At 39.7% G+C, this 144179-nt stretch overlaps 3 protein-coding genes and 1 pseudogene across 7 annotated transcripts; 2 read left to right on the plus strand and 2 right to left on the minus strand.

Moving 5' to 3' along the window:
* Positions 1-6044: 6044 nt before the first annotated feature.
* On the plus strand, positions 6045-25161 carry PP2D1 (protein phosphatase 2C like domain containing 1). The gene is made up of 3 exons (XM_082654945.1): positions 6045-6112; positions 7879-8922; positions 24281-25161. The coding sequence occupies exons 2-3, from the start codon at positions 7923-7925 to the stop codon at positions 25087-25089; spliced, it is 1809 nt and encodes a 602-aa protein (XP_082511071.1). The 5' UTR covers positions 6045-6112; positions 7879-7922; the 3' UTR covers positions 25090-25161.
* A 67-nt stretch (positions 25162-25228) lies between these two features.
* RAB5A (RAB5A, member RAS oncogene family) lies at positions 25229-56043 on the minus strand. Of its 4 annotated transcripts, XM_082654947.1 has the most exons (7): positions 55983-56000; positions 54808-55103; positions 51506-51761; positions 32336-32487; positions 31906-32028; positions 30303-30396; positions 25229-26687 (listed from the first exon to the last, which is right to left on the minus strand). In XM_082654947.1, exons 3-7 carry the CDS (start codon positions 51666-51668, stop codon positions 26572-26574), a joined length of 648 nt encoding a protein of 215 aa, XP_082511073.1. In that variant the 5' UTR covers positions 51669-51761; positions 54808-55103; positions 55983-56000; the 3' UTR covers positions 25229-26571. The 4 variants fall into 4 exon arrangements, with proteins under 4 accessions (XP_082511073.1, XP_082511072.1, XP_082511074.1 ...); XM_082654946.1 differs by lacking the exon at positions 55983-56000 and having other exon boundaries at positions 54808-55186; XM_082654948.1 differs by lacking the exon at positions 54808-55103 and having other exon boundaries at positions 26547-26687; positions 55983-56043.
* A 5046-nt stretch (positions 56044-61089) lies between these two features.
* On the plus strand, positions 61090-110548 carry EFHB (EF-hand domain family member B; the record flags this gene model as incomplete). Its single annotated transcript, XM_082655598.1, is given in 14 exon segments — positions 61090-61158; positions 61162-62010; positions 76069-76131; positions 76813-76956; positions 77657-77837; positions 80106-80216; positions 83705-83834; positions 89967-90050; positions 90638-90705; positions 94626-94792; positions 101670-101877; positions 104835-105047; positions 106906-107087; positions 110109-110548. Coding segments are annotated over 14 exon segments (2643 nt in total). The 3' UTR covers positions 110283-110548.
* A 25686-nt stretch (positions 110549-136234) lies between these two features.
* On the minus strand, positions 136235-137039 carry LOC309822674 (centromere protein U-like; annotated as a pseudogene). The gene has a single exon. The product of its transcript is annotated as a centromere protein U-like (transcript).
* Positions 137040-144179: the final 7140 nt, after the last annotated feature.

A 144179-nucleotide genomic window follows, 5' to 3' on the forward strand; every position in this document is an offset into this window, starting at 1 on the left:
TTGGGTTGTTTCCAGTTTTTCCTGACTATCAGCTATGCTAATATAACTGCTCTGATGCACGTCTCCTTGGTGCATACCCACAATTGTTTCTATAGAGCAAATTACTCGAAATGGACTTGTAAGCATAAAGCATTGGGCAAGACAGAGGGTGGCAAACTTTTTCTGGGAAGGACCAGGTAGTAACTGTTTTAAGCTCTGAAGGCCCTGTAGTCTCTGTTGCAACTATTCAATTCTGAAATCGTATTACGAAAGTGCCAAAGACAATCCATGTGAGAATGAGCATGGCTGTGTTTTAGTATTTCATTTGTGAACACTGATACGTGAATTTTGAATAATTTTCACACGCTACAAAATATTGTATTTCTGGTTTGTTTCAACCAATTAAAAATGTAAAAACCATTCTTAGCTTGCAGACTACATAGAAACAGGTAGAGGCCAGATGGGCCCACAGGCCATAGTTTGCAGGTCCTTGGGATTTTCAACTTACCGGATAGGGCAACATTGTTTTCTGAAGTGATGGTCCTGATTTTCCCTCCCATCAGTAGTGTAATGTTTAGGAGTTCTCATGGCTCCACATCCTTGCCCATATTTGTGACATCTATGCAATATTGAGTTTTCCAATCCAAAACACAGATGAGTCTTTGCCTTTATTCATATTTTCTTTTATGTTCTTGGTAGTGTTTTACAGTTTTTTTCATATGAATTTTTCTCTCATACTTTTTTGGAGTTTCTTTTTTTTTTAACGTTCTTTTTTAAACGCTGCATTGGGTCTTCATTTCTGCGTGTGAGCTTTCTCTAGTTGTGGCGAGCGGGGGCTCCTCTTCACTGCGGTGAGCGTGCTTCTCATTGCGGTGGCTTCTCTTGTTGCGGAGCATGGGCTCTAGGTGCGCAGGCTTCAGTAGCTGTGGCTCACAGGCTCAGTACTTGTGGCTCATGGGCTTAGTTACTCTGCGGCATGTGGGATCTTCCCGGACCAGGGATCGAAACCGTGTCTCCTGTATTGGCAGGCTGATTCTTAACCACTACACAACCAGGGAAGTCCCGGGTTTATTTCTAATTAAATAATTTTCTTGTTGTAATATCTAGTGGGTTCTTTTTTCTCTTGTATTTCAAATTATTTTTTGTAAATTAATTATGTAATCCTCCACCTTAGAAGGTTTCTTTATTTTTTCTTTATATTTGGGCAAACGTAGTACAAGTTGTCATTTTAGTGGATACATGATATTCTCAAGAATATTAAAGGCTTGGGACATCCCTGGTGGTCCAGTGGTTAAGAATCCACCTTCCAATGCAGGGGATGCGGGTTCAATCCCTGGTCTGGAAAGATCCCACATGCCGCGGGGCAACTAAGCCCACACAACTGGAGTTGAGGCCTGCGTGCGACAACAAAGAGACTGCATGCCGCAACTAAGACCTGACACAGCCAAAAATAAATTTTAAAAAAAGGACAAAGTCTTAAGACCCTGAAATAGCTTTGCATCGTTTCCTGCCCACTCTTTTAACTTGCTTTTGAAACATGTATATGTACATATTACGTGTGTGTGTGTGTGTGTGTGTGTGTGTGTGTGTAAAGGTGACATGGAGCTAGGGTGGTGAGGATGGATAGAGACATAAGCAGGGCCGAAAGTGAGCAGAAAGAAACAAGTAGGTGAAAGTGGATCATAGGGAGAGAATTTAATGGAAATGTTTATGCAAAGGTGGTTGTGGAACGTGGGGAGACTAAATAATGTTACTAAGTTAATATTAATGATAATAACAATTACGTAATGAGCATCTACGCTGTACACTGTGCTCAGTGTTTGACAGACATCGCTCATTTCACATCAACCAGCAAGGTTCCTAGTATTATCTCTATTTCACCGCTGACAAACCTGGGGTCCCAAAGGGCTAGATAACCTAAGAGCACCAACAAACAAGCAGCAAGCTGGGATTCGAGTCCAGCCGGCGTGCTCCCAAGCCTTTGCTACTTCCATTCTGCCGTGTTGACTTTCCGTGGGTCGGATATCCCGCAAGCAGCAGCTTCCACATGAAGAGGCCTGGACCTCCGTGTTCGTGTTCGTTGTGATGTAATTAGAGCAAACAAAACAGAACAGAAACAACCACTTCATTACAGGTAAATGGTTCAATAATCTACGTTACATGTTTACACTTACTATAGAATATAATACGGTGGTTAAAAAGAATGGGGTAGGGGGACTTCCTTGGCGGTCCAGCGGTTAGGGCTCAGCACTCTCACTGCCGAGGACCAAGCTTTGATCCCTGGTCGGGGAACTAAGATCCCACAAGCCATGCAGCATGGAAAAAAAAAAAAAAAATGGAGTAGGTTGATAGGTACTGACTATCAACCTAAAAAATCATCACCCCGTACTAGACCCCATACTAGTAAGTGACGGGAAACGTTTACAGAATAATATTGTGATTATGCTGCCATGTTATTTTTTAAGATACAGAAAACAAGACTGAATGGAGTCTACAAGTGTATTCCTGTATAAAAATTCATCAAGCTGTGCATTTAGAATTTCTGCAACTGACTGTAAGCAAATTAGATCTGAATTGCAAATTAGACCGTGTCTGTGTTTTCATGCACATACATATGAAAATACATAGAAACCGGTCTGGAACAAGTTACACCCAATTTTTGGCAGTGGTAACTTTGGGGAAAGGAAGATCTCTTCTTTTCCTCTACGTACTTCTGTATTGTTTGAATATTTTAAAAAGGTGTCATTGGGTGTCTAATAAATACATAGAAGTACGTGTTTTTGTCAGTAAAAGAAATAACATAAAATAATTAATCAATTCATAGACAAAATTAACAGACAGCAAATACACTTTGGAAGAAAAGAAGCTACTGAGGATCCATGTAGAGATAGACCCAACTGCTCCCTTGCAAAGTATTTCAGGAATATGTTTTCTCTATTTTTGCCTCTCTGGAAAGAAGTTGACCCTAAGTCACTTTTGTAAGGAGGTTTTCCTACAACCCTAATCACCAGCGGGCCTGAGGGCTGCATGTGGAGATATGAACACTCAGCCACCCTGAGAGAGATACCTGACCCCGCCCGGGAGCTGGAACTGACAGGAGACTCAGGACTTGCTTGAAGGAACTGCCTCAGTAACCTTCCCACACTGACGTGGCATGGGTGTGATGCAGCTGCTGGGAGTGATCAGGCAGTACACCTGCATGAGTGGTGTGAAGGAATTATGGAATAAGGAATTCATTCTGTGGGACTTCCCTGGAGGTCCAGTGGTTAAGACTGTGCCCTTCCAATACAGGAGGTGTGGGTTTGATCCCTGGTTGGGGAACTAAGATGCCACATGCCGTTCACCACGGCAAAAAAAAAAAAAGAATTCATTGTTGAAATCTGACCTCACACAATTTGTAGAAGGAGCCGGGCAACTGAACATCTGGGAAAGGAAGCTGGAAGGACCAGAGGAGTCCGTAGCTAGTCTGAGAAGCCAAGGCTATCCAGCCACTGAAGTAGGACCACAGAAGGCATGCTGATGGAGGAATCTGGAGGGAGTATTTGCTTTGGGGGTCCACTTGCTGGTGGATCTGGGGCTGCTGTGGGCAACGTAGAGGGAGTGAGGACAAGCTGGACCTGTTAGGCACCTCTGCATCTGGGGTCAGCTCATTGAACCATAGCAGCGTTCAGATGTACTGCCCCCAAATTCCTTTCTTGCAAGTCTAACCTGGAACCACACAGGGAAAAGGATTCTGGAAAACATAGTTTCTAGCCTAACCAAGTTAATGGTGGGAGATGATTCTGGAGGAAAGGTGGTGAGTTCCATTTTGGACATGTTAATTTGGGGTTGACTGGAATACGTGCTCGTGGTGATGTCCAGTAAGTAGTCGGGCTTGTCCAATCTTCTTCAATATGCAAACAAGCTGTTCTAAGACTCTAGTTCTAATACAGCCTGGGGTGAGAAAGTGGAAGGCCGCTGTGGATTAAGAACCTAGGAACTAAAGATATCGACCAGGAATAAAGTTAGCCTCAAGAAATACAGTGCAAAAGCCAAAAAGCCTGTACCTTTCAAGCAGTGACTTGGGGCGGCAGGATGGGAGTGGGGATGGCGAGACTCTCCAGGGCAGGTAGGAAGGGGTGCTGGAGAGATGGCTTGAGATACCTTACCCCTGAGTGGGAAGACAACTGTACATTAATTGAGAGTCACTCTTTTCTTTTCTTTTCTTTTTCTTTTTGTGGTACACGGGCTCTCACTGTTGTGGCCTCTCCCGTCGCGGAGCACAGGCTCCGGATGCGCAGGCTCAGTGGCCATGGCTCACGGGCCCCACCGCTCCGCAGCATGTGGGATCTTCCCGGACCGGGGCATGAACCCGTGTCCCCTGCATCGGCAGGCGGACTCTCAACCACTGAGCCACCAGGGAAGCCCACTCTTTTCATTTTTTAAGTCTTATTATGCAGGCATAAGGCAGTCTATTCAATGAATGATCCTTATTTCAGAAATTTCAAAGACAAGTTTGTTACTTAACACAATTTGTGACCTTATTGCTTCACAGTTCTTCAGAATCATAGAGTGAGTTCTGACTGAGGTTCCAGGTGATGTAGTAAACATTCCAAGCAGAGAGGTCCACCAGCAAGTCAGGGGACCCTCCCACCGGCATCACCACCATCACCACTATCACCCACCCCTCCACTCCTACCACTGCCAACACTAGCCAGGTTGGAGGAACAGAGGCTGGAAAAGGTGGTAAAGAGAGGGCAAAGGATGGTGGCAATCCCAAAGGAACATGGAAGTTAATAGCGCTTTCAGGTAACGTTTCTTCATTTGTATTGGATAACAAATGTAGTCAATGAACAATTATATCTGCAGTTTTCTTTTTCCTCCACTTTCTCAGTCATCAAATGAAACTTTGGCTTCCTGTTAGACTATGTACGTGGAGGAGCGGTATATTCCTCCGACTACCTTATACAAAAAGGGCTTCTGTCTCTCTCTCTCTCCTTTTATTCTGCTATATTTTTCATGATAGTACTTATCTCTGATATTATGTGTTTCCATGTTTCCTTTATTTTTTTAATTTTTATTATTATTATTATTTTTTGCGGTACGCGGGCCTCTCACTGTTGTGGCCTCTCCTGTTGCGGAGCACAGGCTCCGGATGCGCAGGCTCAGCGGCCATGGCTCATGGGCCCAGCCACTCCGTGGCACGTGGGACCCTCCCGGACCGGGGCATGAACCCGTGTCCCCTGCATCGGCAGGTGGACTCTCAACCACTGTGCCACCAGGGAAGTCCCATGTTTCCTTTATTTACTGTCTGTCTTTCATATCAGAATATAAGTTTCATTACAGAAAATGCCTTTGTTCGCATCTCTATCCCAAGCAAATAAACCAGTACCTGGCAAATTGCAGACATCCAAGTGTTTGTTGAATGAATGAATGAACGAACGAATATATGAAGATGCATTACATTCTAAGAATGGCTCCACGTGAGAGAGAGTTGTATTATGGCTCTATATAGGAAAATAAAATTCTGATATAACTTTATTTTTATCTGATGACTCTAGGTCTAACTATAGAATTGGTATGCCTTATATATTGTCCCAACAGTTCTACAAGCCTCAGAAAAACTGTATCCTTTATATGAATATTACCAAATAATAGCAATTTTAAAATATTTGATATACGTTTTGGTCAGAGAGCTGAAAAGCTTTGCCGGTACCCATTTTTTCCACTACTTCTCTGTGTGCCTGTCCACCTCCTCGGCTGGGTCGTCTTCATCCTTCTGCCTGCTAGCTGGTCATCCCTTTGGTTTGACCTTGGAGCCCTTGCTGCTTTCTCAACTGAGTGTTTTTCTAGGTCAGCTTCTCAAGTGTCATGGTGCCATTCCTAGCCAGATGAAGGTTGGGCTCCTGGTTGAGTCCTGTCATGGGGCTCTGTCCTGGCTTCATCTGACCTGTCTGGTTCTTTGTATGAGCACATGGGTGGGACTACAGACTCCTCCCCTCATAGCTTCAAGGGCAAGACACCAGCCTTATTCGTAAGCTGCACTGTAGCTGCACAGTAGCTGGCCTGTTGTAGGTATTGAAGAAGTGAATGGTTGCTGACTAAATACTGAAATATCGATGAGTGAGATTGATAGAACTGGGGGATTTGATGGGTACGTGGGGCCTCATTATATGTTTCCATTTTTGTGTGATTTTAAAATTTTCCATTAAAAAAAGAAACAAGTTTCTTTTAGATTCTTATGGTGGTTTTCTGCTGCTAAATCCAAATATTTGTACATTTTATAGACAACATTAATAAAATATATTGTTTTAATTAAGATAACTGAGTAAAGAAAAAGTTAAAAATAGAAAAACAAAACAAAAAAAGAAACCAAAATTGGTTGGTGAGGCAAAACCAGGAAAGATTGCTACTAGGCTAATAGTTCAATGAGCATTTATGGAGTGGAAATTTGTAAATGAAATTTTACTGTAGGGATGAGTAGCTGTATCCAATAGAGTTGTGCACATCAGGGAATTAAATACACATAAGGAAAGGAGCAGACTAAATATACCCATATCAAATACAATTCATATATTAGTTGAGTTGAAGTTAGCTAATTTTTTAAAATTAAATTGAAGTATAGTTGATTTACAATGTTGTGTTAAGTTTCTGCTGTACAGCAAAGTAATTCAGTTATACATATGTATACTTTTTTAATATTCTTTTCCATTGTGGTTTATCACAGGATATTGAATATAGTTCCCTGTGCTATACAGTAGGGCCTTGTTGTTTCTCTGTTTTATATGTAGTAGTTTGTATCTGTTAATCCCAAACTCCTCATTTATCCCTCCGCCACCTCCTTTTCCCTTTGGTAACCATAAGTTTGTTTTCATTTTTTAAATTTATTTTATTGAAGTATAGTTGATTTACAATGTTATGTTAATTTCTACTGTACAGCAAAGTGATTCAGTTATACATATATATATTCTTTTTCATATTCTTTTCCATTATATTTATCACAGGATACTGAATATAGTTCCCTGCGCTGTACAGTAGGACCTTGTTGTTTATCCATCCTATATATATAATACTAGTTTGCATCTGGAAGTTAGCTGGTTTTAAGATATCACATTTCATAAACATTTAAAGTCACTAACTTTGATTTTTCAGGTTTTAAAATATTTTGTAACCAAAGCATTTTTTTTCAGGTCTCTCATACCTCCACAGGCCCTTTCAAAGATCTCCTGCCCTAGGAATTGCCCATAAAAATGGATACAAATGGCTTCATATGCTGAGTACTGTTGTAGATGCTTCAGATAGGAAGGAGTGTAAGAAAGGGTGTCTGCTTTCTGGAAATTTATCATCCAGCTCCTCTTCTTTCCTCAGGCCATACCTCTTTCCCTTTGCAGTCCTAAAAATTTCTGTCCTTACTATCCATTCTTTTCATCATTCTGCTTGGTTTGGGCATCTCCCATTCATTTTCTTGAGAACTCTTTAATTAGGACAAACGCGTTTTTTTTTAATTATTCTATTTCTTTATATAATATTATATAAATAAAATTATTTTATTATTAGGACAAAATCGAATACAAAAATAATTATGCTTTATATTTGAAATCACATTCCTAGATCTCAAGCATATACCTTCACTTGCCTAGATAAAATATTGTGCTGATTTATCTGAGTGTTTGTTCTTAGAGGTCTAGCTGACTTTCTGGAGATTTTGCTGAATTTCATTTGGGCCTACACAGGCCAATCACCAATTCCTTAAGTACTTACTATGTGTTTTGGGGGGGAATCACAGAAAGAGGAATAAGAATATTCTAGGCCAATATAAAATCTCAAGGATCCAAAACAAATTGCAAAGATAGGGGACTGCTTGAAGAGATATTCAGTGCATCAATCCAGGCATGTAAATATCTTTTATCCTGTTTGCAGAGTGTTTTGGAAATCAAGGCAATTGTACACAAGAAAACTGACATATGATTCAGATGAGGGAGTCCCACTTACCTGGAGAAGAGAGCATTTTAAAAGGAAAAAGAAGAGACCATCACGAAGTGCAGGTCTACAATGAGATGATCACGTTTCCCTGTTCCATATGCAAGCATGAAATTGACCTACCTGGAATATTCCTCCATAAAAAGCAGCATGTAGCTCTGGCTACATTGGGCTTTCAGTGGATGGGTGGGGAGAAACCAGGGCTCTCAGCGATTGCTGATCAGAGGCAGTCCGTCATTGCTAAACTATTGTCATCGTTTGCATTTACTGAAAAAATCTTACAGGGCATTAATAATGCTTTTGAGCTCCTTTGCAAGAAACAAATACCAGCACACTATAAGATTATTGATAACATTCCCAAGAGTTCAATATATCCTCAAAAAATCTGTCACCTATTAATTAAAGGAGCAGCCATTTGCGAAGACAGGAATTCTACGTGGAGAACTGACATGAATGATAAATTCACTGTCGTGAATAATTTTGGCAACAAACCCAATGTGTGTTTTTTTGGTTTGTTTGATGGACATCACGGTGCCTCGGCAGCAGACTTGACATCAGTGGAACTCCCAGTTTTACTTCTCCACCAACTTTCCAGACTTGATCCTTCCTACCAAATGACCCCTGAAGAGCAAACAGTAATCAATTCTTTTCACACAGTGTTTAGAGAAGACTACAGAGCTATAGAAGACACCTTCTCCTCCATAAAGAAAAAGACGAAAGCATTGAAAAGTGAGTATGAGAACATACACAAAGCCTTTGCAAAAGCATTTTGGAGAATGGACAGGCTTTTACGTCTTGGAAGGAAAGAAGTGTCCAGGGCTCGATGGAGCGGCTGTTCTGCAGTTACTTGCATATTGGAAGGCAACATTGAAAGTCCCAAAGCTAAGAAGTCTTCGAGAAGATTCAATGACCTTGATGCTTCTTTGGTCCCTTTCCAGGAGACGCCGAAAATAATTTCTGGAGTGCTACATATCGCAAACACTGGTATGTATATTGAATGGTACCAGGTTACACCTTAACATGTTTTATTCCTGGCAGCAAAACCTCTCTTGCTTCCAGAATTACCTAGTGACCTATTATTTAATGACTTACTAGTGCCTAGATATTTCACTGACCAATTTAAGAAACGACCAATAACCACAGTTTAAATGTAGATTTGCAGGTACAAAATGAATTGTAATTATGTCTCAAGGAGGCACGTACATGAAATAATGTGACCAAAACATGACGTTTTCTAAATGGGGTAGCAACACAGCTATTGATAAAGGCAAAGCAAATCTATTACATTTGCTCAGATCGGAATGAAACCAAAACATTCCCCACACTTCCCTTTTTCGGGAGAATGGAAAGTTCTTTGAGTGTTGTTAGTATAGCTGCTAAACTGGTCAGTTTTTCTGGTAACTAACATATTTGCAACAGGTCACTCTTGTGCTCACTGGCCAAGTTGCATCGATTTCATCTTAGGAAAAACAATCGTCCGTGATTCAGTTTTATAGGCGTGTATTTCCTTCTCCAAAAATTTTGGCTGGATTCTTTTAATTTTATTTCAAGAAGCAATTCTTTTGACTTGCTGTGCTAAAGTTCTAGCTAAGGAGCTTGCCAAACTCGAAAGCCCAGAGGTAAAACAGTTTTAGCCAAGTTAACCCGAGTTCCATGCTCATTTCCATGAGATGCTTAACTAGGGTTCCACCACCCCTTTCCTCGGTAGAATTATTATTAATGACAGTGTCCACTTGCTGAATATTGCGCACAGAGTAATTTCTCATGTAGTCTTCCAAGAACTCTGATATCTAAAGATATCTAAGTATTGTTTTTAAAAAAATATATTCGACATGTAACATTGTGTAAGTTTAAGAAGCAAAACATGTTAATTTGATACATTTTTATATTGTAACATGATTGCCATTGTAGCGATAATTACCACTTCTATCACATTACATAATCATCATTTCTTTATAGTGGTTGAAAAAATTAAGTTCTAGTCTCTTAGCAAGTTTGATGATTAAAATATATACGTTCTCTCTGTTCCCAATATTGTGCATTAGACCTCTAAGACGTATTTACTGCTCATTGCAAGTTTGGACCCTTAAATCGCATCTGTTCTCCTTCCCAACCCCTGCCGCCATTTCTAAGTGGTGTTGACCCAGTTGTCCAGATAAGAAAATAGAAGCTCGGAGAGGTGAAATTATTTGTTCAAGGTGTCAGAGGTGATAGAAATTGGAGCTGGAAATCAAACTGCCTCTGAAGGAGATTGCTTCCAGAGTCTGAGGAGTCTGGGCCTCAGGGAGTGGGACTTTGGCCCACACCGGGGCCAGATATATTCACCAAGACCATTACAATGTCAAGGTCCCTGGAAGCTGGCCTGTTTCTGATCTAACTCTGGTTGTGAGCCCAAAATGAGAACACCAGATTAAGCAATACCACGGAGCCAAGTGCAATGCCAATTTCCTTGGAGCATTTGCCATTTCTCAGGCCCTACCCTGAGGTTCCAAAGTGCTTCAGAGCAGGCCTACTTCATGGATGGAGAGTTTTCAGATTTCAAACTAATCTGGGAACTGACCCATATCCTTGGACTTTGGACCTCTATTAGAAAATATCATTTGATATCATGGTTCCTGGGAAATGAAAGGAAAATATACAAGATACTCAATAAGTAGATACTATCATCAAATGTTCAGTTTACTATGATTCATTACTTCCAAGCCCACTGTTGTTTGGCAGGTTCTAATTTCCAGGTCAAACATTTTTTTGGATCTAATTTACAGGCTTACATACATAACTGTGTTAAAATGTTTTCATTTGGGCATCCTTCATTCTAATAGAAACAAATAAGTAGGGGGAAAAAATCCAACTTGTGAAAGGGAGGTCATGATTTATGATACAAAAGTGCTCCTAAAAGAAAGTAATTTAAATGAGTTACAAAAAATAAATGTTCACACAAATTTATCAAGGGCATGTTTTGTATTTTATAAAACAAGACCTATAAAGATAGCAAGGGGATTCATTTTTCTTGTTTGAAATTTGTCAAATACCAGTATCATCACAACTCTGGAATTAAAACCAAGAAAAAAACTCCACCTCACTTTATAAGGAAACATGAGTGTGGTGATACAGTCATTGAATAAGTGTTGAATTTGTGCATGTGGAAAAAGATCCTTCCAAACAGACATTCCTGACTTTTTTTCTTAGCACTTCTCATTTATATTGCATTTTATCACTTCTCCTGGTGCTCTCTTATTTTTCTTCAGTTAATCCTCACAGGTTTAAAACTCAAACATATTGATACAGCATACATAATTACACTTTTTTCACAACATCAAATAAACCACAAATTTTTACATTTCTAATTAACCACACTAGTTCCTTATAAACATATGGGATTCTTATTTGATCCCCTAAATCCTTTTCCCCAGTGATTTTATATTTAATAGCTTTATTGAGATACAACTCACAAAGAACACAGTTCATCCAAGTAAAGTCTACGGCTCAGTGATTTTTACTATATTCACTGATACAGCCTTTTCTCCCCATCTTTTTATCTTTGAATCAAGTGTCTTGTTAGAGAACATATAGGTGGATCTTGTTTGTATTCATTTACTGTGGTTGTTGTTACAAATTTACCATAGATTTCGTGGCTCACACAACAGAAATTTATTCTCTTACAGTTCAAGAAGTTCTAAACCAGCATAACTGGCCCAATGTCTTCATGGCAGTGCTCCCTCCAGAGGATGTGGGAAAGAATTTGTTCCTTGCTCCTTCCACCTTCTGCTTGGCTGTCAGTATTCCTTGGGTTGTGGCCACATCACTCTGATCTCAAATGTGCTTCCATGTGCACATTTCCTTCTTCTGTGTCTGTAGCCAAATCTCCCTCTTGTGGTTGAATTTAGAACCCACCCAGACAATCCAGTGTGAAGCATCTCAGGATCATTAATCACATCTTCAAAGTCTTTGCCATATAAGGTAACATTTACAGGCTCCAGAGATTAGGTTCTGATATCTTTGGGGATTTTATTCAGCCAGCCACCATGTTTGTTTGTTCGTTTTTCCATTCTGCCAAACTTTGCCTTTTGATTCAAGTATTTAATTCATTTACATTTAAGGTAATTAATTATAGGGTAGGATATATGTCTGACATGTTTCTGTTTGTTTTCTCTCTCTCTCTCTCTCTCTCTCTCTATATATATATATATATATACATCTTTTGTTTTTCTATTCCTCCGATACTGCTTTCTTTTTTTTCCCTCAACTAAGATTAGTCATCCTTTTTTTAAAATTTAATTTTATTTATTTTTTTATACAGCAGGTTCTTATTAGTCATCCATTTTATACACATCAGTGTATACATGTCAATCCCAAGCTCCCAATTCATCACACCAACTCCCCCACCCCCCACCACTTTCCCCCCTTGGTGTCCATATGTTTGTTCTCTACATCTGTGTCTCAATTTGTGTCCTGCAAACCAGTTCATCTGTACCATTTTTCTAGGTTCCACATAACGCGTTAATATACGATATTTGTTTTTCTCTTTCTGACTTACTTCACTCTGTATGACAGTCTCTAGATCCATCCACGTCTCAACAAATGACTCAATTTCGTTCCTTTTTACAGCTGAGTAATATTCCATTGTATATATGTATCACATCTTCTTTATCCATTCATCTGTCGATGGGCATTTAGGTTAGTTCCATGACCTGGCTATTGTAAATAGTGCTGCAATGAACACTAGGGTGCATGTGTCTTTTTCAATTATCGTTTCTCTTTTTGAATTAGGGTTTCTCTTTTTGAATTATGGTTTTCTCTGGGTATATGCCCAGTAGTGAGATTGATGGATCATATGGTAATTCTATTTTTAGTTTTTTAAGGAACCTCCATACTGTTCTTCATAGTGGCTATATCAATTTACATTCCCACCAACAGTGCAAGAGGGTTCCCTTTTCTCCACACCCTCTCCAGCATTTGTTGTTTGTAGATCTTCTGATGATGCCCATTCTAACTCGTGTGAGGTGATACCTCATTGTAGTTCTGATTTGCATTTCTCTAATAATTAGTGATGTTGAGCAGCTTTTCATGTGCTTCTTGGTCAGCTGTATGTCTTCTTTGGAGAAATGTCTATTTAGGTCTTCTGCCCATTTTTGGATTGGGTTGTTTGTTTCTTTAATATTGAGCTGCATGAGCTGTTTATATATTTTGGAGATTAATCCTTTGTCCAATGATTTATTGGCAAATATTTTCTCCCATTCTGAGGGTTGTCTTTTCGTCTTCTTTATGGTTTCCTTTCCTGTGCAAAGGCTTTGAGGTTTCATTAGGTCCTATTTGTTTATTTTTGTTTTTATTTCCATTACTCTAGGAGGTGGATCAAAAACGATCTTACTGTGATTTATGACAAAGAGTGTTCTTCCTATGTTTTCCTCTTAGAGTTTTATAGTGTCTGGTCTTACATTTAGGTCTCTAATCCATTTTGAGTTTATTTTTGTGTATGGTGCTAGGGAGTGTTCTAATTTCATTCTCTTACATGTAGCTGTCCAGTTTTCCCAGCACCACTTATTGAAAAGACTGTCTTTTCTCCATTGTATATCCTTGCCTCCTTTGTCATAGATTAATTGACCATAGGTGCGTGGGTTTACCTCTGGGCTTTCTATCTTGTTCCATTGATCTATGTTTCTGTTTTTGTGCCAGTACCATATTGTCTTGATTACTGTAGCTTTGTAGTATAGTCTGAAGTCAGTGAGTCTAATTCCTCCAGCTCCGTTTTTTTCCCTCAAGACTGCTTTGGCTATTCGGGGTCTTTTGTGTCTCCATACAGATTTTAAGATTTTTTGTTCTAGTTCCGTAAAAATTGCCATTGGCAGTTTGATAGGGATCACACTGAATCTGTAGATTGCTTTGGATAGTATAATCATTTTCACAATATTGATTCTTCCAATTCAAGAACATGGTATATCTCTCCATCTGTTGGTATCATCTTTAATTGCTTTCATCAGTGTCTTGTAGTTTTCTGCATACAGGTCTTTTGTCTCCCTAGGTAGGTTTATTCCTCTTGTCTCCCTAGGTAGGTTTATTCTTTTTGTTGCAATGGTAAATGGGAGTGTTTCCTTAATTTCTCTTTCAGATTTTTCATCATTAGAGTATAGGAATGCAAAATATTTCTGTGCATTAATTTTGTATCCTGCAACTTTACCAAATTCATTGATGAGCTCTAGTCGTTTTCTGGTGGCATTTTTAGGATTCTCTATGTATAGTATCATGTAATCTGCAAACAGTGACAGTTTTACTTCTTCTTTTCAAATTTGTATTCCTCTTATTTCTTTTTTTTCTCTGATTGCCATGGCTTGGACTTCCAAAACTATGTTGAATAATAATGGTGAGAGTGGACATCCTTGTCTTGTTCCTGATCTTAGAGGAAATGCTTTCAGTTTTTCACCATTGAGAATGATGTTTGCTGTGGGTTTGTCATATATGGCCTTTATTATGTTGAGGTAGGTTCCCTCTATGCCCACTTTCTTGAGAGTTTTTATCATAAATTGGTGTTGAATTTTGTCAAAAGCTTTTTCTGCATCAATTGCGATGATCATATGGTTTTTCTTCTTCAATTTGTTAATACGGTGTATCACATTGATTGATTTGCGTATATTGAAGAATCCTTGCATCCCTGGGATAAATCTCACTTGATCATGGTGTATGATCCTTTTAATGTGTTGTTGGATTCTGTTTGCTAATAGTTTGTTGAGGATTTTTGCATCTGTATTCATCAGTGATATTGGTCTGTAATTTTCTTTTTTTGTAGTATCTTTGTCTGGTCTTGGTATCAGGGTGATGGTGGCCTCTTAGAATGAGTTTGGGACTGTTCCTTCCTCTTCAAGTTTTTGGAAGAGTTTGAGAAGGATGGCTGTTAGCTCTTCTCTAAATGTTTGATAGAATTCACCTGTGAAGCCATCTGGTCCTGGACTTTTGTTTGTTGGAAGGTTTTTAATCACAGTTTCAATTTCATTATTTGTGATTGGTCTGTTCATGTTTTCTATTCCTTCCTTTCAGTCTTGGGAAGTTATACCTTTCTAAGAATTTGTCCATTTCTTCCAGGTTGTCCATTTTATTGGCATAGAGTTGCTTGTAGTAGTCTCTTAGGATGCTTTGTATTTCTGCGGTGTCTGTTGTAAATTCTCCTTTTTCGTTTCTAATTTTACTGATTTGAGTCCTCTCCCAATTTTTCTTGATGAGTATTAGAGTATTTTGTATTAGTTTCTAGTACATCATTTTAATTCCTGTATTTCTTTTACTATATATATATATATATATATATATATTTTTTTTTTTTTTTTTTTTTTTTTTCGGTATGCGGGCCTCTCACTGTTGTGGCCTCTCTGGTTGCAGAGCACAGGCTCCGGACGCACAGGCTCAGCGGCCATGGCTCACGGGCCCAGCCTCTGTGGCATGTGGGATCTTCCCGGACCAGGGCACGAACCCATGTCCCCTGCATTGGCAGGCAGACTCTCAACCACTGTGCCACCCGGGAAGCCCCCTGTTACTATATATTTTTAAAAAATATATTTTTAGTGGCTATTCTGAGGATTATAATAAAATCTTAACTTAAAAACAATTCGGCTTGCATTAATGCCAACTTAACTTCAAAAGATATATATGGCATCTTTGCTCCAATATAGCTCCATTTCCTGCAGCCTTCTTTATACTTTATGGAATTACATCTTTACACATTACAAGCCTATAAAGTTTTTTTTTTTAAAGTTTTATATTATTGTTTTATGCAGCTTTCTTCTAAATAAGACAGGAAAATAAAAGTGTTAAAAGTAAAATACATTTTTTACTGTTTTATATTTACCTATATACAGTTGACTCCTGAACAACATGAGTTTGAACTGTGTGGGTCCACTTATATGCAGAATATTTTCAATAGTAAACATACTATTACACAATCCATGGTTGATTGAATCTGTGAATGTGGAACTGCAGATATGGAGGGCTGTCTATTGGACTTGAATATCCACAGATCTGTTGTGTGTCCTGAACAGTGCTCCCCAGATACTGAAAGATAATTGTAGTTACCTTTCTTTTTTTGTGTGGGTTTGAGTTACAATCTAGCGTTTTCATTTTTGCCTGAAAGACTCCCTTTAGTATTTCTTGTATGGAAAGTCTACTAATGATGAATTCTCTCACTCTTTTTTAACTGGGAATGTGTTAATTTCTTCATTTTTAAAAGGATAGTTTTGCTTTTTTTTTTTGCAGTACGCAGGCCTCTCACTGTTGTGGCATCTTCCGTTGCGGAGCACAGGCTTCAGACGTGCAGGCTCAGCAGCCATGGCTCACAGGCCCAGCCGCTCCAAGGCATGTGGGATCTTCCCGGACCGGGGCACGAACCCGTGTCTCCTTCATCGGCAGGTGGACTCTCAACCACTGCGCCACCAGGGAAGCCCTAGTTTTGCATTTTGAATATGTCATCACATTGCCATCTAGCCTCCATGGTTTCTGATGAGACATAATTTTTGATCTTATTGAGTATCCCTTGGCTGTATGTAATGAGCCACTTTTCTCATTCTACTTTCATTATTCTTTCTTTCTCTTTTGACAGTTTGACTATGATGTGTTTAAGTACTGACCTCTAATTTAAACTCTTTGGAGTCTGTTGAGCTTCTTGTATGTTTTTATTCCAATTTGGGAAGTTTTTGGCTATTAGTTCTTCAAATATTCTTTTTTCCCCACTTCTGTCTTCTCCTTCCATTATGCATATGTTGGTATACTTGGTGGTGTCCCACAAGTCTCTGCGATGCTGTTCACTTTACTTCATTCTTTTTATTTTTCCTATTCTTCAGATTGGATATTCTCAATTTATCAATCAAGTTTGCTGATTCTTCTGCCAGATCAAACCTGATGCTGAGCTCATTCTAGTGAATTTTTCGTTTAAGACATTGTACTTTTCAACTCCAGAATTTCATGCTTCTTTGTTATAATTTCCATCTCTTTATTGATAGTCTCTAGGTTGGTGGATCATTGTTCTCATGCTTTCCTTTCATTTTTAGCCCCATTTTCCTTTAAACGTATTGATAATTTTTTTTTTTTTTTTTTTTGCGGTACATGGGCATCTCAGTATTGTGGCCTCTCCTGCCGCGGAGCACAGGCTCTGGATGCGCAGGCCCAGCAGCCACAGCTCACGGGCGCAGCTTCTGCACAGCACGCGGGATCCTCCCGGACCGGGGCACGAACCTGCATCCTCTGCATCTGCAGGCAGACTCCCAACCACTGCGCCACCAGGAAAGCCCTACTGATAAATTTTAAAACATTTTCGTCCAGTTAGTTCTAATGCCTAGACTTCCTCATGGACAGCTTCTATTGACTTAGTTTCTTTCCTGTATATGGGCTATGCTTTCATTACTATGTTTCATTACTCTCTCATTACTCTTTTTTTGTTGAAAACTGGACATTTAAAATAATATAGATGCCCTCCCTCTCCAGGGTTTGTTGTTGCTACTGTTTTTGTGACTTATATGAACTAATTCTGTAGACTCTATATTCTGTCATGTGCAGACAAAAAGCCTCTGCTTGGTTGGTTATCTTAGTGTTCAGCTAATGACTAGATGGAGATTTCTTTAAATACCTACTACTAATATGCATGTCTTCCAGTCTTTGCTGAGGCTCTTTTTTTTTTTTTTTTTTCTGTATGCGGGCCTCTCACTGTTGTGGCCTCTCCCGCTGCGGAGCACAGGCTCCGGACGCGCAGGCTCAGTGGCCATGGCTCACAGGCCCAGCCGCTCTGCAGCATGTGGGATCTTCCCGGACCGGGGCACGAACCCATGTCCCCTGCGTCGGCAGGTGGACCCTCAACCACTGCGCCACCAGGGAAGCCCGGCTCTGTCTTTTTTGAGGCTTGTCTTGTAAAAAATGGCAGGCAGTTTAAACCTCTGCCTATGCTTTTACTTCCTACTTGGGTTAATCATCAAAATTAGTCATAGGTGAGAAATTAAGGCTTGTTCAGGTCCTGGGCATGTATACAGCCTGCACATGTGCATGCTCTTCTGTTTCCCCAGGAGTATGTTTGAGCTTTTCAAAACCCTCTGTAGGGTCTCAGTCCTCAGCTCTTTCTTATACTTTTTGGGGGGTCAGCCTCTTGTCATCCCCAGATGCTTTCAGTGCCTCAGGCAAGTGTGATTTTAAACAATTGCTGCTGGTTTTTGGCAAACACACTGAGGATGAGTTATTTGCATAGAGTAAGCTCTGAGTCAAGTCAAATGATGACAAGATTTGAGAATGGAGCTTTCTTCAGGGACTTGCAAGACAGTTCACATAATGACAATTCTCTGGGGACAGATAATTTTAGGGAGGTCTAAAGCCATCCTTTCTCCTGCAGAGGCTGCTAGACTGTTGATTGCAGAGCTAGCATCACTATAAAATGTTTGGTTTTCAAGGCTACTGCAGAGCTGAAGAGAAGTGGTTGGAAGTAGGCCAAGTTACAAGGCCATGACCACTTGGTTTTACCTACTTTGTTTCTCTTCAATGTTTCTCAGATTTTTGCAAGCCTTTGGTTAATTTCCAGCATTTCAGAAAAGTTGACTTTAACAATTCTTGTCAGTGTTCTCATTCCTTTTCCTGAGGAGTAGATTTTCAGAGATCCTTACTCTGCAATATCTAATCTTTTCTTCTGCAATATTGAACCTGCTGTTAATCACATCCAGTGTAGTGTTCATTTTAAATTTTGTATTTTTCATCTTCACAAGTTTGATTTTTAAAATTATCTTCCATGTCTGTATTTAACTTTATAACATTGAGAGTTGTTGCCTACTAATTCCAACATCTGCCTCAGTTCTGGGCTGGTTTCAATTGATTTTTCATTTTATTATGGGCAGTATTTCCCTACTTATTTGCATGCTTGCTGTTTTAGTTTCTTAGGGCTGCCATAACAAATTAGCTGAAACTTGGCAGCTTAAAACAACGAAAATCCATTCTCACAGTTCTGGAGGCTAGTTGACCAAAATCAAGGTGTTTGCAAGGCCATATTTCTTTCCTCCACTGTTCAGCATCAGTTTGAAATAGTCCATTATTCTGGCAGTCTGCGTGGTGGGTGAGAGGCATATATTTATTTTCAGTTCAGTGTTGCAGTGAGGGCGTGGTTCTTTGGGCTCCTAGCTTTGTTGGGGAAAACCACTAGTTTTCCCCACCTTGAACAAGCCCTAGGTTTTGTTTCCTGTTCCATAACCCCGTGAAAAGTCTAAGCTCATTTATTCAGCTCAATAAATGCTCTCAGATAAAAACTGGCTTTTGCTCTTGGCATACTCTGGGATTCAGCCATTATTCTTTTGACAGGAGAATTCTTTACTTTCTTACTAGCTCAACAATGTACATGACTTAAAAGTATATACATTATCCAGGATATTTTCCTATTCTCAGTGGGAGTCAATCCAAGACCCACACTGGCACATTACTGCTCCTTTGTAATATTTGAGTGTTTTAGCGTATCTGCTATTCCAGTATCTTTATGTCTAGATTATACATATTTGTTAATACCTTCTTTTAATGAGGCCCCAGAAACTACCTTTTTTCCTAGTGTCCTTGTTCTCTGTCCTGTGAGCTCACTCTAGATCCAGAGGCCAAGCATGACTTTACCCACTACTTCCCTATTACTCACAATCCTTTATTTGTTCCTCAAGCCCCCTTTCTTCTCTCTTCTTAAGGTTAACAATAACTCCTTTATCTAATCCTCACAACCTGTGAGGTAAGAATAATCTCATTTTAATAGAAGCTTGAGGCTCACCAAAGCCTTATTATATATGGTTATATCATTAGTGAGCCAGAACCCATGTCCTTTAAAGTCTCATTACTTCAAATGAACACCAGCAGCTTCCTGCTTCTAAGGTGTCCCTTCATTCTTATGTGTCTTCACCTTCCTCATTCACAACTGATGCTGTGTTTGCAGATCTTTTAATTTGTTGTGATTTTCCTATCTAGATGTGATTGTCCTTAGTGGTTAAATAAGTTGCTTTTAAAATTACTTCCAGCCCCATCTTTTTCCCCTAAAACCTAATTCAACTCCAGAATCACCTTAAGCAGGGAAAAAAAAAAAATATATATATATATATATATATATACACACACACACACACACATATACATATTCTTAAACAACACTGACCTTTTATAGACTTTTCCTTCCCCATCTCCCTTTTTTGGGGTATGTTGGTTTGTATATATGTGGACTCACATATATACAAACTGGATTCTGAAAATATAATCAACAAATATTTGACAGATAGTTGAGACTAATGTGTGAAGTACTGTTAGGCTCCAGTTGGAAAATGGTGAACTTGAGTTTCATGCTCACACATCTTACAAAACAATCAAAGGAATCTTTTGAACATACAGTGAAAACTAGCTCCACATCAATAAGGCTCTCATGCTCATCACCAGTAGGAAGAGTCAACACATGGCACCCATGCATACAATTTCAGCCTCTTTTGCCAAAATTAGAATCCTGAAAAAAACTGGATATAAGTTGTTTTCCTAACCTCATCTACAGGTGTTTCTACTATGCTTCCATTTTAGGGATACTTCACTAGGGTTTAAATTTCCTTAGTTTGTTTATGCTGCTTTTCAACTGCTCCCTTTTCTTTCTCCAATAACTATTTCCTCATTTCTCAAGTTCCAAGTTCCTGCTCCCTACTCCCTTAAGCCTATAACTCTTTTTAAGGATTTTCTTAGTTTTTTTTTAAATGGGTCTGAAATGAAACATTCATAGCTTCATCTCAATCTCTTTTGGATAGACTCTCTTCAGCTGCTTTTCCCCTTCATGGAACAAAAAGGAAAATAACCTTTGTCAAGTGTCTACTTATTAAATTACCTTCTTAAACTCGACAAAAAATATTGCAGGTGGTAAATTGTTACTCACAGAAATAAAGTGACTTAATGAAAGTCACACAGACAAAACTGGGATTGAAGTACCAAGTAGCAAGCTCTCAAGACTTTCCTCTTCCCCATGCTGCTGCTTCTAAGGCAAGCCATCTTTTTATCCAGGGCACTCGTGCACCTTAGGGATGTTTCCTTTTCTCACCACCATCTAACATTTCTCTTACTCTTTCCTCCAGTCCTTTCCTAAAACTTCCGTTTAAATGACCTTCATGGCCCCATCTGGAAAAAAAAAAAAAAAAAAAGATCTTGCCCATTCAGATCTAGAATTTCGTTTGGGATTGATTCTAGAGGTCATTCTGAAGTTGACGGGGACACTCCTCCTTTTCACAAACTAGAGACAACCCAGCAATTGCAGAAGGCAGTTATGTCATTGCCTTCTGCATAAGGAACACTTTGCCTGACTATACGTGTCATCTATTTTATTTATTATTTATTTTATTGCTGAGTTGGGTCTTTGTTGCTGCGCACAGGCTTTCTCTAGTTGCGGCGAGTGGGGGCTACTCGTGGCAGTGTGCAGGCTTCTTATTGCGGTGGCTTCTCTTGTTGTGGAGCACTGGCTCCAGGCACGCGGGCTTCAGTAGTTGTGGCTCATGGGCTCTAGAGCAGGCTCAGTAGTTGTGGCGCACAGGCTTAGTTGCTCCTCAGCATGTGGGATCTTCCTGGCGCAGGGCTCGAACCCATGTCCCCTACATTGGCAGGCGGATTCTTAACCACTGCGCCACCAGGGAAGCCCCCATACGTGTCATCGTAAAAAGGCTTAAATATCATCTCAAAGCAGTTCATTTTAGTTCCCATTAATGTCCTTAAACATGCTGCCCTTCCAGTAACACTGTTCCTTTTTTTTTTTTTAATTGGAGTACAGCTGATTTACAATGTTGTTAGTTTTAGGTTCCACTTTTGTTTGATAACGTTTTTCTGAACAGCACCATCTCTCCAACTACTGAAAGCTGGTAACTTTATGTCTAGGAATTTGAATACTTATTTATGCTCAGATTCATTATGTTTTTGTGTAAAGGTCTTCTTCATCACAGTTCACTACTTAGTTATTCTCCTTTCCTCCAAACAGATATTACAGGAACCCTTCTTTAAAGCCAATCTCTCAAACTGTCATGTCTTGCTCCTCTCTCTTCCTTCAATTCTCCAAGACACATGGATATACAGTGTTATTTTTAAATCTCCCTCCAATTTCCCATCTTCCTTGAAGCTCTTTGTTCATTATTCTATTCTAGCTTTCAGCTTAATGTAGACAACCACTATCAACAACCCCGATTGCAGCTGGCAGCACATGCAACCCGAGGTCTAAGAAATAGAACTATTAACTCTGCATATCCACTTTTTCGCCATGTCTATTCCATTGATACTCTTCCAGGGCCTCTTATTATCCTCTATTTCCTGAGCTATGCACGAAAAGTTGAGAAACACTGGGTACTTACCCTTCATTTTCTTCTTCCTTCATGCAAATTCACACAGGTTAAGGATGTGAGTTAGTCAGAAGGCACCATTTATCAGGATGAATCAACTGTCCAAGTAATTAAATAACTCAAATCAGATAGCAAGTCAATGGCAGGGCAAAACCTGCAGCCATTACTTACTGTCCTCATTTTCTAGAAAATTTTATTGTGCTGAGCTTAAGGGATGTTCACAATAATAAAATCAACGAAAATGGCATTTCCTACCCTGTAGCACAGCAATTAAAAAAAAAAAGGCAAACAGTAGTACCTAAGATGTTTACCAAGCTCTCTGCAGAGGCAACTAAAATCAAAATACCAACGTATTACCCTTCCACTGTAACTACATAATCATATTAAATGCTTTTCAAATCACACAAACAATGCTTTTTCTTTTTGCTGAGTGAGCTTTGGCTTGCTACATGCAAATAAAACATTTAGAAGTCAGTGGATTGACTATTCTGAGCCTGTGTTTCCAGAGCTATGGTCGCACTATTTATATGTGTAAGTACACAAAGAAATTTTCTAATTTAAAAGAGGAACTGAACCATATGTTCTCCTAAGAGAACAATTCAGTCTACCCAGTTGGCATGTTCAATACCAACCCATGCTGCTTTGCTGGTACAATAATAATTTAAAACTCAGCAGAAGTCAAGAATTATTTTACTGACTTCTCTTCTGCAGAGTGTAAACAGAATGACCAGCAAAAAAGTTAACAGAAAATATTAATAACCAAACCACAAATAAAAGAGGTCATTCAGTTTTGAGGACTATCATTTATACAGCTATCAGGTTTCCAAAATATTTTCCACACAGTCATCTTTTGGTCCCATCCAATAACTCAGATATTAACAATTGCCATTATGTAAATGAGCCAACAGGCTCACTCTATGCCTGACACTAATGCTTCACCAGCTCAGGCTCTGTCCAACATATTAGGTGTGTGAACCTTACCTTCTGAAACCTAAATCCCTTTACCTAAAACGTTAGGGGATTAGAAATGAAGGCCTGCAACAACAAAATTCTGACTCCAGGTACGGTGCCATATTTGAAATCAGAATATTCTAACGTAAATTTTGCCTATGATTCCAGCAATATTAACTCTCATAGGTATTATAAATATATAATTATGTTCCTAAAAACTTGGGAAAGTCAATTTTTCCTAACAAACTAAAGGATTCTGAGTCCTTTTTTGTATACCAAAGAAAATTTTGGTAATACAACCATCCTTCAATCTGTTCAGAGCATTATGTTAAGATTTTCTTAAGATTTTAATAAAGCACACATCATAGGTTCATCTGAATCATGAACAAACTACAATCAGATTTTTAATACCTCAGTTTTCAATCAAAGGGTTTAATGTTGGTTAGCTATTATCCATTTAATACATTAATAACACGTTTTTCTTCACGGGGCTGACAATTTCTTTTTAACACACATAACAAACCTAATAAGATGGACATTAACAGTGGCTTTCTAATTTTTTAATCACCCATACCTGCTAATGGTTTTAACTTTGACCAGTTAAAAATTTTTAACTTTGACCAGTTAAAAATTTACCTAACTGCACTCTTAGAAAAAAATCAAAGTTTGTATTTTTAATTGAAAAGGCATTTATTAAAACATTTTAAAAATGTCTGCTCTATGGAATGTATGTTGGTTATAAAAAAAGTTCAATTCTTGATTCTACAAATATGTAACACTCAGAAGCTGCTTCATAAAAAAATTACTTATTTTTCATTATCTGTAGTTTGTTATTTTAATACTAAATTCAGTATTTTAAACACTAAATTGCTTAAAAATGAGGAATAAATTAGCCCCCCCATTTGAAATCTGAATTACTGTAAATCTTCTAATAATGATATCAATACTACATATATTTAAAAAATATTTTTAAGTGGCCTGGTTTCTATTTATGAAGTTAACAGCATGCTTTGATATAAATGGTTATAAATCTCGAGGATCAATTTTTAAAAATAATCTTTTAGGTAATGTGCAAGCAGTCTTATGCAGAAATGGGAAAGGCTTCTGCCTAACCAAAGAACACACTACACGAAACACAGATGAAAGAAGAAGAGTACTTCAGAATGGAGCAATAATTAGTTCACATGAACCATACGGGCTCCTACAAGGGCAAATAAAAACCACACGAGGACTTGGATTTCATGGAAATCTCAAACTGAAAAAATTCATTATTCCAGCACCTCAAACTATTTCTGTGCCTATAGATGACTTATGTCAATTCCTTATCTTAGCTACTAATGGACTCTGGGAAGTTCTGGATACAAAGGAAGTCACTGCACTGACAATGACAGCTTTTCAAGCATATAAAGAAGCACAGTGTTCTATCACAGGAAACAAATTGTCACCATCCAAAGGGTCTCTGCTTTTCCCAATCGATGAACAAAACACATCTAAACCAGAAACTAACATCCACATAGTGTTTCAGAGCAAATCTGAAGAAAATGTGTCAACTATAAATTCAAGAGAAAATTTGTCAGATTCAAAATATTCTATTCATAACCTTAAAAATATAGGAACATTTCCACCAAAAATGACTAAGCATGATCCTTGCAGTGAGAAAGAAACTGATGGACCAACCAGTGTAGATGGTGTGCCAAAAGACTCAAGTGAAAAAGAGAAAGGATCATGCACTAAGAGTTTCTATGGAGGTGCTGCTGAGTATATCAGCCGTGAACTTGTAAGTGCTGCTTTGGCGGCTGGCTCCAGAGACAACATTACAGTCATGGTCACACTTTTCAATGGAAGCGAGTATCTCCAGAGAGCAAAAACATGAAGACAATTCTTCAGTGAACCAGATGCTAGGATAACATCAACACCACACAAATCATTTTTAAGAATGTAGTAAAGGAAATATAAAAGCAGACTGTGGGTTATACAGTACCATTTATATATGTTCACTGTTTCATGCCAAAAAAGAGAAAAACCAGTACCTGCTTTTTGTACCACTTTATTCCAACCTGAGCACCTCAATATAAAACTAAACACTGGTGAACTGTTTTCCTTACTAATTTTGAATTACTGTAAATGTACAAGTTCTGCTAGCAGTTCAACATTTAAATAGATTAAATCATCTCTGACACATGGTAGATTTCATATAATGAAAATACCTAAAACAATTAGTGCAATATACTGAGCTGATCAAAATAAAATGAACTTTGGAAAACAAGGCTGCAAGATTGTTACTAACATATCCAATACTTATGTTACAAATTACTGGTACATTGTTTATTATGGTTCTAGCCAGGTAGGAACAATTCAAGCCCCTTCCTTTCAAAGGGGGAGAGAAGGAAAAAATTAGCTGTTTTAGTAACTGTACATTTTGTATACTTTTAAGCAACTCTTAAATATTACAGAAAAGTAATAAACATATATGGAGACTACAACGCAGTACCCTATTTACAGTACAGCTGAAGATCGAATTTGAAATAATCAAGTTTGAATGTACATAATTGTTAGTGCATTGACTATTTCTATGTCCAAAGGGCACAAAAGCCCCTCCCTACTCCCAAAAAACAAAAGCTATGTAATGGCCAGCAGTGATTAAACAGAAATCACAGACACCTGGTTTGTTTCATTTTTGTTGAAGAACTTACATGTTTGAAGGGAACACTATTCTTTAAGATGCATTTTATCAGTTTTCATATTCCTAAAATAAGAGTTACATATGATTTTTTTTTTTTACTCCATTTAAAAAATAACAGGACTAGCTATAATTTAGATGCCACTGATGTTCATTTTTTCCTCCTGAAGATGTGGGAATGTTTCCTTGTGGCTAATTTGTTAAAATGTGGAATGTGTACTTTAAATAAGGATACTAAGTGAAATTACAGGTGGCTTGAATATCGTAGTTAAGCATAAATATCTTTAGAACCTCCTTCCAAAGAAAGAATTTTTTTTGGAAAGCCCAAATGAGTGAGTTCCAAATCTTTTTCACAGAACTGGCTGGTTAACTGTGGGTTCAGAGTCATCTGTTTATATCCCTGGTGAAGAGAAATGAGTCCCGCTAACATTCCAAGGAAATAAGTGTACACACAGCTCTCATCTTCCCCTTTCACTGCTGAAACATTAGTCAGAGGGTCACATGCATGTTATTAAAAATTAAGTTCAAAACACTTAAAATAATTCTGTATTAGAAACTTGACTATCGTAAGTCTCTTCTTTTTGGAAGTCATACTGGGCTGGTTAAATGCTCCAATTCCACTGTTATTAACAATTAGGAAGCAGAAGAACATTCCAGTTAGTTTAAACTGGAGGTTTAGTTACTACAGCACTGACTCCTGGTTGGCTGCGTGGGTTCAGTAAGGTCTACTCCTCTTCCTCTGGCAGAATTTGCTCCTGGATTCTGTGGTTCATTCTTCGGCAACTTTTTAGCTGAGAGATAAATTATCAGAATAAACACAATTAGAATAGCTGTATTTAATTCTTTATATAGATTCACTTAACAATACCAGAAAAGTTGTACTTTAAAGAAAATCTAAGTAAGTTCCTAAAGATAATGGCCAGCCATTATGTTTATAATAAAGAAGCTCAGCTCCAACCCATCAATGTTCTCTGGACTGCCACAAACTTTCTGGAACAAGTCAGGATATAAACGAATACCATCACCCCAGGAGAACTTGTCCTCTACTGTGCAAATTATTACCCCACATCACAACAGACTGTACCTCCTATTTTCTTCACTTATACACTTTACCCTTCAAACATCTATCATTTTCCTCTCTTGTGGCTGATTAAGAATCCTAATCTGATTCATTAGCAGCTCTTTTGAGATAGTGCCTTCAGGATCAAGTCCCTCTCATTAACAGGGACTTGATCCTGAAGGCACTATCTCAAAAAAACATTTTCCAATCTTGAGCCAGATAAGCATGGCTTGCCACACATTTGGACAAAGCCCCACAACTGGTAGTTATGGCTTTAGCTTTGCTAAGTTCTATGGAGCTTAACAGCTGTTCTCTGGAGTATGGCTCCCACTGATGAGAAAATGTACCAGCTAGATGTAGTCTGCTTGGATCCCAAAGATCCTTGATGTGTTGGGATTCATTAAACATTAAATATCTCTAAGAGCACCGACTGTAAGGGTGGCTAGACACACTGGTTTCTATCAGCCTTGGGGATACATCATTGAGGTAAGACTCTAGCTTTACCTTAGCTGTGAGGTTATACAAAAGCTGAACAAGATCTACCTCAAAATCTAAATGCCTAGTTGTGCTCTGGATCTTTTACAGTTTCTTTGTTGTAATATTCCACGATAGCATTAATCATCTTTAGAATCCTAGATGCTGGGCTGGGCAATGGATCTGGGAGCCAGGAGCACTGAGGTTTGGGAAGAAAAGTGTTCCCTTGGGCCACTTCTCTAGGAATGGCTCTAGGAATGGTACTGTAAATGGTAATAAAATGGTAAATTTCCAGTCAAATGTATTTACAAACAAAGCCCCGCCAGGACAAAGAGTAGGCTAACATTACAAACTTTATTATAATTAATACCAAATTAGGTTTTGGACTAAGTGATCATTTCTCCCTTTGGCATACTTCTGGCAAGGGCTTTTTGTAATTAGATCTGAGTGAAATTAGGAGGCTGAAAGAATTAAACTGGAATGAGGAACCTTTAACTTGTATTGGTTAATTTTTATTGTGTGAAGATGAACTACAACATATCTTCAGGGGGTCTCAAAAGAAGTAGTCTCCTGTCTCCTATCTTAGTGAGTGCTACCCAAAGCGAAGCTGGTACTATCTGCTTTGTATATAGATAACTGCAGCTTACCAACCTGACCCTGAATTGATTAGGACTGTGAGAAGCTAAAATTCCTGAATCAAGTTAAGGAAGATGTGCAATGAAAAAAGCCACTGAAGGACTTCCCTGGTGGCGCAGTGGTTGGGAATCCGCCTGCCAATGCAGGGGGCACGGGTTAGAGCCCTGGTCCGGGAGGATCCCACATGCCGCGGAGCAGTTGAGCCCGTGAGACACAGCTGCTGAGCCTGTGCTCTAGAGCCCGCGAGCCACAAGTAGAGAAAGCCCGCACACAGCAACGAAGACCCAACACAGCCAAAAATAAATAAAATAAATTAAAAAAAAAAAATGTGGTTGTGATTTAAAAAAAAAAAAAAAGAAAAAAGCCACTGAAGACCTTATCAAATTAAAAGCAGATGATAAATTTATTGTAGACTCCTACTAAACAAGTGTACTCTACTTGGGAACCCATCAAAAGTATAAATATGGGGCTTTCCTGGTGGCGCAGTGGTTGAGAGTCCGCCTGCCAATGCAGGGGACACGGGTTCGTGCCCCGGTCCTGGAGGATCCCACATGCCACGGAGCGGCTGGGTCCGTGAGCTATGGCCGCTGAGCCTGCGTGTCCGGAGCCTGTGCTCCGCAACGGGAGAGGCCACAACAGTGAGAGGCCCGCATACCGCAAAAAAAAAAAAAAAAAAAGTACAAATATGAGTTCACTGTGTGATTTATTTAAGTTACTAATGGAGAGGTTACAACTCAATTTACACTTGGAGTTTCTTTCAAGGAAAGAAACATTCTAATTTTAGAAAAGTAAATAAGAGCTCTAATACGTAGGCTACTTTCTGACTGAAAGAAATAACCTTATTAGCAAGTCTAAATAAAAGGTACAAATTAAACAAAGCCCATCTGGTGGAGTCTTAATAGCATCAGAAAGGTTTAAAAGTTCAGCTTGATTTGAAGGCCCTATTATCTCCTTGTTTCCCAACTTTTCAGATGTGGTTGTGGGTGTGATCTGTCCCATTTATTAAAAAAAAACAAAACAACTATATATCTGTCTCATAATCCTTCACAACTATGCTAGTATTTCCCTAATAAAATGCAAGCCTGAGTTTCTCAGGAAAATATTTTACACAGGCAAGTTTTTCCCTAAATGAAGCTGCCACTAAACTCTCTCACCTAGTGAAAAATAATATGACAGTACCTGCAGCTCTTATTGGGTTTTCTTTAGCCTCTGAATCAGCTGTTCACTGGTTAATTTGTATGACTTCAGTATAAAAGAATACTTATTTGGGACCAAGGATGTGGACACCCCAGTTAATAATCACTGCTGTATAATAAAAGATGTTGTGGGATGAGATGAGCGCTTGGCATACGGACATTGTGGACGCAGCAGACTGTGAGAGCCACCACAGTAGACCCCTCCCATGGGATCTGCACCTGAAAACTACTAGGAGGCAGCTAGGGTCAATAAAAATATTTTAATTGTTGTTATAGAAGAAAGAAGGCTTCAACTTCATCACCTATAATCAACGACTGTGCAACAGCAATCATTATTAGTTAAAAGTACTTAGAGGAAAGGTAAGAGTACAGTGTAGGATCAAATGACCATCGAGGCAATAGAAAGCCTGGATATTGTTTTGCTTTCCCTTGTTCTCTCTGTGCCTCAGTGCTTTGAAACTTTCTCCATTACAATATTTGCATTAAAACAATTTGTAAATCTGTATGTACAATGTACTTGTCTGTGTTATAGTTGTCAGTAATCAATGATTTAAAAAGAACCTGAAAAATAAACAAAAATAGTGTTCAGAGCAATGGAGAGATGAAAATAGTTATTGATCAGTAAGAAACAAATCTCATCATGTCTATATGCTGCACTGAAAAACATTACTGAGTTTATCTTCCTTTTATATAAAAACTATAATCTAATAGAAAAACATGTATTTATCCAAATTTTTCAGTGAAATCTTTAGAAAATCTATCTGCTTGAACTATCAGCTCCAAGTTCAGGCTTTCAACTCACCTAGAAGAAACTTAACTAAACTGAAAGCACTGCAACCTAATGGGTAATAATTTTTCAAATTTAACAATATGCCTAACAAAGTAATGCTTCTGGAAGAAATCTAGGATAGTAGTATAATCATTAAAAACAAAACAAAACAAAATTCCAAGAATTAAAAAAAAGACAGTCAAACCAAATATGCCCCCAGTGTAACTTGTTCTACCTTTATTTTTACTGTTTGCAAAAAAGTTAATCTTACCTATTGCCATGAATATTTCATTTACATTCATTGATGTTTTAGCTGATGTCTCCATAAATAATAAACTGTTGTCATCTGCATAGGACTGTGCTTCCTGTTTATAGAACAAAAATTGAGATATATCCTTTGCACATACTATTACTATACCTGCCTTATTTTTGTTATAGAAAAAAAGAGGCTTCCTTATTTCTACTCCAACTTGATCACCTACAACCAACAACTGTATAATAAGCAATTATTTATAGTTAAAAGTAAAACAAAGGTAACCACTGCGTAGTTTATAATTTCCCTTTTGCCTTAACTTCTTGCACAATCCCATCCTACTTTATCTGGTCTCACATTAAATCTACTTTCAGATGATGAGTTTCGGAGAGAGGGACAACAATCCTAAATATAAAACTCTCTTTGATCTTTATGGCAATTTTACCTATGCTCGTTATTTACAAGGAAGGTAAAGGGAAACCAAATGTTTAACACCGGCTTCAGCCACTAAATGGTACCCTTGTATTTAATTCTGAATGACTTCTACAAGCAATATTTTAATTTTGAATGTCATGAATCATTCCTTTGAAAATTCTACAAGCAGCATTTTAATTCTGAATATGTCATGAATCATTCCTCTGAAAATTCTATTACTACTTTACGTTGTCATGCTTTACAGTTTACGTGTATTATTGCCTTTGATCCTCACAGCTGTTGTGAAGAACAACCAATTATCATTCCAATTTGATAAAGAAAAAAAATGAGTTTCCTTTGAAATGTTATGTGACAGGGCCACTTGTGACTATAATGTAAGTGCGCTATCTGCCTCTCTATGCTGAGGAGGTAACTATCTTAGGAAGAGTAATAGATACTATACCTCACATGGTTGTCACCAGAATTAAATGAAACCACATGTGCAGATTCTCAGTTTACTACCTAATAGTGCAAGAAATATTAGTGCCCTTTCTCCCAGTACGTGTACTCCATCATCAAAAAAGAACATTAACCCATCACTGATATTATACATATAATGGCCACAACCAAACTTCTCTGGTAGAGAAGCTGAAGAGCAAGAGGAGGGGAAGTTTTAAAATGTCTAACTAGAGACATTGCTTTATTTTAAATGACAGTACTTTATTTTGCAGCTGGGAACACTCTTAATTAGCTATATTAGATAACATACACACTGGATTTAAGCTTTTATTTTGGAAGGCCCTTTTAAGAACCACCACATATATGTATGTGTGTATGTGGGTATGTATATGTGTGGTGATATATATAGGTAGTTAAAAAAAGTTAGGAAGGATACTAAAGTTATACGTGGGGTTTGGAGGGATTAGGGTAGGAGGCAATCACCTTTTGCTTTATATATTTCCACACTGTTTGTGAACAATTACTTCTTTTGTAATTGTTTAGGTCGACAAAATCTTTGAATCAACTTATATATTACAATTAAATAAAGATATTAAAAAATTCAGGTTTATCATGAGATTTTATTACATAGTACACATCTGGCTAAAAACTTTTTATCATTTGCATCGTTTTAAAATTGTAACTGTAATTCAAGTGTGGGTACAGAAGAAAAATATGCGCCTCCAAGTGAAAGTTAAATTCAACATACCTGGAAATCGACAGCTCTTTTATTTGCGAGGTCAGCCTTGTTTCCTGACAAAGCTATAACAATGTTAGGGCTGGCCTGCCTCTGAAGCTCTTTAACCCAGTTTTTGGCTCTGGCAAAGGACTCCTGGGAAACAAAGAAACAGCTATTCGGCACAGGCTCAAAGAATGGCTAGGGAGTGTGTCTGTGGGGCGAGGCTTTAAAGACTGTCCAGTGTGACTCCTGGAAAGCAATTCTTAGCACTACTGTAGTAGCTGAGACAATTGCATCTTATTTTTTAAAATCAGCTTCTCTATTTCATAAAAGCTTTGGCAGAAATGTCATGCTTGGCTAACAAAAAAAGATTAAGAAAAAATCTTTTCTATAATTGAAATTCTGAATACCAAAAATGGATACTCAAACAAGTTTCTTTGTAGAATGCATTTCTACTTACCTCGTTTGTGATATCATATACAACTATGGCTGCTTGTGCTCCTCTGTAGTACATTGGTGCTAGGCTATGGTATCGTTCTTGACCAGCTGTATCCCATATTTCAAACTTTACTGTTGTGTCATCAAGACACACCGTTTGAGTTAGAAAAGCAGCTGAAAGAAGAAAATGTCTGCAATAAGTTTATCATTTTCCTACTAATATTTTAATACTACAGAAAACACCTAGAAACCTGATATACTGCATACCCACAGTTAATAGTGGCTTTAAATACCTGTAAGATCTATGCTTCAAAGCTAGATAAATATATGCTTACATATAAAAACCTTCATAGTAAAATCACAGCTTGAAAGTGTTTCCTACATTCTTAAAAAGTGTGTTGTAATATTAAATAAGTTTTTTAAAGTTCTTAAATTGTTTTACAAATTGTGTATCTAAAAACTTTAAATTGTAACATGACTTAAGAAATATATATATTTTCTTTCTTTCTTTCCTTCTTTCTTTCTTTTTTTTTTTTTTGTGGTACACGGGCCTCTCACTGTTGTGGCCTCTCCCGTTGCGGAGCACAGGCTCCGGCCATGGCTCACGGGCCCAGACGCTCCGCGGCACGTGGGATCCTCCCGGACCGGGGCACAGAACCCGCGTCCCCTGCACCGACAGGTGGATTCTCAACCACTGCGCCACCAGGGAAGCCCATTGATATTCCTGAAAAACTGGGGGGAAGGTGGATCAGCATACCTATAACTACCATCTATACTGACAACAGCATACCTCTTGCTCCATTCTCCTGGGTTTAATTGGCATAATCTGGGAATTTAGTCCCAGTCCATTACCACTAAATCAATATATTTTTTATATTATTCCATCAAAACATCGACACTAATTTTTATAATCGTTATTACCTCAACCTAGACTTAATTTGTTTAATAGAGATTCAATATTAACTCCTAGCTTTCATTCCTTGCCTTATGGATTTTGTGATTTGTACTTTTTCCACCTGTTCTTTTCTGAGATTTTAATCTTAATAATAAAGTAGCATTTTATAATGATATTCCTCCTTTTAAAATTAAGAGATTGCTGTCACATCCTGCAAAGAATTACTGTATCATTTATTTTCTCAATTGCTTCCTGAGAACAATATGAAGTAAAATGTCTATTATAAGTATGATTCTCTTGGCTCTAAGAATAAACATCAGGAAAAACACCACATGGATGCTTCTGAAAATAAGTTGACTTATAAGAGGTACATGATAATCAAGTGAATTGAACTTTAAAATATAACTCTTAGAGTAAGTTTTTAGATGTTGTTAGCTGCACCAAAGACCTACACACAGCCATTTTCCCCAGCATGCTGGCCAACAGTAAGAACACCTTACAGTTCCTTTCTTTCATTAACTTTGGTAGTTAAACCCTGCTGCTCTATCACTCAATTTTAGTTGGTAAGCTCTTTCCTTTTTCTTTCAGCTCAAGATGTATTCAACTCCTCTGAAACTGGCATAGAATTAAGTTATAAAGTTTTCAAAAACTCTGTCCTCCCATGCAAGAGAATTATGATCCAATCCTGTAAATTGTAGCAGTTTACGAGTGATGTTAATCTTAAGAGATTTAGTAGTTAATACCAATGTGCTGAATAAACCAAGTCTAATTTGATTTACATCTCTTCTATATTAGACATAACATTTATTTTCTGTGCTATTTTTATTAGGTCAACTGACTGCTGTACTGGCTTTGGTATCAACAAACTATAATCTTCTCAATTTTGCAACCATCATGATTGGAAATTTCTTTATTTTGAGTTAATTCTATTAGGGTTCTGTGAATTCTCACAATTGGCTAGTCATATTTAAAATATACTCCAATTCAAACTTCTTTTACCATCCAAAATTAGCAAAAATATCCATTTTTAAAAATCCTGTATTTATGATAAAGGATACCAAGAAAGTACTATGTCACTTTTTCCCAGTCACAAAAAGTTCTCATGCAGAATCAGTATTTTTATTTATTTACTTTTTTTTTTTTTTGCGGTACGCGGGCCTCTCACTGCTGCGGCCTCTCCCGTTGCAGAGCACAGGCTCTGGACGTGCAGGCTCAGCGGCCACGGTTCACGGGCCCAGCCGCTCCGTGGCATGTGGGATCTCCTGGACCGGGGCACGAACCCGTGTCCCCTGCATCGGCAGGCAGACTCTCAACCACTGCGCCACCAGGCAGTTAAGAATCCGCCTGCCAGTGCTGGCGACATGGGTTCTAGCCCTGGTCCGGGAAGATCCCACATGCTGCAGAACAACTAAGCCCATGCGCCACAACTACTGAGCCTGCGCTCTGGAGCCCGCGAGCCACAACAACTGAAGCCCACGTGCCACAACTACTGAAGCCCGCCCGCCTAGAGCCCGTGCTCCACAGCAAGAGAAGCCACCGCAACGAGAAGCCTGCGCACCGCAACGAAGAGTAGCCCCCACTCACCGCAACTAGAGAAAGCCTGCATGCAGCAACGAAGACCCAACACAGCCAAAAGTAATAAATAAAATAAATTTTTAAAAAATTTATCAAGCGTCCATTCCATCCTTAAGCCTGAAACCTGCACTTTGCACAAAGCTCTTAGGGCAATCTCTCTAAACCTAGAAACCAGAAGAGAATGTCCACCATCACGATTATGTAATATCACTTCAGATATTCTTATAATAATTAATGTAATAAATTATTGGAAAGAGACATTATTTGGAAGAGGCAAGAAGCCTGAAATGAAAATCCAAAGGCATCAGCTAAAATAAAGCACATAGTAAATTCCTTAAATTGGCTGGAACAGATCAAAGAAACAGCCTTACAAACACAGGCAGTGACCAGATTTCAGTGTTATGCTGGGAGGAGACTGGATCCCTATCAAATTAACAAAGAATAAGAACAATCAATTCACTCAACTCCTCTCAGAAGCCATCCTTCATCACACCCTTTTAAGCAGGTCTTACCTTTGTGCTCCCAGAGTTCCCTATGCAAGAACACGTTTCACACTTTATAATCACTGGTTTACATTACCTTCTCCTAGACTAGGAAGTTCCTTGAGAAACTAGCTATTCTTGTCCATATTCAATATCTAAAATAAATCTCAGTTCATATAAATGTCCAAAAAGTTTGCTGAAGTCCATGAAAGATATGTACAACTATTTGGGGGCTATTTTGACTAGATACAGTTCCCAAATGGGAAAAAATAGGTATTTCAAAAGGCCTCTCTCTACTCAAGTTATTATGTAACAAACACAACCTCAAAGTACCAACAAGATCTTTTTACCTGGGTAACACCATACTGTTAATGTGATATGATAAAAAGAGCATAATTACGGGGGGAGGAGAAAAAAGACCAATATTAGAGGCCAGTGGAATGAGTTTTAGGGTACAGTCAAAAACACATTAGAACTACTTAGAAGTGCTGTAGTGCCACAAGGGCAGAAATATAGGAATAGGATAACCCAGTATTATAAACATTATATAACACAAAGACCATCAAGATTTTCCAAAGTTCTCAAGGTTTCAAATACTACCAAAGTATTTAACTTCCCCCATAAAAGTCAGTGAAGTACAGCTGACATCTTCAAATCCTCAGTGCTTCTAAAAGTACATTACTAGTCCTTTACAAAATTGTAAAAATAAACTCTAGCACTCAAAATATAAACTACTACATAAATACTGTAGCAACATTAACCAACCACCAACTTACCTGAATCTGCAAAACCACTTTAATTTATCCAAAACGTCTATTTTCTGGCTAAGAACCATCACTTTCTTAGACCTCTTCATTTTCTCTTCACTTCCATCACCAGCACTAGCAGTTGGTTTTCTTTTCGGGCCCACATTTCACAAAGAAACAGCTTTTATCACTTCGAGAGTTACTGTGTACGCGACGACAAGTAAAGAAAAACAAAGCTGCGTTGAGATGCAGGTGCTGGCCTGTCTAATAGGCTTCCTCTTTGGGCTTCCACGATCAGTTCCTATTTGCAAGCTTGGCAGTAAGCAAGTAACACTTCAGTCTCAGCAAAACTACAAATTACTGAATGACAGACCTTGGGGTCAGCTGAGAGTTGGTGAAACTGTAAATGTTAAACCTGCAAATACCAAAGGCCTATAATGTGTAAGACCTCGATAAATAGTAAGCAAGGAGGAGACACTGCAATACACTGGGCAAGGGAAAGAACATCCAAAATCAATAGCATTAACCAAAGGTTAACAACTCATAAAAAAAAGTTTAAACTAACACCTAAAATGATTCTACATGAACTAAACAGAAGGGCAAAAAAGGAAAAACCAAGGAACCAATATCACCCCAACCCTCAACTTATTATTTTATCAAATTTGATAGAAAAGAATTATAGAACTGACCAAAAATCCTATAAGACTATCAGGTTTGATTATATAAAAATTAAAGACTTCAGGTTTGTAAAACATGTATCATACACTCAAAACACAAGGACAAACTCATTTAGAAAAATTTCTATAGTGGATATTATGAGATTAATTTTTAATATGTAGAAAGCTCATATAAATCTTAACTCCAAAAGCATCAAAGATAAATGTGCAAGAAAATCCACAAAAGGCATGTAACACAGAAAAAAATCAACACCACTAGTAATCAATGAAATCATCCTCACAGCAAAAATAGTTAAGTATTATCCCTTAACTTAGCAAAATTAAAAAATGAAAATAAAAGAGTGTAGCAAAAACTGATGCTCTGCTGGAGATACTGTATTAACTGTTTTGAAATAATTTTGCCAACATGTGGCAAAGCCATGAAAACTCTATTTGTTAACCTAGTATCTCATGGAATCTCTAAAAGATGATATGGGAGCAGGAGCGTAGGGAGAAGACACCTTTAAGTTCAAAGTATTTTTGTATTTAATAATAAGAAATAACCTAATGTATAAGTGAAAAGGCACTGATGGTTTGGTTAAGTATTAAGATGCAACTAAATTTAAAATACTAATAAAATGACCTCTTAATTGCCAAAAAGTAAAAAAAAGAAAAACAAAAAACCCCACATACATACACACACACACACAAATATATATATATACATACATACATATATATATAAAAATATTTTTTTTTCCATGACTACGTCCTCCCTTACATAAAACTTTCATGGAAGTGGTGGATTTGATGCCCTATTAAAACTGAAAGGATATAGTTGTTAGAGAGGGGAAGAGCCTTGTTCAACATCTCAGATGCTGATCAGGGGCTTGTGAACATAAAATCCAAGTTAGAGGTTGTTTGGAGGTGAGGTGTAGGGGAAGCAAAGGTTTTTAGAGCCAAGTAATTCAATGGTTGGGTTCGATGGATCTGGATCAAACTTCAGGGAGAAAGATGGCAGAAACTGACCAACTGGCATCAAGAACAAGGTATCAAAGTTATCTGTGAAGGAAGAAATTGGTTTGTTGGGAAAATGACTATCAGTGGCAGTAGTATTATAATACAATATAATGAATTTTATCAGATAATATAATGAATTTTATCAGACAGATGAGCACTGACTTCAGATGATAAAATCGTACACAGACAAAGATATGGATGGTCTATGGCAGTGGTCCCCAACCATTTTGGCTCTGGGGACCAGTTTCATGGGAGACAATTTTTCCACAGATTGGGGGAGAGGGGTTCAGGAGGTAATGCGAGCCATGGGGAAAGATAGGGAGCAGCAGATGAAGCGTCACTTGCTTGCCTGCCGCTCACCTCCTGCTGTGTGGCTCGGTTCCTAACAGGTCACGGACCGTTACCAGTTTGCGGCCCGGGGGGTTGGGGACCCCTGGTCTATGGGACTTCCCTGGTGGTGCAGTGGCAAGAATCCACCTTACGATGCAGGGTAGGTGGGTTCGATCCTTGGTAAGAGAACTAAGATCCCACATGCCGCAGGGCAACTAAGCCCGCAGGCCACAACTACTGAGCTTACACGCCTCAACAAGAGAGCACGTGTGCTGCAAACTACAGGACTCACGCGCTCTGGAACCTGTGTGCCGCAGCTAGAGAGAAGCTCACGCGCCACAATGAAGAGCCTGCAAGCCGCAACGAAAGATCCTGCATGCCGCAACTAAGACCCAAAGCAGCCAAGAATAAATAAAATAAATAAATAATAAATGATAAATCTTTAAAAAAAGAATATATGGATGGTCTAAAAGCCAACAACGGCCAAAATAAAAGCTGCGGCCATTTTTTATTTTCAACTGTATATGTGTATAGAAGAGAGTACCCAGTAGACCATGGCAGCAAAGAAGATGAAGATCACGTATTCTTGGAAGAGTTACAGTTCAACTAACGCAAGGAGGAAGGTAAGAAAGGGGATAAAAATAGATTGGGGCAGAAAGGAAAGCGTACACAGTGATTAAGCCCAAACAGAAAACACTCCAAAAGCCTGGCAACAAAGTATAAATATATACTTTGATCTCTATATGATCTCTATATACAAAACATAGAGATCATATATAAAAGATGGCCATACATGGGCTTCCCTGGTGGCGCAATGGTTGAGAGTCCGCCTGCTGATGCAGGGGACGCGGGTTCGTGCCCCGGTCCGGGAAGATCCCACATGCCACGGAGCGGCTGGGCCCGTGAGCTATGGCCGCTGGGCCTGCGCGTCCGGAGCCTGTGCTCCACAACGGGAGAGGCTGCAACAGTGAGAGGCCTGCGTACCACAAAAAAAAAAAAAAAAAAGAAAGAAAAAAGATGGCCAAGAAGCACATGAAAAGCTGCTTACCATCACTAATTATTAGAGAAATACAAAACTACAATGAGGTATCACCTCATACCAGTTAGAATGGGCACCAGAAAATCTACAAACAACAAATGCTGGAGAGGGTGTGGAGAAAAGGGAACCTTCTTGTACTGTTGGTGGGAATGTAAATTGATACAGTCACTATGGAGAACAGTATGGAGGTTCCTTAAAAAACTAAAAATAGAATTACCATATGACCCAGCAATCCCATTACTGGGCATATACCCTGAGAAAACCGTAATTCAAAAAGAGTCATGTACCACAATGTTCACTGCAGCTCTATTTACAATAGCCAGGACATGGAAGCAACCTAAATGTCCATCAACAGATGAATGGATAAAAAAGATGTAGCACATATATACAATGGAATATTACTCAGCCATAAAAAGGGACGAAATTGGGTCATTTGTAGAGACGTGGATAGATCTAGACTGTCATACAGAGTGAAGTAAGTCAGAAAGAGAAAAACAAATATCATATATTAACGCATAACGCATATATGTGGAACCTAGAAAAATGGTAGAGATGAACCGGCTTGCAGGGCAGAAACAGAGACACAGATGTAGAGAACAAACGTATGGACAACTAGGGGGGAAAGTGGTGCAGGGGGTCATGGTGGTGAAATGAATTGGGAGATTGGGACTGACATAGTATGTATAGTATGTATTAAATGGATAACTAATAAGAACCTGCTCTATAAAAAATTTAATAAAATTCAAAAATTCAAAAATAAATAAAGATGGCATAAATTAATCAAACAAAAAATAAAAAGATGGCCATATTCCCAAAGTAAATCCAACTTATGAGATGATCTATATAAATACTCATCATATTGAACTCATTCTTAAAGACCAATAAGCATCTGATAAGGACTGATATCCAGAATATACACAAAACTCCTACAACTTAGCAACACAAAAATCCAAACTACCCAATTAAAAAAATGGACAAAGGACTTTAATAAACATTTCTCCAAAGATAAATGGCTGGGAATTCCCTGGTGGTCCAGTGGTTAAGGCTTGGCACTTTATCTGCTGAGGCCCAGGTTCGATCCCTGGTCAGGGAACTAAGATCCCACAAGCCATGCAGCATGGCCAAAAAACCAAAAAACATACGCACACACACACACAACCACACGGCCAAGAAGCACATGAAACGATGCTCAACATCACTAACAGGAAAATGCAAATCAATACCACAATGAGATACCACTTCACACCCATCAGAATATCTATTATCAAAAGGGAAAACAAGAGTTCCCAGGATATGGAGAAATTGAAACCCTTGTGCACTGATGGCGGGAACATAAAATGGTACAGCCACTGTGGAAAACGGTATAGAAATTCTTCAAAAATACTAAACACAGAATTTCCATATGATCCAACAATTCCACTTCCAGATATATGTCCAAAAGATGTGAAAGATATTTGTACACCAATGTTCACAGCAGCGTTATTCACAATAGCCAAAAGGTGGAAGAGACCCAGGAGTCCATCAAAGGATAAAATAAGCAAAATGTTGTATATACATAAAATGGAATATTATTCTGACTTAAAAAGGAAGAAAAATTTGACACGTTTACAAGATGGATGAACCTTGATGACACGCTACGTGAAAAAAGCCAGTCATAAAAGGACACTATCAAAAAAAAAAAAAAAAAAAGGACACTATCATATAATTTCTCTTATATGAGTGAGGTTCCTAGAGTAGTCAAATTCAGACAGAAAGTAGGATGGTATTTGCCACAGGTGGGGGGTGGAGTGGGGAAATAGGGAGTTATTGTTTAATGGATAGGGTTTCAGTTGGGCAAGATAAAAAAGTTCTGAAGATGGACATGATGTTTGCACAACAATGTGAATACACCTAATGCCATAAAACTGCACACTTAAAATGGTTAAAACTGTAAAATTTTTATTACGTGTATTTTACCACAACAAAAATCATTCAAGCAACATCTAAAGATAATTGTTGCCAAATGAACGCAATCTTGGAAAATATTAATGATACATAGGGAAGTCTGCATGAAGTCATGCAAAATGAGGATCAGTTTTTCTCCAACATTATCTAGGAGGAAGATATACTTTTTAAAAGACTAATTCATGCAATTTTTTTCAGAAATAATATGGGAGTAACAGAGGTCAATGTGTTTTTCTTTTACTATTATAGCTTGACAGTTACTCTTAAAGGACACCCAACTCTTCTAAGGGAATCACTAGCCAGGACATAAGCTAGTCACATGTCACTAGTTGAACATTATCATACTAATATTTCTGATAGTACATTAATGTACACTGTTTTAACATTAGTCGTAGGAGTTTGAACTTGGTTAGTATTAAGTTAGTATCCCAAACCCAATCACCCTAGAATGAACTGATAAAACCAATATTTGAACCTTCAAGGCTGAGAGTCTGTGGTTACCACACCAAGGGCACAATCCTTAAAGTCTTTACTCACCTGATGGGTTTTATATAACAACCATGTTCCAAATACTAAACTGGGAAGCAGAATGAAGGCACACATCACAAAGAGGAAAGGTGAAGAAATGGGAGAAAGGGGAGAGGCTGTTAAAAGCTATTAGCTAGTATCAGACAAATGCTCCCCAACAAACATCAAGAGAAAAAGTTAATGAAATTAACTCAGTTTTAAGGGATATATGTCCATGAAAGACATTTAACAGACACTTTGTTAAATAGTTTAAACAGTATTTTAAAAAATTCCTATAATGTGCAAGCAAAGATGACTTCTGGTTCTGCATATAAGGAACTTAGAAGTCGCCACTCCATCCTGACAAATGAAAACCTAAGTAAACTGAAAAATCAACAGTTGTTCTTAGATCTGAAAAAGAAGTGAGGTCACAGGGCAATCTGTTGTCCCCCAAATTGGAGAGACAAGCCAGGTGGATACAGAAAACCACAACATGTAAGGGCAGAAACCTGAGGAAACCAGTGCTGGTGTAGGAAACTGTAATTGACAAATTGCTGGAGGTTAGGTATGGACAAATCTGAGTTAAAAACTCCAGGGGAACCCACCAGACATAGGGGAGGAGGGGGGCACCAGACTTTTGTGAGTTTTACATCCAGGAACTTGATCAGGTTCTCACAGTACATATCAGAGAAAAATCCCTGCCTGCTTCTGGCAAGGTAGGAGGAAAAGGAACCATTTTGAAATAAACCAGACTAGCATGTTCTTAACAAAGCCTGTCCCCATGAGAAACTAGTTAACTAGTTAACCTGTTGGAGTATTATCAGACTCTTAACTGACTTGGGGGAAGAAATATCCAACTCAAGCCAGTTCTATCCTTCCATGTGGGAGAAGGGAAATCTCTAATTCCAGTCCATTCTAGCCATCCTGTCTCAATCCAAGGGGGGTAGAAAAAAACTGATAACCACTTGTGAAGTTCACTGTTCAGACAAACAGGCTCACTAAAAGACAGACCTAATCACAGGACTGTAGAATGGTCCCCCCCCCACCTCTTTACTGCACTACTAAAGGCCTATTTATGGCACTTGCTTTTACCCAGTATATCATATCCAGCTAGCAAGAAAAATCACAAGGCATACTAAAAGGCAAAACACAGTTTGAAGAGACAGAGCAAGCATCAGAACCAGGAACAGCAGAGATGCTGGAATTACCAGACTGGGAATTTAAAACAACTAGGATTAATGGGCTAAGGACCCTAATGGTAAAGACAGAATACAAGAATAGATGGACAATGTCAGCAGAGAAATGGAAATCTTAAGAACACCCCAAAATTGCCAGAGGTCAAAAATACCATAAGAGAAATAAAGAATGCCTTTGATGGGCTTATTAGATGACTGCACATGACTGAGGAAAGAACCTCAGACCTTGAGGTCTATCAATAGTAACCTCCAAAACTGAAATAAAAAGAGAATAAAGACTGAAAAACACTGAAGAGAATATCCAAGGACTGTGAGACAACTACAAAAGGTGTACTATATTCATAACGGGAATACCAGAGAAGAAAGGAATAGAATATGTGAAGCAATAAAGACTGAGAATTTCCCCAAAATAATGTCAGACACCGAATTACAGATCCAAAAAGCTCAGAGAACACCAAGAAAGAGAAATGCTGAAAATTCTACTCCCAGGCATATGATTTTCAAACTAAAGAAAATCAAAGATAATGTGCAAGGATTGTGCCCTGGCTATTTTGCAAAGGAGGCCTCTTTCCCCCTTCTCCTTAGTGATATCCCTTCTCCATTTGGTTTAAGAACCTAGCACTTAATACTTCCCAAGTCTCAAGGAAATCTACCAGACTTTAAAAAAATTACTGGCCTTGAAAGTGACTCTTTTAATGCTTAGCAATAAGCCTATCCACTAAGTGAGCTTAAAATAAAAGTTCTGGGGCTTCCCTGGTGGCGCAGTGGTTGAGTCCGCCTGCCAATGCAGGGGACGGGAGTTCATGCCCCTGTCTGGGAGGATCCCACATGCCGTGGAGCGGCTGGGCCCGTGAGCCGTGGCCGCTGAGCCTGAGCGTCCAGAGCCTGTGCTCCGCGGCGGGAGGCCACAGCAGTGAGAAGCCCGCATACTGGGGGAAAAAAAAAAAAAAAAACAAAAATGCAGAGATCAATGTACATAAGCATGGCAAAGATCTGTAAGTATGACGCTACCTTGAGTTAGTAAAATAGGATAACAGGCATTCTATGTGTTGCTGGTTGGAGGGCGGTGTGGAAAAATGTATCAGAATTACAAAAGTATATAACCTAAGACACAGCAATCAACTTCGAGGAATTTATGTTACAGAAATACTTGGAATATGTGAGAAATGACTCTGAATTAAATTATTCAATGCAGCACTGTTAACGTCCCAAAATATAAAACAATGTGCAAATCTGAAACTAGAACTGATAAAGCATATTGATTATGATCCATTCAAAGGAATGTTGATACAGCCAAGAAAAAAATGAGGATGCTCTTCATAAAATGATATGAGAAATCAGACTATTTTCCAAGATGGCCAGAAGATTTCACATACATTCTTGTGACAACATGACACTGACACTTTCCTCAAATCTGTACAAGCCTGTGATATGAACATAATTGACACTATCTATGTGAACTTCTGGGAGGTAGGTCATAAAAAGCTACCCAGCCTCTGCCTGGTATTTTGGTGATATTCATGTTTGAACCCAGCCATCATGCTGTGAGGAAACCCAAACCAGGTGGCAAGGCCACATGCAGGTGTTCTGGCTGACAGCCCCAGCTGAGGTCCCAACCAATAGCCAGAATGAGCTGCCAGATGTGTTGAGATGATTCTAGCCCCAGCACTGACTGCCACCCATGACATCAGAAAATCACCTAAGCCCACTCAACCCCCAGAAACAAAAGAGATAATAATTGTTTTAAATGACTAAGCTTTGGGTTCATTTGTTTCTGAGCAGTAGATAACTGGGACAGTATTAAAGTGAAAAATAAAAAGTATACTACAGTAGGTCTGGTATGTTTCAAATTGCATAAAAAGGAGAAAATACACAGATATAAATATAATAGTAACTTTGCAAGGACAAAGTAACACTACCTCTGGGAAAAAGAACTAAGTGGGTAGAAGACAGGAGGGAGACTTTTCGATGTCAACCATTTGAGATTTGACTTATAAGAACAAATAAATGAAATAATAAAAATGTGATACATGTGGAGGGCATAAAAATGAACACAGTGGTGCTCACTTTGGAACATGAGTGATTTGAATTTTTATTTAAAAATACTTTCACATTATTTTCCTTATATCAATAAATCGATATATAAGGGGCTCTGTACCTGCCAAGTACCACACATTTTATAACAGAATGCTTATGTCATGCATATCCTGACCCTAAACTTTATCAATTCCAGAATACAGGTGGCAATGAAGAAAGATCTGTCTTTAATCCCAGCTGTCACTTAGTTGCAAAACCTCAGGCAAATCACTTTTGTTGCCTCAGTTTCCTCATCTATAAGATTAGTATTTCCTCATATAGCTATGGTAAGGTCCAGATGACACTGTGAGAATGCTGTATAAGCTCTATGACTGCATCATATGACATGGAGCTAACTTAAAAATTACCTTACAAGCTATCCTAAAATTACCCTGTACTTCCTTGAAGTCACATTTTTCTAAAATTTACAAATTACTTATGAATACAATAGATGAGAAAGTTAGGATTGTCTAAGTTCAAGTTCAAGCCCTCTAATATTAAAGGACCCTATGTGTCCAAGATACATTCACATTACACCTCAAATAGAATTGGTATCAACTAAGTGGAACCCCTCTTGGCTCTCGTTCTATGTGAGGATAAATAACTTTTTTTTTTTATTGGCCGTGCTACATGGCACGTGGGATCTTAATTCCCCAACTAGGGATCGAACCCGCACCCCCTGGCTGTGGCAGCAGGAGTCCTAACCACTGAACCACTGAAATCCCTAAGTAACTATTTTTTTAACTGAGAAACGCTGAAGGTGCCTGATCATTAGAGTGACTACAGTCCCATATCATCAAGGTATCTCTTCTTTTTGAATCCAAAGAGTGACTGCTATCTTCAGCTTTGCAAACAGGCTAAAACCACAAATGACTGGTTCCTCATCCTGCTGTTACCCTTCCTCATCTATATTACCTGGAAAAGAGGGTGAATGTTGTTCACCAGCACTTCCCTCAAATACTGTTTTGCAACACTTGTAAAATTCTAAGGATTATTTCTTATTTTCAAAATCCAATATGTGACTTCACTCTCATCTTGAGGAATTTAGTAATTTGGTAGTTGCAGTTCATGTTTACATCAAAATAGCCAATGATCAAAAATCAAACGCCTCTGGAATTACTCCTGCTGCCTTTCTCACTCTAATACATCCCTATTTGCCACCAAGAGGCCTGGCAACAAAAGGCTCTCAATGATAACTCCAAATGATGAATTAATTCAGCATGCATCGTAAGGAAGACTGCATATAAGTAACCTCAGATTACTATGGTGTAAGACCCAAAAGGTGGAAAGGTTAACTTTGGTTTCTAATATTTAGCACAGTGCTAGGAGGTTGGTAAATTTGTTGAGTAAATGAATTTCTGAAAAGCTTGATAATCTTATTTCCCAGCAAATTAGTGAATCAACAGAAGTAGTTCACCATACTTAGAGCTAACTGGCAAAATCATTCTACCAAACAGCTTTGAACACTTCAGCAACACCAGAGGGCATCGATGAATTAAGTAAGACAGGGCAAAAACAGACGTTCATGATCCCAAATTGTGAAATAAATATTAAGAGGAAGAAAAGGTTTAACTATACTGATTGCATTGTTTAATGTGGAGGAGAGTACACACTTTAAAAAAAGTCTGCCCTAAAAGAATCCTTATTTAGCTTACTCTTCGCATTTTATAAATGTGTAAACAGTGCTGTTTGTAAAAGGAAGCCAGGATTGAAGCTAAGCTTATTGGCTCCTAATTCACAGCAATGCTTCAGTAGCCACATATGATAACATTTTAAACTGGAACACTGGGGAATAACTGATGTTAAGACTATTAAAATTTTTTAGGTCAGAACTGGTACAAACATATAAAATACCAAATCTTTACCAATTTCTCCTAGTAATACAACCTATCTCAAATACTGAATATGTACTTTCTAGAAGGAAATATTATTATGCAGAAAGGTAATATTCTTTCAATTAGAACCAAAAGATAAACTCCCACAAATTTTAACTCTCACTGTAACAGAAAGAATAATGAATATTTCAAAACGCATTTTTCTCATGAATTGCAAACTATATGCTGGTGGTTTGTCCCTAGGTCTTCTATCCTTTCTCAAAAGTACTTTTAATTGAAAACAATATGCAGATGCAAAAAGATAAAGGAAGTAAACAAATGCACAGATTACAATTACACAAACAAGTCTTTCTTACAGCTAACAAGTGAAGGGCAATAGTAGAAAGCTTACTACTACAGGAAAAACATAAGTTATTCAGATTTAAATTTTCTAGCTGCTTTTATTTTTCAGTTTAGGAAGCAAATTTAGTATGTACATACATGTCGTATTCTATCTAACTGTGTAATTTCTCTCTCTGAGAAAACTTCCAAAATATCTTAGTTGATGTGGGGAGCAGGCATTTAATGTAACATACATAAATAACCGCTTTTTTGAAAATCAACAAATGGTGGGAGGGTTAAGCAAGAATCTACCATACAGAACTTAAAGAAACTTAGTTGTATATGTTCATGCTATTTACTTGAAGGAATCTGCAAAAACTCCATTTTTGGAAAGGCTCAAATTTAGGAAGTACCTGCTCATAAAGTTTTTTACATCTCATTTGTTCCTATAAATTTTAATAAGAAACTTTATCTTCCAAGAGGAGAAAATCTGGACATAAAATTCTTTAACACTGTCAAATCCTAAATTGAATGCTCTGCACTAGGTGGAAAAGTCACGGTTCTAAAATAATGTCATGTCATGACAATACAACAAAAATATCAACAGTGATAAAAATGACTCAGCAAAAAGTAATGGTGGTGATGGTAATAGCTAATATTTAATAAGCATTTTACTCAATGCTAGGCATTGTGCCAAGAAATGTATATGCACTTTCATTTAATCCTTACCAAAAACCTCAAGTAAGGTACTATTATTTCCATTTCATATAAGACACAAATAAAGCTGGGTATGACTTGCCTCAGATGATACGTGGTATGTGCTGGAGCTAGAATTTTAAATCAAACAATGTGGATATAGAGCCGCTCGCCACCCCTTTCTTAACCACACGCTCGACTCTTAAGAAGGTCCTGGTTGTAAATTGATAAGGTAAGGTAAAAGACTGTTAATAATAACTTTGAAACCAACCTTGTTTTTCTTAATTTTAATAATTTTTCCCCCAGATGTTTTTGAATCTGAATAGAAGAACAAGTCCTGGTAGCCCCTTAGAGAAAACTGGACGGATGTTAAATATAGAATAAACTTTGTTCTTCCAGTAAAAACAACCCTGAAATAATTATTTCAGACACTCTACTTAGGGTTAATAACTGCTGAAAATAGCTTAAAAAAGAAGGCACTTATTTCTTTAATTTCGTGTATAACCAGTCCTTGATTATTTGTGGCAATAAAAGGGAACAGCATCAGTACAGATAACTGAAAACTATGGATATTCTAACTCCCGTAAGTAAAGACAAGGCAGGGTATCCTTGATGGAACAGAGAAGGAGCCACGCTCTCTTAAAGAGGCCTAGCAGGTTAACAGGAAGGGGTTCCCATACAAAGAAATAACAGGTTAATATGTAATGTAACCAAGTACATAATACTTGAAATTCTTAAACTGGAGGAGTTAGATGAACAGCAAGTTTTAAAAAAATCCTACAGTTTAAAAAAAAGAAAAGCAATTATTCCATTTGTGGGAGAACTTTAATAGGTAGTGTAAATGTAATACTGGCTCCTCAGAACACAGAAAGCAGGGGTTCTCAAACTTTGGCATGTACTAGAATCACGTGGAAGACTTGTTAAAACTTAAGATAAATCTTTAGGTGTTCAAGGTGTTAAATGAAAGATGGCCAGTCCAAACATCCAACAAGTATTTACTGAAGAGCTATGTGCCTCCAGATGAAATAGCAAGAAGGATGACAACCCTCTGAGCCTAATGCTCCCTGCTAACCTTATGGGCTAGTCTTAGACAAACAATGGGAACGTAAATGTCATGCAGACTTTAAACCCCTACAAATAAGCTAGAACTCCCCAAAGCGCTAAACCCACCACCTAACTATCTATCTCATTATGAGTGCTATAGAGCCAAGGGGCAGGGGTGTGGGGTATTGTGAGACAACATGGATTCTTAAATCAAGCTATCGTGTTTAGGAAGAACCACAAAAACTAAAGAAACCTTGATGTTCTTGATGAATATAAGGTTCTAGAATACACAAATTCAAGAGTGCAGTATATGATTTCCACCTTACAACACAACCAGAGATGAAAATTTTAAGTGAGCTCTTCAGACCGCAACTAATGTTATTAAACATCAACAGTTAAGTAAAAAATAAAGAACAGATGAAATGTAAAACATCTGGCCAGGTTCATTTTTAGACAGCTCCTACCACACATCAGCCAAAACAAAAAGACATATTACCTACAAGTTACAGACCTTAAATAGCTCAAACCTTGAGATCCTTAAATGCTTAGATTCTAATCTAGTCCTTAAGAGTGAAGAGCTGCTAGCAAAGAGCATAAAAAAAAGTGCTCAACTGTAGGCAAGTTAAACCAATACGTCTTACACCTTAAACTTACACAATATTATGTCAGTTATCTCTCAAAAACAAACAAAAAATCCAGGGCTCACAGCTGTAATCATAATGGCACTGTCATACCTCCTAAGGATATTAATATGTGGTCAACATAGTGGAAAGGTATCCAGCCAGTAACCATTAACATAGAAATTGGGATGTAAAGTCCTAAAGTTGGTTTAAAAAGCCAGCTCAATCTGTACTCGTAGAAAATATTAAGGAAGTTTTATGTGTTAGAATGAAAACCTTTTGACAATTTCATTAATGAAATGTAGACAATTGGTATTGGTAATTGGTATTAAATGGAAATGGAGATTTTATATATATATATATGTGTGTATATATATATATATATACACTCCCATACACACATATCAGAGAATATGTATATTTATGTTGATGAACTGATAAGGGGTTAAATTTCTCTTTTAAATGTCCTTCCTTAGATGTCATTAGGAAAAAATACATTTCGAAGATAATCGGGAGTAACCAAAACAAAAACAAAGTTCTAGTCTTAGGCTACATTTCCCAGGAGTTAAGTTCTTTACTACAGTACTTCAGTGTTTTTGTTATTTTAATATGCACTGTGAAGGGGGGCAGGGTTAGCACAAAGCAAGTCCCAAACATATCGGCCCAGGTATTTTGCCTACGATGCATATGTACTTTGGAAAATGCTGCAACTGACAATCACTTGCCAAAAAGCAGTTATAATAACTAACTTTTTGCACCAGTTTAAGGTGGGTGGACATAACCTCAAACTCTTTAAAACTCTTCCTACCATGTGGGCTAGTTAACTTTGGCCCAATTTGCTTTCTGGAGGAGGCTAAAGCTTGAGAGGTAATACTTCATTATTAAATCATACGTATACATATTTTTATATTTCATTATTAAACGGTATACACACACACAAATGTATTCACAAAGAAACCACAAAGAACGTGTGATACACTTCATTAAAGCTTTTTAAAATACCAAGATTTCTGAATCAAAATAAAAGCTGCATGGTATGGACTATACTTTTGATGCTCATCCATTATAAAAACCATAAAATACTAAAATGGGATCACATTGTAACATGACATACAAATGGAGGGGGCTGACAATCACTGTTATACTGCTGAGTCTATTAAAGTGGAAATACCACTTATCTACTACATTTCTTGTATGTAGGGAAAAGCCAGGAGATACTAGAGTTCTGTAATTTATCTTATTGGGAGGATCTGAAACTACAAATAAAATTCTCAAGTGTACTTACTTGAGAACATATACTCAATGCATAGCATAAAGTTATGCTCCTGAAAGACGGACTCCAAGAAGTTGCTACATGCCAATGGGTATCTGCCTTACATATTTCAAAAGTAAGACTTTAAAACGTATAAAATACCTGGAAAAAATATGGTACTGCTTAGTTACACACCCCTTGCAAAATACCGTGGATCTTAAAGCTGTCCACACAGTACCTAATTCAAAAGCTTCATTTGGCAGATGAAACTGACGCCCAAAAAAGGCTGTTTTGCCCCGCTGCTATATACAGTTGTGGATTTCTCTGATGAGGTTCAATTATCTAATTTCTTGTCTTCTATTCACAGCAATGCTCTGTTAGTTGTCTCCTCTTTGTCCTGTATCTTACCGTCCCCTTGCCTCAGTCTTACCAAAAACACTGTAAGCAGTGCTTACTCTACCTCTTTCCCCTCTCCTTCCATCTTTCTCTCCAGGTCCCATTTCCCTTTCATGTCCCTCTTCATTAATCACTCACTTTTTCTCTTCCCTCAGTTATTTAGAATTAGAATTTTAATGTTAACTCTTTTACTATTTACTTTTACTATTTTCACTATTCATTCTAAAGCCAATATAATTCAGCACAAACATGTATTAACTTGAAAAGGCTTCTAATCATTATCAAGAAAGATATCAATCAAATCTTATACTTGGGGACATTGATTCCACTCATGTTTACATCTGTGTTTTAGCTTCCATATAACCATCTTGGGGATAACCAGTAAATCAAAATATTAAACAACATTACCTTAACAAAAACCAAGTTATAAAGCTTGAGCCTGCTGCTCAGCTCTTCACTCTGAGACCTACTTAGTACCTATCATCATACAATCAGAACAGCAAAATCTTATTTGTCAACGTATGATTCAATTAAATGAAGAAGGGATAAAAAAAAATCTTACCCCCAATGGTACTCTCTTGAAATTCATGAAATTGGCCCTTCACAAAACGAAGCACCAGGCTCGATTTGCCAACAGCAGACTCTCCCAGAAGTACTAATTTGAACTGGCATATTTTATTTCCAGTATTTGGCCCATTGGGTCTTGTTGCTCCTCGATTAGCCATGTCCAAATTTGAAAGAAGTCCCTAATTTCAGTCTCTTAAATGAACTTCCAGGATGCAAGGTGTCAATTTTTTTCTTTCTGGAGGTAGAAAAACCTGTAAAAAAAAACAAATATGAAGTAATTAAGTATACAAATCAGCAAAACAAAGCAAATCTACTATTAATCACTTTGGTAAATTCTGCCTGTAACACATTATTGCATGACAATTATAACCTCTAATAGACACTGAGTGTCATTTAGTTTAATTCACTACCTTTGTCAGTACTGTAAAGGCATGAGATTTGAGCCTAAAATCATGCTGTCATCAAGGCTTTTAAAACATTTTAAAGCTAACCTTTATCAAAGACTCAATTTTGTGCCAGGTGATTTTAAGTACTTAACACAGCCACTCAACAATCCTATAAAGTTGACTATTACAATCCTTAAAAATGAGGAAAACAGGCACAGAGAGGTTAAGTAACTTGAGGTCACACAGTTACTGTGACAGAGCTTCAACAGAGCTGAGTTTCAAACACTGGCAACCTGAAAGGTGACTCAAGTACTTAGGTTAAAACAGTTTTGAGTAAAATTAAGTTAATAAGTGGAAAGCTCTTAGAATAGACCTTAGAACACAGTAACAGCTCAATAAATGTTGGCCATTATTATTTGAAGGCTTCTGTTAAACAGTACATGTTTTTTGTTTATTTAACGGTAGTTTTGGAGCAACAAATATATTAAGTAGGTGGTGTGTCTGGTGCCTAAAAGACTTAAAACTGTTTTCTGATGTGCTCAAGTATATCAGACGTGGAACTGTTAACTGTGGTTCTCTATGTGGTGAGTGAATTAGTGTCTTAGTTATACTTTTCTGTAGTTCTGGAGCTAACAAATGTGTCGTTACTTTCTATTTAACACATTTAGAACAAGCTAGCCTGAAGGGCAACTTCTATGTCTTCTACTATTATCTAAGAACGCTAATTTTCAATCTCAAAGAATTAGGGAACTTTCAAAGAACTCTTTTCCAATCTATTCACAAATCAATCATCATAGTTTTCTTCCATCTTTAATCAAAAGCTGATCATGTGCTAATAACATTAAATCTGATGATTCCCCTTCTCAAATCACTGTTCTATTTCATTTAGATACCTAATGAGATATTTGCCTTACCCATGAAATTAGTTTATACAAGAATCCCTCTTGACCACGAACTCATTAATAAACATATCCATGAGACCTTACATTCATGGCAATAAAATCACCTCTGCCTTACCTAAACAGCACCTTTGAAGAGTCCTTACCTTTTAGTAATACGTATTGAAATACTGACAAATGAAATAATAGGTCTGAGTTGCTTCCAAACAATGGGGGCGTAAATAAAACAAGATTGGCCATAAAATAACTGAAGCTAGGGTGATGGGTTCATTATACTATTCTTCCTACTTCTGTACATTTAAAAAATTTTCTGTAATAAAAAAATGCTCCAACCCCACATCTATCCTCCTACCACGCCAAAAACATATCAGATTTGGGGATCTAATCCTGGCTAGCTATACCAATTTCTGCTGGAGCAAGTGCTTTCATTTCAAAGCCTCTATTTCCAGTATACCTAACTTTCATAACTGCTGTGGGAAGTAAACAAGAAACTATATATGTAAAAAGTTTCTAATACAGTGGTCAACACACAGCAGGGATTTAAAATTGGCAATTAAAGTGCCCCTTTGATGAAATAATGACCAAGTATCAAAAGAAAGTCAGGTAGACTGAAAATGCACCAACACACCTTCAGATAGTACATATGATAGCAACTAAAACACTTTACAGCTGTCTGATTACCTACAAAACAGCAAACTGAATTACTCATCAAGGACAACATGCTCCGAATTTCCAGTCCTCCCAAAATTGCACGGAAAACATCAGATGCCCATTAAAAAAGATTATGATTTAGCTTTGTCTTTTAAGGTTTAAAGCCTTGCATTATAGTTCCCTCCAAGGATCTCAAACAAAACATATCTAAATCTAATTATAAATATACAGTTAGCATAACATTAAGGTTAAAAGTTACATTTTGTAATAGTTGCATTCACTACTTAAACTTTTGTTTCACAAAAGCACAAGATTTTGCACAAAGTGCATTTTAAATCTTTTGAAAACACCTGGCATTCTAGAGTTAAAGTCCTCCTGGGTGCTCCTTGATGAAAACTAACAGCAGCTTACGTTTCTGGGTACTTATTTTGTGCCAAGCACCATCCTATGAATTAGGCTCACAGCAACCCTACGAGCTCTTTTTATTATCCCCATTTTACACTAAGAATAAAGTTTCTGAGCTGTCCTGAATTACCGCAGTGGTGTCCATGTGGGGTTTTTCCCTACTAGTTATGTGAAAGGCAATTGACTGGACACTTAGGCACCACTTCAGCAAAAAACAAAAACCAAATATGTGAATTATGACGTTCAGAGCTTGAAAAAGTCTGAGTCTCAGGAGGATAACCAGCTTCCAGGGAGGCGAACAACAGAGCACGTTTAAAGGGCTCTATCCAGTGAGTGTGTTCAGCGACCTAGTTGTGCCGAGTTGTTTAAGGCTGCGGTTCACCACCTTCCAACGATGAGACAAGAGTCCCTAGACAGCCCGGCTTCCCGAGCCGCCTCCTCCCTCCATTACCCGGCTCAGGGAGTCGGGGGGTAGGCGGAGCTCCCCAAATTCACACCTGCTGGAAGCCCCAGTTCCTCCTCCGAGAGCACCTGAGCAACTGACACCAGCTCCGATCGCCCGAGCAGGCAGGCTCCGCCAGGCCCCTGGGCCGTCTCTCCCATCCTCCTCCCCGGAATCCGGCCTGCTTCTGGCCGGAGACCACCCCCCCCCAACCCCGGGCTGCCAGGACGGAGCAGGCGGAACCGCGGCCTCCGGCCCTCTCTCGCGGCGCCATCTTGAGAAGGGAACAGGGTGACACCCGTCGCTCCCTCGGCCGGTCCCCAAATCCTGGCCTCCGAAGCCCCTCGAAGGATGAGTCACCAGGGCCGGTGGGTCGAGACGCCGGGTTCGGCCCATCTCCAGTCTCGGGCCCCGACGCGCGAGAGGGAAGGGCGGAGGACTCCGCGCCGGCAGGGCCCGCGGACCACCCGGGGTCCCGACCCGCTCCGCGCAGGCGGAGGGCCGGCTCGGTTACCTGAGTCCGCAGCTCGCGGGGCCGCGGCGCCGAAGCTTCCGGCTGCAGGTCCCAGGCGGAGCCCGAGAGGAGGCTGAGGCTGAGGCGGCGGTGGTGGCGCGTCTCCTCGTCTCGCCGCTCCCCTCAGACTGGACGGTGCGGGGCTCGTGCCGCGGTGCCGCCCCCGTCGGTCTCCGTCTCCGCCTCTCGCCGCTCCGCCTTCCTCTTTGCTTTCTCCTCCTCCGCCGCCGCCGGCGCTCGAGTTCCCACTAAATCTTCCTCCTCCTCCCTCCTCCCCTCAGGCCGGCCGCCGGCTCCTTCGCTAACCAAAACACAAACACTCCAGTCCCAGCGCGGTAGCCACTTCCGCCACCCGGCGCCGGCCTCGCCGCCACGTCGCCGCACGTCGCGGACTACGCCCCTTCGTCACTTCCGGTCGTTCTCCGTCCGCCCGTTCCATCCGCTCCCCCGCCCCCTCTCAGAGCCTTAAGAGTCCGGGCTGGGCCGCGGGGCGGGGCGGCCGCGTCACGTGACCCCAGCGAGCCGCGGGGTCGGCTACGGCCGCGGGCCGCCTCCCCTTGCCCGCTTCCCCGGGGCGCGCGCGGCCCCGCCCCCGTCGGCGCCATTGTTATCTGGGCGGTGGTCGGTGGCTCCCCGTGGCCGAGGGCGGGGACGAGGCGGGGACACTCCTTGGCCGGCCTGCTCTAGGGGGAGCCCAGAAGAGCTTGGGTTTGTTACTCCCAGGCGGTGTGGGGCGGCGAAGTTTTCTCTGTGAATATTAGCTGTCAGTTCCCCTTCCCCTACCTCTGCAACAGCCCAACAATGCCCCCTCGGCTTAGGGGCTTTTTTGTGGGGGCTTTTCTAGCACAAGAGAGCCTTCCAACACGTCCCTAGGGATGGGTGGATGGGTAAGGGGCATTGACTCCAGGGAGGAGGATGCGATCCTCCCCCGACCCCCGAAAGTTGTCTTTAGGCGGGGACATTTTCAATAACTTGCTTTTCTTGAGAGCCTACCTGTTTTGGGTGCGAAGGGGCAAGTTATAAAATAATAGGTAGCTTTTATAAAGAATTTCCCGTCGCGGGTTACTGCACTAAACGCTTTACAGGAATTATCCCATTTTCTTCCTACGCTATGGGGCTCTCACTCTGAAACTAGCTCTATCGTCCGCCTCCCTCTACATTGGAATATTACCTACCCAAAGTGGTCCTCGCCGCTGTCTAGCACAGCAGCTGGCAGCCAGGAGTCTTCAGTCGTGGCTGTGGAATTCACGAATGTGCCGTGCCTGTTTTACAGGTAAAGAATTTGAGGCACAGAGATTGTGTAACTTGTCCAAAATCACCGCGGAGTAGGTGATGAAATTGTGTTCTAACCTGCGGGCTGGCTCCAGAATCTGAGTTCTTAAGCACAGTTCCAGTAAAAGAACCCAATACATTCATTAGCCTCCACTGCAGACCTACTTAAGGCACGCTGTTTTGGCTCCATCTCACACAACAGTCCCTGGCTGGGCATCTGAAACAAAACAAAAAATTCCTTTCGGAATTTGGGAGAATGTTAAATCGATTTTTCCTCAGGATGAGGGTTGCTTTTTCAGTTTGCTGTTTACTATTTATAGCCCTGCCGTGTGGCCATCAGTTTTGACCGTCTAGATGTGTACTTGGCCTAAGGTATCCTGTCGGTGCTCAGTCAACATTTTGCAATGAAGGTGATTTGAACCCTTGAACAGCCAGCCTTTCAGATCAACCTCCCAGTTACCCCAAGAACATTATGTGTCATGTGCAAACGGTGTCTGTGGCACTTTATCCCAAGGGGTGGTTCCAATATGGTATGTTAGTCATGGTGATACCTCTTGGACAATCCCAGGAATAATCAGGAAATAGGATATGTCACATCAGTTTTGGCATGTCAACAGTATGCCCCAAACCAAACCTATTCCATCCCAAATGTGCTTCTGCTTGGTGACTGGTATTAACAGCCTCCCAGTCACCTAGACTTGAAAGAGCAGAATCATCTTCAGCTCTTCGTTGTCCCATTCTGTCACCCAAAATTCTCTAATCCCAAATCTAAGCTCTAATCCCAAAGCCTGGGCCATGGTAGTATTTGTACAAGCTGAAATTAATGCACGCTCCTGCCTTTTCAACCCATTCTTTACACTTTGGCCAGTCACTCTCCTACTCAAAAATATGCAATTGCTAAATAGAGTACAAAGTTCTTCAACTCTGGTCCCAACCCATGTTTCTTTCATTCTGTTTCTAAAGCCTCCCTCTCCCCAAACTCTTGCCTTGTGACCTAATCATACCAGTCTACTCTGTGTTCCCAGAGTGTCGCCTGTGTGTTTCCATCTTGGCATCTTTGATCACTTTGTTCTCTGCACCTTGGAATACCACTACCTCTCATCACTGCAGGTCTCACCTTGGCCAGGATGCCAACTCCTCTGGATGGCATCTGAGGCTACTTCTACTGGATTTAGTGATCTTTTTCCTGTAGTTTCATGATACTTTACTGTCTGTAATAGTTCTAATATGTATCTGCCTTATTTTACAGTTAGAGAGTACCTGCCTAGACTTTCCTCCTCAGGCTTTCATTCCCATTAGGATTTTAAAGTTCTTAAGGACCAGGACCATAATTTATTCATGATTTAACTTCCTTTCAGAGGAACTTTGATTGATATCATAGGGACTCCCCAAAATTTGTGAGCTTAATTGCATTTTTTTTTTTTGCCACACCATGCAGCTTGTGCAATCTTAGTTCCCTGACCAGGGATAAAACCCCGCCTTCCACAGTGAAAGCACTGAGTCACTAACTACTGAACCACCAGGGAATTCCCAAGCTTAATTACATTTAGAATGGTGAACATTTGACTTAAGTCCTCACAAATAACACCTGGATGCTGAAATTTATACATTGTTAGGAACTCCCCATCATTGTTCTAGGGTATTGCTTCCTCATTCATTTCTTTCTACCAATTTTTACAATATTTATTTATTTATTTATTTTGGCTGTGCCGCGTCTTAGGTGAGGCACACAGGATCTTTGTTGAGGCATGCAGATTTCTTAGTTGTGGCATGCATGCAGGATCTAGTTCCCCGACCAGAGGTCGAAACCGGGCTCTCTGCATTGGGAGCACAGAGCAGAGTCTTACCCACTGGACCAGCAGGGGAGTCCGACTTTCTACCAATTTTGTCTTTTAATTCACTTCCTTCGTGAGGGAATTCCTGGCTTTCCAGAGGTTAGCAGTGCTTTCATTGCTGGGGCCTGGGTTCAATGGTCAGGGAACTAAGATCCTGCAAGCTGTGAGGCAAGGCCAAAAAACCCCAATTCTCTGTATTCATGAATATATTCCACAGTATTTTATAGTTTAGTCATAATGTTTGCCTGGGGAGTTCTGCTCCAGTGGCTGGTACCTCTAAGATCCAGTAGTAATTTTGGAGAGATGGAAATGCCACAGTAAAGCTTTGCTCTTGTACTGCCACTCACAATAGGCCTGTGTTTTTTTTCCCCCTAACTCTGGATAACTGAGGAGGACTGATAATTGGATACATTCTAGTAGCAAATGGGAGATCCTACTGAAACCGTGTAACTTGGAGTGGGACTTGAACCCACAGGCCGGGACCCAAACCCAGCCAAAACCCAGATTGGGACTTGAACCCATGGTCTTTTAATGGAGATCACACCTAGTCTCAGGACTTAATGAAGCTCATGTTCTTGATGTCTCATCGCAGAAAGAATTCAGTGAGAGACAAAGTGATAGGTAAGAAGTGGATTTATTTAGAGAGAAACACACTCCATAGACAGAGTGTGGGCCATCTCAGAAGGTGAGAAGAGCACCAGGGTAGGGGGGTTGTCAGTTTTTATAGGGGTGGGTAATTTCATAGGCTAAAGAGTGGGAGGAGTATTCCAGCTATTTTGGGGAAGAGATGGGGATTTCTAGGAATGGGGCCACCGCCCACTTTTTTTTTTTTTTTTTTTTTTGCGGTGTGCGGGCCTCTCACTGTTGTGGCCTCTCCCGTTGCAGAGCACAGGCTCCGGACGCGCAGGCTCAGTGGCCATGGCTCACGGGCCTAGCCGCTCCGCGGCATGTGGGATCTTCCCAGACCGGGGCACGAACCCGTGTCCCCTGCATCGGCAGGCGGACTCTCAACCACTGCGCCACCAGGGAAGCCCACCGCCCACTTTTTGACCTTTATGGTTGGTCTTGGAACTGTCACGGCGCCTGTGGGTGTGTCATCAACTTGCTGATGTGTTACAATGATCATATACTGAGGCTCTAGGTCTAGTGGAAGTCGACTTGTCCACCATCTTGGACCTATTTTGTTCTAATCTGTTTATGTCGTGTCCTCGGGCTATGTTATTCTTTTAAAGGTTGTGCCCTGCCCCCTTCTCTCCTGTTTTAACTACTAGGTGGTAAAATTTCTTAAGGAAGCTACGAAATGGATGGAGCCTAAATAAAGTCATGCAGAACTGAACACTGCCCTTAGTGCTGCCTTTGCCCTCAAATCTCTAAACACCGACTCAGGAATTCCCAGCACCTTGCATCTCTCAATCATCCACAACACTCCATGTCTTCTACCTTCTCCTCCAGGAAATCTTTCCATTGTGTAGTTGAAGAATGACTCTTTGCATAGATGGTAATGAATGGTAACATTCACTTTTAAATGGGACTGTCTGGAGACAAACCGAAAGGTAATTCTGGCATAAGGAATTGTAGGCATGGTGGCAAGGCAGTGAGAAAAAGGCTATGGAAACTTGAGCTATTCAGGTTTAAAAGCTAGTGTCTTTGTAGGGCATCATGAAAGCCTCAGCTCAAGGTCACATACCTAAGGGATTTCTAAGCCCATCAATTCTAAAGTAGCTTCCCTCCATATCAAAGTGTTCTGTTTTCTTCACGGTACTCATCACTCATCATGTGAAATGATCTTATTTATTGCTTTACTTGATGGTTATCTATCCCTACTAGAATATAAATTCTATGAGGTAGGGATTGGCTTAGTCCATTGTATTCCCAGAACTGACACAAAATGAGGACTCAGTACTGTAGATAGTTGTAAACAAAAGAATCGAATGAACACTTATACAGACATACCTTGATTTACACACAATCAAGTCATTTAAATTGCTTAGGGGGAGAAGAATATGTATACTAGCTATCTAGAAAATTACAGTACACTGTTTTTACAAATGTAAAATAGTATCCCTTAACCACTTTTTAAAAAAATTTGGGGGCTTCCCTGGTAGCGCAGTGGTTGAGAGTCCGCCTGCCGATGCAGGAAACACGGGTTCGTGTCCCGGTCCGGGAGGATCCCACATGCCGCGGAGCGGCTGGGCCCGTGAGCCATGGCTGCAGAGCCTGCGCGTCCGGAGCCTGTGCTCCGCAACGGGAGAGGCCACAACAGTGAGAGGCCCGCGTACAGAAAAAAAAAAAAAAAAAAAAAAATTTGGACTTTGCAAGTTTTTCATGAGGCTTTCTTAAAAAAGTGGAATCTCATAAATTTCATTCAAATTCTAAGCGAGGTGTTCTGTATCCCCTGTATGTGTAGAACATGACAAATATTCACCAAATATACATTCATTAAACCTTGAGTTTAAAAAAAATCCCATACTTAATTTTGAGTTCGCCACATTATTTTAAAAAGTCAATATGCATTACTGTGTAACGCATTTCAAATTTTAATATATTTACTTGAAATGCTATTTAAAGCCTATTTATTGGAGTGTGTTTTCAAAGACTTTAAGATGTTCCTTACCACAGCTGCCAAATATAGTAACTTTACAGAATTTTTAAAGGATGTCTTAAGTGCTGAAAGAACTACATGCAGTGTGCATGTACTTTCACAAGGAAGGATCTAAAATTGGTGGTCACCACCAGAAAGAGGGTTATTTATTCTCTGATCGCCAGTAAAATTAATAGGCCCGTGGCCAGGAGTAGGCCCCTGGCTGAACCCATCCTAACGGGACCGCGTTGCTTGGGAAACCAAAGAGAAGTTTGGGGTCATTTGATCTGGAGCCCAAGACCACATCCTTCAAGTTTTCCTGCCCTCCAAATCAACTAAAGAAGGGGGGGAAAAAGAGAGAAGGAATAAGGGAGAATAGGGGGAATGAGGGAGAGAGAAAGAGGAGAGAGTGGGGGAGAGGAGAAAGAGGGAGAGAGATGGGTGGGGGTCCTGCCCTGGAAAGAGCTGCGCTCCAAGCCCCGCCCCCGTTTCCCAGGTAACTGGGTAAACAGACCTCCATCTTCTTTTCCCCAGTGAATTCTGCTAGGTGTGAAGTGGCGGGCAGGAAGCAGTGGGCAGGAAGTCCGAGTGGAGATGTGCTCTTTCGGAAGAGCGGGGTCCCCCAAAGGGTTGGGGCGCTCCAAGGGATTGGGATCTTCCCTCTAGCCAGGTGCAGCTTACCCCTTAGAGATGAGTGCCCTTGGAGGAATGACGGTATCTGAGAGGAAATCTCCCCTGAGCATGGACGTGGCACTCACCCAGGAAGGAAAAGATGACTTAGGAGAGAGAAGGGTCTTCATGGGAACAACATCTCCCACGGAGTTGGGGCTCAGAGTGGGATTAGGAAAAGAAGATTCTCCATGCAGTAATAAATATGAGGAGAGGATGGCTTCACGGGAAACAAAATGTCCATCGAGCAATGGGCTTGATATAAGATTAAAAAGACAGAATATTTCTAGGACTTTCATGGACGGGAGTAATTTAGGAGTCAGCAGGGTCTCAGCCTCACAGGAAACAAAATGTCCTCTGAGAATGTTGCCAGGAAGAGCAGGTTTAGAAAATGAGCGTTTTCTGGCAGGGTGTCGTCCTGGAAGGGTAACACAGTCTCCACTGGGCCTGGTGTGTGAAAGTCCACAGGCTCTAGGCAGCAGGAGATGTCCTGTGGCTGGTGACCCTGAAGAGTTAGGGGCTTCAGTGGGGAAGCAACCTACTTTGGGTATGGAACCTAGACGGGGACTGGAAAAAGAGTCCACCTGTGTGGTGATGAAGCCCAGCGTGGAGATGCAGCCTCCTGTGCAGGTGGACATGGGGTTCCCCCAACCAGAGGATCCAGATGAAACTAAGCCTACAGAACCCCAAATGGGCTTGGTGATAGAACCTTCTGAGTGCCAGTTGGCTCAACAACCTGAAGAGCAAAGGGAGACTGAGAACATTGAACCAGGAGTAGAACCTCCAGATCGCATCAGACCCATATACTCTGGGAAATTTTTTGATCGGTTGCCTTGCTGGCCAAGTGTAAGTTTTTTCCTAGTACTTTCCGTAGGAACTATGTATAGCCATGTCTCTATCAAGATGATAAACGAGTGAGACTTGTTTGGATTTGCAGAGTCAAATTGCAGAGATTTTGTTGAGATTCTGATATTCCTTGTCCCAAGAGACTCTTTCCAGCTGTTATTCTGTCCGATCTCCTCTGACTCTCTGCCTTCTTTTCTAATGTCAGCTTTGTTTTCTGTGCACACGAATGGGTCCTCTTGATTTCTCCCTCCTTTCTCCTTTGACCTACATTTCATTCCTCAATCTGCATTTTCTCAACCCTCCAACTGTAATACATGTTATATCCTAATATTCATGTACTTTTTCCAAAAACAGTTTGCTTTTTCTATTCATTATTCTGTGAGTTCTTTATTCTTTCAGCAAAGACTTGTGGTGGTCCTTATGCTGGGTCCAGGGCACTATCAAATGAGAAGCACATGATTCTAATCCCATGGGTTTAGGCTCTCACTCCAATGTTGGAGGCAATAACTAAACAAATATTATATAGATGTCTAAATGCATAGAAAACATTCTTCCTTAATAGAAGTACACTCTAAATATGAAGCGCAATGGAGAGTTTGGACAATTGTTTTGGAGGAGATAGGAAAGGCTTTACAGAGCAAGTAATATTTCAGCTAATTTAGAAAGGTGTCAGTATTTGTCAGATGGAAACGGTTGGAGCATCTTGGGCAAAGAATGGCATGGAGTGTGACCAAAGCTTCTTGTGTTGGGAGGTATAAGCAATTCTGTTTAGCCAGCATGGTGGTAAGAGATGAAGAAGAAATCTAAACGTCCCGAATGCAGGGGTAAAACGTATGGGTACAGAAGCAATGGTGGATCTTCATGAGGGAAGAAATGAATAAAATTTGCCTTTTGGAAAGATAATTCTGATATCAATAATAATGGTGGACTGGAAGGGGAAGATATTGGATGACAGGAAAAAGTTAGAAGGTTATTTCAGGGTAATGATGGCCTGAAATTAACGTAGAGTTGGAAAGAATTGGAGAGGAGAGAGCAATTCTGAGAACCTTTTAGGAGATGGTATTGTTAAGAATTGCCGTCCAGTTGTGGATCTATGTGGTGAAAGAGAGGGAAGTTAATGGATGACTTAGGAGTTTCTAGTTTGATAATGAGACATCTTCTGGTTTGGTGACACATGAATATCTGGTGTTGGCCATCCTGAGTTTCAGTTATTTACAGGGTATCAGATGAAAAAGCCAGGCAGACAGTTGGAGCCATGGGTGGAAATGGGACAAAGAAGGTCTAGGCAAGATCTTACCTTGGGAAACACATGAGATGATCAGAGAAAGAAATATCAACTAGGTGAGTTCTTGAGGACAAGGATTTTCTCTTATTTATCATGTCGCTTCATGGCATATCATGATGTCCAGCTTATACTGGTCATTCAGTAAATATATGTTTGATAAATGGAAGGAAGCCTGGATGATTAAGTGGGAGAAAAAACAGAGAAGAAAGAGGTGAGTCTGAGAGGGTGGTATTGAGCAACATAAAGGGAGCATCCTTAAAGTATTCTGGGAGTAAAGGAGACATTAGAGAACACAATTCTGCTGAAGTGGTCACAGGGATTCTGCAGAACTTTTTTTTTGGCATCTGCAGACTTTTGTTCCCCTTGGGAGTCAGGGTGTTCTTTTGTCTTTGACCCACTTTGCTTTCTGGTTCCGTTATTGGATTTCCCCAGCCACTCTCTTCTCACTTGACCATGCCTGCTTCTCCTTTCTGGATCGGTTCTGCAGTCTATGGGTCTATGGCTTCAGACCTGATCTCACATACAGGGAGAAACCAGCTTCCGGTTTCCAATACAGGCAGTTCTAAAACCTCTGCTTCCTGCTACCTCTCACGTCCTCCTTTCTAAATGTGAGAGGAAAAAAAAAAAAAAAATGTGAGAGGACAGGGAAGAGAGCTTCAAGGAGAAAGTGACCAGCAGTGTTAAAACGTCTCCGATAGGGTAAATAGAATAAAGATGAATTAGCTTTGGGCATTAAGGGAATTAGCAACATAGTGAGAATGCAGATTCCAATATACTGAAGAGTGAAATTAGAATTGGAGAAAACTATTGTAACTTTTTTTTTTCTCCTAAGAAGTGTGACAGTGAAGAGAACAGAGTAAAGATTCCATTTAGGAATAATTTTATTTATTTAGTGAATCAGTAGGGGAGTTTGAGATAACACAAACGAGATAATGGGTGGAACCAGACCCCAGATAAGCAGGAGGGAGTGGAAACGGGATCACAGGCCAGAGGAGAGATTAGCCTAGATTAGAAACAAGGTTCCTTTTAAAATAATTTTTTAAATATTAAAATATCTACTTTCACTATAAAACAAAGATAGTAACATGGAAATTTTAGAAAACAGGAATGAAAACACAATAATCTTATCACCCTAACACTACGCCTACTGGCACTTTGCTGCCCTCACATTAGTTGTTATCAGTGGCTTTACTATATCAACATCGCTACCCATGGAGCTTTGCAGGTATTAACTCTTTACCGGTGAGGAAACTGAGGAAAATTAAATAATTTGGCCAAAGTCTTACAGCTAAGAAGTAGTAGCCCCAGGATTTGAAGTCACACTTCCAATTTAAGAGTCTGAGTTCTAGACTGTACTATACTTCCCATGACACTTTTCTCCTAATCATTTTTATGTAGTTGTTACAGCAAGCATAAAAATTGTCTTGACTTTTCACTTACTATTATTTAATAAATTTTTCAGTGTTATTACAGAGAACTTAAAAGATGTTTTAGTGATAAAAGCAATATTCCTTTAAGCCCATATATGCTTCCTTTTTTTTTTACATCTTTATTGGAGTATAATTGCTTTACAATGGTGTGTTAGTTTCTGCTTTATAACAAAGTGAATCAGTTGTACATATACATATGTTCCCATATCTCCTCCCTCCTGCATCTCCCTCCCTCCCGCCCTCCCTATCCCACCCCTCCAGGTGCTCACAAAGCACTGAGCTGATCTCCCTGTGCTATGCAGCTGCCTCCCACTAGCTAGCTATCTTACGCTTGGTAGTGTATACCATATATGATTCTTTAGATAACTCATTCCCTCTCTTTTTGGACAATAGATTTTTTTCCAGATTTTTCTGTAAAAATAGTCTATGAACTTCTTTATGTATATGTCTTAGAATATTTCCTTAGGATAGAGTTTCAACAGAAGCTAAACGATGAATCTTTCTCTAGTTCTTGTTGCCAAATCCCTTCCTAAAAGATTGTACCACTAAGTTTTAAAAATTAATAATGATTTGTAAGGCATTGTTTTAATTCACATTTCTTTGATTTATAATGAGTTTGAAAATTGTTTCATATGTTTGTTTTCATTGTTTTGGTTTTTTTTATTCTTATATCTGGTCATCTTGCTGAACTCTGATTGGTCTTAATTGCTTATTATTTCTTTTGGATTTGCTAGGTAGACAATCATATTGACACTTTTGTCTTTCCTACTTTAATATATATAACTCTCATTTCAATTTCCTATCTCACTGCATTGCCTACGATCAATAATACAATATTGAAAAGTCGCTTTTCAGACTTTAATGGGAATGATTCTAACGGTTCACCATTAAGTATTATTTTTGCCATATCCATTCCCAGTTTGCTAAGTATGTTTAAAAGTCAGGAATAGAGCTTGAACTATGAAGAGCTTTCCCCACATTTGTTGAAATATATCTTTTTCTGAATCAATATGATTAATTTTCTAATAACAAACCATCTTCATATTTTGGGGCTAAACCCTACTTGGTTGTGATATATTATTATTATAATATATTCTAGGGTTTGATTTGCCAGTTTTTTAGTGGGGTTTTTGCATCTACGATCCCATGTAATATTGGACACAGTTTTCCTTTTTGGGTTATCTTTCTTGGAGTTTGGTATTAGGGGGATGCTAGCACATGAAAAGAATTGAGAAGACTTCCATATTTTCATTTTCTTTATGCTTGTAAGAGTTTAGATATCGTGTGCATTATCTACTTCTCGTAGGCTTAGTGGAACGCGTACAACTGAAAGGAAAAGAATAGGAGATCCCCAGCATCCTGATCAAGGGATGGGCTGGTGAAGTATTTGGTGCCCCTGAGTTCATCCAGTTTCAGAGAAGGGAAGAAGTTCATTTGGGAGAGGTCAAAACCCATTTTCAAGTATGACAGTGAGCAGAGCTCAGATGGAAATACCTCTGTGAAGAACCTGCTAAAATCAGCCTGCGAGGACACTAGCTTTTCATCAGGGTGCGCTCAGGAAACTGTCATCTCCACGAGAGGCCGTTCCAGTGTTGGGGGGAGGGGAACAGATGCATCTCATTGTAAGGACACTCATCCTGTGGTTTGAAGTTGCTGCCCAGAGTTGGCTGCAAGTGAAGGTCTGCTCTGATGGATTTATGAGACCCCATTAGGCCTTCTAATCCTGCTGGTATAGTCATTGGTATAGCAGCAATGACTGCTGGTACAGTCATTGGTATAGCAGCATTGGTATAGCAGCAATGACTGCTGGTACAGTTATTTGTATAGCAGCAAGGACCTGTATTCAGGAAAAGCCAAGAAATGGTGGCCCAAGAGGAGATTTTTGGAGTGCTCTTCAAGAACTAAAGAGTCTGGTAAAACGAGGTCCTCTCTGTGTAGACCCTTGGAAGGGCTCTTGGACAGCACTCTGGTAGAGATCAAAATCTCTCTAATGGTCATTTCTCCAAGACATCCTGATACTGTCCCTTGATTGACATTAATGCACTGACTATGGCAGAAACCTTGGGGTTATTAAGACTAAACAACTGAACCTTACAAAGTGCATTGATAAATTGTATTGAAGCCTGAAGTACAAAGAGGAGGAAGGAAGGAAAGTTTCAAAGAAAGGTTTTAAAAAGATAATATTGTCTACAATGACTAGACAGTATGTTAGGTGCTAGGGCTACAAAGATGAAAAATGATACAGTACTGGCTTTCCAAAAACCTTACAGTCTATAGACTTGAGACCAATAGACCAATGATTTTACAATGTGGTAAATGTCATGCAAAGGGATGCCTTATTTTTTTCCTCTTCTACACAAAGAGACCCTGATAGCTATTTGGGGGATGGGTAGAGGCAAAGGGGTCACCTATTTGTAAATCTTGTGAGAACCTGATAGTCATGCAAGCCCTGATACTCAAAAAAAAAAAAAAAAAAAAAAGTCACAAAGATTCATTTTGTCTGAATTTGCAAAGAGCCAATCTCTGCAGAATTCTGCGAAGTGGGTGGTTTTATTTGCCTAACGGGTTCAGGGCCTTCTGGGCAGAAAGATTGATGCCATCATTCCTAAATTTTTGCTGAGATTTTCCGAGTTAGGGATATCTATGAGCAAAACAGAGTGATCTTGACCAAGGGAGAGATCGGACCGTTATGCCAGCCCACACGGAGTTTGGAGAGTGGATGATTATGGGTCAGTGGGTCTTTAGCAGCTGAAAATGGTCTCATATCAACCTTCCTGAGTTGACTTGAATCATACTTGGTCACTGAAACCTGTCATATTGGGGACCAACTGACAAGCTGGCCAAGGGAGGTGGCGCTGCTGTGGCTGGGAACTGAGGAAGGAGGTGCTTGAGTGAGGAGGTGGTCAGTGCAGTTGGGAGTTTGATTACAGACAGAGGGCCTGAGCAGATAAGTAAAGACCGAGAACAGTAGAAGCCAGGTTTCTTACTGGTAGAGAAAAAACTTACTAATACGAAAAGGAGAAGGATAGAAGGAATCCTGTTGTGTTGGATTGTGATTGGAGGTATTGGTGGAAACTCATGGTATTATGTCTATGTCTATATCATCTATATCTATATCTATATCATTTATGTCTATATCCATGTCAATATCTAAGCTAAACATTTAACTAAACAGAGTATCATAGAATTGATATAGATGCAAATGTGTGGGGTGTGTATACACCACACATTTCCTAGCTCCATCCTCTAAGAGGATCTAGAAACAATGTTTACTTAGTAGCAATGAGCACGCCAGAACCGGGATCTTGATTTCTAAATATCATTCTCTACTAAAAGGAATCAGGACTCTTTGGGGGAATGGCTGACTCTAGGGCTGGTGTAGTACGATATGAACTTGGAACACCTTTGAGAACTATAAAGGAAGAAAGTGCTCAAAGAATAATGCAGATATGTTAAAGGGGTACAGAAACAAGCTTGAAGAAGCTCCCAGTGGCCCAAACTGTTATACTTTGAGCACTGAATAAAATTAATATTGAATAAAAGGAGAAGGGAGGGAGAGATAAATTAGGAGTTTGGGATTAACAGATACACACTGCCATATATAAAATAGATGAACAACAAGGACCTACTGTATAGCACAGGGAGCTATATTCAATATCTTGTAATAAACTATGGAAAAAAATTGAAAAAAATAACCAAATCACTTTGCTGTAAACTGGAAACTAACACAATATTGTAAATGAACTGTACTTCAATTAAGAAATTACCATTGAATAAAACAGAAATCCATGAGCCCATACTGATATAAATACATGAGTGATTGAAAAAATAGCAAGAAAAAAATAATTCCTTGCAGTATAGCACAGATGGAATGATGGAATTAGAAAGTCACCATTTGGCAACCGTCATAGTAGTAATGATTTAGGTCAGAGTCATCAGTGGATATTAAAACAGTAGGTAAAAGTTTAGTGAGGAACTGGATATTTACACAGAATAATTTTTTAAATTGATGCATAGTTGATTTACAATGTTGTGTTAATCTCTGCCGTACAGCAATGTGATTCAGTTACACATATAAATCTTTTTTATATTCTTTTCCAGTACGTTTATCACAGGATATTGAATATAGTTCCCTGTGCTTTACAGTAGGACCTTGTTGTTTATCCATTACCTAGAATAATTATTGATTACAAACTTTACAGTGGAGAAACCTAGCTGGCTTTACCTTCCTTTAGTGATCAAAGTTAACACTAATAGGACAAATTGACAGTGTGGGCTTCCTGGTAGAAAAACACAGCATTGTTTCTCTGATAGCCCTGACAAAAATGTATAACTTTCATCATAAGAGAACACTAGTCAAACCCAAACTGAGGATCATTTAACAAAATAACTGACCTATACTCAAAAATTGTCAAGGTCATAAAAGACAAGAGAACATTAGGAACTGTTCCTGACCAAAGAAGACAGAACAGACATGACAAGTAAATGCTATGCATGTGTGCTGGTTACTGAGGCACTTGGATTCTGACTACCCTCAAGAGGACCTGCTGGGTGGGGGTCTGGGCCGGGGTCAGGGGTGGCGGGAAGAGTGTAGCCGGTTGACAGCCTCCACCTGCTGCCCCATGAATCCCCTGCAGCATTCCTTCACCAGGCCACACTCCCCAGGACAGAGCAAGGCAGGGACTCTAGAACTGAACTTGTTTGGCCAACACAGATTCCTTTAATGGGAAACGTAGTCTCAGAGACCACACACTGGCCTGGCCAAAGTGTTCTCAGAACTGTGCTGTGGCCTGAAGCCCTTCTTAATACTTCCTTCCTGCTCTCCCTTCACAGGTGACATGGTCTGAAAGCTCTCCCTGCCTACCCTCCGCCTCTCCCTTCATCTTTCACAGGTGTTTCCCTTCATAAATCTCTTGTATGGCTAATGGGGGTGTCTGGTTTTCAGAGGAACCAAGCACTCACGCTGTGACCTTGGATATACTCCTTTTTCTAGAAAGGACTGTACTGGGGCAACTGGTGATATTTGAATGTGGTCCTTATATTAGATACTAGAATTATATCCATGCTAATTTCCTGACTTTTGTGGCCTGTAATTGTTGTTGTTTTTTTCTTAAGATAATAAACCATGAGGAAAAAGAAAATAAAAGAGGACACAACAGTTTAAAAATTTCAATAAATTTTAGAAAATAAGAAGATGGAGACATGGCCACTGATTTTGCAGGGGGAAATGAAATATGAGGGAAATCAGGTGGTAATTTCCACCAGAAATGATCCCATTTGCCTGGTATAATCCCTGAGAAGCTCAGCCCGTGGAAGAAGATGTAGTAAAACTTGGATCTGAAAACTGAAGGATTGGTTGAAGGTCCAAATTCAGTGTTGCTGGGTTTCCAGTTCCCCTCCTCCATTTTGTGCTCCCATGATTCCCACCTCTCTCCACCAGCTCCCACTCCGTTCTACCAAAACTGTGGATTTATTTTCCCAAAGTGCCTTTTGGAGTCAAAAGACTCCAAGCCAAAGATAAGGCAGGAGGGCAGCTCCAGGCTGAAAATGGGACGTTAGTAAGTAAAAGTGTAGTTTCTGTAGTGCAGTTTCCCTAGCTTCCTCTCCCAGTGGGCCCTTCAAGGGCCAGCAGCTGGGGGTAAAGCCCACCCTCTCACCAGTAGGCAGTGACTAGAGAGACAGGAGGGCATGACGGATAAGAGTAGAGACTCAGAAGCCAGCCTACTTGGGCTCAGATATCTGCCAATATATGAGCAGTGTAACCCTGTTACTCAACCTCTCTGTGCCTCAGTTTGCTTATGAGGGAGATGATAATAGTACCTACCTTGTGGAAACCATTATGAGTATTAAATGAAATAATACATAGGAAGCCCTTAGAATGGTATCCAGCCTATGTGATGTGCTTTATTATTGTCAGTTATTATTACCATTATTATTAGCCTCTGGAAATTCTGAATAGCCTAGAGGAAAAAAAAAATTTATAGGGGGACTCTACCAAAATAAAGGCTGCCTCATTAACTGATCATCTTATAGGAAAGCCTGAGAGTCAACAAGCCCTGTAACACACGGAACTCCATAATCATCTCTGTGGAGTCTTAAACTTTGTGATGATCAGATGCCAGCTTGAAGAGAGGGGCCGAAACAAGCTAACAGAAACCCCAGAGAGAACAGGGGAAGTGTAAGCACACAGGAAAGTTATTTGAGAGACAAAAGATGTTGCATTCGTAAGACAAGATCGGAACTTTTAAAAGAACAGCCAGAAACTAACACAACATTGTAAAGCAACTATACTCCAATAAAAATTAATAAGAAATAAAAATAATAAAAAGAAAAGAACAGCCAGAGAAGAAGAGACGACATTTTAGAACTTAAATATACGTTATTTAGAGAGTCTAAATAAACATTCAGTAGAGGATTGAAGGATGAAATCAAAGACATTTCCGAGACATTAAAACAAATGCCCTTGAGGTAAAAGGAAAAAGACTCAGAAAAGATCATTGTTCCCTTTCTCGGGTTAAGGGGTCCCTAGGATCAGCAGAGGTCCCCCCTTTAGAGCTCAGGAAGTAGAACTTAAGGTGACCGTTAAAGTTGCTCTTAAGTTCCGTCCTCGCTGTGCATATACTTGATTCTCATTCTTACTTCTAGGGCTCTTGCAGCTGTTTCCCTTCTATTTGATACTGTTTATAGATTTTTTGAAAGCCTCCATTGCTTCCTTTTGCGTAATAAAGCAGTACGCAGTAAAATATTGAGAAAACAGTGCAAAGAAGAAAATAAAAGCACATGGAATCTCACCACTCAGAAATGGCGATCACAACTAACAAATTTTTGTCTATGGTGTTCTGTGCATATTGCAGATAGAGACGTGATTCTTTGAATTTGTACGATGCAAATTTACGTCTTTGTTTTAAAGTCATGAACATTTTCCTATACCATTAAAATGATGTATATACATCATTTTAAATGATTCCACGATAGCATATCTTTTGAAGGTACCATATTTTATTTAACCATTTGCCTGTTGTTGCGTATTTAGTGTGTTTATATCTATATAAATAAAACAAAAGTTCATTCCGTTTGTCTCTCTCTTTTTTTTTTTTTGCGGTACGCGGGCCTGTCACTGTTGTGGCCTCTCCCGTTGCAAAGCACAGGCTCCGGACGCCCAGGCTCAGCGGCCATGGCTCACGGGCCCAGCCGCTCCATGGCATGTGGGATCTTCCCGGACCGGGGCACGAACCCGTGTCCCCTGCATCGGCAGGCGGACTCTCAACCACTGCGCCACCAGGGAAGCCCCTGTTTGTCTCTTACTGGACCACATGAAAAATTACACAACAGATTTTCACCAAACTTGGGAAGCATGCTTGGGATAGCCAGATTCAAAGTGTAGGCTATGAAGAATAGTGTATATCCATGTTGTGGAGCTTGATGGAGAAATAATAGGGGAGGGAAAATAATTTTCCCTCTGCCTTTCTGAGTTCTTGGCTGAGACTTCCTGTGACAAAAGACAGATTAACAAGAGAAAAGCAAACACATTTATTAACACGTATACCTCATGTATACATGGAAGATACCCAGGAAAACTGAGTAAGTCCCAAGATGGCCCAAGTCACCACCTTAAATACCATCTTTAGCTACAGACAAAGAAGGATGTTGGGGGACTTCCCTGGCGGTCCAGTGGTTAAGACTTCATCTTCCAATGCAGGGGGTGCAGGTTCGATCCCAGATCGAGGAGCTAAGATCCCGCATGCCTTGAGGCCAAAAAACCAAAAACATAAAACAGATGCAGTATTGTAACAAATTCAATAAACACTTTAAAAATGGCCCACATCAAAAAAAAAAATCTTATAAAAAAAATAGGATGTTGACAGAGAACTATATTAACCACAATGGAAAAGAATATTAAAAAAATAACTGAATCACTTTGCTGTACAGCAGAAATTAACACAACATTGTAAATCAACTATACTTCAACAAAAGAAGAAAACTCATCTAACTATGAAAAAAAAAAAAAAGATGTTGGGGCGAAAAGAAGGCCAGCTATGGGAGGTTACCACGGAAAGCATGGTAAACAAGGGTAAGGATTATTATGCAGATTACATCAGTGCCTTCTCCATTGATAAGAGTTCCTGGACATTTAGAGTCAACCTTCTCTTCCTAGTACAGAGAGGGAAACACCTTTACAAGCGATTTCCTTTGTAAAATGTACATGTCCCTTACAAAAGGGTAACTTCTACTCTGTTTTCAGAGCTTCTGCTGTTTCTTAAAATAATTGGTTGAAAACAATCCTTATGCCAAAGAGGCATATTTGGGGGTGGCAAATTCTGCTATCCTTCACATCTCAAATTGATGAACAGGCATCCTTGAAAAGAACTGAAATAAAAAGAGATAAAAAGAGATCCGTGACTGGAGCGAGACTTGTCACACATAACATGACACTGTAGATAGAAATCAGACATAATGGCTTCCATCTTTGTGTCCCCAATCAAATGGCCTGAGAACATCCAAACCTGATTACAGCTACTGATTTGGAATCAAATTGCTTTTCAAGTAGGCAACTCGATGAGGAATACCAAAGGCATTTCTGTCCAACAGAATGTTTACAGTGATAGAAACCTGGAATATCCAATGTCAAACACTTGGAAAGTCAGCAGATGACGGACAAGTAAAGTCATCTTCCTTCCATCTCTCTCATCAGGTAGCACCTGGCGAGTAGCTGCCCTGGGTACCCCCAGCCTTAGGAATTAGTCTTTTTTCTTTTTAACTTTTTATTTTATATTGGAGTATAGTTGATTAACAAGGTTGTGATATATCGTTTCAGGTGTAGAGCAAACTGATTCAGTTATGTATATGCATGTATCTATTCTTTTTCAAATTCTTTTCCCATTTAGGCTGTTACATAATATTGAACAAGAGTTCCCTGTGCTATACAGTAGGTCCTTGTTGGTTATACATTTTAAATAGAGCAGTGTGTACATGTTAATCCCAAACTCCCTAACTATCCCTTCCCCCGACCCTTCCCCCTGGTAACCATAAGTTTGTTCTTTAACTCTGCAAGTCTGTTTCCATTTTGTAAATAAGTTCATTTGTATCATTTCTTTTTAGATTCCTTTCTCTTTCTCTTTCTCTGTCTGACTTACTTCACTCAGTATGACAATCTCTAGGTCCACCCATGTCGCTGCAAATGGCATGATTTCATTCCTTTTAATGGCTGAGTAATATTCCATTGTATATATGTACCACATCTCCATTCCTTATGAGTTAATCTTTACATTAAATATTTAAAAGAATGGCTGGAGCTTCTATAACATGTATAGCAAGAGAGACTTTATGTTCCCTGATATCTCTGAGATTTCTTACCATCTCCAGCTGAATTAAAAATCACTTGTATCTCAAAAAACAAACACACAAACAAATAAATAAAATAAAAAACAAACAAAAAGAAATTTTAAAAAAATCACTTGCATCCCTCCTCTCTTTTCCCCACCCTGGTTCAGCTCAAGTTAGAGCACAGCCCCTTTCCTTTTTAACCTAAGGTTCTTCTCCCATTGTGTAGTTGTGTAAGTAGCATTTACCCAAGGTTTGGCATTAAGGTTGGACTGCTTGTGACTGGCCAGTTTCGCATCTTGGGCCCCCCGGCCTCTGACCTTGTTGCTAGATCATTCCCTTCTCCCACCTCTTTCTCAGTCTTTCTCTCATCTCTCTTAATCCTTCTTTAGTCTATCCCATCAAGACTTCATATTTTCTCCCATTTTTTAGCAAAGCAATTAACTTCTCTGTCTGACCATGTCTATGGGCTTCCTCTTTTGTACACAGAGGTGTCATCAAGATACTCTCTTAATCTCTTTTTTTCTATCAATCAATCAATTAATTAATTTTTGGCTGTGTTGGGTTTTTGTTGCTGTGCACGGGCTTTCTCTGCTTGTGGAGAGCGGGGGCTACTCTTTGTAGCAGTGCACAGGCTTCTCATTGCTGTAGCTTCTCTTGTTGTGGAGCACGAATTTTAGGTGCACAGGCTTCAGTAGTTGTGGCACGTTGGCTCAGTAGTTGTGGCACGTGGGCTCAATAGTTGTGGTGCACAGGATTTGTTGCTCTGTGGCATGTGGGATCTTCCTGGACCAGGGCTCTAACCCATGTCCCCTGCATTGGCAGGTGGATTCTTAGCCACTGAGCCACCAGGGAAGTCCTTACTCTCTTAATCCTTGATGGTTCTCCCTCTAAGAGGAATTCCTCAGTTAACATTTAACATAATAAAAAACTTTCACCTACCCACCTATATCCATCTTCTTTATTGTCATCCAGTCATCCCTCATTTGTCTAATTAATCCATCCCCCTGCCAACACCTACACATTCATCCATTCACCCAGCTCTCAGCCTCTCTGCTTTTCACTGATTTCCTCCATCCTCCTCCAGAGACCTAGAACATTCTGTATGGGAAGTTTCTTTCTCTCGGTTTTTTAAAGAGAAACTTATGCTTTGCAGAAATAACTATCAGCTGCCTTGAAATGATAAACGGGAAATAGATAAGAGGTGCATTGCTGGGAATGAACTTATAATCTTTACCTGGGCAAGGGAAGGGCAGATAAGACCCAAATTAGAATTAAGTGAACAAAGCCAAGTGAGGTTTGGGCCATTCACTGAAGAAGCATGGCCAGGGGTGACATGTTCGCATATATCAAAAGTTAGGGTGGGCTTCCCTGGTGGCGCAGTGGTTGAGAGTCCGCCTGCCGATGCAGGGGACACGGGTTCGTGCCCCGGTCCGGGAAGATCCCACATGCCGCAGAGCGGCTGGGCCCATGAGCCATGGCCGCTGAGCCTGCGCGTCCGGAGCCCGTGCTCCGCAACGGGAGAGGCCACAACAGTAAGAGGCCCACGTACCGCAAAAAAAAAAAAGTTAGGGTGTTGGTGAAATACACCCACAGTGCAAACACACCCACACCCACTCAGAAATACTTAATACTTTGAGTTTAGCTTGAATTCAGCCACACTCTCATTGTACTGATGACAATAGGACAGCCGATAATTAACCTGTGAACTATGACGGGATTATTTCTGAAAGTTGAATCCCTCAGCATGTTGCAGAGGTCCTATAATTGATGGATCACTAATAATGCTGCACTGTGAAAAAAAAAGGTATGCTTGAATATATGTAGCATCTAACGTTTATATTATACATCAGGATTGTCTTAGATTTGCTAATTGTTCTTACTACTTTTCTTAATTGTGTTAAGTAGTTGAAAGTAACTTTTTAGCATTAGATACATAGGCCAAATTTGAAATACATTCCATTCTTCAAAACACTACCCCTGGACCTGACAATGACCAATTATTGCTTTTTTTCTCTTTAGGCAGGGAAAGTTCTTCCGATTGGATACAGAGCTGCAAACTGCTTGACTGAAAAACTTCCCAGGGTGAGTGTTTTCAAAATGCATTTGTGTGTGGGGCTTCCCTGGTGGTGCAGTGGTTGAGAGTCCGCCTGCCGATGCAGGGGACACGGGTTCGTGCCCCGGTCCGGGAAGATCCCACATGCCGCGGGGCGGCTGGGTCCGTAAGCCATGGCCGCTGAGCCTGGGCGTCCGGAGCCTGTGCTTTGCAACGGGAGAGGCCACAACAGTGAGAGGCCCGTGTACTGCAAAAAAAAAAAAAAAAAAATGCATTTGTGTGAACATAAGATAAACAACGCTCAGCATTCCTTCTGAGAGTTGCATAAATTTAATGTGGTCAATTTGGATTATTTTTACTGTATTTTGGGGCCTTCTATTGAGGAGGTGAGGAAGTGAAAATTCCAGGCTTACAATTTCCAGCTCTACAAAAACTACAGGAGATTCCATTTATTTCGATGGGAAATAGTCATTTATGGTATGCTTCCTAACCTGGATACTTCTCGGCTGTTTTCTAAATATAACTTTTAAAATATGTTGTTTATTTCTATTAAAAAATTTTCAGGATGTTTCATTTTTTGGAGCTGTAGATCCCCAGGTACTGATTAAACTCATGTAATGAAGGCTGTTCATTGATGGGTATAGATCAGTCTTGCTAATATCTAATCGACTGTACTTAATACTTCTATTTTCTTCTCTCCCTGTTGGTAGCTAGTGACCCCACCTGAAGCAAAAAAATTTTTCAACTTCAGATATCCACCTGCTGGAGCCGAAAGAGTATTTTACGGCAGAGCAAATGATCCCCAAATTGCACCTTCTTTGACACATGGAATCAGATCTAAAATTTCAACACCGGTAACTTCTTTTCTATTTTTCCCTGTACATTATTCACTTACCAAGGTGAAAATGAACAAATGAGGTATTAGTGAAATATCTCCTTCCCACTCTTAATCTTGGGCAGTGAAAAAAATTCAAGCAGCCGCAGCCAGGAGGGTGAGTGTAGAAAAGTCAATGGTTTAAGCCACAGACTAATATTCTCCCCTCAGATAATAAAAGCCAAGCTGCACTTAATTTTCTCACAGTAAAGAGAAGTGCTGTCAAGGTTTGTTAAAGCATGGTAGGGACAAAGGCTGGGTGATATTGCTGGAGATGCTAAGAGTGCTTGTACATGCATTGCGTGCACGCAGGGTCCCGGTGTTCCCTGCTACAGATTGAATGGACAGCCAAGGGTCAGAAGACCTGATCTTATACCTGGAGGGAGCTGGTGGGAATCACGTGGCTCTTGCACTTGTCATTCCTACTTTTCTGGAACCTTGGAGTCGAGTAACCAGGGAGTTGCCCTCATAAATGCTTTAGCTCCAATGAAAAGTCATGGTTAGACATGTCTAAGCTGCGTAACCCCAATTCTGATGGTTCATTTGAAGGGGAGCCAAGACAACGATCATGAAATGTTTTCCCACAATCATATTGTCTTCTCCCCAGCTATTGAGTTTCAGTGTTCAGACTTTTTTCCTGTTTTTGGTTGTTACACCTTTGCTTTGTATGATTTCTTTAGGCAAAGGTACTGATCAACCCACAGCCTATTACAACCTTTCAACAGAAAATGAAAGATAAGAAGGAATCAGTATATTTTAGCAATCAACGGGCACCGTTAGGAAAATCTCATGACCAGACGCCAGGATTACCTAAAGGCCTGGATATACTCAACACGACATTTGGGACGGCAGTCATCAAAGGTAGTGAAAATAAAGGGTGGGGAAGGAGTGATAAAATGTCTTCTTAGAAAATGGGATTAAATATCCTGTTGGGATTTATTTAGTGCTGGTGTAAATGTTGATCCCAGAATGAAAGATGGGAATCATAGCAAGAAAGTTACTCTCAGACCCAGAAGCCTTAGAGTTGATGTATGTCAAGGCAGTAAGAGTTCAGGGTTTGGAGAGGAGATTCAGGGAGCAGAGTAGAGATGGTGTAAAGACAGGAAAAAGACTCCGGGAAGTTGATCTTGGGACCAGCTGTGAGGGTTGCTATCTCTTTCCCCTGGACATCTATTTGTGTGTTTTATTTCCACCAAAGCCTCTAATGTGTTCATAACTCTTAATTCTTTTTAAAAAATTTTTTGTATTGAAGTATAGTTGATGTACAATGTTGTGTAAATTTCTGCTGTACAGCAAAGTGACTCAGTAATACACATATATACATAATTTTTTGTATTCTTCTCCATGATGGTTTATCCCAAGATATTAAATATAGTTCCCTGTGCTATACAGTAGGACCGTATTGTTTATCCATTCTATATATACCAGTTTGCAACTGCTAGCCCCAAACTCCCCATCCATCCCTCCTCCACCCACCCTCTCCCTTGGCAACCACCAGTTTGTTCTCTACGTCTGTGCTTAACTCTTTATGAAATTCTGTTTCATACAAAGACCACAAAACAGATGTTAGGTAAATGCTGTGTACAACACTCATTCATGAAGATCCATGATGTGTACACTTGCTTATTAACCTAACAGGCAGTATCAGAGCAGATTCCCCTCTCATCTTGAGAGGGAGTGAAGCAATCTTTCAGCAAATGACTTAGAATAGAATTGGTCACAGGCCATATTTTCTTCTGCAGCCCCAGCGTCCTGCCATGTTGTTGGGTGCTTTCCCTTTACACCTTCTCACATTTAGCCTTTTCTGGTCTCTTACCCTTTCCTTCCAGGGATCTTATTACAGGAAAACTCAAATTCCATCTTTTTATCATCCTGCAGAGGAATTCGCTTCTTTCTTTATCTTTCTGCACCCACTGCGGCTCTGCACCAGGAACTTATCTTTTTTTCACCAAAATGTCCATTAGATTATTTTCCTTGACATAGTAACATCCGTTCTGGAGATAAATTATGCCTTTCTCTTGGAATGCAAAATCTGCAGTTGTACTTTAGTTTATCAGATCTAAAGTTAAAACTTGTTAAAATTTGAAACATGAAAAATGTATTTTAGAACAGATAAAATATCTTTTTTTCCTTTTAAATAGGATTAAAAATTGTATTTAAGTACACCAGGCATTACAGAATTACAGTAATTATATCATAACCGCTATCAAGAATTTAATATGGAAAGTACTGCCTAGGTGTGCCTCATTTAAATATGTAATAGAAAGAATGTTCTAAAATGTATATATGTGTATTAATAGGTGTAATGGTTCCCACATCAAAAAGAAGCACTGCTTTACAGGATTATTCTGAGTAGGGCTACCTTCTGGTATTCTTAACTGTTTATAGACCCCACTTCTTGGCAGAAAGTCCAAAAGAAAACATCTTAATGTATGTTGTTAGGTTGAAAGAGAAGAGTGAAATTGTAAATGGAATTATATTTAAAAATCATTACATGAAACAATAAAAAGAAAATAATTCGCTATATATAAAACCAGGGACCACCAGTCCTGGAAAAGCAGCTGTTCAACAAAGATCTTCTAGCTCTAGGTTTGGGAGCAGTAAGAAGAAGAATTTCTTTCTGATGCCAGTGATTTCCCCGGCACTTTGGGCTATTTTGAAGATGGATATTCACATCTAAACAGATTCAGGGTGTGTGCTGTTGTCTACAGCTGCCAACATTTGCATCAAGTCTTCCCCACAGGGCATCAGGGTTTCTGAAACTGATTTGTGATTCAAATTTGCCTAGATCATCTTGGGAAGTCTGGAGCAAACTAAAATAAAAGGAATCCTGAGATCCTCAAAATTGGGAATTTAACTGGGCTTGGCATATAGCTCAGGACAACCAAATGGTTAACCAGTATGGAGTTCTTCAGAATTCTAGGGATTGAATCTGTTCAAGTGGGATCCTTAAGACAGTGACGCCTGGGCTATTCCTGTCTTTGGTGAGAAATCTCTATGTATGTTGGCTTTTTGCCCATGTAGCTTATGTAGTTAGCATACCAGTTTGTCATTTGCTCTAGTCAACTTAAATATGTTATAAAGAGTTGAAAAATGCCTTAAAACTGATTTCATTAATTCTTCCTTCAGAATTACCTGCTAGAGAGGTGGTGAATCCACCAAAATCCTATCAAGAAGTATTTGAAGAAGGACAGGCAGGACACGATCTGTATATTGTATCTCACAATGATTATTATGCAGGTAAGTCTCCTCCAGTGTAAAATGGGCCTGAGAATATGAGACTCAGATTTGTGAAGAGGAATAAGGGAGATGATGTGCTTAAAGTTAAAATGCCTGGCATATAATAGGTGATCAATAAATAATAACTTATTACTTATAAGGTTATAAACCCCGATAGCTGGGAACACATACACTTATGCATTTTGGGTGTAAAATGTCGAAAGATATGTTTCATTAAAATGAAAAAAATAGCTAAGTAAGATTAAATGTTGGGTAGTCTAATCTTGTTTTTTATTCAAATAGGATTATTCTAAGTGCTTTGCTTTACATGAGGAATATTAGATAATGGTCAAGTGCAGAAATTTTCGAGTCAGATCAAGTTCAAGGCCTAGCTTGTCCATTTATTATCTTTTAGACCTTGAATATTTTACTTATCACCATCTATTTAAAATTTATTAAATAGGGATAATAATGTTGCGAGGATGAAGTGAGTGCCTGCAAAATGCCAAGCATGGTGCCTGGAACATAGTGAGGGCTCAGTAACTATTATCATTATTATTATTATTATTATTATTATTAAGTGATCTTGACTAAAAGCCTTATTACTAGAATTATTCTATAGCATAACTAAAAGGCATTGGATGTTTGCTGTAAACTACAATTTAATTGTTGACGTGTGGGTGCTAAGTAGAATCTTGATCTAACAGAGGATTGACAGTTAGACTCTGATACCTGTCCTGAGAAAGCCGATGGCCTGTGCAAGATTCACGAACTAATCTGCATTAGTTAGAAGTAAGACTAGCCCTTCACTGCAGCACAAGACCCCTCTCTCCGTCTTTATTTCTTTACTTTTCTCCTCCACCGCCCCCTCACATCATACTCCTTCTGGGGCTTGTCTGCTATGCCCATTGCTCCCCGGCTGGAGTCAGCCATTCCCTTCTCCCATGACCAGTCTCTGCTGGTTCCTTACGCTGCCGGTACACCCCGGTCCTGAGATCATCTCCATCCTCCCACGGCTGCTTCCACCGCGCTTTTTCACAGCCTTGACAAGGATTCTCTCCGTGTCTCCTCCGCGTCCCTGGCTCTGTCCCTCCCTTTCTTCTTCTTTAATATAAATTTATTTTATTTTATTTATTTTTGGCTGAGTTGGGTCTTTGTTGCTGCGCGTGGGCTTCCTTTAGTGGTGGTGAGCGGGGGCTACTCTTCGTTGCAGTGCGTGGGCTTCTCATTGTGGGGGCTTCTCTTGTTGTGGAGCACGGGCTCTAGGCGCGTGGGCTTCAGTAGTTGTGGCACGCAGGCTCAGTGGTTGTGCCTCGCGGGCTCTAGAGCGCAGGCTCGGTAGTTGTGGCACACGGGCTTAGCTGCTCTATGGCATCTTCCTGGACCAGGGCCGGAACCCGTGTCTCCTGCACTGGCAGGCGGATTCTTAACCACTGCGCCACCAGGGAAGTCCCCTCCCTTTCTTCTTTTCCTCCTTCTAGTCTTTCTTTTCTTTATTCCTCCTTCCCTCCATTCCTCTCTTGTGAAAATATTTTATTCATTTTTGGAAAAGTTTAGCATCGATAGCACAATCTAATCCAATGCCATTTAATTGTTTTAAGAAAGAACTATTTCAATGAATATGTATATAGACACCCTTTACATGCATTTAGCATTTGGAGGACAATTTGGAGGAAAATGAGTGTAGTTTTAAAATTATTTATTTATATTGGAGTATAGTTGATTTACAATGTTGTGTTAGTTTCTGGTGTACAGCAAAGTGATTCAGTTGTACATATGTGCATTCTTTTCCATTATGGTTTATTACAGGATATTGAATATAGTTCCCTGTGCTCTACACTAGGACCTTGTTGTTTATCCATTCTATATATGGTAGTTTGCATCTGCTAGTCCCAAACTCCCAGTCCAATTTTTTTTTTAATATTTAGAAGACTCTAATGGACTATCACATGACTGAAATTACTTTCATTTGCTGATTTTTACAAAAGTCTCACTAGCCTCTTGAAAAGGAATAGAATCCAATCCTTTAAATATTTATTTTTTACTTTTTCCCTTTAATGAAAGCACTATTTTTTATTATAAAAATATAATTGTAGAGAATGTAAATATCATGGAAAAATGAAGAAAAAGTAAATGTAACCTTAAAATCCCATTAGTCAGAGATAACTACATTTGATACATCAAACATCTTTCTAACCCCCATCCACGGAGCTATCTTCAGTTAAATGTGACAATAATCTCCACGCTTTTGGAGAAACTGCTATATGCACTTACTTGAAATAGTATGTCAAGGACATCATTCAATAACAATAACAACCTCTTTTAAATACACTTAATTTAAATTATTACTAAAGTAATACATATTTTCTTTTATAAAATGCAGGTTGTATAGAAGTATATGAAATGCAAAGAAAATCTCCCACAATTCCCAGTCTGCCATAGGTGATACTTTCATATGTTTTTCTTTGCTCATTCATATATGAGTGTATGTGTGTGTTTTGCATCCTACTGTACACACTTTTTTTTCCCCTTTTTCTTCCCTGCCCCCCCCCCCACATATGAAATTTCTTGGTTGTCTTTTCAGGTCAGTTATCAATATTGTATTTTTCAGGATTACAAAAATGTATTGTTTATATATCTTTGTGAATGTGATTTGTTTCCATAGGATACATTCCTACATTTCTGAGCATCTGAAAATTTCACTCTTAGAGCCAAACTCTCCACCTGAATAGCTGCCCCAGTTTGTCCTCGCAGGCACAGTGTATGAGAATTTCCATTTCCCTGCATCTTCCCCAATGGCGAACTTTGCCAATCTTCTTTATTTTTGCTTAACTGAGAGTCGAATTATGACTGTGCGCTATTGTTTTTGCTTACATTATTTGGGTTACTGGTGAGGCTGAATATCTTTTCTCCATCATTTTATAACCTTTTAGCTGATCTCTAGTTTCAGTCTTACTTTCTTATCTACAAATAGAAAACTAATACCACATCATGGTACAGTACTAGATCTTAAAAATAAAGACCTCCCTGTTGGGTTCTCAGCCCTCTATCAACCTTTGAATGTCTCTAATATGAGATAAGTGATTATAACGAAATGTGAAGGTTGTAACGCAAATCTCAGTAAGAGCAAATATAAAACACCAATCTCTCAAATCTTAGCATAGCTTAAAGCACCGCTGGGGTCACAAAGCCTTGCAGTACCTCCCCTGATCTTAAGGATTTCTTTAACATTGATGGGCCCTGAATTTTTCATCAGTTATATGTCTTTCTCCTACATCATTTTTCTACTTACTTTCCAAATATTAACACAAGGAACCCTTGTTCCACCAGTCTCCCAGCTCACATGGGAGAATGCATCTGTCATCTGTAGCCAAATGTGTGCAGTTTCCTGTGCTGTGACAGTTCCATTCTTTTTCCCACTCTCATTTTCATTGTCAGTGAGAACATCATGCGCTTCTTGCACAAAGTTGTGTTGCTTAAGTCAGAAGTCTTCCCTTTTCTTTTCTTAGGAGAAGCAAAGCACCGAAAGTATAATCCGTCAAGTTTTCATAGATTTAACTTGTATGGGATCCCAACACCACATTTTAATGATGGACGAAACATGGCAAAAACTTTACATTGGCTCCACGAACTACAAATGTAAGTTTAAGTATGTTGTGTCTTGGAACAAGTGTTAGATATATGGCACATGGACTTGACAGTTTATTACGTTTATTTTTTGAAGAGGTAATGCAGTGACATGGTTCAAACATAAAAATAATAGAAAAAGATACACAGTGATATGTCTTCTAAACTGTCCAGTTCCCCCAGAGATAACCATGATACTGTCTTTTTGTTGTTGTTGGTTTTTTTTCTGTTTGATTTTTTGTTTGTTTGTTTTTGACCGCGTGGCTTGCAGGATCTTAGTTCTTCCAGCAGGTATAGAGCCTAGGCCCCCTGCAATGGAAGTGCAGACTCCTAACCACTGGACTGCCATGGAATTCCCTGTGTGTGTGCTTGTGATTCTAAAGTAATTTCATGTCTTTTCAGCAGATTGGAAGACATACATGAATGTTTTTAATCTATGGGATCAACCCTACTATGTTTCTTAAAGATAGTGGGGTTTCAAGTCTCAACAAAGACAATCATGTCACATATAATTGACCAGTCATTTATCATTCAGCTTTCTTTAATAGTTATTTGGGCACCTGAGCATCTGACTTAACTCTCACAAACTGTGACCTTTTTATACCTGCATTCTACATTTTGACTACTTTCCTAAGAAATTAAAATAAGTTTCCTTAGTTTTTCATTCCCTGTCTTATATTTTATATCTAAGCCAACAAACAAAATAAAAACCTATATTTCCTACTATGTTTAAAAAATCAGAAGATTGAAAATACTGAGGTACTGGGTTGAATGGTGGCCCCCAAAGATGTCCATGTTCTAATTCCCAAAACCTATGAAGGTTATATTATATGGGAAAAGGGTCTTTGTAAATGCAATTAAGTTAAAGATCTTGAGATGAAGAGATCATTCTGGATGATCTGGGTGGACCCTAAATCCAGTGACAAGTGTCCTCATAAGGGAAAGGCAGAGGGAGGATTGAGACAGAAAAGCAGAAGACATTCAGAGGAGAAGAAGGTGATGTGAAGATGGAGGAGGCTGGAATGATGTGACAGCAAGCTAAGGAAGGCCACAAAAAAAAAAACGTGCCAACAGCCTCCAGATGTTGGAAGAAGCAATGAACAGATTATCCCCTAGAGCCTTTGGAGGGAATGCAGCCTTGCTGTCACCTTGATCTCAGACTTGTGGTCTCTAGAACTGTCAGAGAATACATTTCTACTGTTTTAAGCCACAAGTTCATGGTAATTTGTCTAGCACCCACAGGAAACGAATATACTGGGCTTGCATTTCTATACATCAATGGTGGGAGTGGATTTGCTTTGCTCTCTGCCCTCTTTATTTTTTTAGTTTATAACTTTTTAAAAATTAATTTTTATTGGAGTATAGTTGATTTACAATGTGTTGGGACTTCCCTGGCCATCCACTCCGAGCTTCCACTGCAGGGGTTGCGGGTTCGATTTCTGGTCAGGGAACTGAGATCCCACGTGACGCACAGTGCGGCCAAAAACAAAAACAAAGAAACCAAAAAACAAAACAAAACAAATACAATGTTGCATTACTTTCTGCTGTATAGCAAAGTGAACCAGTCATACATGTACATCTATCCATTCTTTTTTAGATTCTTTTCCCATATAGGTCATTACAGTGTATTGAGTAGAGTTCCTTGTGCTCTACAGTAGGTCCTTGTTGTTTATCTATTTTATATACAGTAGTGTGTATAAGTCAATCCCAATCTTCCAATTTATCCCTCCCCCCATTCCCCCTTGGTAACCATAAGTTTGTTTTCTACATCTGTGACGTCATTTCTGTTTTGTATATAAGTTCATTTGTACCATTTTTTACACCCTCTGTCCTCTTTAAAGGATACACTGGCCCTCCAAGTTTCCATAGGCCCCCAGGTGCACACAGAGTTTGCACATTCCCACAGGCACCCACCTGCCTCGCTCATTTGCCTGTCTGGTCGCTGAAATAACAGCTTCCAATTATAGAGGCCAAATGCTTAGTACTTTATATATGATTAATTTAATCCTACCAACACCTCTGTGAGGTAGGTGTACTATAATTTTTTTCGGGGGGGTATGGAAAAGTTTATTCACTGAACCTATCTATGAAACAGAAACAAAATCAGGGACACAGAGAATAGCCTGGTGGTTGCCAAGGGGGCGAGAGGGTGGGAGAGGGTAGGATTGGAAGTTTAGGATTAGCAGATGCAAACTGGTATATACAGAATGGATAAACAACAAGGTCCTACTGTACAGCACAGGGAACTATATTCAACATCCTGTGATAAACCATCACGGAAGAGAATATGAGAAAGAATGTATATATATGCATAACTGAGTCACTTTGCTATACAGCAGACTAACAACACTGTAATTCAACTATACTTCAGGTGTACTATAATTTTTAGCCTTTCCATTTTACCGATGAAGAAACTGAACTACAGGGCTTCCCTGGTGGCGCAGTGGTTGGGAGTCCGCCTGCCAATGCGGGGGACGCGGGTTCGTGCCCCGGTCCGGGAGGATCCCACATGCCGCGGAGAGGATGGGCTCGTGAGCCATGGCCGCTGGGCCTGCGCATCCGGAGCCTGTGCTCCGCAGCGGGAGGGGCCACATCAGTGAGAGGCCCGCATACAGCAAAAAATAATAAAAAAAAATAATAATAAAATTAAAAAAAAAAAAAGAAACTGAACTACAGAGAAGTGAAATCATTTGCCCAAGATCATGCAACTGAGAAATACTAGGGGTAGGGTTGAAACCCTGGCAGTGTGTCGCCAGGGGCTGTCTTTAACCACTACACCAGGGGTATAGACAGTGGATTCTGTGATCACAGGCCTGAAATTTTGATTTCCATTTTTCTCCCACTCCCTTATTATATGAGTTTCTGATACTTGAATTATTGAAAACAATAATGTTAAAACATAAACACAGAAGAAATTCTTCCAATATTATACTAAACCCATATGAGATAGTTTTTCTTTAGGGTATAGAAGAAGAGCTTATAAAACAAATATTCATGAATTTATCGCTATTAAAGTTGTTAAAATATACATAAAGGAAAACATGAAGAAATGATTTAAGTATTTCACTAGATATTTATAATTAAATATAACATAGAAATTGACACTTAAAAGAAGGTGACAAATATGGTTTATCCACTTCTGAAAGCTTAGAAATATTAAATCTATTATCCATTTCTTAAAGATATGAAATAAACATATTCACAAGGTGCCTTAAGGAGGTCCTAAGAGTAGAGCTTCTGGGTCATTAACAAGCACATATTTATCAATGATTAGGGATAGTCATAAAAAACCACACTGAATTTATAAAAGCAGGCCATATGCAGGATGCATTTCCCACCAACTTGTCTCTACCCACAAGGAAACATCATTTATGGAACACTGTTTTATTTGATCACTTTCTGTATTTCGAACTTAGTTGGAAAATTATTGCTGAAATGATAGATTCTTTATTCCCTTGATTTTTTGTATTTCAAAAAGGACTCACTACTTCATTCTTCAGTGTGATTTCTATTATAAACTTAGAGTGAAGTATATTCGTTTACATCTCTTTTTTTTTGTTCCTATTTTCTTCTTTTTTTGTCTTTATTTTTAAATTGAAGAATAGTTGATTTACAATGTTGTGTTAGTTTCAGGTGTACAACAAAGTGATGTATTTATTCATATATATATAAATTTAATCTTTTTCGGATTCTTTTCCACTCTAAGTTATTATAAGATATGCAGTATAGTTCCCTGTGCTATACAAGAACTACTGTATAGCACAGGGCCTACTGTATAGCGCAGGGAACTATATTCCCTGTTATTTATATTGGTTATCTATTTTATATATAGTAGTGTGTATCTGTTAACCCCAAACTCCTAATTTATCCCTCCTCCACCTTCTTCTTTGGTAACCATTGTTTGTCTTCTATGTCTGTGAGTCTTTTTCTGTTTTGTTTACATCTCATTTTGATATGCACTATTTTAACATAAATTTGTTTCACTCTTAACTTTTGAGAGTTATTAGAGATATATACTTTTAAGGAATATATTTCCTCCATAAAACTACCTCTATCTATATTCTGTTTATGACCTTTGGTCTGAAGAATCAGTTAGAATGTTGAAATGGGGTGTGTGTGTGGGTGGGTGTATGTGTCTGAATGAAAAAATTGATTGGCACGCAGAGACTTTACTCTGAGCTGGTTAGTGAATACTTTAAGGTGTGTAATGATGTTACAGCTATTGATACTCTGACATACTTGGTTGCTCAGAAATACTTCCCGATTCTCCCAGAAACATAACCCAGGCACTTTTAGGCTGAGAAGCATAGGCTCCATGACTTAGAATCCTTACCTTTACCATCCAGGCTTGCTCCTAATCATGCCCCTTGGAGCTGGTTTTATTTATTTATTTATTTTTAATTTTTGGCCGCGTTGGGTCTTCGTTGCTGCATGTGGGCTTTCTCTAGCTGCGGCCAGCAGGGGCTACTCTTTGTTGCAGTGCGCGGGCTTCTCATTGAAGTGGCTTCTCTTTGTTGTGGAGCTTGGGCCCTAGGAGCGTGGGCTTCCGGGCTCCGTAGTTGTGGCTGTCGAGCTCTAGAGCGCAGGCTCAGTAGTTGTGGTGCGTGGGCTTAGTTGCTCTGCGGCGTGTGGGATCTTCCTGGACCAGGGCTCGAACCTGTGTCCCCTGTATTGGCAGGTGGATTCTTAACCACTGTGCCACCAGGGAAGTCCTTGGAGCTGGTTTTAGATTGTCAACTTTATTTGTTCTTACAGCCCTTAAACTGCCTCTGATTTATTCTGACTTTACCCATATTGTTCTTTTTCTCCCTTTTTGAACTAATGGGAAGTAAATGAAGAAATAAAAGATGAATTACTTTATATTTCATCTTTTGTTTCTCCACAGAGTGTCACTCTTCTCCAGAAATTTATTCAACTCCATATTTCTCCAGTACAGGAAACAGTTTTAAAAGCAAATGGAATCTAAGAGTTTAATGTTCATTGTTTTTAGTCTTAGCAAAACAATAGAGAATTTATTAATTTTAATGTTATTAAATAGCGGTGCTGTAATTTTGCAGTTCTCAAAAGAAATTCTTAGTCATTTAATCACAGTGATAGAAGTAATGAAATCATGTTACAGAAAATTGGCAAAATAAAATCACCCATAATCCTGTCACCTTAATTCAACCTTTATTATCTTTTTAATCTATTTCTTTCTAGTGTGGCTTCCTGTGTTGACTTTTGCATAGCTTTAATCAGAGTGCAATAACATTTTATATCCTGGTTTTTCTTAACTTAACATAAAATAATTTTATATTGCTGTGTATTCTAAATAACCAACATTTTGAATGCACACAAAGTGTGTTCTTGTTAATACGACATAATCACCCTCCAGGATTGAACATTTAGATTCTTTTTTTTTTTTCCCCATCGTAGACAGTGAGGCTACAAGCATTTTTATAAATGTAACTTCTTTTCACACTTAATTATGTGGATTATCTCCTTATGATTGGTTTTCAGATGTGGATAAAAGAGGATGAACATTTTTATGCTTTTTGAATCATGTTACCAAATTATTTCCAAAAGGATTATAGCAATTTGCACTCGCAATCTACAAGTGTTTTACCATACTTTTTGCCAATGTTAGATATTCTCTTTCTCTGTCTCTTGTCTCTCTCTCTCTATATATATATATATTTACTTACGTACTATTTAAAAGTGGTACTTTGTTGTTCTTTTATCTTATATTTCTTTTATTACTGGAGAGTATTATAATTTTTCCATATTTTGCTTACTGGATTTGAGTTATTTGTTTATATCCTTTGGTTATTTATTTCTTTTATGCTTACTGTTCCGTTAGCAGTTTTAGGAGTTACACTCATAAGAATGATATTAATTCTTTTTGTTTACTGAAAAAAATTTTGTTTGCTTGTCTTATTGTTTAATCAAAATTTTATATTCTATTATAAACTTATCTTTATAATAGAATATACATGATAGACGAATGAACACATAAAGCTTTCTTTTTAGCATACAATTTCTTTTGAAACTGGATTTATTTTGTGATGGCCCAAATGATACTATGGTATTCCTCACCATATGTATATTTGGTAGCCAAGAATACTTTAGGTAATACAGATACCTGACAATTTTCTAATTTTATAGGAAAAGAGGAGCTAAGGTTGTATCCAAGAGAGTTGATGATTTCAAAGAAAAATTTCAACATAAACTTGGAAGAACTTTAGATCCGTAAGTTCATGATTAACTTAGAATTGAAAATGTTTTTGGATCAAATTTACAAACTACTCTTGTGGTAAATTTTGGTTTGTGTTCTATTAGATTCTATCAATTAAATAAGAATCATCCTTTTGTGTTAATCAGGGAACTCTTATTAGCCTCTATAGCGCCTGGGGTTCCAGGAAAGTACTGAGTCTCCAAAATGGACAGGGCCTTTGGAGAACAGGGTGGAAGAATTTTGTGTAAAGCTTTATTTCTGAGATCTCAGAAATTTAACTTATTGCATTATATTTTCCTCTCTCTTCCTTGTCCCCGCCCCCCCATGTATATGTATGTACTTCCATAATTCTGCTTTGAGTATGTTCTGTTTTTTCTTCTGCAGTCTGGACTTTTTCACTGGAAGCCAGTGAAAGCATTCAGCCATTGCTAATGCGAGTGGGAGATTAGGAAAAAGATCTGTTGGAGAACTTCTGTTTGATTCTCATAGTTTGGTTATAGGAGAAAATATAGGCGATAAAAAAAAAAAGGCAAACATATTTTAAATTCCAGGGATGCCATGTGGTGGGAATTTTCACTAAAAGATTTGTTTTCTTTGATAGCATTGCAGAAACAATGAATGTTCCCCCAGACCACATATTTGGGGCTTGTCTCCGTCCTGATGATTATGGTAAATATACAAACTTTCTTCTTAAAAAACAAACAACAAAATCCCCCCCACCCCCCAAATCATGCAGTTAAGTTCACCATCTCCTTCTCTCAAAGCTTCTAATTTTAATGGCTTAAAATATTACATTAACATTAAAGAGAACAATTTGTAGCACAAGAAAGAAACAAAATTTTCATATTATATTTGAAATAGGAACAGTTTAAAGCCCTTGTAATGAATTCCTTAAGTGTATTTAAGGCTCAGAATTTTATTTAGAAAATAAATAAGGCCTGTATTAAACAAGCCAAAGTGAAGTGAGGTAGCTTTTTAATGAATTCCAATATTGTACTAGGCCCTTGTTACTCAAAATGTGGTTGCAGATGGGCAGTGTTGGTGGCCCCTGCAAGGTTCTTAGAAATGCAGAATCTCAGGCTCCACCCCAGACCTACTGAATCAGAAACTGCAACATTCCCAGATGAACTGTAGGGACATTCAAGTTCCAGAAAGCACTGTACTCTACAACCACATACTTAAGAACCACTCTTCCCACCAGCCAATCAATTAATCAACCTATAAAGTGGCAGAAGAAAATTCCCAGGATTTTTGTCTTTAGTGCTAAGGGATCCAAACAGCAGACTTCCAAAGGGAAAACTCTGCCAAAACTTATCAGGATTGGGCTGTATTTTACTGGTTTTCAAAATACAGTCTGCAGTGTACCTGCATTAAAATCACCCAGAGAATTTATTAAATATGCAGGTTCCTGGGACCCATGCTCATATATTCTCATGTACACTAAACTTTAAGAACTGCTACTAAAAATGTGTTAAAGTCCACTCACTGACAAATAAAATAAATATTTACTGAGCTTCTGCAACATGGTGTTTCAGAGCACCATGAACCACCACATTAGGAGATTATATTTTGGTTCTGTTTTTAGATCCACTGTTACATGTTTAATGGATGCCTGCCCATCTTAGAGGCTCTTCATACCTCTAGAAGTGGGTAAGGGATGATTTAGGAAATCCATCAGTTAGCCTGAAATACAAGTAGATAACCATGCTCAGCTGCCTCCTTGAGGGCAGGTTCATGCTGGTTGGCGCCCCATCTTGCTGTCTGTTGGATTCTTGGGGTCTAGTGCACAGTACATTGTTTTCCCCGGTATCTATAGCATGAATCAATGTATCTAACACATAGTTTATCATGTTGACAATTAGGCAACATTGACAAATTTCCTAATAGTTGAGCTACATTACCCTTAAAAGTTGAATGATAAGATAGAGCTATAAAGTGAAAAGGAAGGACACTGACATTAATAGTTTAAAAAATGTGTCAGTATTGGCCTTGGCACCATACAGCGTAATTCTGTAAGGGGACTGTCAGCCCTCTCTAGACTTTTCCTGGAGCTCATGGATGGACACAGATTAACCCCAGTGGCCTTTTGTGACTACTGTTGGGGTTAACTAGCAGCATCTATTCCGTGGAAAGCTTCAGGGTCTGCCTGCTTCCGAGAACATATTGGTTTCTTTACTGGGCCTGGATTGCTCCCTTACCCTTACTTAGGGAAAGAAAGGCAACTGCACAAAGAATGCCTCATCCCTCAGGCCTGGGGTTGTTGGTTATGTTACGATGCTTCCAGGAAGAGTGCAAGGGCTGTGTCCAGCTCCCAGAATGCACCAGGGCAGAGGCAATGTGGGGGAGAATCTGGCTCCCAGAATGCACCAGGGCAGATGCGATGTGGAGGAGAATCATAGGCAGTGGTGCATCATGAGAATTGGTAGCAGGCAGGGTGCAACTGAGGAGCAGGCGTGGCTTTTCTGATGTCCCTGGCGTGGTAGCGAGGTCATGGGTCTCTCTCTTAGGGCAACAGCTTGTACTCCTGATTTCAGCTCTTTAGAGGTGGCCCTTGAGTAGTCGTCAGTGATTTGACATGAGCTTCATAAATATTCTCTCAGGGCCAGGCCAGAAGAGGGTATCAGCCTACCTCTCATCCACTAGGCAGTCATACCTGGTAGGGTTGTGGTGGGAAAACCAGGTAGAGTTGGAGATACAACCATTCAAATGGTTATTTTTGGATGTTAATGGAGAGTGAAGGCCTCTGAAGATAAAAAAAAAACTCAACCAAGAGCCATCTTGTGGAAGAGCCGGGGTGGGGGGAGGTCCTTATACAGAGAAGCCCCCCAGAGGGTTGACATCAGGGGAAGAAATGTGGAAGAGGAAAGGAAGCCACACTTATGTGTCAAAAATCACCCCTAATCACTTTGATTTCCTCTCGCAGAGCCTTACTTGGGTTTTGCCTACGTTAGGATGGTCTGATAATAGCTGACCCCGTTTCAGATGATCTTGTTCTGAGGCACTTGGCCAGTTCCTGGAACCAGCACTGGTTGTGGGCTTTTCACCCATACTTAGGGTCTACCCTTAGAAAGAAGGCTTTTGTCAGAATACGCAGGATTAACTCCTGATTTTATAATGAACTTAGAGGTGCTACGAGTACCTATTAAAAAAGACCCTTGACAGAGCCTAATAATATAGGGCCTTGTACAAAGTAGGTGTGAATATTAGTTGCCTTGAACTGCAACCAATGTTGCAATTTATTTTTTTTCAATTTTTAAAAATTGAAGTATAGTTGATTTACAATGTTGTGTTAATTTCTGCGGTACAGCAAAGTTATACATACATATACATATAAAAAAATTGTTCTCCTTTATGGTTTATCATAGGCTGTTGAATATACTGCCCTGTGCTATATAGTAGGACTTTGTTGTTTATCCATTCTATATATAATAGTTTGCATCTGCTAACCCCAAACTCCCAATCCTTCCCTCCCCCAACCCCTTACCCCCTTGTCAACCACCAGTCTGTTCTCTATGTTTGTGATTCTGTTTCTGTTTCATAGATAGGTTCATTTGTGTCATATTTTAAATTCCACATATAAGTGATATCGTATGGGATTTGTCTTTCTCCTTCTGACATACTTCACTTAGTATGATCCTCTGTAGTTGCATCCATCAATGTTGAAATTTAAATTAACCTACCCAGGATATCACAGCCAACTGCCAGCATGACCCTGTCGCAAGAAAGCAGGAAGGGAGGGGTATAGGCCAGGGGAAAAAGAACAGAGGCAGAAGGTTTCTTCTGGTGACATCCACCAAGCCGTCACATCTGAAGCAACATGGTCAACTCTGGTCTGATCTGTGTCACCATTAACATCCAAGCAATGGGGTTTAGAGGTAGTGTATTTGTACTTTCTTTGTGTCATAATTCAGGAAAGTTCCTTTAAGTCATGAAAGAAAAGTGGAAGCAAGGGCTGGGGGTGGCAGTGGCAGCAGGTGGATTGGAGGGGTTATCACTCGGGGTTGTGGGTCAGGACTCACTTAATGGACTGTGAATGGAGGTCTCCTGTGCTGGTAATAGTGTAGGGGAAGCAGGACAGAAATGGGGGCTTGGTGTGCAGACTGAAGGCAGACCGGAAACTCACATTAGGAAGGAGTAGGGAACTTGTGTCCAGTTTTTACAAGGTTTCCCAGATGTTTGGTCAACCCTGAGGCACACAGAGTGACCCCCACGTGGAATCAGCCCCAGCTTTCAGATCCTCAGCCTTGTAGACAAATGTCTGCTAAGAGGGTGTCAGGCAAGGACTTTGTTGTCTTAGGAAAGGATTTGACAGCTGAGTGGGCTCATGATTCCCCCATAAAATTCATTTTTTCAGATTTTTTTCATTGAGCAAAGAAGTCGCATAAAGCAGAAGTATTCATTTTTATCAATTACTTTGTACTTTTTTTTTTATACAAAAGAATTTTCTGTCATGATGCATAATAGTATTGGAGTTAGGTTTTTTCATTCACAGAAGTTGCTAGATCTCTCTCTGTTTCAGTTAGTGTGGGAATAATTGTGACAGACTTTAAATTCAGATAAAAGACTTTTTTTCCCCCTCTCTTCAATAGGAGCTGGTGATCTCATCCACAGAAGACTTCCGGGAGAATATCTCCGAGGCAAGGACAGACAGAGAGCCCTGGTTGCAGCAGTGCGACATCACTTAAAGAAAGTTAACTACCAAAACTTTGACACTTTGTTGTCAGCCTTCAGACACTATGACAAGGCCAGTAGTAAAGTGAAGCTTTTTTGGTCTACGCATGGGCTTACAGGTCCCAGCAGGCTGGTGTAGATCAGGATCAAGTCCGGTCCACCACCTGTTTTTGTAAATAGTTTTACATGCCTATATTTAAAAAAATTGGGGTGCATGTATCTCTTTGAATTCGAGTTTTCTTTGGATATATGCTCAGGAGTGGCATTGCTGGATCATATGCCTGTCCATTTGTTTTAAGTATTGTCCACGGCTGCTTTTGCAACTACACATGCAGAGAGACTGAATGGCTTGCAAAACCTATGATATCTACTTTTGAGCCCTTGACAGAAAATGTTTGCTGGAGTAGACCTGCGTTGTCAAAATGTGGTTCTTTCACCATCGTCAGTATCACTTGGGAACATGTTAGAGAGGCACGTCCTAAGGCCCACCCCAGACCTCCTGAATTAGGAACTTGGGGTTGGGGTCTAGCAATTGTGTTTTAACAAGCTTTTCAGTGATTCTGATGCAGGCTGAGGTTTGAGAACCACTGTTGCAGATCATTAAACTAGAGTGTGCTGGGAGCCTGGGGGATGGACAGTCTCTGCCTCACTCTGAATGTGTACACACGGTACTGTCAGTCTGGTCCAAGTCAAGCTTAGAACGCTCTCCCCTGGGCACCAGGTGTGGTTTCAGTTTTGAGAGTAAGATCACTCAATTTTCAAGCTCCTCTAACTTTTATTCTTTGATCAAGTCAGATCAACCCAGGGCTGCATAATTACCGGACATCATTTTAGGCCATTACAGGATTTACCAAGCTGCACAGCGCCTTAGGCTTGCACTAAGGAACGCTACTACACAAACAGTTTGTGAAACGTGGCACATTTTTTATTAGTACGCCCACGCGGCTGTTATTTATTTTTGTCACACGCATCCTCTTTATAAGGAAACCCAGTCTTTCTAAAACACATAACTGTGCTTTGTCTAGGTGTCTGGTTTGTTTTTGCGTCATGTACAGCATGACTTTGGACCAATAGTGCATACCTTTTTGACTTGGCTGCCAGGAAGCTTAGAGCCAATACAGAGAAACACATCTAGTTTGTGAAGGTGATCTTATAGCATACATTTTGTGCACTCTTTTTATTTCAGGTTTCATCTTATTTTAGTCCAACTTTATTTTCTCTTTGCCCTGATTTCCTCACTTTTTTTGGCTCTCATTGTACTTCCTTTTCTAGGCAGCCTCAAACCGTTTTAGAATGAACATAAACAAATAAAAGCTCATAAATAAACCCATGATGATGTAGTGCATCATAATCTTGATAGGAGAAGAAAAGAAAGAGCAGAATAATTTTAGTTCATCTCAAAAGGAAAAAAAGATAATATTCTTATCTCCATTCCAATGTTGAGTACAGTTTTAGAAAAGTGACACCTCACAATTTTTATCTTAGGAAAAAATCTTGATCATTCATTGGCTAATTCATTTTAAGCCCATGAGTCTTATCTGATTTTAGATTTAGGGGCCTGTGTACCTGTGATGTACTGGTGAATAAAAAGTGGGTTAAATACCTCAGTTAAGTTTGTACTAATTATGTCGGGACAAACACCAATCAGTCATCAACGACTGTGTTTAAAGAAAATGTAAGTATTCAACTGTTTCTCTGGTTTTTAGTAGAGACCGATTGCTATTTACAGGTAATTTAAAAATTTTTCTTCAGAATTAAATTACTTAAGCAAAAACAAGTTATATATATATATATATATATATATATATATGTATATAAAATTTATTTATTTTTTTTTTTTGCGGTATGCGGGCCTCTCACTATTGTGGCCTGTCCCGTTGCGGAGCACAGGCTCCGGACGCGCAGGCTCAGCGGCCCTGGCTCACGGGCCCAGCCGCTCCGCGGCACGTGGGATCTTCCCGGATTGGGGCACGAACCCGCATCCCCTGCATAGGCAGGCGGACTCTCAACCACTGCGCCACCAGGGAAGCCCAACAAGTATATTTTAAACCTTACTCAACTCCAAGTATCTACAAAGATGATATTGGGGAAATTTACATGGTAGTAAAGTGAATAAGGAAAACTAGCAGGGTGCATAGTGCTCCTCTTTCTAAAAATTCCTCATGTTAAATGTAATCATAATCAAGGTGATCATCTTAATAGCTGTTGATGATCTCAGTGAACCACCAGGCACATTCCTTATGATAACATTAAATTAAGCAGGAGGAAATTACTGAGAATTATTTAATGCTGATATACCTTTTAAATAGTCAACTTTTTTTTTTTTCTTTTTTTGCGATATGCGGGCCTCTCACTGTTGTGGCCTCTCCCGTTGCGGAGCACAGGCTCCAGATGCACAGGCTCAGCGGCCATGGCTCACAGGCCCAGCCGCTCCGCGGCATGTGGGATCTTCCCGGACCTGGGCACGAACCCGCGTCCCCTGCATCGGCAGGCGGACTCTCAACCACTGCGCCACCAGGGAAGCCCGTAAATAGTTAACTTTTAATATGTACAATGTAGTGCTCAGTGCCCTTGAGGAGCTTTTTTTTCCTGAGTGGGTAATAAGATGTGGGTCTTCCTAGTACAGCTGTAGGATTGTTTTTGATGATTAGAATCTTACACTGTTGAATGCCTAGATTTAATTTAATTGAAAAGCAAAACAAAACAGAACAAATAAACTGTGATTTCCTAAATGACTCTTCTTGGCTTAGAGGATTAATTCTGTTATTTGTTGAACACTCACAGCACATCAAACATTATCCCAGATAATGTGCAGGCTTTTAACTCAGGGAACTTAAAATCTAAAGGGTGGGGGAAATGAAGACTCATTATGTCCAAGAACGGTCACAGCAGAGTCTCAAATTTTCAAAATAGGTATATATAATTCCAACTCCTTTTATTCTGCCTATTATCCAGGAAGTAGCTGAGATGGGATGATTCCTTTTGGGGGACAGTTGCATTCATTGACAAAACTGGTTTACTAAGACGTGTGAGCAAGGCTGTTCCAAAGCTCAGTAATACCAGACTGCTGTGGATGGTTAGGGGCAGAAAAGGTTCAGTGAATACCTTGACTAATAGCTCATTGTTGAGTAGCCTTTGTGCTATAAGTCACGCCACTGTCAGACCGAAAGTGGTCCAGAAAGCAAAGCACGTGACTCAGATGACTTGCACGGGCCACACTTTTGTGTCTGGAGCTGGCTCATTGGCCTGAAATAGCGATTCTATAACTTGAAAATGTGTCAACAGAGAGATGCACCATCAATAGCTCTGAGTGGGGACAAAGGTTCGTGTAGTCAGTATGCCAGGAGCATGGGGCAATGCCTTGTGTGTGATGTGTCCTCCCTCACCATGAGACAAATGGGTCAGCTTGTGGCAGGAGTCACAAGTTAGGCATGTGGTGGTAGCCTCTGCCTCAGAAACGTCGACTGCTTTTTTGGCACTTTGTCTAATGGTGCGTATATTGTCGTGTCTGCTACAAGGATGGATCCAGGCAGCGATGGTGCAACCTGGGTGGTGCAGGCGCAATCCAAAGCTTGATTCCTGTCATCCACATCGGAGGATGGACCCTTATCCTGGGCATCTATGTGAATTACCTGGATGGTTCACTCAGCAGCCGTGATTTGTTTCCATAGTTTTCTTTTTTCTATTGGAGTACAGTTGATTTATAATATGTTAGTTTCAGTTGTACAGTAAAGTGAGTCAGTTATACATATACATATATCCACACTTTTTGTTTTAGATTCTTTCCCCATGTAGGTCATTACAGAGTATTGAGTAGAGTTCCCTGTGCTATACAGCAGGTTCTTATTATCTATTTTATATATAGTACTGTGTATATGTCAATCCCAATCTCCCAATTTATCCTCCCCCCCCATTCCCTGGTAACCATAAGTTTGTTTTCTACATTCATGATGCTATTTCTGTTTTGTAAATAAGTTCATTTGTACCCCCTTCTTTTTTAGATCCACATATAAGCTATATCATATGATATTTGTCTTTCTGTGTCTGATTTATGTCACTCAGTAGGACAATCTCTAGGTCCATCCATGTTGCTGCAAATGGCATTATTTTGTTCGTTTTTATTCCATTGTATATATGTACCACATCTTCTTTATCCATTCCTCTGTTGATCCATAGTTTTCTGTCTCAAAAAGAGGTGTCTTTAATCTTCCAATCTGTAGTGGTCTTTTTAAAAATTTTTTAAATTTTTAAATTTTTAATTTTCTATATTTTTGGCCATGCCGGGCGGCATGTGGGGTCTTAGTTCCCCAACCAGGGATCGAACCCATGCCCCCTGCATTGGAAGCATGGAGTCCTAACCACTGGACTACCAGGGAAGTCCCCAGTCTGTAGTTTTCCAAGTGGCAACCAAGCACGCAGGCCATTGGCAACAGTCCAAGAGTCAGTAAAAATATAACAGATTCATCAATGGCAGTATTGACCGGAGCTGTGAGAATAAGCTTGAGTTCTGCCCACTGAGTAGAGTGACTATGCCCTTTTTTGGTCCTTAGCGCTTATTGAGGTTGAAAGCCACAGCAGACCAGTGAAGACCACTGGGTTTCAGGTTAGTGAACCAGGCCCAGTGGCTCTACGTGGTGAAATCATTATTCATAGAGACTTGCAGCTCAAAGGGGTCATGAGGGTTGAGGGGCCCCAAAGGTACTAGCATTCTCTCCACGTGGCTTCTCTTGATCATAGGTGCCTGAACATTCATAAGACAGGTATGGAAAGCATCAATATCAATTGACACATCCAGCAGTGGAAGCCACAGAAATAATAGATTGTTAACTTTCCTTCTCCACTTTGAACAAACCCTGCCCAAACGCCACCAGCTGATTCCTGACGTCTCTTCTTGCTGCACACTCAGTAGGGTGACGACTTTGGCACCCATAGCCAATGAAGCCGTAGTGGTTTCAGTCTCCACCCCCCTGAAGTTCCACAACATACTGGGACAGATACTTGTGGCCTGTGAGCCCCCTTGGGGACAAGGAGATCTTGTCCCATACCTAGTCCTGCTTAGAACAGTTGAGGTTGGGGTATGGGGGGAGGGAAACGTCAAGGCTGCAGAGGCAGGAGTGGCTCTGTACCCAGTGAATAAGAAGCATTTTCTTTCATTATCGCCACCATCTTTTTCAGATTTGGGGACCCTCGATTCAACAGCCCACCACCCCACCTTTGCTTTTCAGTTAGGGGTGTGGGGCTCGTAGTGTTGGTTGACTTGGGCTGGCAGCAGAGACTTGCATAAAGCAGTCTACTTTTTTTTTTTTTTTTTTGTGGTACGCAGGCCTCTCACTGCTGTGGCCTCTCCCGTTGCAGAGCACAGGCTCCGGATGCGCAGGCTCAGCGGCCATGGCTCACGGGCCCAGCCGCTCCACGGCATGTGGGATCTTCCCGGACCGGGGCATGAACCCGTGTCCCCTGCATCGGCAGGCGGGCTCCCAACCACTGCGCCACCAGGGAAGCCCCATATAATATATTTTAAATTCTCATTCTTTTTCAACGTGAGGGTTAGGAACATTCTCCAGGCCTATGGGTCTGGCTGCAGGAATTTATCTAGAATTCACTGGGTCAGTTTCTTGTTCTCAAGGGGATTGCCTTCACCAGCGTTGTGAATCCAACCCTGGGCCTAGGAGCTGATTGTTGGTGAGTCATTTATGTTTTCCCTTGGGAGTTTAACTTTCTCGGGGAAATCTCTCTGAGAGGGCCAAAGCTCCCTTATAGCAGCTGGCACCCACTTTGAAAACACTGGGACCTTTCCCTGTCATCTCGGATGGATCTAAGTTTGGCTTGACGGGCCGCAGTAGGGCTGAGGGGTAAGACGCCCAGCTCTGGCCATTCTTCCTTAACAAGCATTATGTGCTCCGGCCCGTCACCCTGCAAGTGAATCAGCCAGGTTCTGCCCAGAGTCTTTCTAAATTTCCCTCCTTTCACGCTCAGCGTAGGTGCTTCTGTCTTTAACTGTTGTCTGAAAGGGGTGGAAACTTCCCCTCCTCCCGCTTCCAGGATGAATCTGAGTGAATCCTGTTGTCCACGGGGAGCGTTAATATCCAGGGGCAGCTGCCTTTGAATCCACTCTCTGTGCTTGGCCTGCAGCCACTTCCCTAATTTCTTCTTTTCACCAGGCAATGTAGTGTAGGACAATCACTGCCCAGTTGACTTTTTAATTTTTTCCCACACCGTGCGGCATGTGGGATCTTAGTTCCCTGACCAGGAATTGAACCCAGGCCCTCGTGAGTGAAAGTGTGGAGTCCTAACCACTGGACCACCAGGGAAGTCCCTGACCGCCTAGCTGGAACACCAACTTTGAAAGCATTGAAAATTGCAGAAAGCTGTCAAAAGTACACAACATTGGTCAAATGAAATGTCAAGCATGAATCATGCTTAGGCCTTCTCAACCCGAGTGTAAACAACATGATCTAAGGAGAAAGATATTGGGCTTCCCTGGTGGCGTAGTGGTTGAGAGTCCGCCTGCCGATGCAGGGGACACGGCTTTGTGCCCCGGTCCGGGAGGATCCCACATGCTGCGGAGCGGCTGGGCCTGTGAGCCATGGCCGCTGAGCCTGTGCGTCTGGAGCCTGTGCTCCGCAACGGGAGAGGCCAAAACAGCGAGAGGCCCGCATACCGCAAAAAAAAAATAAAAAATAAAATAAAAATAAAATAATGAGAAAGATATTAAAATGAACAAAGGCTGTGAGCCACACTCCACTCCAAACAGGGTTAAAATTACCGGGCACATATCAGATGGACACAATGGGGACCAATCTCGCTTAGTATCTGACTCTTCTTATGTGAAAAATAGGACCGATTCTTTGAATTTATGTGATAGAGCTCTTTCTTTTTTTCTTAAAGGAAATAACAGATGTTGCCCACTCTGCTCGTGAAGACAATGCTCACGTCATCTTTTTTTGCTTCGTGTCTAACAGAAGGGAGATGGGGCCATAGATAAAGCTGAGCTTCGGGAAGCGTGTGACCAGGCCAGTTTGCACATAGATGAGAAGCTCCTGGACCAGCTGTTTGAATACTGTGATGTGGATAATGACGGGCTGATTAACTACCTTGAATTTGCAAATTTTCTTAACTGGAAAGATAAAACCCCCCTTAAGGAGTATGAAGAGAGGGTCATTATTAAAGGTATTTAATTTCTGAAGGCTTGCTAAATTCTTAAATGGACTTTAGTATTTTCTTTTTCTTAGGAGTTTGACTCTTGTCAACTTTAATATTATATATTTAAAGATATGCACATATACATATATTTGTTTTTATTTTTATGCATAGAATATCTGTGGAAGGTTAGGAAAGAATTTGATAACATTTATTATTTCCGGGGAGGGGACACTGGTTGCTGAGGGTCAAAGCGGCAGCAAGACTCACTTTTCAATCTATGTTTTTGTATCTTTTAAGTTTGGAACCGTGTATTACTCATTCAAAAGAAAACAGTTACGAGCAAAACAATTTACACAGAAGCCCAAAATATGAAAGAGAGTTCCTCAGAAAGCTGTTTGAAAACCATTTTCTCAGAGAAATTAGCTCCCCTCCCCCAGGAAAAGTCAATTGTAAAATAGAATTTGATCTGTTAAATTTTTTAAGAAAAGGAAAAACATAATCTTTACTTTTATTCAAATATCTTTATGTTTACACATTATCTTCCTGCATCACTAACCATATATAGATATACATATATACATATGTGTGTGTGCATATGGAAATTTTTTTTATAAGCTTGTTCTTTGTTTTTAAAATTAATTAATTTTATTTTTGGCTGTGTTGGGTCTTTGTTGCTGCATGTGGGCTTTCTCTAGTTGCAGTGAGCAAGGGCTACTCTTCATAGCGGTGCACAGGCTTCTTATTGCGGTGGCTTCTCTTGTTGTGGAGCACAGACTCTAGGCGCATAGGCTTCAGTAGTTGTGGCATGCAGGCTCAGTAGTTGTGGCTCACGGGCTCTAGAGCGCAGGCTCAGTAGTTGTGGCGCACGGGCTTAGTTGCTCTGCGGCATGTGGGATCTTCCCAGACCAGGGCTCGAACCTGTGTCCCCTGCATTGGCAGGCATATTCTTAACCACTGTGCCACCAGGGAAGTCCATGTATGGAAATATTTTAAAATAGCTAAAATCACGGTGACTGTACCATTTTTATTTGGCTAAAAAAAAAAAAAAAACTTAGCTCTCAAATTTCTATGGAATGAAGAGATACTTTTATGGTTTCTGTAAACTTCATTTTCAGTTCCCTTACGCTGAGGTATTATGAATTACTAAGCCATTTCCTCACTTTTTAAAACTTAGGTTATTTCCAGATATTTTTAAAGTAATATGGGTGATGCTATAATGATTATCATCTCTCAGAAAGCTTTCTGTTTCGATCTCATTTCTTATGAATGTTATTTTTGTCCCAGAAGTAACTCTCTCTTTCATTTTGCTTTTTTAAATGATTGTACCAATTTGCAATTTTATCAGTCACGTTGGTGAGAAGGTTTTACTCCAATCTTGCTACCATTGAGTGTTATTTCAAACACTCTTGTGATTTAGTTGTTATATAATGATACCTCATTTGCTTTAATTTTCAAGTCTTGATTCTTACAGACGATTAACTTTTGAAAGATTGTCTACATGCTTATCTCCTCTTGGAATATCTCTCCTCTAAAACGTGAAGATACTCCTGTTTTCACTTTTATTCCTGCAAAGCCAGTACCACATTTGGGGCTTTTTTGACCACGGGAGCCCTTACCAGTTTCTGGGATGGCTTTTCTCTGCTGTCCACTAGGAAAGCAGGAGGATCTTCTCTACCTAATGAAGCTTTTTATAGAAAACAACTCTACCCTAGTTCTCTCAGAAATAAATAGAGGGTGACAGAGTATTTTCCTTCTTGGAACAACTCATGACGCAGTGGGGGAAACAAAAGCCTGCTTTCAAACCAGGTGTTTCTTCTAATTGTTCCTGGTTGGGGGGGTCCTGACTTGAGCGCCATTTTCAACGGAGTTCTTGAGGTTTTCCTCTTCTTCTAAGACAGTGGCTGGTGGGTCAGTCAGAAGGGACTCGGGAATGTATTGCCAGGAATTTTCTTATATCAAGTTCCATCTTACTGTTGACGGCTGGAGAAAAGGGGGTGCTTCATTTAAGGCAGGGGTTTTCGAGCAGTTTTCTGAGAAACTATTTTTCGTACTTGGTCCAGATTTCTGCCTTTTGCGCCCACCCACTCGGGGGTGCAGGGACTGGGTCCAGAGGGTCTGGAACACTGGGCCCGACGCTTTCACTGCAGCGATTGGCAGGGGCTGAGTCGGGGGGTGCAGACTTTAGATGGGTCTGTCTTTTCTGGTTTGCCACCCCGATCGGGCACTGGGGCACTCTTCGCCGGTGTAACCGGTGCTGGGCCTTCCCTAGCACTTTGAGTTCCTCCAGCGCTCGAGAGACCACAGCGCCGCCTAGTGCTAGCTGTGTACTTAGCAGCTCCATGAAGAAGCTGTGTCAGGAATTTCCTCCTCAACTTCAGAACTGACTCAGCAAAGCAAATCTGCAAAAGAGAACAGAATCTTACAGGGTTTTCTCTTATACACTGATTGGAAGGGAGTTATTTATAGAATCGGTTCCTGCGCTCACAGTGAGCTCTCGTCGCCTCTCCAAATGTCACAGTGCATGGGGGCTCCCTCCCTACCGCGATCAGGTATGTGTGGAATTTACAGCTCCAAATATTTCTTCTCCTGTCCCTCCCCAGGGCACAGTCTTAGGAACAACTCTGGTAATCCTGTAGTTCAAGTCAAATATGAAAATAGGCTCTAATTTTAAAAAAGAGGAAAGAAAAAAAAAGTTCTCCGTTTTCATTTGGTGTTTCAGATTTAAAAGCTTTATTTAGCATAAAATGAGTGCAGTGGTGAGCAGAAACATTAGACCTTGTTCAGATTTCCTGGTGTATGACCTTGGACTGAACTTGTGCTTCCACAGTGGCTACTGGTGTCAGTGGAGGGTCTACACCAGCTCAGCCTCTGTTTCCACCAGCAAGAAGAGACTAAATGGGAAAACTCATCTTGTTACAGGGTGAGCACCAGGTAGTAACTTTGTCCTGTACTTTTTTTCCCCCCCTTTCCGTCTTTGCTTGAAGGTGGAAAACCAGATTGTGCAAACCCTGCTGAGGCTAATGGAGAAGAATCTGAACCAGCTCTCCTGATAAAGCCTGAAGATATTGTCTTGAAAGAGCCAGGGAGCTCAGAACAGACTCTGCGGACACTTCGGAGGCCAAGCGATGAAGTTTCTAATCACTACAAGACCACTTCTTCGGAGATCAGTGCAGTTGTAGGCGCTGTTCCTTCTACTTGTGAGTATGTCACATTATTTGCTGAGTGTTAAAAGGATCAACAAACACAGAAGGGGAGTGTCCTTTGTCTGTCCTTGCATTGTCCCCCAGCCTCTATTAGACTCTAACTTTCTCAAAGCCCAGGACCTTTCATTCAGTTCTGTATTCTAAGCAACCAGGAAGGCTCGATAAATGTAGGCTGAATTGAACTAGTGTTCATGGTGACCCAAGTAAAATGACTCTCTCTGTATCAATGAAACTGAAACCATCATAGCTCAGAACCCGGAATGTTAGACCTCGTCGTAATTCAGACTTCACCAAGTGCTAGGAGACTTTTGAACCACGTGATTCTTAGCTACAAACAGATTTGCCTTCAAATATTTGATGAGCTCTTACAGAACGGTTCCTTACATCTTTATTCCCCGTCTGTTAGTCTGCTAGGGCTATCATAACAAATACCACAAACTGAATGGCTAAACAGCAGAAATTGATCATCTCATGATGGCTGCAAGTCCGAGGTCAAGGTGTTGGCAGGGTGGCGTCCTTCTGAGTGCCGTGAGGGAAAATCTGCTCCAGGCCCTATCCTGGATTCTGGGGGTTTGCCGGCAGTCTTTGGTGCTACTCAGCTTCTGCTGCACCAGCCTGATCTCTGCCTTCGTCTTCATCTGATGTTCTCCCGTGTGAGCATCTGTGTCCCAATGTCCCCTTTTTATAAGGACTCCAGTCATATTGGACCAAGGGTCCACCCTTCTCCCGTATAACCTCATCTTAATTAATTATTCCTGCAATGACCCTCTTTCCAAATAAGGTCACCTCCTGAGGTACTAAGGGTTAGGACTTTAACATAAAAGTCTGGGGAGGGTACAGTTCAACCCATAACTGCCCAGATCTCAATATCAAGCATGATGAATTTAGAAGACTCTTTTATATTGGTCAAGATCCCTTTTTTGGACTAAGGCCATGATTAAGGATTTACATGTTTTTCTCAACTGGATTTCATAGACATGCTTTACATTCCGTTGTGATGAGAGCTTGCTACTTGCTTTGGAATAGTGTTGCCCAATAGAAATACAATTGGTGTTGTATGTATTTTTTTTTGTTTTAATTTATTATTTATTTTTGGCTGCGTTGGGGCTTCCTTGCTGCGTGCAGCCCTTCTCTAGTTGTGGCGAGCGGGGGCTACTCTTCGTTGGGGTGTGCGGGCTTCTCATTGCGGTGGCTTCTCTTGTTGCGGAGCACGGGCTCTAGGCGTGTGGGCTTCAGAAGTTGTGCCTCGCGGGCTCTAGAGCGCAGGCTCAGTAGTTGTGGCACACGGGCTTAGTTGCTCCGCGGCATGCGGAATCTTCCCAGACCAGGGCTCGAACCTGTGTCCTCTGCATTGGCAGGTGGATTCTTAACCACTCCGCCACCAGGGAAGTCCTGGTGTCATCTGTATTTAAAAAATTTTAGTAGCCACATTAAGAAGAAGAAACAGGTGAAATTAACTTTAATAGTACATTGGGAATTCCCTGGCAGTCCAGTGGTTAGGGCTTGGTGCTTTCACTGCCGAGGCCCAGGTTCAATCCCTGGTCAGGGAACTAAGTTCCTGAATGCTGCGTGGCACAGACAAAATAAAAAACAAATTTTTTTAATAGTATATATATATATTTTATATACAATATGTATCTCCAAAGTACTATCATCTCAACAAGGAATCAATATAAAATGATTAATTAAATGTCTCACATTCTTGTTTTGGGTACGACATCTTTGAAATTGTGTATTTTACACTCAGAGCACAGCTCAGTTTGGACCAGCCACATTTCCAGTGCTCAGTAGGCGCATGGTTGGTGGCGGCTGTATTTAGAATGTCTGTTTTCCTCCCCCATCCATGTCCTAGGTTATCCCACCTACGGTGTTCCAACCATTCGGTCCGATATTCCCGCCCCCCGAATTCGCCGTATCAGTGACAGAACCAATTATGGTGAAGAGGGAAATGCCTATTCATTGCTGTATCCTACCATCTTTGGCCAGAAAGGATTGTTTGAAAGAGACTTCTTCAAGACCAGATCCAAAAAAGAGGTACAACATGTGATTTCAAAAGGGTTGAAAGAAAGGCCACGACACACAACGGTGGAAATGTTTATTTGCTTGAGCGTTTATATTACAAAAGTCATCAGGAGCACCCCGTTCCCCCCCCCCATTAGGATTCTTGAGGATAATGTTCAATTTTGTTGTGATATTTGGTACAATTCTTGAAGTAGAATTTACTCTATTAAGAAGCATTACACTCACGTCATATATTCACTGTGACCTATGTATAAAAAGAAAACTGTTTTCCTAAGATATTCAACACTATTCTTCATTGAGTAAAAGCAAAGTGGCTCAATCCCTTCCTTGTGTAAGTACCCTTGTGGTCGTGGGTCTCCAAAACCAAAGAGTAAGTGTGAGGAGGGCCACTCTGCTATCCTTATGAGCTGCTATCTCAGACTATCTACAACAAGCACTGATTTAAAATGTTCTGTCCTGTTGCCACGTGTCAGCCCATTGTATCTTGTTTTTTCGCTTGGTAAACGTGGTCTTCATGGCCCAGGTGATTTTCTTCCTAGGTTTGTTATAAAGCAGGTGCAACCGGCTAGGCCAGAATAGCCATTGGGTTTCTGAGGGCCGAGGAGTAACGGCAAGTCTTGGTCAGAGCAGCCAGCCTGTCTAGATCTGTCATTGTGGAAAGCAGGCTGTGATCAAGGGAGCAATTGCTTCTCTGAGCTTTCAAATCCAGAGCTAGAAATGATGTGTACAGACGTGTGATGCTTTCTGGGACTGCACATGCAGGGTTGATGGCTTGCAAACTTGCAAACTTAGTAACAGATTCATTCCAATGATTTATTCCCACTGAGGTGGGGGGAGAGGAGGGGAGAAACTCAGAGGAAGATGCCTCCTGGCTGGTCCCAAAGAAGGAACCCAGGATCCACCACAGAAGGTTAGAGAAGAGACATTCGTAGACTGTGTTTTCTCTTCCCTCAGTCACTCTAAAGGGCCTATGAAATAGGGCTTCAGGGCCACCAAAAGAAACAAAAATCTCCTGCTTGTTTCCTGATGCCTAAAATTCTTTTAACTAGGAAGTCATCCTTTATCTCACAATTCTAGGTAGGAAGTAAGAACCCAGAGGCCTGCACATATACTATTCCAACTAAATGACATTCTAGAAAAGGCAAAACAATGGACAAAGTAGAAAGACTGATGGTTGCCAGAGGGTTGGAGAGAAAAAGGGACGGATGAATAGGTGTAGCACAGAGGATCTTTAGGGCCGTGAAACTATTTTGTATGATACCATAATGGTGGATACGTGTTATTATACATTTGTCAAAACCCATAGATTATGCAACACAGAGAGTGAACCCTCATGTGAACAATGGACTTTGGTTAACAATAATGTATCAATATTGGCTCATCAACTGTCACAAATATACCGCACTAATGCAAGATGTTACTAACAGGGGAAAAGAGGGGGCAAGTGATAGAGCATACGGGAACTCTAGATAATTTCTGCTCGATTTTTCTAGAAACCTAAAAATGCTCTAAAAAATAAAGTCTATTAAAAAAAAAAAAAGAACCCAGAGACCTGGTTGGAGTAATAATGTCACCTTGAGAATAGATGGGTTTCCGTAAAAGTGTTAGCTAATCAATACACGAGGATGGAAAGCTGAAGGAGGGTAGGAATGTCTCCCGAAGAGTTGGGAAGGAAGCAGGGGAGAAGGGCTGGGATGCCCAAGAACACACCTCAGGGCTTCGCTCTGAAGGGACATATTTTTTTTTGGCTGCACCACATGGCATGCGGGATCTTAGTTCCCTGACCAGGGATCGAACCCTAACCCCCTACAGTGGAAGCGTGGAGTCTTAACCACTGGACCGCCAGGGAGGTCCCCGCAGGGACTTTCTTTACCTGTCACCGGGTGGAGGAAAATAGCAACTATGCGCGGGTGCTTCGAGGCGCTTCTGCTGTGTAAGTGCTGCCGCTGACAGCACTGCTCTCCTGAATTTCAAGTGTATTTGATTATATTGTTAATTTCCCACAAGGCGCATCATACCTAGGGGACCTTTTAATTGTTAAGATTTAGCTTAATAGAGGTATTCTGCAGGTCTTCTATTTCTTTGGCTTTCCTATTCACGGTCTAACCTTTCTTTCCATTTCCCTCTTTGCTTCCCTCCTGTATGCTTCATAGTAAATGTCTTCCCTCTTTTAAATTTAGTTTCATTTTTTTTTTCAAATCTTTTCTTCCCTCTACTCATTCTAATATTTCTTCTCACTACTGGTTCTTATCTTTCCTTTCTTATATTTTCCCTGGGACATATAAAGCATGTTTCCCCCCTCCCTTTATCTCTTTTACTAATTATCACTGCAGAGAGATGATTAATAACCAAAGTTTGCTTGTTTTCAATATGCTCAGATTTTAGTCTGCTCACTCGCTCGCGCGTGCACTATCTCCCCGACATTTGCACACCCCCAGCTATAATTAAAGTTCACAACAGGCCAGTTAGAGACACTCCATAAATGTTCTTTATCTTTTGGCCACGTGGCTCGTGGGATCTTAGTTGCCTGACCAGGGATCGAACGTGTGCCCCCTGCAGTGGAAGCGCACTGGACCGCCAGGGAAGTCCCATAAATATTCTTATTTTAAAGAAGAGAAACTAATACGCAAGGGGTCTAGATAACATACATAAGAGGTGACTGGGACGGAAATCAAATCCAGCAAGTCTTCTATCTTTAACTCTTTTACCCTTTCTGCTTGAATTTGGCCACCTCCCTTTAAAATAAACAGAAACACTTGGAGTTGAAAATAATTTTATATATTGGCTAGTAGAGTTGAACACGCTCATATTCACTCATATTAGCAAAATGATTCCTGAGCTGAAAGTCCTGGAATTTTAATATTGGCTTATTATACGTAATAAGCCCTCCTCCCCTACCACACACACACATCCTCACATCTTTTTTGGGGATAAATGTCCATAGTCTTAGATATTATAAAGATATTTTTAAAAATACAAACTGAAAAACACATAAATATTAGCCTGACTTTGAAAGTTTTTTTTTTCCCCTAGATTGCAGAGATATTATGTAACATTGGTGTCAAGCTTTCCGAGGATGAATTTGAAAATGTATGGAATCTTGCATCAAAAAAACATCACGGAGGACAAGTTTGTGTTGAGACTATCAGAACTGTTCTGAGTGAGTTACAGTACGCAGACTGGACCAAGTGCAAAACAACCATGTGATCTTTGTGGCGTTCATTCATTTACACCAAAGAATTGTTAAATCCGTGTTCATCTAAAATGTTCAGTCCATTCTGGTTTTAGATATTATAATTCAGCAATCACTGTGGTAGGGCTTATATGCCTGGATGCGTTGCTAATAAATTAGATCTTGGACTTTAAACTTTATTTTCTTGTTTCCTATAAAGCACCAAAGAATTTGCCGAGCACTTGGAGTTAACCTTTAAGCTCACCAAAGTCATGGCCCAGAATGATGCTGGAAGTTTGTCCTGTTTAGTATGCTTAAGAATGCTATGCATTTGAGTGGGTGGCCTGATATTCAAAGTCTGGTTTGTGATACCAGGGTCACAAAATTTTGACTTCAACATTTTGTTATTTTTCTCTTTAGGTGTCACTGTGACACAACTGAAACTTAATGGGCTTTTAAGTCTCTGTCAGCATCTGAGGAAAACAGACTTAATTACAAGGAGCAGAATTTTGGGAATAAAAACTTGAGTTCCAACAACTACACGATGTCTGGTGGCTTTTCACATCCTTTTATGGCCAGAAAAGCATATTGTCCTTGGAGTATCTGTAGAGGACACAGCTGACCACACTGTTAGATGTAGCTTTAGAGAGTTATTGTTGCAGATTGTGCTGAATCATTCCCTCCCTCCTGCCTCGGCTCTTTCTTTTGTTTTGTTTTGCGGTACGCGGGCCTCTCACTGTTGTGGCCTCTCGCGTTGCGGAGCACAGGCTCCGGATGCACAGGCTCAGCGGCCATGGCTCACGGGCCCAGCCGCTCCGCGGCATGTGGGATCTTCCCGGACCGGGGCACGAACCCGTGTCCCCTGCATCGGCAGGCGGACTCTCAACCACTGTGCCACCAGGGAAGCCCTTGCCTCGGTTCTTTGATATACAAATGTGATGCCAGGGCGGGATGAGATCCAGATGGTGATGGGGAAGTGGGAGCCCAGTCCAGCGTGTTCCTTTTGTGCATCAGAAGAGCCCCAGGGTGGGTTGAATCCATGACTGAAGCTTTCTCAGCAATATCACTTGATGAATTGAATGATCTATGTATTCTACCCCGTATTTCTCTGTGATAGACCTTAACATTTTGTTGTTTGGTTTTTGTCTGTTAGTCTAAAAAAATTACTCTTTAATTTAGATATTGTGGTTATTCTGTAGTCTACTGTTACTTTAAAAAAAAAAAAGAACTAAGGTTCAAAAGATTGCTTTACCCAATCCCTAGGAAAAATTTTTATAATCCATTTATTTTATAGGTAATTTATGTGAAAAATTTTAACTTTTTATTTTGAAATGATTTTAGACTTACAGAAGATTTGCACAAGTAGCACAAAGAATTATGCAGGGGTGGGCTGGAGCCTGCTCTTACTGTCCACTGTGGTCAACTGTGGGCATTTCTTCCCAGCACTGTGTCCCTGACCCCATGTTGGTAGCCTGAAACCAGCTACAGTGAGAGTATTTACACTAAGCAAACCAACACATGCTACAGATCGGGGATCCCCGCCCTTCCCAAAGAACATTTACAAGCACTTCTACATCTATCTGTCTATCTATTTCCCTGTTTATCTATTTATCTATCTATCTATCTATCTATCTATTTATCTATCTATCTATCTATTTACCTATCTTCCTATCCATCCATCCATCCATCCACCTACCTACATACCCATCTATGTCTCTATCCATCCATCTACCTACCTATGTCTCTATGTCCCTATCTATCTATCTATCTATCTATCTATCTATCTATCTATCTGATCTATCATCTGTCTATTCACCCGCCTATTGACAGAGGCAGGCTCCTTGACTGAACTTTAGTCAGGCTCCTTTGAACCCTTTTCTCAATTAGGTTTTGACCTTGGGCTTCTGTGTCTGTCCTTCCTGGGCCTGCATTGCACAGTTTTAGCAAGAATCTTGCTAAGTCAGTTTACAGAGAATCCTCCCATCGTCGATATCTGATTACCCTCCATATCTGATGAAATTCTTCATCCCTGAAATATGATGTATTAACTTTGGCCTGCTTTTTTTTGATAGCTATTATAAAATGTTTATTATTAATTTGTATTTACTTCCTGAATTTTTTCGTTTGAATTTTATTTATTTTTTTATACAGCAGGTTCTTATTAGGCATCAATTTTATACACATCAGTGTATATATGTCAATCCCAATCACCCAATTCAGCACACCACCATCCCCACCCCGCCGTGGCTTTCCCCCCTTGGTGTCCATACATTTGTTCTCTACACCTGTGTCTCAACTTCTGCCCTGCAAACCGGTTCATCTGTACATTATTCTAGGTTCCACATATATGTGTTAATATACGATATTTGTTTTTCTCTTTCTGACTTACTTCACTCTGTATGACAGTCTCTAGATCCATCCACATCTCAACAAATGACTCAATTTCGTTCCTTTTTATGGCTGAGTAATATTCCATTGTATATATGTATCACATCTTCTTTATCCATTTGTCTGTCGATGGGCATTTAGGTTGCTTCCATGACCTGGCTATTGTAAATAGTGCTGCAATGAACATTGGGGTGCATGTGTCTTTTTGAATTATGGTTTTCTCTGGGTATATGCCCAGTAGTGGGATTGCTAGATCATATGGTAATTCTATTTTTAGTTTTTTAAGGAACCTCCATACTGTTCTTCACAGTGACTGTAACAATTTACATTCACCAACAGTGCAAGAGGGTTCCCTTTTCTCCACACCCTCTCCAGCATTTGTTGTTTGTAGATTTTCTGATGATTGCCCATTCTAACTCGTGTGAGGTGATACCTCATTGTAGTTTTCATTTGCATTTCTCTAATAAGTAGTGATGTTGAGCAGCTTTTCATGTGCTTCTTGGCCATCTGTATGTCTTCTTTGGAGAAATGTCTATTTAGGTCTTCTGCCCATTTTGGGATTGGATTGTTTGTTTCTTTAATATTGAGCTGCATGAGCTGTTTATACATTTTGGAGATTAACCCTTTGTCCGTTGATTCATTTGCAAATATTTTCTCCCATTCTGAGGGTTGTCTTTTCACCTTGCTTGTAGTTTCTTTTGCTGTGCAAAAGCTTTGAAGTTTCATTAGGTCCCATTTGTTTATTTTTGTTTTTATTTCCATTATTCTAGGAGGTGGATCAAAAAAGATCTTGCTGCGATTTATGTCAAAGAGTGTTCTTCCTATGTTTTCCTCTAAGAGTTTTATAGTGTCCTGTCTTACATTTAGGTCTCGAATCCATTTTGAGTTTATTTTTGTGTATAGTGTTAGGGAGTGTTCTAATTTCATCCTTTTACATGTAGCTGTCTAGTTTTCCCAGCACCACTTACTGAAGAGACTGTCTTTTCTCCATTGTATATCCTTGCCTCCTTTGTCATAGATTAGTTGACCATAGGTGCTTGGGTTTATCTCTGGGCTTTCTATCTTGTTCCATTGATCTATATTTCAGTTTTTGTGCCAGTACCATATTGTCTTGATTACTGTAGCTTTGTAGTATAGTCTGAAGTCAGGGGGTCTGATTCCTCCAGCTCTGTTTTTTTCCCTCAAGACTGCTTTGTCTATTGTGTCTTTTGTGTCTCCATACAAATTTTAAGATTTTTTTGTTCTAGTTCCATAAAAAATGCCATTGGTAATTTGATAGGGATTGCATTGAATCTGTAGATTGCTTTGGGTAGTAGAGTCATTTTCACAATATTGATTCTTCCAATCCAAGAACATGGTATATCTCTCCATCTGTTGGTATAATCTTTTATTTCTTTCATCAGTGTCTTATAGTTTTCTGCATACAGGTCTTTTGTCTCCCTAGGTAGGTTTATTCCTAGGTATTTTATTCTTTTTGTTGCAATGGTAAATGGGAGTGTTTCCTTAATTTCTCTTTCAGATTTTCATCATTAGTGTATAGGAATGCAAGAGATTTCTGTGCATTAACTTTGTATCCTGCAACTGTACCAAATTCATTGATTAGCTCTAGTAGTTTTCTGATGGCACTTTTACGATTCTCTATGTATGGTATCATGTAATCTGCAAACAGTGACAGTTTTACTTCTTCTTTTCCAATTTGTATTCCTTTTATTTCTTTTTCTTCTCTGATTGCCATGGCTAGGACTTCCAAAACTATGTTGAATCATAGTGGTGAAAGTGGATATCCTTGTCTTGTTCCTGATCTTAGAGGAAATGCTTTCAGTTTTTCACCATTGAGAATGATGTTTGCTGTGGGTGTGTTGTATATGGCCTTTATTATGCTAAGGTTGGTTCCCTCTGTGCCCAGGTTCTGGAGAGTTTTCATCATAAATGGGTGTTGAAATTTGTCAAAAGCTTTTTCTGCATCTATTGAGATGATCATATAGTTTTTATTCTTCAATTTGTTAATATGGTGTATCACAGTGATTAATTTGCATATATGGAAGAATCCTTGCATCCCTGGGATAAATCCCACTTGATCATGGTGTATCATGGTGTTTTAATGTGTTGCTGGATTCTGTTTGCTAGTATTTTGTTGAGGATTTTTGCATCTATATTCATCAGTGATATTGGTCTGTAATTTTCTTTTTTTATAGTATCTTTGCCTGGTCTTGGTATCAGGGTGATGGTGACCTCATAGAATGAGTTTGGGAGTGTTCCTTCCTCTGCAATTTTTTGGAAGAGTTTGAAAAGGAAGGGTGCTAGCTCTTGTCTAAATGTTTGATAGAATTCACCTGTGAAGCCATCTGGTCCTGGACTTTTGTTTGTGGGAAGATTTTCTTTTTTGCGGTACGCGGGCCTCTCACTGCTGTGGCCTCTCCTGCTGCAGAACACAGGCTCTGGACATGCTGGCCCAGCGGCCATGGCCCATGGGCCCAGCCGCTCCGTGGCACGTGGGATCCTCCCAGACCGGGGCACAAACCCGCGTCCCCCACATCGGCAGGCGGACTCCCAACCACTGCGCCACCAGGGAAGCCCTTGTTGGAAGATTTTTAATCATAGTTTCAATTTCATTACTTGTGATTGGTCTGTTCATATTTTCTATTTCTTCCTGGTTCAGTCTTGGAATGTTATACCTTTCTAAGACTTTGTCCATTTCTTCCAGCTTGTCCATTTTGTTGGCATAGGGTTGCTTATAGTAGTCTCTTAGGATGCTTTGTATTTCTGCAATGTCTGCTGTAACTTCTCCTTTTTCATTTCTAATTTTATTGATTTATCCTCTCCCTTTTTTTCTTGATGAGTCTGGCTAATGGTTTATCAATTTTGTTTATCTTCTCAAAGAACCAGCTTTTAGTTTCATTGATCTTTGCTATTGTTTTCTTTGTTTCTATTTCATTTATGTCTGTTCTGATCTTTATGACTTCTTTCCTTCTGCTAACTTTGGGTTTTGTTTGTTCCTCTTTAGTTCCTTTAGGTGTAAGGTTAGATTGTTTATTTGAGATCTTTCTTGTTTCTTGAGGTAGGCTTGTATAGCTATAAACTTCCCTCTTGGAACTGCTTTTGCTGCATCCCATAGGTTTTGAATCATCATGTTTTCATTGTCATTTGTCTCTAGGTATTTTTTGATTTCCTCTTTGATTTCTTCAGTGATCTCTCGGTTATTTAGTAATGTATCGTTTAGCCTCCATGTGTTTGTGTTTTTTACGTTTTATCCCCTGTAATACATTTCTATCTCATAGCGTTGTGGTCAGAAAAGATGCTTGATGTGATTTCAATTTTCTTAAATTTACTGAGGCTTGATTTGTGACCCAAGATATGGTCTATCCTGGAGATTGTTCTGTGCACACTTGAGAAGAAAGTGTAATCTGCTGTTTTTGGATGCAATGTCGTATAAATATCAATTAAATCTATCTGGTCTATTGTGTCATTTAAAGCTTCTGTTTCGTTATTTATTTTCATTTTGGATGATCTGTCCATTGGTGTAAGTGAGGTGTTAAAGTCCCCCACTATTACTGTGTTACTGTCAATTTCCTCTTTTTTAGCTGTTAGCAGTTGCCTTATGTATCGAGGTGCTCCTATGTTGGGTGCATATATATTTATATGTTATATCTTCTTCTTGGATTGATCCCTTGATCATTATGTGGTGTCCTTCTTTGTCTCTTGTAACATTCTTTATTTTAAAGTCTATTTTATCTGATATGAGTATTGCTACTCCAGCTTTCTTTTGATTTCCATTGGCATGGAATATCTTTTTACATCCCCTCACTTTCAGTCTATATGTGTCCCTAGGTCTGAAGTGGCTCTCTTGTAGACAGCATACATATGGGTCTTGTTTCTGTATCCATTCAGCAAGCCCGTGTCTTTTGGTTGGAGCATTTTATGCATTCATATTGAAGGTAATTATCAATATGTATGTTCCTATGACCATTTTCTTAATTGCTTTGGGTTTGTTTTTGTAGGTCCTTTTCTTCTCTTGTGTTTTCCACTTAGAGAAGTTCCTTTAGCATTTGTTGTAGAGCTGGTTTGGTGGTGCTGAATTCTCTTAGCTTTTGCTTGTCTGTAAAGCTTTTGATTTCTCTATTGAATCTGAATGAGATCCTTGCCGGGTAGAGTAATCTCAGTTGTAGGTTCTTCCTTTTCATCACTTTAAGTATATCACGCCACTCCCTTCTGGCTTGTAGAGTTTCTGCTGAGAAATCAGCTGTTAACCTTATGGGAGTTCCCTTGTATGTTATTTGTCGTTTTTCCCTTGCTGCTTTCAATAATTTTTCTTTGTCTTTAATTTTTGCCAGTTTGATTACTATGTGTCTTGGTGTGTTTCTCCTTGGGTTTATCCTGTATGGGACTCTCTGCACTTCCTGGACTTGGGTGGCTATTTCATTTCCCATGTTAGGGAAGTTTACGACTATAATCTCTTCAAATATTTTCTCTGGTCTTTTCTCTCTCTCTCCTCCTTCTGGGACCCCTATAATGAAAATGTTGCTGCATTTAATGTTTTCCCAGAGGTCTCTTAGGCTGTCTTCATTTCTTTTCATTCTTTTTTCTTTATTCTGTTCCACAGCCATGAATTCCATCATTCTGTCTTACAGGTCACTTTTCCGTTCTTCTGCCTCAGTTATTCTTCCACTGATTCCTTAATACCTTTCTTCATATGCAACCACTGAACTTCAGACGTGGAGTAAGTGGAGCTCTGGATTTAGCGAGGGTAGGAATTTCTCCTGGTGAATAAGATGGTGGGGGGGTGGATATAGGAGCTGAGTGCATGCTAGGAAACAATTCTAGTGATTACCACAGAAACTAAGATGGGTAAAGAGGAAGTTCAGAAGTGAAATGGTAGTGAAAAATGGCAGGGTCAATGGATTGGACCATTCCAGTGGGTCAAGAATTGTGGAGAAGTATCACAAAAAAGAAGCTAGAAAAATAGGAGACGGTGATCAGAGAGTGGAACGCTTGCACGTGAGATCCTGGAGATGGTAGGGTTGTTGGTAACAATGTTTGGGGTGCGACAATGGGCATAAGTGACTGAAATCGGTTGGAGAACAAGATCACTGAAAGAGAGGAGTTCAAACAATGGGAAGTCTGGTGATAAGTAGGAGACCACCTACAGGGATGTTGACGTTACCAAAAAGGGTGACAGGGAAGGTGGCAGAGAGAGAGTGACCCTGGTTACATATCCCTTTGAAATATGATGAAAGCTACACACTATCATTTCAGAAAAGTGCACATACACATATATTTTTGGTGGTGTAATATTCAAATCCCCTGCCCTCTTCATGGATGGATCTCTAGACCAGGCTGAACATTAAAGCAGCTCTGCTCCAAAATTTTAAATTTATCCTTAGGTAGAGTTATTATTTCTCTCTCCCTCCCTTCCTTCCCTCCCATTTCCCTTCCTCCCTCTTTACCTGCCTTCCATGTGACTAACCATCACTTATGTGAACTTTGGTTAAGTACTCCTTTTGGAAGAATCCTGTTCCCCGAATGCAACAGCGAAGAACCGTGCTTCCCCATTTGCAACGGTAGGGGGCACCCTAACATTTCTAAACTTCGCGATGAGGTTCAGCCCACAGTGCAGAAGAGCAGCAGCCCGTTCAATAATACTTTCAGAAAAAAAGGAGAATATCAAGCTGGAGGGAAGAGACTGTTTACCACTGCACTTTCTGAAATCCAGGGTGATCCTAGCAGTTTCTTCTTTCATTATTTAGTGGCAGTAGTTAGACTGGAAAGGAACATTTTCAATAGTAAGCTAGAGGGAAAGTCTGTTTGGATCATGAAGTTCCATCTCTTAGTGAAACAGGTACAGCATTGTGAAATATTCATGTGAAATATAAATAAATACCCAAATATATCACCACGTTTTCACCTAAATCATGTTTCTACAGAGTTCAGGATGGTCTTGTTAATAGTAAAATATGTTCAACTCATAAAAACTTTAAAAAGCCACTGTTTCCTAGCCCAGACAAATAAACTCAATAAATCTTCCTCACAAAATAGCTAACAAATGGAGGAACTTGTTGGAAATATTATGGGGACCAATAAAGGGTAATTTTATTTTATGTAATAACCACTTATGAAAACTCACTGTGGCTTGATGTGAAGAGCTGGACTCCTTAGAGGTTAACACCCCAATCATAAACCAACAATGAGGGTAAACTTGAAGGGCATTTCTTCTATTATGAAACATTTACAATAATAACCTTGTAAAAAATAATGGGATCTTTTTAAAGCTCATTTATTTCCTGGCTAAGTGGCAATTTCCCATGACTCAAAATGCCAATACTTCCTCCTGAAACCCTAGGGATAATCCAATTCATGTATGTTCGTTAAAAAAAAATCTGGTTAAAATAAGCAGGTGATTCTGTTTTAATAACATTTGTCCTGCCAGAAATAAGACAGTCTCAGGTGCAAATAAATATATAAACAAACAGATTTTCTTTAAAGCACACGGGATCTCATATCATTTCCAAATTAGCCAATTAGCATGGTGGTATTGGAAGAGATAATTAAAAAGTACATTTAGACTCAGAAATGTTTCCTGAGAGTAATCTGGAGCGTACAGTCCTTATTCCACCTGTAAGTACTTTGGCTGATTTTCCACTCTGTAGATAGAGGTGAATACAACTTCATCTGGGCAGAGGGAAAGCCTTTTTCTTGCTCTCCTGGAGTAAGCTTACATATATCAATACTTCAAACCAATCAATAAACAATTATCTTTTAACAAAAGAACTCCCCATACCAACTCTCTAAGTTGTTTGAGGAGAGTTAACTACTACAGAATTTAAATTAAGACTAAAAATGTTGTCTTTGTCCAAAGATCCAGCCTGTAATTTGTTCTGTTAGAAATATTTTCACAATTAGAATCCTTGGTAAGTTCATCGACTTTTGTAGTAAAGGATGTCTATCAGAAAAACTGAATTATTGAACTGTACGAGGTCACTTATATGTGGAATCTAGAAAAGACAACAAACTAGTGAATATAACAAAAAAGAAGCAGACTCACAGATATAGAGACCAAACCAGTGGTTATCGATGGGGAGAGGGAAGGGGGAGGGGCAATATCGGGGTTGAAAATTGGGGTACAAACTGTTGGGTGTAAGATAAGCTCAAGGATGTATTGTACAACACGGGGGAAATAGCCAATATTTGTACTAACTGTAAATGAGAAGTTACCTTTAAAAATCGTATAACAAATTTTAAAAGATAAAAAGAAAAACCGAATTATTGAGCTTTATAGGTGAAAGAATTTTGCTGGGGAGAGGTGGGGTTTGGGGAGGACAGAGGATGAACAGACAATCTGTATTTGATAGTCATTAAGCTGGTGCCTTTTAAATTTTAAAGTGCATATAAATCACCTACAGAGCCTGTTAAAATGCAAATTCTTATTCAGTAAGTTGGGGTAGGGCCTGAGACTCTGCATTTCTAATGTTTCCACGTGATAAAGTGTTGCTGGTTAGAGGTCACACTTGGAGTGACAAAGCGTTAAGCTTTCTGGCAATTCTGTGCCTTTGCTTTATGTGTACTAGCTGTCCACCATTCACCCTCCCTGTTGGTATAGCTCTTTTACTATTTACACGCCTGCTCTCTGCTCAGGCGTGCATGCATTCCTTCTCTTTGGGTAGCATTCACTTTATTTTTAAAAATAAAATTTTAATTTTAGAACAGTATTAGGTTTACAGAAAAATTGTGAAGATAGTTCCCCGCACTGATTCCCTTATTATTAACTTCTTAATAATTAATTAAGGTCCATTACAATGAATGAACCAATACTGATACAGTGTCATTAACTAAAATCCACACTTTATTCAGATCTCTTTGTTTTTACCTCATGTCCTTTTTCTGCCCCAGGATCCCACCCAGGACACCACATTCCACTTAGTTGTCATGTCTCCTTAGGCTCCTCTTGGCTATGATAATAGTTTCTCAGACATTACTTGTTTCTGATGACCTGGACAGTTTTGAGTAGTGCTAGTCAGGTATTTTGTAGAATATCCCTCAATTGAGAATTGTCTGATTTTTTTCCCTCATGGTTAGACTGCAGTTATGTGTTCTGGGGGGAAGACCACAGAGGTAAAGGGTTATCCTCATCACATCACATCTAAGGAACATACCCTCAACATTATTTATCACTGTTGATGTTGGCCTTGATCACTTGGCTAAGGTAGTGTTTTCAAGTTTCTCTACTGTCAAGTTACTCTTTTTTCCCCTTTTCCATACTGTTTTCTATGGCAGGCAGTCACCATGTGCAGCCCACACTTAAGTGGGAGGTTACGTTCTACCTCTCTGAGAGTGAGTGTCTACATAAATTATTTGCGATTCTTCTGCATGGGAGATTTGTCTATCACCCCCCATTTATAGTCTATTTCATCATTTATTTATATCATAGATATTTATTCTATACTTCGGGTTATAACCCCATGCTATTTAATTTTGTTGCTCAAAACATTCCAGTGTGGTTTTTTGTTTGTTTGTTTTTAGCACTTTTGAATTTTCTGGCACTATAAGATGCTCCAGGCTAATCTTGTATATTTTCTGCCCCAGTCATAGAATTAGCCATTTCTCTAAGGAGCCCTAACCAGACCTTTTAGTAGAGAATGCTACGGGAAACCAAGTTCTGGGCACTAAGTGTGTTAGTTGCTACAGGGGTATCTTTGCTTCTGTGCCCTCTTGGCTGATAGAGCAAGCAAATATATGTGTGAATATTAATCCATGTATATACACATATCTGCAAATATTTCTATGTATAAATATTTGTATCTACATTAAGCTAAACAAGAGTTTATATTGATGTCTCTGACTCCATTTTTTTTTAACATCTTTATTGGAGTATAATTGCTTTACAATGGTGTGTTAGTTTCTGCTGTATAACAAAGTGAATCAGCTACACTTATACATATGTCCCCATATCTCCTCCCTCTTGCATCTCCCTCCCTCCCACCCTCCCTATCCGACCTCTCTACGTAGTCACAAAGCACCGAGCTGATCTCCCTGTGCTATGCAGCTGCTTCCCACTAGGTATCTATTTTATGTTTGGTAGTGTATATATGTCCATGCCACTCTCTCACTTTGTCCCAGCTTACCCTTCCCCCTCCCCGTATCCTCAAGTCCATTCTCTAGTAGGTCTGTGTCTTTATTCCCATCTTGCCCCTAGATTCTTCATGACCATTTTTAATTTTTTTTAGATTCCATATATATGTGTCAGCATACGGTATTTGTTTTTCTCTTTCTGGCTTACTTCACTCTGTATGACAGTCTCTAGGTCCATCCACCTCACTACAAATAACTCAATTTCGTTTCTTTTTATGGCTGAGTAATATTCCATTGTATATACGTGCCACATCTTCTTTATCCATTCATCTGTTGATGGACACTTAGGTTGCTTTCATGTCCTGGCTGTTGTAAATAGAGCTGCAATGAACACTGTGGCACGTGGATGTCTCCGACTCCATTACCGCATGGCTCATTCTAGACCTCGTTCCTTGCTTATCTATAACCACCCACTCCAACAATGAAAATCCAGGCTCCAACCTCCCGCCATCCACTGAGGGCCTGCTGGCGGGTGGGGCCATGTTGCTATGAGGCTGCCTGCATGCCCCAGAGCGGTGCGAGGCTAGTGCTGGTTTGCTGGTGGGCGAGTATGCCTCTGGCGCTAATAGGCTAGATGGTAGATTCCAAAATGGCATGCGCCAGTGCTGGCATCATTGCGGTAGAGTGAACTCCCCGACATGGCTGCCACCAGTGTCTTCATCCCCAGGGGGAGTCCCAGTTGCCTCCTGCCCCTCTGGCAGGATCTCCAAGGTCAGCAAGTGGGTCTGACCCAGGCTTCTTTCCAATTACTGCCTCTGCATTGGGACTCAGAACATGTGAGGTTTTGCATGTGCATGTGTATCTTATAGTACTCTGGCACCCAAACATAAGTGCTACTAGTTTTCAAAGCCAGACGTTTTGGCGGTTTGTCTTCCTGGTGCAGGACCCCTGGCCAGGGAGCCCAGTATGAGGCTGGGGCTGCTCACTTCTTGGGGAGAACGTCTGCAATTGTGATATTTCTCCTGTTTTGGGGTCACCCACTCAGGGGTGTGGGTCCTGACTAAACTGTGTCTCTGCCGCCACTACCCATCTCATTGTGGTTCCTTCTTTATATCTTCAGTTTTGGAAAATCTTTTCTGGTTGTTCTCATAGATAGTTGCTCTGTAAGTTGTAATTTTGGTGTGCCTGCAGAGGAGGTGAGTTCAGGGTCTTCCTACTCTGCCATCTTGGTCACACCCTCAATCGCATTTTTATTTTCAATCACATGTTTTAGTTGGATGTGGAAGTTTGCCTGACAAGTTGATAATTACTGTCACTCAGCATGTTGGCAATATTCACTGTATTTTAGTTTACATTGTTATTTTAGAAATAACTGCTTTCTGACTAATTATTGTTTATTTGTTGGCCATATGTCTTTTCTCTCTGCTTGCTTTCAAGACTTTCTGGTATTTTTTGCGTGACTCTATTTTGCTCAAAACTCATCTACTCCTTATATCTGGATTCACTTTTGACAAGAGAACGAAAAAGAAAAGCCAAGAGTTTCATATGCTTTATTCTCTCAAGTTAAAAAATAAAGAATAACCCGATTTAAATTTGGTGGAGATTTTTGCTGAATGAGACTGAAGTTTCAGAGATTAGGAACAGAGCTGAAATCTAGTTTTGGGCATGGGGACTGCAGTAACACTGTTTTCCTCCCATTACTAACACATGGACCTGATGGGTAAAATACAAGAACAACAGCAGAACTAAATCATACCTTTAAAAAAAGAGATGGAAATCTGTGGGTACTTCATTTAAAGCAAAGGTAATTTGAAGTTAGAGAAACATGTTTGCAGCACGATATCCTGATAACCTAGGCCTGTGTGGTATACACGTCAGAACTGAAGCTCTTTACACCCAGCCAGGGCTCTGTAAGGGCTGCTGTGGCAGACTGCATTCTCCAGAGATGGTCATAAGAATATTTCTCAGTCCACATGGTTTTGTAGAAATTTGCCCCTCCTTCATCAAAGGTGGAATCTAATTCCCCTTCCCTTGAATCTCTTATGTCTCACTTTTAACCAATAGAATTGGTCAGTGGAAGTGATGTTCCATGATTTCCAGGTCTCGGTCAGAAAAGGTGGTGCATCTTCCAGTTGCTGGTTGGAACACTCTTGCTGGGGGCCTGTGCTGCCATGGAAGCTGTCCAACTGCCCCGAGGCCACCGTGCCATGAAGAAGCCCAAATTATCGCATGTGGAGAGACCACCTGGAGAAGCCCTGGAACTACTCTTAGAGCGATGCCTGGCCAGCGCCCATCTGCTCCTGCTGGCCTCCACCCCACCTCCCCACCCCACTTCCAGCTCCAGTCACCTAGCACTGCAAATGCTTCAGAGATATTGAGCCAGAACTGCCCACAGAGCCACTGTCAAATTTCTCACCCCCATGAGATAAGAAAATGATCATTTATGTTATTTTAAGTCACTTAAAATTTAGTGATTTGTTATGCAGCGTTAATGACTTGAACAGCTGTTCTTTTAGTGAAAAAGGGACTAAAGGGATCCTTTCCACAGACCCACTGATGTGGCAAGAACTCTCCTCTCTGTCTGGGGACTCTGGGCAAATAGTCTCTTTTGGGAAATTAAAGTCATAAGAGATCTCTCACCTTCTGAGGTTGTAAGGTATGAAAACAAATTAAATACGGATCATTGGGGATTTTTTCATTATATGGTAACTGGCTTTTAGGAAATAAAGCTAACATGGAATGAAGTAGAGCCAAGAGTCAGAGGGAGAGAGAGTCCTGAATACAATATTTGAGCACCTAGTTCCAGCTATGCTTGATTACAGTTACATGAGCCAATTTATTTTGTTTTTGCTTTAGTTTGTTTGAGTTTCATTACATTTAACTAAAGCATTCTGACTATTACAACTCCACTTTTCTAGACCAGTTCATATCCAAAGAGATAGGAAGGGGCAGCAGGTTAGCCAATGAGGTAGACTCTTACACAGTGGCTTAAATGAATCACAGCTCCTGGATTCATGTTCTCTGTGACCCCTCCCACAGTGAGTCTGGGTGTGACCGTATGACTATTGGTAAGTGTTTGCATTTGGGGGCTGGTCCTCTTGGAATTCTCTCTCGTAGAACCCAGCTGCCATGCTGAATGGATGTCCAGGATATTCTGCTACACATGCAAGGCCATTTGGAGAATGCCTAGAGGATGAGATACATCACTGAGAGATAAACCACGGGGAGGAACACCAAGGCAGCTCAGCCCAGCTCCTAGCTGAATGCAGCCACAAGAGTGATCCAGCCAACAACACGTGGAACAGAAAAACCACCCAGCTGAGCTTAGTTAACGCACAGAATCATGAGAAATAATAAATTGTTAATTTTTTAACCAAGTTTTGGAGTAGCTTATTAGGCACCAAAAGAGAACTGAAAGAGCCAAGGATCAAAACACCCAGTCAGAGTAGATCTTACCCAGGTGCCCAAGAAAGAGTCCATGATATCCATCCACCCATATATCCATTCGTCATCTATCCATCCATCTATTCATCCAGATATCCATCCTTCCATCAATGCATCCATCTACCCATTCATCCATCCATCATCCATCCATCCATCCATCCATCCATCCATCCATCCATCCATCCATCCATCCATTCATCCATCATCCAATCAATGCAGCATTTAATAAATGTCTACTGTATACTGGCCAAAAAAAAAGAGTCATAAATGGCAAGTAAATATGCATAATCACTATGTAAATAAGGGACTTTAGAATTCAATGTTTATTTCTTTCAGAAGATTTAGGGCTTCCCTGGTGGCGCAGTGGTTGAGAGTCCGCCTGCCGATGCAGGGGACACGAGTTCGTGCCCCTGTCCGGGAAGATCCCACATGCCGTGGAGCAGCTGGGCCTGTGGGCCATGGCCGCTGGGCCTGCGTGTCCAAAGCCTGTGCTCCACAACGGGAGAGGCCACAACAGTGAGAGGCCCGCGTACCGCAAAAAAAAAAAAAAAAAAAAAAAGAAGATTTAAAATGGTCTTGACTGTGAAGGAAATGGCTTCTGACTAATCAATACTTAAAACTAAATTTTCCAGCATATATATGGAGGTAGAAGCTGTGTTTTAAGGCCACATCCTCCCAAAGTGTATCACAATTACCTACATTTATGAACAAACAAGTTATTTTAAGGTTTAAAGGGAATACGTTTTCATTGCAATGAGAAACCAGCCATCATTTTCTGCTTTGAAATTCATTTCTTCACTAAGAGGCATTTGACTACCAGAGTTCAAATCTTATGTCCATCACTTTGTAGATTTATGACCTTGTGGGCAAGTATTAACCATTCCTAGCTATGAGTTCCCCATTTGTTAAAAGACACAATAGTAGCATCTACCGTTTGTGGTAAGCCCCAAGCAAATAACTATTATTATTATTATTATTTTTTGTGTGTGTGTGTGTTATGCGGGCCTCTCACTGTTGTGGCCTCTCCCGTTGTGGAGCACAGGCTCCGGATGCTCAGGCTCAGTGGCCATGGCTCACGGGCTTAGCTGCTCCGCGGTATGTGGGATCTTCCCGGACTGGGGCACGAACCCGTGACCCCTGCATCGGCAGGCAGACTCTCAACCACTGCGCCACCAGGGAAGCCCAATAACTATTATTATTATGCAAGATGATTCCTGGATCATCAACTCTGTCCTAGGAAACCCCTTCGCTTTTCTTTATTTGAAAGGAAATGGTAGTCATCTTTACTTCCTAACAGAAAAAACTAGTAAATAAATCCTTATTAGTATTAACTGACTCCATCCTTCCTTTTCACTCCATGCTTTGGGTAATAAAGATTTTAGTAAATAATGTTAAACTTGAAAAAATGCATTAATGTATTAAATGATTTTTATACCCATAAGCATTACCTTATTATATGATGTCTGAAGGAGGAGCTGGTGCAATTATCTGAATATGATTAGTTTTATAATGGAATGGGGAAGCAAGGAGGGAGAACTGGGCTCATTTTTTTCTTTTTGGAAGAATGCATAAAGCTGTGTTAACTGACAAAGGAGAGAACTTAGCTTTCAGGGGATTCGGGTTTGAGGAGTGAACAGTAAGTTCTAGCCAAGCTGGGAAACTTTGGGAGGTTCTAATCTGCAGAAAGTAGAAAGCCTCCATGTACCAAGAACATGGAAATCATGGCCCCAGTTTGGGCTTTGAATCTGCCACAGTTCTGTTCCCAGAACTGCATGAAGTAGCTCAAAGGGTGTATGAGCTGGAAAAATATTTAGAAGACTCTAGAATTGCCACGATGAAAAAAATATAGTCTCATGTCTCAGTCCTCACAGAGCTTACAGTTTAGAAAGGGAGGTAGATTTAACCACACATAGAAACAAAGCTGAAGTTACGCTGTGATGGGTGGGAAGACTGGAGCCATACAGAATACCAGGAAAGCCTCTAACTGGGGAATTTGAACCTCTGTATTTCATCGAAACTTAAGAGGCAGTTTTTATATGATGCATGGTTATTCTATGTACCACTGAGAAAAAACTCATCCACAAGGGAATTCCTAAAAAGGAACCTCCACATGAAGCTGGGATGCCCCCCGCAATAAAAGGGCAAGTGAGAAATAAATGATCTCACGGAAAGGGACAGCAAGGAAATTTACTTGTCTCAATGTCGGCACTGAGCTGATGGAGGAAAAGAAAACTCTCTCGAGAATTTCAACGTCAAGTCAGTGCTTAAGTGTTCTCCATCTGAATTCACATCAGTAATATGTCCCAAAACTCAAGGAGAGAACTTAAAGTGACTTCAGACTGGTAATTCCCTGAGATGACTGGCAGAGGCAAACTGTTGGAAGAATTGACTTGCATCCGGGCCAACAGTACTCACAAGACTCCACTCACTTGTAGGACACACTCTAATCTCAGAGAGGCTAAAGTATGAAGAAACTGGGATGGAGGTTGGGTCTCAAAGATTCACAGGCTCTACCTTGGTGAGGAGGTGGGAGGACATTCCAGTCACAGGCATGAGCACATGCGAAGGGCCCCAAGGAGAGGGAGGCTCAGGGAGGTCAGGGGACAGGAGGGCCGAGTGTGCAGAGCACAGATGCAGGGAACATGGTGGTGAGTCAGGCTGGAGAGGTGGGCTCAGGTGAGACCGCACAGGGCGTTGGAGCCACGTGAAGGAGTTTTGTCCAGATCCAAAGAGAAATGGGGGAGACTAAAAGGTTTTTGGAGGGAGAGTTTGAGAGAATCACATTTGTGTTTAGAAACAATGATTTTGGCTTCAGTAAGAAAAATGGATTGAGGGTAGATGGAAGCTTAGTGGATGGTGCCTACAGTATAATGGTCCAGCAGTCCCCAACCTTTTTGGCACCAGGGACCGTTTTCGTGGAAGACAATTTTTCCAAGGACTGTGGGTTGGGGATGCTTTCGGGGTGATTCAAGTGCATTACATTTATTGTGCACTTTATTTCTATTATTATTACATCAGCTCCACCTCAGATCATCAAGTATTAGATCCCAGGGGTTGGGGACCCCTGGTAACCTATGACTCTCCTCTTTGCAAGAAGGATAACCTGGAAAGACTGAGGCTCACTTTGGACTTAACTGACTGAAAGGGAATAGTCCTCAGACATGGCGAGATCAGAGAGCGTCACCCATGCCAGGAGGTCTGCGGGTGATGGGGATCCTGGGGAAGGACCCTGGTGGACTCTGAAGGTGTGGCCTGGCTTTCTCATAATATATCTTACAACACATTATTTGCCTCTTTTTTGTTGTTGTTCTCAAGTGAACTGCCAAGAAACCGTAAGTGTTTTGAAAGAGATTTTCACAGAACAGATGATAATGTTTTCTTTAAATTCTCACCTGTCTTACTTTTTAATGAAAATTTCCTGAAATTCAGTAAGTTGGGACTGGTTCTACAATCAGAGAAAGGCAGGGTGTATAGTCTCAGTGGATGAATTTGCTATGCTTGGTCTTTCTGCAGATGCCTTAACTCTGGCTTTTTATTATTTTATCTTTGAACTCTGAAGACAGTGTTAGGAAAATGACTTCCAACACTTATGAGATTTAAAATTTGTCCATTGTTTTACAATTTTGCTTTATAAATAAGCATAAAATTATATAAACAGGCATTAGTGGGATCATATCACACATATTGGGATTTTATTTAGTGAAATTATATTTTTCCTGTTTCCTTTTTCACTTGCTTTTCTCCATTCCTAGCCTTCCCAGTCCATGACTCTGTAACCCCCTCCCACCAGTAACCCATGAAATTTATTTGTTTAATTAAAACTTACGTAGTGCTAATAGGAACTGGGCATGTTTTAAGCACTTGACAAACTTTAGAGTCTGATGAACCTTGTGGGTTTCTTCTCAGAATAATGTTTTTTTTTTTTTTTTTTTTTTGCGGTATGTGGGCCTCTCACTGTTGTGGCCTCTCCCGTTGTGGAGCACAGGCTCTGGACACGCAGGCCCAGTGGCCGTGGCTCACGGGCTCAGCCGCTCCGCGGCATGTGGGATCTTCCCGGACCGGGGCACGAACCCGTGTCCCCTGCATTGGCAGGCAGACTCTCAACCACTGCGCCACCAGGGAAGCCCAGAATAATGTTTTTTAAATGCATAAAAAAAATGCATGGGATTACAAAGAAAACCAATTATACTGAAAAAAATTATCAAATCTTTAAAATATTGTGATATTAAATATCATATTATTTAATAGCACATTAAATAAAAAGATCTAGTGTCAGGTCAAATAACTGGCATATTTCAAAGTAATGATGAGCATAAATAACATTTTGAGATACTTGGAACACCTCTGACATGATAGGAAAATATTTGTAATTGTATTTGTAACACAGTCACAGGTATAGCAAATAATACTGCAGTTTTTTGCCTATATTCAGAATTGAAGGAAGTGCTAAACTTCAGGTGGATGTTGTGGAAATCATTTTTTCTATTCAAGTTTGTGCATCAACCCCCGGTAAAGATATTAGTGCCTTTTCGGGGAGGAATGCCATTTCTACCAAATGAACAGAGTATCTTGTACTCTGTGTGTTCAGAGCTCATAAGAATGTAGTTTGGTATTCAGGGAAATAAAAGTTGATGTTTCCATGTTGGTAGAGGAACACATGGGAATTGCTTATACGTTGAAGCTAAAAAATGATAGAAATGAACTTATTTACAAAACAGAAATAAACTCACAGACACAGAAAACAAACTTATGGTTACCAAAGGGGAATGTGGGTAGGGGAGGGATAAAGGAGGAGTTTGGGATTAGCAGATACACACTAATATGTATGAAATAGATGTATAACACAGGGAACTATATTCAATATCTTATAAAAAACTATAATGGAAAATAATCTGAAAAAGAATATATATGTATATATATATTTATATATAAAAATATATATACATATATATAACTGAATCACTTTGCTGTACACCTGAAACTAACATAACATCGTAAATCAACTATACTTCAATAAAAAAAAAAAGAACCCCAGGTTTGTGGACAGACACCTGCACGTGGGCATCTAAAAGGGCATCTGGATGCATGTAAAGGAGGCCTGTGGTCTTCACTCCTTGTTCTCTTCTCAGACAAATTACTTTCCCAACTCAGTAAGGGCCACACAATTATAAAATCCACTCACTCGATTATAGAAACCATTTACCCAACTATAAAAACAATTCACCTGATTGTAAAACCCAGAAGCCTGGGAATCATCTTTAACTTTCTCCTTTCCCTCACCCTCATGTACAGCCCATCACCACCAGGGGCTGTCAGTGTTCCCTCTAAAATTTTCCCCCGATCCATTCATTTCTATCTCCATTGCCATTTCCCAATCCAATCTCCATCACCTCTGACTTAGCCTCTTGGATTCCACTTTTCTTTCTTTGAAACTTGTTCTCCATAATGATTTTATAACACATTCACTTATGGTCAATTAATCTATGACAAAGGAGGCAAGAATGTACAATGGAGAAAAGACAGTCTCCTCAACAAATGGTGCTGGGAAAACTGGACAGCTACATGTAAAAGAATGAATTTAGAACATTCTCTAATAGTATAAACAAAAATAAACTCAAAATGGATTAAAGACCTAAATGTAAGACCTGAAACCATACAACTTCTAGAAGAAACAAAGGAGAACACTCTTTGACATATACTGTAGCAATATTTTTTTTGTTTTCAAAGGCAAAAGAAACAAAAACAAGAATAAACAAATGGGACCTAATTAAACTTAAAAGCTTTTTCACAGCAAAGGAAAACATCAACAATATGAAAAGACAACCTACTGAATGGGAGAAAATATTTGCAAATGATATGACTGATAAGGGGCTAATATCCAAAATCTATAAACAGCTCACATAACTCGATATCAAAAAAACAAACAACCCAATTAAAAAATGGGCAGAAGAACTGAATAGACATTTTTCCAGAGAAGACATGCAGATGGCTAACAGGCATGTGAAAAGATGCTAATCATCAGAGAAATGCAAGAGAAAGACAAATACTCTATGATATCACTTATATGTGGAATCTAAAAAAAATGAAACAAACTAGTGAATACAGCAAGAAAGAAACAGACTCACAGATATAGAGAACAAACTAGTGGTTACCAGTGGGGAGAGGGAAGGGGGAGGGGACAAGATAAGGGGAGGGAATTAACAGGTACACACTACCATGTATAAAGTAAATAAGGATATATTGTACAACACAGGGAATACAGCCAATATTTTACAATAACTTTAAATGGACTATAACCTTTAAAAATTGTGAATCACTATGTTGTACACCTGAAATGTATATAATATTGTGAATCAACTATATGTCAATAAAACAAACAAACAAACAAAACTCACTTCAGGGTCACCCCTCAAAAATTAGAATAAAATCCAAACCCTTTAACATTGTGTAAAGGCCTCACATGGTCTGACTCTTTCTTACGTTTCAGATCTAAGTGCTTCTTTCTCACTCTTGTTTGGCGCTCCAGCTATACTGGGCTCCTCTCTGGTTCTCAAACACACCAATCCTTTTGCTGCCTCCAGACATTTGCATGTGCTATCTCCTCTGCCTAAAATATGCTTTCCCTAGATCTTTGCATCACAGGACCCTTCTCACCCTTTGGGTCTTAGCTCAAGTAGTACCTTCTCACAATGGCCTTACCAAACTGCTCTGATGTGGTGTCCACTTTTTAATTACTCTACTATGATTACTTTTAGATTTTAACATGCACACTTAAATGTATTGTTCTTTTTTTTTGAATTTTATTTTATTTTTTTATACAGCAGGTTCTTATTACTTATCCATTTTATACATATTAGTGTATACATGTGAATCCCAATCTCCCAATTCATCACACCACCACCCCCCCACCACTTTACCCCCTTGGTGTCCATACACTTGTTCTCTACATCCGTGTCTCAATTTCTGCCCTGCAAACCGGTTTATCTGTACCATTTTTCTAGGTTCCACATATATGTGTTAATACACAATATTTGTTTTTCTCTTTCTGACTTACTTCACTCTGTATGACAGTCTCTAGACTCATCCACATCTCTACAAATGATCCAATTTCATTCCTTTTTATGGCTGAGTAATATTCCATTGTATATATGTATCACATCTTCTTTATCCATTTGTCTGTTGATGGGCATTTAGGTTGCTTCCATGACCTGGCTATTGTAAATAGTGCTGCAATGAACATTGGGGTGCATGTGTCTTTTTCAATTATGGTTTTCTCTGGGTATATGCCCAGTAGTGGGATTGCTGGGTCATATGGTAATTCTATTTTTAGTTTTTTAAGGAACGTCCATACTGTTCTCCATAGTGGCTGTATCAATTTACATTCCCACCAATAGTGTAACAGGGTTCCCTTTCCTCCACATCCTCTCCAGCATTTGTTTGTAGATTTTCTGATGATGCCCATTCTAACTGGTGTGAGGTAATACCTCATTGTAGTTTTGATTTGCATTTCTCTAATAAGTAGTGATGTTGAGCAGCTTTTCATGTGCTTCTTGGCCATCTGTATGTCTTCTTTGGAGAAATATCTATTTAGGTCTTCTGACCATTTTTTTGATTGGGTTTTTTGTTTTTCTAATATTGAGCTGCATGAGCTGTTTATATATTTTGCAGATTAATCCTTTGTCTGTTGATTCATTTGCAAATATTTTCTCCCATTCTGAGGGATGTTTTTTCACCTTGCTTGTAGTTTCTTTTGCTTTGCAAAAGCTTTTAAGTTTCAGTAGGTCCCATTTGTTCATTTTTAGTTTTATTTCCATTACTCTAGGAGGTGGATCAAAAAAGATCTTGCTGTGATTTATGTCAAAGAGTGTTCTTCCTATGTTTTCCTCTAACAGTTTTATAGTGTCCAGTCTTACGTTTAGGTCTCTAATCCATTTTGAGTTTATTTTTGTATATGGTGTTAGGGACTGTTCTAATTTCATTCTTTTACATGTAGCTGTCCAGTTTTCCGAGCACCACTTATTGAAGAGACTGTCTTTTCTCCATTGTATATCCTTGCCTCCTTTGTCATAGATTAGTTGACCATGGGTGTGTGGGTTTATCTCTGGGATTTCTATCCTGTTCCCTTGATCTATATTTCAGTTTTTGTGCCAGTACCATATTGTCTTGATTACTGTAGCTTTGTAGTATAGTCTGAAGGCAGTGAGTCTGATTCCTCCAGCTCCGTTTTTTTCCCTCAAGACTGCTTTGGCTATTTGGGGTCTTTTGTGTCTCCATATTAAATGCATTGTTCTAATGTCTGCAGTTAAGTAGTATCTCTGTAGCCTTCCATTAAACAATACAAAAAATGTAGCATGCTTTTATGTCTTCTGCTTCCTCTCCTTTCTCCACCTCCCATCTTTTTTTTTTTTTTTTTTTTTCCCCAGTACGCGGGCCTCTCACTGTTGTGGCCTCTCCCGTTGTGGAGCACAGGCTCCGGACACGCAGGCTCAGCGGCCATGGCTCACGGGCCCAGCCTCTCCGTGGCATGTGGAATCCTCCCGGACCGGGGCACGAACCTGTGTCCCCTGCATCGGCAGGCAGACTCTCAACCACTGTGCCACCAGGGAAGCCCCCCATCTTTTTTTTAAACACATTTTTATTTGCACATTTTATTTTGGTCATGCCCCATGAAATGTGGGATCTTATTTCTCCAACCAGGGATTGAACCCATGCCCCCTGCAGTGGAAGTGTGGAGTCTTAACCACTGGACCACCAGGGAAGTCCCTCTCCATCTCCCATCTTGATTTCAACTGGAATTCTAGTTTCAGATTATTTTGAATATTTTAACAAACAATTATTTAGACTTAAGAATAAATTTTTCTAATAGTTCATGCATTTATCTATTCCTTTGAGATTTATTTTCTTTTTTCTGAAGTTTGTTTTCTCATCATTCTTTCAGCATGGATCTGTGGGTAATAAATTGAGTTCTTGGATATAAAGGTGGATATATACATTTGTTAAAATTCATCAAACTCTATACTTAAAATCTGCACATTTCACTGCATGTAAGTTAGAAATATAGTATTGGAAAAAATTTAATAGATGAACCAGTGGATACCACTGAGAACCCAAGCTGAAGAAACTTCTCTTAGAAAACAGCACAAAGAGATAAAAAATGGAAAGTATGAATATGATGTCAGGAGAGAGAGAAAAAGAGAGAGAGAGAAAGAGAGAGGACAGATTTAGAAGGTGTAACATTCAATTAATGGGAGTTTTAGGAGAAAAGGTAGTCTCTTGGAATGAGAACTGGAATGAAGGATATACTCAGAGAAATAAAGGAAATTTCCTAGAACAGAAGACAGATGGAAAGGGCCAACTGAGCAATATAAATATGTACTTTATATCCATATTTAGGCACATAGCAGTTATTGAAGTTAAGAATAGCAAAGCTGACATGGAAATACTTAGGTGTAAGACGTGGTTTTACCCACTGGACAGAATGTAGTATGGGCCATGTGTTCATCACCAATTTTTGAATATTTCCTGTGCACCAGGCATTGTGTCAGATGCTTAGTGATTTAGAAGCATGTGAGAGATGACCCTTGCCTTGAAGAAACTCTTTGTCTAGAAGGAGCAATAGACAGGTCAGTGGATAAGTGCAACCAAAGGCTGATAAATGGAAAAATGGAGCACACACATACACAGATGGGGCAGCACCAGGGGTTAATCAGCCTGGTAAGGGGAGAACAATGTCCTATCTAATTGAAGTGAGACATCTAGAAAGGAAAAATAACATGTAAAAAATTTTCTTTTCAGAATACAGTTCTTTAAATTGCTTTAGTAACAAGGTGTGGGTGTGAAAGGCTGGCAGTGGGGAAAACACAGGTGTGAGGTCTGTTAGCTGTAGTCTCTAGTTACTCAGGTTAACGTGCAGTTGCTGGAGTGCTGCTCAGAGGCCCAAGTGGGTTTTGGAAAGCTTTCAATCACAAGCAACCATGAAGGTAACCGCAGACGAAGGGAAAAGATCTAAACATCTCTGGGCTTCCGCTATATCTGTGAGGGAAAAAAAGGGAAGGACCAAAGAATTTATGTACGTAGAATTTTCATGGAAGAATACATTATTTCTTTTTTTTAATTGAAATATAGTTAGTTGATTTACAATGTTGTGATAGTTTCAAGTATACAGCAAAATGATTCAGTTATACATATATATATAAATTTCAGACTCTTTTCCATTATAGGTTATTACAAGATATAGAATATAGTTCCCTGTGCCTTAAGTAGGTTCTTGTTATTTATCTATTTTTCATATAGTAGTTTGTATCTGTTAATCCCAAACTCCTACTAATTTATCCCTCTCCCTACCCTTTTCCCCTTTGGTAACCATAAGTTTGTTTTCTATGTCTGTGAGTCTATTTCTCTTTAGAATACATTATTTCTTCATAGAGTACTTGGATTTTACCTTTTATGGGTTCTATCTACAAAAGGGATAGAGAACAGGTGGGTAGGGTTGGTACTAAATGTGGAAAACCCTTTTCTGGCTGAAATCTGTAAGTAAGATGAGGTTTAGCTAAAATTTTCTTTGTTATTTGGCAGTTGATTTCTCAAAGAAAGATAACACTAATACTGAAGGTAATTTCAAGTTTCATAAAATAATTTAACTGGAGACAAATATCCCCAGATCTATTTATGCAAGGAGCCACAGGCAATAACTGAGTAAACTGCAGAATTTGGATGAAACAGAAACGAGACTATTCTATTGGCTGCAGCTCATTACATAGATCCTAGAAATGGTGGTCGTATCACTACTCATGCTTGTGAGAAAATGCTAAAGGGAACTGGATGTCTTAAATTCTACCTTTTAAAAATGGGTTCCCAGGCTTCCCTTGTGGTGCAGTGGTTAAGAATCTGCCTGCCAGTGTAGGTGACATGGGTTCGAGCCCTGGTCTGGGAAGATCCCACATGCTGTAGAGCAACTAAGCCTGTGCACCACAACTACTGATCCTGCGCTCTAGAGCCCACAAGCCACAACTACTGAAGCCTGTGCATAGCAACGAAAACCCAATGCAGCCAAATAGAAAGAAAGAAAGAAAAATAAAAGGCAAGTTAGAAATTAGAAAAAAACAAACACAAAAAGACAAAACAAAAGTTGCCTTTTCTTTTCGATATCTGAGATCATCTTAGCGTTCTTCCTTTTCAGAGTTTTCAACATCTGGATTTCTTTAAGCAGTTCGATGAGTTCTTCTTTCAAATTAGAATGAAATTTGTTGATGGCTTCCTTACAAATTCTGAGTCTATTTTTTGTTTATACTCTAAGGGGATGCTCTCAAATGCAGACAAAACAACATCTAACTCCATGATATCACTGCTTTTCTTTTAAACACCAAATAGGTACACAGTCGGAAGTATCCAAATCTGTGACTTCACTTCTTGGTTTCTTCCTTTTGCCACAAAACATCTTTTTCTGAGTTTTCAGTTGACTTTCTGTTGCCAGGGTCTCTTTTTCAACAGAGAGCTCAGCACTAAGGGGTCCTATCTTTTTAGGCGTGACTGATTCAGCTGGTTTCTCTGAAAGTTCTGAAGATGCTGTAGCTGAAACAGCTTCATGTTGTCGTGTATTATCTTGTCTGCTGGTTTAACTTTTCTTCTTATATCACTTTCTTCAGTGCTTTCAGATTCATCACTAATGGGCTTGAGTTTTCTTCCTGGCTTTTTTGCACTAATTTTTACAGACTCGTTTTCACTTGCTTCAATTTCAGAAGCGTCCAAACTTCTTTGTGCTTCTTTTCCTTGAGGAGTTGAGGGGATAGATGATCCGCAGTGTTTGGAGAATTCTTCCTCATCAGCATATATAGAGTGCTGTGTAGAGGAGGGTATCTTTCGTGGAGTGTGTTCTTCCTACAGTGTTCTTTGAACATCTCGTACCAGAGCACCGCAATCACCCCGGCGGGGCCATCCCTGCCCACCACTCTCTCCAGTCCCCTTTTTAAGCTAAAGTATTTTGAAGCAAATACCAGAGAGTATGTTATTTTACCTGTAAATACTTCAGTAAAATCATGGCCATCTTATACAGAATGAACTAGTGGCTATCAGTGGGGAGAAGGAGGAGGGAAGGGGCAAGATAAGGGTAGTGGAAATAAAAAGGGTTATTATGGGATTATATTAAATTACGTGTGTGAAACTTTTGAAAATTGTAAAGCATCATAGAATTTAAAGAATTTTTCACTCAGTAAAAACTTCCATTTAGACTAGTAAAATAAGAAATCATCTTTCTTTCATATCATACTTGTTGCAGATACTCAAATTATCATTAATACTCATCATTACTTTAAAATTATAGTCGTTATTGGAGCCAACACTAGATCTTGTTATTTAATTCATTAGTAATAAAGCACATATTTCACCATATCATATTATTAAAATGATTTGACAATTGTGTTTATAACTGATTTTCTTTTTTTAAACAAAAACATTTTTTACTTATAAAATGTAAAGGGTTACACAAATTTAGAAGAATAACACATGTATACATATATATTTATCTTTTTCAAAGGAGAATTTGCATTATGACCTATTACTAAATGTTGTCTGAATAATGAGCTTTCGTTGGCAAGGTTTAATCACTATTGTCGGTTTGGTTTAACATCAATATTACACCTTCTACTTTGAGTGATCATTTAGAGTAATATATAACTGATTTTCTTTGTAAATTTTTTTAAGTCTTGTATTTTAAAATATTAATATTTAATTAATATTTTTCTTAATAGTGTTGACCTTTTTTTTTTTTTTTTTTGCAGTACGTGGGCCTCTCACTGCTGTGGCCTCTCCCGTTGTGGAGCACAGGCTCCGGACGCGCAGGCTCAGTGGCCATGGTTCACGGGCCCAGCCGCTCCGTGGCATGTGGGATCTTCCCGGACTGGGGCATGAACCTGTGTCCCCTGCATCAGCAGGCGGACTCTCAACCACTGCGCCACCAGGTAAGTCCAATAGTGTTGACCTTTGTTCCAAGCTAGAATAAGGGTAGGGAGAAAAAGAAGATTTGTGGTTCCCTGGGGTTGGTGGTGGGAATGGAGATGAACACAAATGGCATGAGATTTCTTTTTGGAATGGTGGAAATGTTTCATATTAGATTGTGGTGATGGCTGTATAATTCTGTAATTTAATAAAAAGTATTGAGTTGTAGGTATAAAATGAGAGAATTTTGTGGTATGTAAATTACCCCTCAATAAAGTTGCTTTAACAAAAGAAAAAAATCATTAAAATTATTAAAAATCATTTTAATAATCATCTATATAGGAATGAGAATAAAATAGATTATTATAGTTTACATGTATTAAGTTCTGTGTTCAGAGCTCTTTATTAAGCATTCTGTATTGTGTTGTGTCATCCTTTCAACATCCAATCAACTAGGCATAACTGTTTTCACTTTTCTGATGGGGAAAGTGAAGGTCCAAGAGGTGCAGTAATTTGCCAAAGATCACACAGCTAGGAAGTGATGCAACTAAGATTCAAAAATTTTCTTTTTTGCCTATTCTGGATCTTGTGCCCTTAACCACTGTGTACAAATGCCTCACCATTACAACATACTTGACTTCTGAAAATAGACCCACCCTTGCATGCATGAATTAACTGCTTTGCATAAGACTATTTATTCTATTGTTTAGTGCCCTTAAATAAATTCCTTGTTGACTGAGAATTTGGGGGCAGAAGGAGAATTGGCTTTGGAGTCATACAGCTTTAGGTTAGTTAGGCATAATATTCCATCACTTTCTGGTTGTGAGACTTTGGGTGAGACTCCAGCTCTGAGTCTCAATGTTCTCACCAAATCCCATGAAGATTATATGAGACACGTGAAAGCTCTAGAGCAGCTCACTATATGGAGACTGGAACCCAGTATATGTCAGCACTCTGCTTCCACTATCGCTTCCACTATCTCTTCTTCCAACTCCTTCATCCCACTCTGAGTGTGCTTTTTCCTTCCCCTCCCACCATCTCTCTTCCATGCTATATTGTCAAGGCTACATTTATATCCACATATCCTAGGTTTCTTCATTTAGCATTTTTGGGGATTTAATTTCTACTTCTTTACCTTCTCCTATATACATTTAAAAACGCCCAAGCCTGGCTATTACCTTGTGTTAATCCTCATTGCATTTTTTTAATGTAGGCTATGTAACACACTTTCAGAAAGTCGGCAGGGTGTAAACAACCTATCTCATCATTTCGTATCACATTCCCTATGAGATTATGAAGTAGTATGTGCTGTATAAACCATGGCACATTTTGGTCATCACTGTGTTGTCAATTTCAATTAAGGCTGAGAACGTCTGGCGAATAGATGGGGGTGGCCAGGGGAGGGGAGGGGAGGGTCAGACAGGCTGGTGGTCACATGGGCAGCCTGGCATATTCTTAAAACTGATTTACAAGGCTGTTTTAATTACCTTGGCAACTCTCCGTGGGACACTCTCCAAGTTCCTCACATTAAAGTCTTCTCATCAGCAACCACCCAAATTATCGATGATTAAAATGCATAAACCACCCAGTTCTCTGCTGGGCTCATCATATGGATGAACTCTAAGGTTTTCATAGTCTGAAATGTCAAGCTGATTCTCTGGTTGCTATTGGAAACAGTTTAGATCTCTTAAAAACACTGAATAATCTCTCCAGGTCAATTCATATTCATATTGTGACTACTGAATAAATCAAATTGGGTTAAAGAATCTTTTATAGAGAATTAAAAGGGGCTTTTTGTCAGAAATTGGTACATTATTAGTTGGCACTGGGAGACATATAAAGAGGTAGACATCTAGGTTGTATTATTCAAATATATATAGAATTAAATGTAATTTTGACTTGGTTGAGACCTAGGGCATACAAATAAAAATAAGTAAGTGCATACAGATATACATATGCACATTTCCAGATACTTCTCATGCTCAAAAATAACCATATGCAAATTGTGATTTTAGGGTCTCTGAGGGAAGATCCAAGCTGAATATGGTAGTGGCCTTGCTATTATGAGACAGAGGTGTTGCAGAATAAATCAGAAATGGGGAAAGTTCCTAAAAGTTTATCTGAGGCAAAGCAAAGTGGAAATGGGACAAGACTGGCTTGGGAAATGTGGGCAGGAAGCAAGCCTGCTGGCCCATTTTGGCTCCAGGGAGGATTTTCTACCTGGGCATCGTTTCCTGGCTTCCTAAAAACACCCAGACAGATGAGATCTGGAATGCAGTTGAGTAATAGAGATGAGGAGGTAGGGGAAAGAGATGGCTTATTAGATGGCTGCATCACAAGCCGCCCCAAAACCTAGTGCCTTAAAACAACACCATTTATTGTGTAAAATTCTGTGGGTCAAGAAATCCTGGCAGGACTCAGCAGAGACAGCTTATCTCTACTCTGCACACTGCTGGCTGAGCTCACTCATGCAGCTGTGCTCGATCGGGGCTGGGAAGGCTCTAATGTCCAAGGTGGCTTCACTCATAACACTGGGAGCCTTGGTGCTGCCTGTCAGCTGGGTTGCTGTGGTTCACCTCCACTTTACCTTTCTCTCTCTCTTTTTAATTTTTATTTATTTATTTTAATATCTTTATTGGATTATAATTGCTTTACATTGTTGTGTTAGTTTCTGCTGTACAACAAAGTGAATCAGCTATATATATACCTATATCCTCTCCCTCATAAGCCTCCCTCCCTCCCTCCCTCCCTCCCCATCCCACCCCTCTAGGTCATCACAAAGCACTGAGCTGATCTCCCTGCGCTATACAGCAGCTTCCCACTAGCTATCTATTTTACACATGGTAGTGTATATATGTTAATGTTACTCTCTCAATTCATCCCACCCTCCCTTTCCCCCTCTGTGTCCACAAGTCTGTTCTCTACATCTGTGTTTCTATTCCTGTCCTTCCAATACCTCTCTGAATGCACTGCTCTCTTTTCTCTCTTTTTATAAATTGAAATATAGTTGATTTATAATATTATATTAGTTTAAAGTATATAGTGCTCCAGTACTTTTATAGATTATACTCTATTCCGATTATTATAAAATATGGCTATATTTCCTGTGCTGTACAATATATCCTTATAGCTTATGTATTTTATACATAGTATTTTGTACCTCTTAATCACCTACTCCTTTCGTGCCCCTGCCCCATCACTCTCCTTACTGGTAACCACTAGCTTGTTCTCTATATCTGTGAGTCTGCTTCTCTTCTGTATATTGATTTGCTTGTTTCATTTTTTAGATTCCACATATAAGTGATATCATACAGTATTTGTCTTTCTTTGACTTATTTCACTAAGCCTAATACCCTTTGGTCCATCTATGTTGCTGCAAATGGCAAAATTTTGCTCTTTTTTTGTGGCTGAGTAGTATTACATAGTATATATATACCACATCATCTTTATCCTTTCATCTGTTGATGGACACTTAGGTTGCTTCCATATCTTGGCAATTGTAAATAATGATGCTAGGAACATTGAGGTGCATGTATCTTTTCAAATTAGTGTTTTCATTTTCTTCAGATATATACCCAGGAGTGGAATTGCTGGATCACATGGTAGTTCTATTTTTAGTTTTTTGAGGAACTTCCATATTATTTCCCACAGTGGCTGCACCAGTTTCCACCAACAGTGTATGAGGATTCCTTTTTGCCACATCCTCACCAATATTTATTTGTGGTCTTTTTATTGATAGTTATTCTGACAGGTGTGAGATGATATCTCACTGTGGACTTGATTTGCAGTTCCCTGATGATTAGCAATGTTGAGCATCTTTTCATGTCTCTGCTGGCCAGCTGCATTTCCTCTATGGAAAAAAGTCTGTGCAGGTCTTCTGCCCATTTATTAGTCAGGTTTTTTTTTTTTTTTTGATATTGAATTGTATGAGCTGTTTATAGATTTGGATATAGCACCTTATCAGTCACATCATTTGCAAATATGTTCTTCCATTCAGTAGGTTGTCTTTTTGTACTGTCAGTGGTTTCCTTTGCTGTGCAAAAGCTTTTAAGTTTAATTAGGTCTCATTTGTTTATTTTTGCTTTTGTTTCCTTTGCCTTAGGAGACAGATAAAAAAAAAAACTTGCTAGATTTATGTTAACGTGTTCTGCCTATGTTTTCCTCTAGGTGTTTTATGGTTTCCAGTCTTACATTAGGTTCTTTAATCCATTTTGAGTTTATTTTTGTATATGGTCTAAGAAAATATTCCATGTTCATTCTTTTACATGTAGCTGTCCAGTTTTCCCAGCACCAATTATTGAAGAGACTGTCTTTTCTCCATTATATATTCTCATCTCTTTTGTTGTAGGTTAATTGGCCATAAATGTGTAGGTATATTTCTGGGCTCTCCATCCTGTTACATTGATTTATGTGTCTGTTTTTGTGCCAGTATCATACTGTTTTGATTACTGTAGCTTTGTATTATAGTCTGAAGTCAGGGAGTGTTATTCCTCCAGCTCTGCTGTTCTTTCTCAAGATTGTTTTTGCTATTTGGGTTTTTTTGCGTTTCCATACAAATTTAAAATTTTTTGGTTCTAGTTTTGTGAAAAATGTCATTAGTATTTTGATAAGGATTGCACTGAATCTGTAGATTGTCTTGGGCAGTATGGTCATTTTAACATTAATTTTTCCAGTCCAAGAACACAGTGTATCTTTCCATCTGTATTGTCTTCAGTTTCTTTCATCCATGTCTTTTTTAAAAAATTTAAGTACAGCTGGTTTGCAATGTTGAGTTAGTTTCTGATGTACAGCAAAGTGATTCAGTTCATATATATATATATAAAATATTATTTTCCACTATGGTTACCTGTGCTATACAGTAGGACCTTGTTGTTTATTTTATATATAGTAGTGTGTATCTGTTAGTCTCAAGCTCCTAATTTATCCCTCTCCCCACTTTCCCCTTTGGTAACCATAGTCTGTTCTCTATGTCTGTGAGTCTATTTCTGTTTTGTAAATAAGTTCATTTGTATCATTTTTTTAGATTCCACATATAAGTGATATCGTATGATATTTGGTTTATCCCTGTCCCTGGCATGTAGCCATTTTGAAGTCCCAGCTGAAATATTTACTAGAGCCTTATACTTTCTGGTCTTGAATTCCTATTTTTGCCTCCTTGGCACTTGAGAGTGTTCAAAATTCTTCCTTCCTTTCAGCATCTTTTTGTTTAACCTCTTAGATTTTTGCTCCATTCAGTGTATGCATCCAACACAAGCCTTGGGTGGGACGTGTCACACTTCTCTCCATTTCTTTTCTCTTTATGAACCTGAGCACTCAATTATTAGCTGCCTTAGGAGGCGGCCCAAGTTCTAATCTTTCTAACTTTGTCAGGAGCTCCACGTTTGTAGTCCTCTTCCCAGATTTTTACACGACGCCAAGAATTTGCAAATGCTTTGAAGATAAAAATGGCTTTACTTGGCTTAACCTTTCTTGGCTTCTTCTGTCCTAATTGCCTTGCAGCTCTCTGAGCCTTCAAATAGATATTTTTTGGTACTGTATGCAATTTTTTCTAGTTGTTTTTGGAGGAAGAATTGCTCTTCCACAATCTACTCCTTCCTATCAAGAAGGTGAAGTCTCTCATGTACTTTTTGGTACATGAATTTTATCATTACATGAATATCTTCTGTGTTTTATCATTTCTACGAGTTTTTCTTTAAAGGCAGTTATCTTCTATGTACGTATATATGTGGTTTTGTGTGTGTGTGTGGGCTTGCATATGTTTTTAGTAGTGGAGGCTTTTCCATAGGGAAGTTTCATTTTCCTTTTTGCCAGAACTCCATTTTTGTATCAGTTTTCACCTTGGTTTCTGTGACTGGATTTTCTGTATGTGTAGTGGTGCATATTGGATCTTCACCCATGGATAGAATAAGAGCTAATTTCTCTCAGGCTCTGTTTCCAACATGGCTGGAGGTGGGTGACTGATTTATGCTACAATTATGGACTGGTGGGTTGAGATTTTCTGATCTTCTTTTACTGAAGATAGACTGTTTTTCTTGTGTCTGGACTCAGTTGAGGAAATTACAGTTTGGCTCATGTGAACAAAATTGTGCAACAAATCATCATGT

This window comes from Grampus griseus, assembly GCF_964374135.1.
Source record: "Grampus griseus genome assembly, chromosome: 5".
Taxonomy (NCBI): domain Eukaryota; kingdom Metazoa; phylum Chordata; class Mammalia; order Artiodactyla; family Delphinidae; genus Grampus; species Grampus griseus.

Excerpts from the sequence above, each read along its gene's own strand:
- PP2D1 (XM_082654945.1), top strand. The coding sequence starts at position 7,923 with ATGATTCAGATGAGGGAGTCCCACTTACCTGGAGAAGAGAGCATTTTA. Across the intron at positions 8,923-24,280 it reads GCTACATATCGCAAACACTG|GTAATGTGCAAGCAGTCTTA; the intron begins GTATGTATATTG and ends ATAATCTTTTAG.
- RAB5A (XM_082654947.1), bottom strand. The coding sequence starts at position 51,668 with ATGGCTAATCGAGGAGCAACAAGACCCAATGGGCCAAATACTGGAAAT. Across the intron at positions 32,488-51,505 it reads TCAAGAGAGTACCATTGGGG|CTGCTTTTCTAACTCAAACG; the intron begins GTAAGATTTTTT and ends TTCTTCTTTCAG. Across the intron at positions 30,397-31,905 it reads AAAGAGCTGTCGATTTCCAG|GAAGCACAGTCCTATGCAGA; the intron begins GTATGTTGAATT and ends TTCTATAAACAG.